This window comes from Perognathus longimembris, chromosome 1, assembly GCF_023159225.1.
Source record: "Perognathus longimembris pacificus isolate PPM17 chromosome 1, ASM2315922v1, whole genome shotgun sequence".
Classification (NCBI taxonomy): domain Eukaryota; kingdom Metazoa; phylum Chordata; class Mammalia; order Rodentia; family Heteromyidae; genus Perognathus; species Perognathus longimembris.
In genome coordinates, this window is record NC_063161.1 from 55,097,066 (window position 1) to 55,206,121 (window position 109,056).

General features: G+C 47.4%; 7 protein-coding genes across 11 annotated transcripts in view; 5 read left to right on the top strand and 2 right to left on the bottom strand.

Annotated features, from left to right (window-relative positions):
* Positions 1 to 1,108, top strand: part of Arf3 (ADP ribosylation factor 3) — a 21,556-nt gene extending 20,448 nt beyond the window's left edge. For both annotated transcript variants that reach the window (XM_048365265.1, XM_048365274.1), the window contains exon 5: positions 1 to 1,108. This exon is cut by the window's left edge and continues 1,763 nt beyond it. The gene's annotated coding sequence lies outside the window, so the exon portion shown is untranslated.
* Positions 1,109 to 8,728: 7,620 nt separating this feature from the next.
* On the top strand, positions 8,729 to 12,637 carry Fkbp11 (FKBP prolyl isomerase 11). The gene is made up of 6 exons (XM_048365253.1): positions 8,729 to 8,904; positions 9,088 to 9,153; positions 9,563 to 9,650; positions 9,951 to 9,984; positions 10,309 to 10,379; positions 12,406 to 12,637. Exons 1-6 carry the CDS (start codon positions 8,779 to 8,781, stop codon positions 12,621 to 12,623), a joined length of 603 nt encoding a protein of 200 aa, XP_048221210.1. The 5' UTR covers positions 8,729 to 8,778; the 3' UTR covers positions 12,624 to 12,637.
* Positions 12,638 to 13,196: 559 nt separating this feature from the next.
* Ccdc65 (coiled-coil domain containing 65) lies at positions 13,197 to 25,289 on the bottom strand. The gene is made up of 8 exons (XM_048365241.1): positions 25,060 to 25,289; positions 24,038 to 24,205; positions 18,555 to 18,724; positions 17,538 to 17,676; positions 15,094 to 15,291; positions 14,666 to 14,884; positions 13,687 to 13,845; positions 13,197 to 13,594 (listed from the first exon to the last, which is right to left on the bottom strand). The coding sequence occupies exons 1-8, from the start codon at positions 25,189 to 25,191 to the stop codon at positions 13,277 to 13,279; spliced, it is 1,503 nt and encodes a 500-aa protein (XP_048221198.1). The 5' UTR covers positions 25,192 to 25,289; the 3' UTR covers positions 13,197 to 13,276.
* Positions 25,290 to 40,681: 15,392 nt separating this feature from the next.
* On the top strand, positions 40,682 to 41,931 carry LOC125365291 (DNA-directed RNA polymerase II subunit GRINL1A-like). The gene is given in 3 exon segments (XM_048365287.1): positions 40,682 to 41,057; positions 41,059 to 41,540; positions 41,542 to 41,931. Coding segments are annotated over 3 exon segments (1,107 nt in total). The 5' UTR covers positions 40,682 to 40,709; the 3' UTR covers positions 41,819 to 41,931.
* An 18,225-nt stretch (positions 41,932 to 60,156) lies between these two features.
* Rnd1 (Rho family GTPase 1) lies at positions 60,157 to 69,818 on the top strand. The gene is made up of 5 exons (XM_048365319.1): positions 60,157 to 60,352; positions 61,126 to 61,213; positions 64,145 to 64,254; positions 65,347 to 65,481; positions 68,790 to 69,818. Exons 1-5 carry the CDS (start codon positions 60,233 to 60,235, stop codon positions 69,033 to 69,035), a joined length of 699 nt encoding a protein of 232 aa, XP_048221276.1. The 5' UTR covers positions 60,157 to 60,232; the 3' UTR covers positions 69,036 to 69,818.
* Positions 69,819 to 75,223: 5,405 nt separating this feature from the next.
* Ddx23 (DEAD-box helicase 23) lies at positions 75,224 to 92,723 on the top strand. Of its 2 annotated transcripts, XM_048365298.1 has the most exons (18): positions 75,224 to 75,305; positions 79,882 to 79,960; positions 80,861 to 81,069; positions 82,072 to 82,182; positions 84,719 to 84,812; positions 84,915 to 84,980; positions 85,535 to 85,673; positions 85,936 to 86,069; positions 86,243 to 86,355; positions 86,589 to 86,732; positions 86,825 to 87,050; positions 87,361 to 87,506; positions 88,200 to 88,377; positions 89,081 to 89,323; positions 89,950 to 90,101; positions 90,439 to 90,547; positions 91,233 to 91,407; positions 91,802 to 92,723. In XM_048365298.1, the coding sequence occupies exons 3-18, from the start codon at positions 80,861 to 80,863 to the stop codon at positions 92,023 to 92,025; spliced, it is 2,463 nt and encodes an 820-aa protein (XP_048221255.1). In that variant the 5' UTR covers positions 75,224 to 75,305; positions 79,882 to 79,960; the 3' UTR covers positions 92,026 to 92,723. The 2 variants fall into 2 exon arrangements, with proteins under 2 accessions (XP_048221255.1, XP_048221264.1); XM_048365307.1 differs by lacking the exon at positions 79,882 to 79,960 and having other exon boundaries at positions 75,232 to 75,305.
* Positions 92,724 to 94,065: 1,342 nt separating this feature from the next.
* Cacnb3 (calcium voltage-gated channel auxiliary subunit beta 3) lies at positions 94,066 to 108,709 on the bottom strand. Of its 3 annotated transcripts, none has more exons than XM_048365346.1 (13): positions 108,689 to 108,709; positions 100,169 to 100,291; positions 99,836 to 99,958; positions 99,304 to 99,419; positions 98,918 to 98,982; positions 98,691 to 98,710; positions 98,402 to 98,482; positions 98,181 to 98,239; positions 97,952 to 98,061; positions 97,268 to 97,419; positions 96,925 to 97,020; positions 96,661 to 96,813; positions 94,066 to 95,388 (listed from the first exon to the last, which is right to left on the bottom strand). In XM_048365346.1, the coding sequence occupies exons 1-13, from the start codon at positions 108,692 to 108,694 to the stop codon at positions 95,074 to 95,076; spliced, it is 1,419 nt and encodes a 472-aa protein (XP_048221303.1). In that variant the 5' UTR covers positions 108,695 to 108,709; the 3' UTR covers positions 94,066 to 95,073. The 3 variants fall into 3 exon arrangements, with proteins under 3 accessions (XP_048221303.1, XP_048221296.1, XP_048221288.1); XM_048365339.1 differs by lacking the exon at positions 108,689 to 108,709 and adding an exon at positions 107,534 to 107,711; XM_048365331.1 differs by lacking the exon at positions 108,689 to 108,709 and adding an exon at positions 104,600 to 104,845.
* Between the last annotated feature and the right edge of the window lie 347 nt (positions 108,710 to 109,056).

Below are 109,056 nucleotides of genomic sequence, written 5' to 3' on the forward strand. Positions count from 1 at the left end.
CTCACAACATGGCTGAGGGATCCCTTCCCAAAAGGACTGTCTCAGGCCCTCCTCCATGGGGTCAGGCTTCCTGTCACCCTAATCTATAGCAGGCAGATTAGTACCCCCTAACCCCACTCCAGATGGACTGTGAAAGGTTTCAGGGGTGTCTCCTTCAGTGCCAGTTACTTTGTGATGTGTTATTAAGATGTAGATATGTGCAGGCGTCCTGCTCTCTAGGCCTTTGTGTATGTGAATGTATGTGTGTGTGCGCACGTATGTATGTATATGTACGTGCATGTGTATGTGTGTAACGTGTGGGGGTACTGGAGGTTCTATTTTATTTTAAAATGAGTTCATTCCTCTGGCTCCACAGATGCTTCCCTCCATGGGTTTAAAAAAAATTTTTTTTTGCTCTTGATTTTTCATGTCTTGCCCTATTGCCTCTTCCCCTCTGAACCTTTTCCTTTGCTGCCTTTATTCATTCACTGCTGTTGCCTATTTTTTTTTCTTCTCTGATTCCCCACCCCACTCTTCGTTATTGGTGAAGATTTTGCCTCTTTTCCTCCCCTGTTCTCTCTGAGACCCTCATTAAGTTAGATGCCAGTTCAAAATAGGCTTTCCTTGCTTCAGGCCCCACTCATTCCCTTTATTTTGGGAGGCTGCCAGGGCCAGTCTGGGGCTGCAGGTGCAAGGAAGCTTCCTCTAGGGTTGTGTTCTGCTGCTCCAGATCTGTCCAGCAGGGGGTAGTAAGTGCTCTTGGTAGCATCCCTGACTTTGAGGCCTTTGGGCAGGGTGATTCCTTTCTGCATTCCCATTCACCTAACGGCTCCTTTGGGATTGGGTGTTTCATTCCTATTCCGTCCACTCCCTTCCTGGCTTTCTTCAGGTGGGTTTAAGTTTATGCTTTCTCCCTTTTTCTAGCAATCTTCCTGGGACTCCCCTTCCCCCTCCCCCAGGTTTGTTTGTGGTGTTATAGTGCTAAATGCAGTTCTGAACTGGTTTTTCTCTTTCCTCTTCCTCTGGAATATAGACTGTATATGTTTAATAACTCACCTCTATCCTTGCTCAAAATGTGGGATAACGCGATGACTGTGACCCTGGTTGGAAATTAAACATGTTTTATGCAGCTTTGGAGCAGACCTTCATCCTTGATATGCAGCAGCTGTGTGGCAGTGGGTTCATGGTGAAGTCTTGCTTCTGGTCCCTCTTTCTAGACTGCTTCTGGCACAGGGGAAAGGCACACCAGAGGGGTGGATGGGAAGTGACAGAGGACTTTGGGCCTGCTGGGAAGACTGCTTATATCTTCCCATCCTACTCTACAGTGGCCTCCAAATTAATTAGGCACCAGAGTATGGGAGCTCTGTGACCTTGCTCTTCTAGTTCTGAAGGGTGTAACCCTGAATTCAGCCATATTTATCACTGTTGGTAGACACTTCCTCTATTCCAGGCCTTCCTATCCCCACACCATCAAGTGATTCTGGTTTGAAATAGAGTTCCCCTCATGCATCACTTGGAGCCCGCTCCCACCTAGGTGTGGACTTTGGCAGTGAATAATCATGAAGGATAAGCATCTGGGTAGTGTAATGAACTTGATTCTTTTACAGTCCATGGCCCTGCACAACTCTACTTCTGGGAGGTAGTTTCCCTTTGTCAGGAAGCCATTCTTCATCTAGAGATTGCCCATATATCTTAGGGAATGGTCTTCTTTTTTTTTTTTTCATAAAACCTGCATTATCCCATCCTTTCCCACCTCTGCCCTGTTCCTGTCCCTCCATTTCTAATGGTCCTACCCTTAAGCTGGGTGAGCCAGGCAGTCCTCCCATTCTCACAACCTTCTTAAGCACAGAGGTCTCAGCTCACTGTGTTGGGAAGAGGACAGAAACTAGGTATGAAATAAATTTGAGTCCCAAGTACCAGTGTGAAGTTCATAATATGTATTCATTTAGCCCCTCTGTTGCCTTCCTAGCCAAGTGTCCTTTTCAGCCCCTGTCCTATGATTAATGTTATTCACTTCAAGGACTTCAAGTGCTTCTTCCCCATATGTAGCCTTCAAACTACTCTAATCAGACACCCCTTTATCAGTCTGTAGCCTCAAGCATTACCCACTTCCCATCAACATCAGGTGATACTTTCCTCCTTTGAGGCTCTTCAAGGTCCTACTTGATGACTGGTTGCTATTAAGAACACCTTTCCCAAGTGCTTTATTTGTGTGTTAATAAATATATAAATTCCAGCACTGTATTTTTTTCATAAGACAGTGGATCACTTTAGCTGAATGATAAGCCAGTGTGTGTTCGAGGGACAGAGCTGTGACTCTGAACAACTTGGGAAGATAATGACCTGTTCCTTTCTGCCCCTCAGTGCTCAGTTTAGGAATGAGGTAGAGGGGAGCCCTCTTGTGGCAGTTGCTTAAGTCTGCCAGCTTTGGGGGACATGGAACTTGAGAAGGAGGCTGAACCTGAGAAAGTGTGTAGCACAAACAGCTCTACCTTCAGAACATGAAGAACTCATCAGCCATCACTTGACAGAGGGCATAGATTCAGGGTACAGTACATTTCGGGATGATATGGGCAAAGGAGCTTCCAAAATGAGCCTGGAAAAGGTGGGACGGCTTGGATTGGCCTAGGTGGAATGATGCCAGTGAGCATGTGTGAGTTTCTCACACTTGAGGGACAAGGTCTAAAGGCTCTTAGGAGCCTTGTCACTGCACTCATCACTGCAGGTCCAAGTGCTTAGAGCAGAAAAGGGGCACATATTTCTATCTATGTTTTTAGATACTAAAAGGAAGCAAACCTACTGAATGGAGGGACTCAAGATTCATTTAAAAATAATTTTATTAGCCAGGTGCCAGTGACTCACTCATGTAACCCTAGCTACTCAGGAGGCTGAGATCTGAGGATCACCGTTCCAAGCCAGGTCAGGTGAGAAAGTCCACAAGACTCTTACCTCCAATTAGCCACCGGAAAACTGGAAGTAGAGCTGAGACTTAAGTGGTAGAGCACTACCCTTGAAACAAAAGAGCTCAAGGACAGTGGCCAGGCCCTGAATTCAAGCCCAAATGACTGACAAAAACAGAAATAATTTTATTAGCATAACTTAATTGTGTACATGCATACTAACAGTTGCTTCTCTGCTGGAGATCCATTTCTGGGGTGCTCTGAAATCCTTTGGGATATCTAATGCATGCTGGGTAGTGGAAGTGAGAGAATAAGAGGATACCCCTTCCTTCACTGCTGCTTATTGTAGGGAATAGGCAGGCTATCCTAATACTAGATAACTTCTTTCCAGTTCCAAAGGGAGGTCGAAGGACCACAGTCCAGCTCTCTCATAATGAGTAGCTAACGGTCAGTCACTGGGGAGTGATAGAAGCCAGATGTCTTCCTTCCTCTGCAGGTTTTTCTTTGTAATTGGATTTCCTGGCCCTGATTGCCAGGGTAGGTAAGCATGACCCTGAGTTCCTGAGAAAGGTGAAGAAGGTTAGAGAGAAAATGGGAAGACCTGAGTATGGTAAGGGCAACAAAGCCACTAATGGCCAGTAAGGGTCTGGAAGTGAGGAAGTTACGTTGAGATCATTTACTGTCAAACCACAAAGGTATCTACTTGTTTGTGTCGCTTAGATGTGAACTGAAGAAGAGTATTTGGGTTGTAGTTCAGGCAATCATAATGACTCCTGAGCTGGTGGGTGGAAAAGAACTCTTAAGGCAAAACTCTGGTTCTCTTTCCAAAGTTGATCAATCTACCTAAACAGATTTTCTACCACCTGTTCTCACAAGCTAGGAGTGTTGAAAGCCAACTGGCAGTCAGGTGAGGCCATTCAAGAGGTTTGGAAATTAGCCTGTTTGCCTATTCTCTACCTCCAACCCTCTATCCCATACATTGTTCAGAACTCAGTAGTAGAACACATGGAAGCCTCACATAAGATTTTAATCCCCAGCACCATGCAAATGAACAAAGCAACATGTTGAGAGCTATCCTAGGAGTGTTGAGACAAGGACTTTTAAGGGTGGAAGGGCTTAGCTTCAGCCTCTGAACTACAGAGATTCTTTTGAGTTGTGAGTATAAACAGCACTGCTGGGCTGGGAATATGGCCTAGTGGCAAGCGTGCTTGCCTCGCATACATGAAGCCCTGGGTTCGATTCCCCAGCACCATATATATAAAAAATTGCCAGAAGTGGCGCTGTGGCTCAAGTGGTAGAGTGCTAGCCTTGAGCAAAAAGAAGCCAGGGACAGTGCTCAGGCCCTGAGTCCAAGCCCCAGGACTGGCAAAAAAAAAAAAGAGGATCTGGGCTGTAGCTCAGCAGTAGAGCTTGTGCTTAGCATGCTGAGGCCCTGGATTCCATTCATTGTACCACAAAACTAGGAAGGTAGACCTAGTTTGATCCCTAGCAGCAAGGGACACAGCTATCTGGCACCTAATAAGATATAAACTTAATGAGTAAACTGAGTGAATCAATATAGTGCTAACTGAAGTGAAACACCTCTGAGGATAGGGGATGTTCTAGGAGTGGGCCTCCCATTACATTGTGCCACTAGCCTGCATCAAGCTGGCTCTGCTGCTGTTCCCAGAACCACATTTTTCTCTTTCAGGGTCCTCTTGCTACAAAGAAATGGCTCCTGCCTTGGTCCCTCCTGGGTCCAGGTATGCATAGGCCTCCCTATGCAGGTGGATATTGTCTGAAATACTCTTGCCTTTGTTTGTTGTTTGTTTTTGTGCCAGTCCCGGGATTCACAGGATTTACTACTCAGGCTGGCCTCAGATCTTAGCCTCCTGAATTGCTAGGATTCCAGGCAAGAGCCATTGGCATCTGGCTCTTGTCCATTTGTTTTCCACTTCTGCTCTCTTGTAGGCCATCCGTTCCCTCTTCCTATTCAGGGTACTAAACAGAGCTCCAGATGATCTGGACAAGGCAGCAGTCTTCCACCTTCATGGCCCCTATTCCAGTTCTGCTACATCTGTGCAGTGTGTACAGGTTCCCCCTACTCAGACAAGTTACCCATGTCCATGGGTTTTACAAATCAGTTCTACATTTCCTCTCCATTTACCGCTCTCTCCTCTAGCCAAGCTAGTCCATTTTCCCCAAATATCTGAGTGGGTAGGTAATCCTACCTACTCAGGAGGCTAAGATCTGAGGATAGCAGTTTGAAGCCAACTAGGGCAGGAAAGGATGAGACTCTCATCTCCAATTAACCAAACAGCCAGACGTGGAGCTGTAGCCCAAGTGGTAGAGTACTAGTATTGAGCAAAAAAGCCCAGGGACAGCAGCCATCTTGAATTTAAGTCCTAGGACATTCACGCATGCACACACGTGTGCATGCACACTTCAAAGCTGGGCACCTGTGTTTCACACCTGTTATCCTACCTATTCAGGAGGCTGAGACCTGAGGATCCTGTTTGAGGCTAGCCTAGGCAGAAAAATTCATGAGAAGCCCATCTCCAGCAAAAAGTTGGGCTGGAGGCATGGCTTAGATGGCAGAGTGCCAACCCTAACCCAGAAAGCTAAATGAGATCCAGAGGGCCTGAGTTCAAGCCCAGGTTCTAGCAAAAGCAAAACAAAAATCGTCAAGATGTAGTATGTTTGACTTTCTCTTCAAAACTGCCCTGACCTCTTAACCACAAAGTCATTTCTTTCTTCCCATCATGGCTCTTTTACTTCTGCTAGTACAACTCATTTAACACCTCCCACACATTCCCTTGATACATGTTCCTTTAACATTTTAATTAAAAATTATTTCTATAACCTAAGTACTTTTCATTGGGAAAGATCCAAACAATGCAGAACACACGGTCATACAAAACATTCTCTTTAACTCTCCACTCTCATCCTCAAACCTAACCACCCACAGTTCTTTTTCTAAAAATATGTGTACATATGTGGGGGGAGAGATTAATATATAACAGACTCACCTCACATATATTCTCCTGCTTAATGTTTTACTTAAGGGTATGTGCATTTGTCCTAGATATTTTCCCTGTTAGTATTTCTGTATTTCACAGTTTAATAACATTCAAAATGAAACGTGTCTAGAATCTGTTATTCAGAAGATACTGTGCAGCTAGGATTTAGAGAGCTCCAGTAAGTGTCACAAGCCTGTCCTTGCCATCAGTAAGCTAGCTTTTTGCAAAGACAGGAAGGGAGTGGGGGCATACACAAATAATTTCAGCACAGGAAAAACAATAATGTCTCCAAGTATATGCTTGAAGTTCAGAAATGGGAAGTCGCCATTAGCTCAGACAATTGGGGCTTCGCAAAGGAGATACCTGAACTAAGCTGGGAGGTGAATGAAGTACATAAGCTAGGGCAGAGATGGAAACACATGATGTAGGTTCATTTGAGGCCAGACCACAGTCCAGGATCAGGAAGAAGATTTGGTTCAATTCATAAGTGTGTCAGACATGAACAACAGGATATAGAAATGAGAAACATGAGGTCACTACAACCCTTTTTCTGTTTAATGAGAAAAATGACCAGTGTGGAAAAGTAGATTAGGGCTGGATGACAAAAGTTTTGATGAACAAAGTGTCATGTGGAGCAATGGTAAATGACATGACAAAGTTTAGATGACAGCCTTGGTAGCTCAGGACTTTCCTGTCTTATCAGTCAAATGTAGATGCCCATATCCAGTTCTGAGAGAGATCTGGAAATGTGATTTTGTGGATACTTATTGAAGGGTGTGTGTGTGTGTGTGTGTGTGTGTGTACTGATGCTGGGACTTGAACTCAAGGCCTGGGCCCTGTCCTTTAGCTTTTTTGTTCAAGGCTAGTGCTCTGCCATTTGAGCCACAGCTCCACTTCTGGCTTTTTGTTTTTGTTTTTGCCAGTCCTGGGGCTTGAACTCAGAGCCTGAGTACTGTCCCTGGCTTCTTTTTTGCTCAGAGCTAGTACTCTACCACTTGAGCCACAGTGCCACTTCTGGCCTTTTCTATATATGTGGTGCTGAGGAATCGAACCCAGGGCTTCATGTATGCTAGGCAAGCACTCCACCACTAGGGCACATTCCCCTCCCCTTTTGTTTGTTTTTGTTTATAGTGGAGGTAAGAGTCTCACAGACTTTCCTGCCCTGGCTTGTTTTGGACTGTGATCCTCAAATGTCAGCCTCCTGAGTAGCTAGGATTATAGGTTGAGCCACCAGCACCCAGTGACTTTCCAATATTTTTTAAATTTGAGATATAATTTGCACAGTAAGATGCACAAACCCTAAGAATACACTTTAATACGTTTTGACAGATACATGCATTCATCTAATTCATGTCCCTTTCAAGATACATTCTATTACTTCCAGATGCCCCTAAAGTTGGCAGGGAGGTTCCCCCACTCCCCACCCCCAGCACTGGGAGTTGAACTTAGAGCTTTGTATATGCTAGAACTTGTTTTTGCCCTCACGGAGCATGGCATGTACAAGCCCTTGTGTTCAATCCCCAGCACTGTGACAGTGACAAAGAATGAGGGCTTCATGAGGGTAGTACCTATGGGAGGCAAAGGAAGAGCTGGAGATGTTGTAGAAGGAGAATCCAGAGGAGAGTGGTTGGAGATGGGTGATGAGAGATGACTCAGAGGATGCTGATACAAAATGCCATCACAAAGGAGATTGGGAGGGAAGGAACAGAGTGTGTGTTGGGTGTGTTGAGTTTGAAGTGCTGGCCAAATGCCTGGGGATGCCTAGTAGGCAGCTGTGTTTAGAACTTGTGTCAGAGCTCTCAATGTCTTCAAATGCTAGAGAGCTTCTAGCCAAAAAACAGTCCAAGAATTTGGTTGAGCTGGGTGATAGCTTTTGAGCCAAGCAAAACCCTACTGCCTAAGTCCAAATGACATCAGTGAGGGTTCAAATCATGAAAAAAAGGAGACCAGTAAGATCACCTGAAATACATTGAAACACCTTTTAAAAAGCTGAAGCCCAGCACGCGCAGGTGGCTCACACCTGTAATCCTAGACTACTCAGGAGGCTGAGATTGAGGATCCCGGTGCAAAGCCAGCCCTAGGCAGGAAAGTCCATGGGATTCTTATCTCCAAATAAGCACCAGAAAAGTTGGAAGTGGCTCTATAGCTCAAGTGGTAGAGCACTAGCCTTGAGCTGAAGAGCTCAGGAGCAGTAACAGTGCCCAGGCCCAGAGTTCAAGTCCCATTACCAAAAAAAAAAAAAAAAAAAATGCTGAAGTCCTTCACAAACATGAGCTTCCAATTTCAAAAGGTTGTTGATGAAAACAGAAAAGAAATGGCAGTGTTGGAGGAAAAAAGAAACAAAAACGAGGGATTCTCATACTTTGAAGAACATAGCTTTCCAGTTTGCTTTGGGAGGGAAGGAGGCTGAGAGCCGCCTGCTTGCTTTCGTAAGGTGGGAGGAGCAGGTCACTCTGGACACTTGCTGGGTAGGGCTAGCCAGTCGGAGAAGCGAGTAGAGAGAAAACACGCTGGATTTGGGCAGGCTTGAGTTTGAATCCTGTCCCTGACCACTTAGCTTGACATAGAGCAAGTTCACTTGAGCATCCTGTTTCCTAGATGTACAATGGGAACCCTTGTGTCTACCTTCCAGGGGACTTGCTCACACAGTAGGCACACAGCAGTGTTAGCATGTGGCCCACCTCCTGGCCAGGATCCGCGATCTCCAGACTGAGAGGAGAGGGAGGGCTCCCCGCTGCCTCCTCCCACCAGGGGGGTGGGAACTCGGTGGGGTGGGGGTAGGCCAGGGGAGGAGGAGCTCGCTCCTCGCGGCCTTCCCCATCCAGTGTGGCCTGGGCGCTTAGTGAACAGGGTCCTAGTCGCCGTCACCTGAGCTGCTGGTCCTGGGCCCTGGTCTGGCCATGGCTCTGCGACCCTCTCTCCTGACTCTCCGTGGGCTGCTGCTCCTGCAGCTGCTGCTTCTTGGTGGAGCGAAGGCCGAGCTCGGAACCGAGAGTCCGGTCCGGACCCTCCAAGTGGAGACCCTGGTGAGGACACCATCCCTACCGGCCCGACTCCCGCCTGCGGGAGGGGGACTGGCGGAGTACCTGGGAGTGGGAGGAGAGCAGTGAGGGCTCGGAGCCGGGGAGGGGGTGTTTGGTGGGGGGTGGGGCGGGGGTGAGAGCGGGATCGTTGGAGGAGCACCCGTGATCCCCACAGTCCGATCGCAGGTGGAGCCCCCCGAACCGTGCGTGGAACCCGCAGCTTTTGGAGACACGCTCCACATACACTACACGGTGAGGGGCCGGAGGCGGGGCCTGGGAAGGGGCGGGACCCCGCTGAAACACGTCAGCCTTGGCGTGGACACGTGGCAGTCGGCTCCCAGGAGCTTGGGTCCGCGGGGTCGGCCAGCACGTGGCGGGGGGAGGGGCGCCCCTCTTCCTCGCCTGTCCCCCCCCCCCCCCCCCCCCGCTTTTCTGCCAGGTCCTCCCCGGCACTGGGAAATAAAAGGTTGAGAGATCTCCTATAAGTGCCAGCCCTTTGGGGCTTCCTGTTCCCTTCTGCCCTAGTAGAGAACTCTAGGCTTGAAGCTGGGGGCGGGGGCGGGGGGTGCCGCCACCCCCAGGTCCCGGGTCCTGGTACGGGTTGTCCCTTGCCAAGAGGGGCGCGTGATCCCGGTTAGCTCTTGACGCTGTCTCCTCTCAGGGCAGCTTGGTAGATGGACGCATTATTGACACCTCTCTGTCCAGGGACCCTCTGATTATAGAACTTGGCCAGAAGCAGGTGATTCCAGGTATGTGATGTCTGTGCCCCATTCCACCTTATCCACCTAAGCCCTTTCTTAGACTCGACAACCCCTAAACTTTCCCAGAAATTGCCCCCCTCACCCCAGCAAAACACTAGGATCTTCCAATGATCTCCTAATGTTCAAACCCCACTTTGGCTACCTCTCTTGCCCAATGCTCTACTGGAAAGCCAGGAATTTGAGATGGGGAAAGCTCAATTGAGGGTCCTGGAGAAGCCCTTAATCTTCTTTTTGGGTGATTTGGGAAATGTGTGTGGCTTCACGTTCAGTTATATCTTCTTCCTTAAGGTCTGGAGCAGAGCCTTCTAGACATGTGTGTGGGGTGAGTATCTGGGCAGGCTGAGCCTGGGTAACCCCTTGCTTGGATAATCTCTGCTGTCTCAGCTCCTTGGGGAGGTAGACCAATGTGGTTTAGATAATGGGCCCTGGATTCAAGTTGGAATGTTCAGTCCAGTGGGAGCCCAGAGGGCATCCAAAGCTTCTATGATGGGTTCTTTGGCTGCTGGTTTTGTTGGAGCAGTTGAGGCATATGGATAGATGGATATGTTGTGCAGGTGGGAAAATTTGTGTTATAGGTGTTATATTCGGGGGGGGGGGTTGCTGGTGGAACTTCAGGAGGGACTATCACCCATGTTCCTTCCCTCAGAGAGAAGCGAAGAGCAGTCATCCCTGCTAGCTTGGCTTATGGAAAACGAGGATATCCACCATCTGTCCCAGGTAATCTGACTAGGCTTTTCTTCTGGCCATCAAAATACCCAGACCTTAAGAACAAGGAGCCACGTTCTGACTTGAGAAAGTTCACTTTGACTTTTAAGGGACAGAAATAGCCACTATAGGACTTTTTTCCTGCTCAGATCATAGAGATTACAAGCCTCCTTTTGGGAAACTGAGAGCACAAGTATCATGGTTCCAGGCCAGCCCAGGTAGAAAAATGTTCTCAAGACCCTATATCAAAAATAACCAGCAATATGCTGGGCACTGGTGGCTAAAGCCTGTAATCTGAGCTACTTAGGAGGTTGAGATCTGAGGATCACAGTTCAGAGCCAGCCTGGGCAGGATATGAGACATCTCTAATTAACTATCAGAAAATCAGAAGTCGTGCTGTGGTTCAAAGTGGTCAAGCGCTAGCCTTGAGCTGAAGTGCTCATAGACAGTACCCAGGCCCCAAGTTTAAGCCCCACAACTGACAAAAACAAAACAAAGAAGCAAGAAACCGTAGCAAGCCAGACACCAATTGCTCACCCTTGTAATCCTAGCTGCTCTGCTCCGGAGGCTAAGTAAGATCTGAGGATCTTGGTTCAAAGTCAGCCTGGCAAGAAAGCCCATGGCACTCCAATAAATCACCCAAACGCTCAAAGTGAAGTAGTGGCTCAAGTGGCAGGATGCTAGCCTTGAGCAAAAATGCTGTAGAACAGCACTACACCCTGAGTTCAAGCCCCAGGAGCTGCACAAACAAAACAGCAAAAACAAAAAAACCAGAGATGCATTATAGCTCAAGTGGTAGAGTGCTAGCCCTGAGTTAAAACCCCAGGACTACCAAAAGCAAAAGAACAAACTGAGCCAGGGATTGGAGGTGTGTTTCATTTGGTAGAACACTAGCCAATGAGTGTAAGTGTCAGGTACCAAGTTCGAGTCCTGGTCTCAGACCTACAAAAACCTCAAAAAAACAAGTAGTCATTACAGACATAACCTGTTAGGGTCACCTGATTTGATATCAAGCAGCTAGTGACTTTAGGGAAGCAATGCCTTTGAGCCACACAAGTCTGCTCTCCTATGCTAACTCTTTCAGAACACTCAAACAAAAAGCAACATTTAGAATCCTTAATATATCATTACTGATATCTATTCTTGAAGGGCTGAGATAGACTTCCCAAGATTTGTATGTGTTGCTTTTTTTAGCTATAACACATTTGTTTTTGTTTTGTTTGTGATGCTGGGGCATAAACCCAGGGCCTTGCATATGTAAGGCAAGTAATCTATCATGAACTATACTCCCCACCCCACACGTTCTGGTAGCCAAAATTTTTTTTACCCCACAAATCATTGAGAGCATACATAATTCTTATCCTAGTTCCAGCTTAGAGGGAGGCCTGGAAAAAGGATTGCAGACTAAGAACCTTATAGCAAGGCTCTGTTATCTCCCTATTCTTGGTACTGCTTGTTTGCTTCCACGTGCAGTTCTCCCTTCACTTCTGTTTCACCTGTCCCTTTTATGAGCCATATCCTTCTTCCTCTCCAGCTCTTAAATTGAAGCTCCTGTTTTCTTATAATCACACTGAGTATGCTTGTTGGTTGGTAGAATTGAAAAGATGTCTATTTTAAATCCAATTAGTTTCAGCTCTGCAAAGATTCTGTTCATGTGGCTGTTTGGAAATGGAGTTTGTTGACCATGTGTCAAGCAGGAGAGGTCCTCTTTCATTTTTCTATTTCTCCATATTGTTTTGCTAAATAAATCCTAGCTAAACTTCAAAGACAAAAATAACGAGAAGAGCCTGTAGATTTCATACAGCTTTCCTGTGCTGTTAGATCTGTCACTAAGCCCATGCTACATGGCAACTAGGATCTATAACGATCACTGAACTCTGCATCTAACCCTTCTCAGCTTTTGTCTAGGGAACTCAAGCCTACATTTCAGTCTGCCTGCTTCACATTTGGCTTTGCTGTGGCCTATCTTTCCTGTTTGCATTGAGATTCAGGATCAAATGCACAGATTCTAACCCTGCCATCCCCTCTGCCTCTCCAGCGGATGCAGTGGTGCAGTATGATGTGGAGCTGGTTGCACTGATCCGAGCCAACTACTGGCAAAAGCTGGTGAAGGGTGTTTTGCCTATGGTAGGCATGGCTATGGTGCCAGCCCTCCTGGGCCTCATTGGTTATCACTTGTACCAAAAGGCCAGTAAACCCAAAGTCTCCAAAAAGAAGCTCAAAGAAGAGAAACGAAACAAGAGTAAAAAGAAATAAATAGTAATTTTGAAAACCGTTTTGTATTATTTACCTGATACTTTCTGAGGCTGCTTTTGTAAGGAGGAATGTGGTAAAAGGCTGGGGGGAAAGGGCTGTCAGAGTTGGATTGTGCCTAGTGTGGGGGAGTTTGGAAGCCTTGCATTACTTCTGGCCCTGGCTTCCTCTTGCTGCCTTAACTTACCCTAAGGACCTGTTTTTTTGGCTAGTCCTGGGCCTTGGACTCAGGGCCTGAGCACTGTCCCTGGCTTCCTTTTGCTCAAGGCTAGCACTCTGCCACTTGAGCCACAGTGCCACTTCTGGCCATTTTCTGTATATGTGGTGCTGGGGAATTGAACCCAGGGCCTCATGTATACGAGGCCAGCTCTCTTGCCACTAGGCCATATCCCCAGCCAAGGACCTGTTTTTTAATGCATCCATGGCACCTCTAGATCCATGGGCTCCCATGGTGCCAGATGCTGACAGATTTCACTGAGTAGGAAATCTACTATTTACTAGCCATTCTCTTCAGTGTTCTAATGTCCTCAAAGCAGACTACGCTGTCCAAGATGGCAAAGAGAATAGGTGCTCATAAACTCTGTGGAAGTTTTTAATAACAAAGCGTTCAGGTCTCAAAAAAGAAATCTCTAGAGCTTGGAAAGAGATTTCTTGGATCACAGGGTGTGGGAGATCATGTGGGCTGCTTCGATAACGTTGTGAGAAGGTGGAGGTACTTTGTTACTCGTATGGATGACAGATGTGGACTTGGGCTGGGGTAAGTTGCTTCGATTGTTGACTATGAAGAGGGGGTTGATCTGGCTCAGTACTTCGTCGCTCACTGTGATGCCATCCAGGTACTGCTTCAGCATATCCCGCAACTTCTCGCTGATGTCTAGCAGCTGGTCTCGTCGGTGTTGGAGGCTCAGTAGCTCCAGCTTCACTTTGTTATACCTTTTCCAGAAGTTCTCCATCCCTGCATAGTCCTCTATCACCTGGAGGATGAGTGGGGTGGAGTTAGAGGGAGGAGCTGTGTGGCAGGACCCATTAGCAAGCACAACCCCACATCCCATCCCCCAGCCTTTACCTTAGCCAGCTCCTCCTCTTGAGGAAGCTCTTCCAGGAACTGGAATTCCATGTCCTCCATATCCCTAGGAGTCAGCGATGAGGCATAGAAAGGCAGTATTTTCTCTTCCTCACTTTCAAATTTCCTACATATTTCACCAAGTTTAAGGATCTTTTCACCCTGTTGGAAGCAGGGAGATTTGTTAGGGAAGAAGGTGGGGAGAAGAGACACTGGGGCAGTTTCCCCAAGGAAACTTCTTATCCAAATGGGAGACAACCATAATAATACATTTGACAGTGCTTACCATGTGCCAAGCACCGTTCCAAGTACTTCACTACATTTAGTTGCTTATCTATTTACTTAATTTGTGTCTACTGGGGTTTGAACTTAGGGCTTCATGCTCACAAGTCACCCTACCACTCAGCCCCTATTTCATTTATTTTTAACACAGGCTGGCCTCAAACTTCCACTCGTTCTGCCACAGCTTCCTGAAATCTGGGGTTACAGGTGGTTATTACCACACCCAGCACTTTTAATTTTTTTTCCTTTTTTTTTTTTAATGCTGTGGATTGAACCTAGGGTCTTTCACATAAGAGGCAGGTGTGTGAATACTAAGACACATTCCTAGCCTTCCTCCCAGCTTTTCTATGGTACTGTTGTTTGAACTCAGAGCCTTGAGCTTGCACTCTGCCACTTGAGCTATTCCTCCAGCCTTTCAGCTTTTTTGTTTTTTGAGACAGAATCTTACTGTATAGCCCAGGCTGGCCTTGAACTCACAATCTGTCTCCACCTCTTGAGTGTTGGGATTACAGGCATGAATCACCACACTCAGCTCTGACACTGTTTTTATTATAAAATTATTTCATTGTTGTTTCATTAAAATTTTAAGAGGGGAGGATCCCAAGTGTGCACTCACAGGAAGAAGGAAGAAACCCTCCCAGACCTCTCCTGAGTTCCTTTCGCTTTAAGCCAAGTTCCACAACTCTTTTCCCTTTGTTACCTTGTCTACAACACTTTTCAGGGCCTTGAGCGTGGCATTACTTTCCAAGGCAAGTTTCACTAAGTTCTCCTGGGATAGTTCCCGGGCCTGAGTCCTTTGTGCCTTAAGTTTTCTCAGTTGCATAAGGATCAGCTCCTTGTCATTACGGACAACCTGGTTTTTCTCCTCACTCTCACGGGTGTGGACTGCAATCTTGCCTCTTGAGATACTTATGGCCTCCTGCAAGGATAAAGTGGATCAAGGAAGCACTTACCAGCAGAAGGTCTAAAGCAAGACAAGTAAAAGGACAGCCTATGGAATGAAGCCAGAGTTTACCATCTCTCCCCACCCAGTGGTTAGTGAGGAAGCACAGCAGAAATCAGAGGAAGAGAACCAGGAAGTAATGGAGCAATTCAATTAAAGCTGTCTTCCCAGTTGCCTATAATAACCTGGAGCTTCTGTATTTTTTTCATCTGTTCTTCAATCTCTTTGGAGCTTTTCTCATCCTTCACTTTCAGGGCCTCAAAGGCAATCTTCCGATCCTCCGTGGCATCCGTGTAGTTCTTGAGTGCCTCCTGGAACCGTCTCCACAGATCTTCCACTATGTTCTCCAGTTGTAATCGTAGAAAGTGTTTCTCTTCTAAGTTCTAGAAAATGCCCCCATACCAAAGGCTTAGAAATGCCCTATGCACTGTTTCAAAGTCACCAATGAAAATGCCTGCAGCGTCTAGGCAGGTGACCACGGTTATGTTTTGTGTGCAGGGTGGGACCTATGATCAACTAGAGAGGAAATGCTCCTCTCTGGAATGTTTCCATTTGGAAACATGGACCAGTGTTCCCAGATGTTTAAGATTTTCAAGGAAAGCCGAAACTTTGGCTTTTTACATAAAATATTTCTAACTCTGTATATGTGCATTGTGTATATATATGTGTGTGCACACGCATGTGCACATGCACATGCCAGTCCTGGGCTTGAACTCAGGGCTTGGGCATTGTCCCTCAGTTATTTTTGCTCGAGGCTAGTGTTCTCTCACTTGAACCACAGCTCCACTTCTGGCTTTTTGGTGGTTTATTGGAGATAAGACTCTCATGGACTTTCCTGCCCAGGCTGGTTTTGAGCCATGATTCTCAGATCTCAGTATCCTGAGTAGCTAGGATTACAGGCATGAGCCACCAACAGACAGCAATATTTCCCATTTTTAATATATAGTTATTACTAAGGTGTTGTACAGAGGAGTTATCATTTCATAAGGCGGGTAATGAGTACATTTCTTTTTTTGGATAATGTCCCCTCTTTCTTTGTTTCTACCAGTTTCTCCCTCTCATCCCTGTATTCCTAACTTCTTTTTTTTTGTCAGTCCCCAGGCTTAAACTGAGGGCCTAGGCACTGTCTCTGAGCCTCTCTTTGTTCAAGGCTAGTGCTCTATCACTTGAGCATAGTGCCACTTCCTGCTTTTTCTGTTTACATGTTGAGGAATCCAACCCAGGGCTTCATGTATGCTAGGCTTGCACTCTACCATTAAGCCACATTCCCAGCCCTATTTCTAACTTTTTTCTTTTTTTGCCAGTCCTGAGGCTTGAACTCAGGGCCTGAGCACTCTCCCTGGCTTCTTTTTGCTCAAGGCTAGCACTCCATTATTTGAACCACAGCGCCACTTCCGGCTTTTTCTATATATGTGGTGCTGGGGAATCGAACCAAGGGTTTCATGTATGGGAGGCAAGCACTCTACCACTAGGCCATATTCCCAGCCCCCTATTTCGAACTTTTTAAGTGTTGGAACTTACACATATATTTTATAAAACTTTGGAGTAAAATAAAAAAAGAACCTACACCTAAATTTACACCCTATTCTCAAACCTAGTTCTGTGGGATAAATTTGTTTTTTTTTTGTTGTTGTTGTTTTGTTTTTGCCAGTCCTGGGGCATGGACTCAGGGCCCGAGCACTGTCCCTGGCTTCTTTTTGCTCAAGGCTAGCACTCTGCCACTTGAGCCACGGTGCCACTTCTGGCCATTTTCTATATATGTGGTGCTGGGGAATTGAACCCAGGGCCTCATGTATAAGAGGCAAGCAGTCTTGCCACTAGGCCATATCCCCAGCCCCTCTTCTTTTTTTTTTTTTTTTGGCCAGTCCTGGGCCTTGGACTCAGGGCCTGAGCACTGTCCCTGGCTTCTTCCCGCTCAAGGCTAGCACTCTGCCACCTGAGCCACAGCGCCCCTTCTGGCCGTTTTCCATATATGTGGTGCTGGGAAATCGAACCATGAGCTTCATGTATAGGAGGCAAGCACTCTTGCCACTAGGCCATATTCCCAGCCTGTGGGATAAATTTGTAACCTCTAAGATGGTGGGAAGCACTTTGGTCCAAGGAGCAGGAAGTCTAAATTCTTCTGGCTTATCAGCATTAAGCTAGGTGCCAGTGGCTCTCCCTGGAATCCTAGCTACTCATGAAGCTGAGATCAGAATTTTTCCCGGGAAGGAAATCCATGAAACTCTTACCTCCAGTTAAGTACTGAAAAGCACCATCCTTTAGGGAAAAAGGTAAGGGACAGTGCCTAAGCCCTGGGTTCAAGCCCTAGTGTACACATGCACACACACACACACACACAATTCTAGCAGGTCATTTCACTTCTTTGGGTCTGTTTCTTCATTTGTAAATTACAGGGTTACACAATCTCTGGTGCTTCAATTGGTCCAAAATTAATTCCCTTGACATTTTAGAATATTCCTTCTTTTCAATCAATTCTCACAAAGTTCCAGAAAGCACTAGGAATACCTACAGTGGCAACAGACTGGTACTGACTACTGGTTGCAGGACTATTTTCTATCTCTAGTTACTTAAGCAGTTTTTCTCCTACTTCTCTCCCAGTTCCCACTGTACTTCTCTCCCTCTTTACCTTGTTTTTGAGATCATCCCGCATACTCTGGAACTCCAGCTTGCTTTCATACTCAGCATCTATATAGTTCTGTTCCATGGCCATGAAGACATCTTGTAAGTAGTGAATCTCTTTGTCGTGTTGGTCAATAATTGTCTTCCTATAGGAGACAAGACATTGTCTCTACTGATGGATACCACATAAGGACCAGTAATAACAACTTAAAGCAGTATAAAATAAAACTGCATGAACAGTATAACCTCTTAGGTAGGTACTGGCAGAGAACAGAAGGAAAGAGGACTGTAGTTGTCGGTTGTTTTTTTGTTTGTTTGTTTGTTTTCTTGCCAGTCCTGGGGCTTGAACTCAGGGCCTGAGCACTGTCCCTGGCTTCTTTTTGTTCAAGGCTAGCCCTCTGCCACTTGAGCCACAGCACCACTTCTGGCCATTTTCTATATATGTGGTGCTGAAGAATCAAACGTAGGGCTTTATGTATACGAGGCAAGCACTCTTGCCACTAGGCCATATTCCCAGCCCCTGTCCCTGAGCTTTTTTTGCTCAAGGTTAGTGCTCTACCATTTGAGCCACAGCACCACTTCTGGGTTTTTCTGAGTAGTTTATTGAAGATAAGAGGCTCACAAACTTTCCTGCCTGGGCTGGCTTTGAACCACAATATTCAGATCTCAGCTTCCTGAGTAGCTAGGATTATAGGTGTGAGTCATTACCACCTGGCTGTTATTTCAGTTTTTGAACAGATAATAAATACGTTGATATTTTAAAATGTACAAAAGTTTACAGTGAAGTTTCCCATCCCTGCCTTCTGCCAGGGAGGGGAGGATTTTAATAAATGGTAAGTTTGTGTAGAGAGGCCTGGCAGAGGTAACAATCAGCTAAGGCTGCCAGCTTCACCCTGAGAAGGAACTCAGGATCTTCTCTGCTAGGGTCATGCCATGTCAAGGTGGGATGCTTTAAGGTATAGACACAGACTCTGGACCCTCCCCTAGATTCAGTTGCCCATCTTTTCTTACCCCCTTTTCTTACCTTTCTGTCTCAAACTCCTTGGTTAGGGCCTCCAGTTCCATGTTGTAATTCTCCTCCAGGAGGTTGAGCCGCTGCCTCTGCAGGGCTAAGAGCTGGTCAATGTTGTGCAAATGGCTGCGTAGGGCATGGGCATACTGCTCCTCAGCTTCTGACAGGTCCTTAGCTAAAGACTGGGCAGAAAGAAAGTTAGCATCTGGCTCAGTGACATCTATATGGGAAAATAAAAATGTGTTCAGCTGCCTTGCCAGATGACATGATAACATTCCTCCCCTAGTTCCTAATGCCAGTTCTTTGGCTTTAGGAATGCTACCTTTTTCACTCAAGTCTTTTTTATTGTTGTTGTTTATTGTGGGGCTTGAACTCTGGCCTGGGCATTGTCCCTGTACTCTTTAGCTCAACACTAGCACTCTACCACTTGAGCCACATCACCACTTCTCATTTTCTGGTGATTAAGAATCTCATGGACTTTCCTGCCTGGCCTGGCTATCCCATGATCCTCAGATCTCAGCCTCCTGAGTAGCTAGGATTACAGGTGTGAACCACCCGTGCCTAGCTCACTCAAAGTGTTTTTTAAAAAATTCTTTTATTGTTATAAAAGTGATGTACAGGGCTGGGGATATAGCCTAGTGGCAAGAGTGCCTGCCTCAGATACATGAGACCCTAGGTTCGATTCCCCAGCACCACATATACAGAAAACGGCCAGAAGCGGCGCTGTGGCTCAAGTGGCAGAGTGCTAGCCTTGAGCGGGAAGAAGCCAGGGACAGTGCTCAGGCCCTGAGTCCAAGGCCCACGACTGGCCAAAAAAATAAATAAATAAAATAAAAGTGATGTACAAAGGGGTTACAATCACATAAGTCAGGTTCAGAGTGCATTTCTTTTGGACAATGTCATCCCTTCCCTTGCTCTCTCCCAGTTTTTCCCTCCAATTGTCACTCTTCACTTGGTCTTGAATGTTATGCAAGGGTTATGTCTAGGAGCCTCATGAAGGCAGCCAGTGTCCTGTGGACAACAAACATTTACAGTGAGGGAGCTACAGTCAAAAGAACTAGAGTCCCCTGCAGAAATGGCTGCTTTGAATTTGGAAGCAGAAAATGAGTTGAACATAGGCTATCACTGTACAGAATAGCAGTGCCATTATGGTGCATACCTATTATCCCAGCTGCTCTGGAGGCCAGGGCAGAAGGAAATTTTAAAAAGCTCAAGGACTTCCCAGGCAACTTAACAAGTCCCTGTCTCAGAATAAATTTTGGTGGTGTTGTTCTGAAGCTGGGGCTTGAAACTCTGCCTGGGTGCTGTCCCTGACCTTTGTGTTCAAGGCTAATGTTCTACCACTGGAGCCACAGTGCCACTTCCATCAAAATAAACAAACTTGTTCCCAGGTAGTGACTCACACCTGTAATCCTAGCTACTCAGGAGGCTGAGATCTTAGGATTGCCAATTCAAAGCCAGCCCAGGCAGGAATATCTTATCTCCAATTAGCCACCAGAAAACCAGAAGTGGTGCTGTGGCTCAAAGTAGTAGAGTCTAGCCTTGAGCAAAAAAGATCATGACTGACAAATAAATAAAATTATTAAAAAGGGATAGGGAGGGGCTGGGAATATGGCCTAGTGACAAGAGAGCTTGCCTCGTATACATGAACCCTGGGTTCGATTCCCCAGCACCACATATATAGAAAATGGCCAGAAGTGGCACTGTGGCTCAAGTGGCAGAGTGCTAGCCTTGAGCAAAAGGAAGCCAGGGACAGTGCTCAGGCCCTGAGCCCAAGGCCCAGGACTGGCAAAAAAAATAAATAAATAAAATAAAAGTGATGTACAAAGGGGTTACAATCACATAAGTCAGGTTCAGAGTGCATTTCTTTTGGACAATGTCATCCCTTCCCTTGCTCTCTCCCAGTTTTTCCCTCCAATTGTCACTCTTCACTTGGTCTTGAATGTTATGCAAGGGTTATGTCTAGGAGCCTCATGAAGGCAGCCAGTGTCCTGTGGACAACAAACATTTACAGTGAGGGAGCTACAGTCAAAAGAACTAGAGTCCCCTGCAGAAATGGCTGCTTTGAATTTGGAAGCAGAAAATGAGTTGAACATAGGCTATCACTGTACAGAATAGCAGTGCCATTATGGTGCATACCTATTATCCCAGCTGCTCTGGAGGCCAGGGCAGAAGGAAATTTTAAAAAGCTCAAGGACTTCCCAGGCAACTTAACAAGTCCCTGTCTCAGAATAAATTTTGGTGGTGTTGTTCTGAAGCTGGGGCTTGAAACTCTGCCTGGGTGCTGTCCCTGACCTTTGTGTTCAAGGCTAATGTTCTACCACTGGAGCCACAGTGCCACTTCCATCAAAATAAACAAACTTGTTCCCAGGTAGTGACTCACACCTGTAATCCTAGCTACTCAGGAGGCTGAGATCTTAGGATTGCCAATTCAAAGCCAGCCCAGGCAGGAATATCTTATCTCCAATTAGCCACCAGAAAACCAGAAGTGGTGCTGTGGCTCAAAGTAGTAGAGTCTAGCCTTGAGCAAAAAAGATCATGACTGACAAATAAATAAAATTATTAAAAAGGGATAGGGAGGGGCTGGGAATATGGCCTAGTGACAAGAGAGCTTGCCTCGTATACATGAACCCTGGGTTCGATTCCCCAGCACCACATATATAGAAAATGGCCAGAAGTGGCACTGTGGCTCAAGTGGCAGAGTGCTAGCCTTGAGCAAAAGGAAGCCAGGGACAGTGCTCAGGCCCTGAGCCCAAGGCCCAGGACTGGCAAAAAAAAAAAAAAAAAAGGGATAGGGAAACAGCCCATTAGTAGAACTTAGCCTGCATGAGTCCCAGGGCCCAATCCCCAGTATAGCAAATAGATTGATTAATTAATACATAAACCATCAAAAGCCAATAAAGAAAGGGCCTGGGAATGTGGCTTAGTGGTAGAGTGCTAGTCTTGAGCAAAAAAGAAGCTCAGGGACAGTGTGCAGGCCCTGAGTCCCAAGCCCCAGAACTGGCAAAAAACGCCAATAAAGTCCAGGCTCCAGAACCACCAGGAAGTGGCTTATTTTGTAAATTATACCATTTCTACAACGTGACCTCATTACTCTTGCATGAAAAGGTACTGTCTCTTCTCTGCCCTTGAATATGGACGAACCCTGTGACTTAATCTGTAGAATAGGTAGAGGTGACATGTGCTGATTCTAAGTGTAGCCCTTAACTGCTCCGGCAGCTTCTGCTTCCTGCTCCTTGGAATGCTTATTCTCTGGATGCTGGCTCCAGGAACCAAGCTGTCATGTTGTGAGACACCATGGCACAGGGAGGGACTGTATGAAAACATTCTAGCCAACAGCCCAGCAGAGAATTTCCTCAACAAAGGGCAGCTTGAGCAACTACAAGGATAAGCACTATATATAATGGGTGCAAAATGCAGAAGAGGTCTGACTATTGTTCTCTTCTCAGTAATTGTTCAATAATTCCCAAGTCTTAAAAACACTAAAACACCCTAAGATATAGTGTTTTATTTTATTTTCTTAAGGCCTTTAAAAAAATGTTTGTTTCTGGGCCTGGGTGCTGTCCCTGAGCTTTGTATGCTCAAGGGTAGCACTCTTTTTTTTTTTTTTGGCCAGTCCTGGGCCTTGGACTCAGGGCCTGAGCACTGTCCCTGGCTTCTTTTGCTCAAGGCTAGCACTCTGCCACTTGAGCCACAGCACCACTTCTGGCCGTTTTCTGTATATGTGGTGCTGGGGAATTGAACCCAGGGCCTCATGTATACGAGGCAAGCTCTCTTGCCACTAGGCCATATCCCCAGCCCCAAGGGTATCACTTGAGCCACAGCTCTACTTACAGCTTTTTGGTGGTTAATTGGGCTATTAAGGTTGAATCAGAGACCAAACAATTTGGTCAAATGAAGCACTGGAGTGGAGGTAAAAGTAGAGCCCTTGTTTTAGCAAGCACAAGGCCCTGAGTTCACACCCTAATATCACCTCCCCAAAATCAACACTCTCCTCAGAAAAAGAACCCATAGCCTAGTCTTCCTCTCCCACTGACTAGCTAGCTATGTGACCTGTGGCAACTTATTTTCTCTCTCTGAAGCTGAGCCTTCCAGCACTAAAGTTAACATGTGGAACTACGTTCAAGTCACTGGCATAATGTCTACTATGACGTACAGTCTTACTATTGTTTGTTTTTTAATTTTGGCAATATTGAGGATGGCCTTAGGCAAGTACTCAACTACTTCAGCCTGCTTCCTGTCCACAACTCTAACACTGTATAGTACTGGTTTGGGGCAGTAGATGATCAAGAATATTCGCCTTTCTTTTCTTTTTCTCTTTCTTTCTTTTTTTTGTGTGTGTGTGTCAGTTATAGGGCTTGAACTAAGGACCTGGGCACTGTCCCTGAGCTCTTTTGCTCAAGGCTACACTTTGAGCCACAGCACCACTTCCAGTTATCTGGTGTTTAATTAGAGATAACAGTCCTATGGGCTGGCTTTGAACTACAATCCTCAGATCTCAGCCTCCTGAGTAGCGAGGATTACAGGCATGAGCCACCAGTGCCTGGCTGAATATCAGCTTTTCTAAGGAAAGGAGAATGATGTATGAGAGCACAATACTCTATGTTTCATTTGATTGTTGTCAACAACCTGTGCTGGGTGCTGGTGGCTCACAACTGTAATCTTAGCTTCCCAAGAAGCTGTGATCTGAGGATCATGGTTCAAAACCAGCCCAGGCAGGAAAGTCTGTGAGATTCATATCCAACTAACAATAATTTTTTAAAAAGCTAGAGAGGCGGGCTGGGGATATAGCCTAGTGGCAAGAGTGCCTGCCTCGGATACACGAGGCCCTAGGTTCGATTCCCCAGCACCACATATACAGAAAACGGCCAGAAGCGGCGCTATGGCTCAAGTGGCAGAGTGCTAGCCTTGAGCGGGAAGAAGCCAGGGACAGTGCTCAGGCCCTGAGTCCAAGGCCCAGGACTGGCCAAAAATAAATAAATAAATAAATGAATAAAGTTAAATTTGATGTCTTAAAAAAAAAAAGCTAGAGAGGCTGGGTATATGGCCTAGTGGCAAGAGTGCTTGCCTCGTATACATGAAGCCCTGGGTTCCATTCCTCAGTACCACATAAATAGAAAATGGCCAGAAGTGGCACTGTGGCTCAAGTGGTAGAGTGCTAGCCTTGAGCAAAAAGAAGCCAGGGACAGTGCTCAGGCCTGGCGTTCAAGGCCCAGGACTGGCAAAAGAAAAAAAAAAGCCAGAATGGAACTGTAATTCAAGTGGTAGAGCACTAGCTTTGAGCACAATAGCTCAGAGTCAGTGCCCAGTCCCGGAGTTCAAGCCCCAGGACCAACACACACACACACACACAACAACAACAACAACAACAACAACCTGGATTTGTCACAACTGGTATCTTGTTAGGACTTTAAGATCAATGAATTCACTAAGCTCAGTGTATTAAGAGAAGAGGACAAGGTAGTCAGCCTCATGTTTTAATGGGGAGTGCTTACCTTGATGACACTGTCTTTGCAGTCCACCACTCGTTCAAATGTTTGGCTGAGGATCTCAATGTCCTTATGAAGCTCTTTGGTCTTGACTTCCCGAAGGACAGTCCTCCAATGTGTGTTTATCTTATTAAGATTCAGAGCACTGTTGTGCTCCTCCTTGGCCAGCTTGTCCTGTGTGAAGGAATAACTGCTTCTAGATCAAGACTCAAAGAACTGTCATTAGTATAATAATCAAGAGCACTTGAGTTCTGCAAGTCAAAACCACCTAGCCGGCACTGGTGACTCACGCCTGTAATCCTAGCTACTTAGGAGGCTGAGATCTGAGGATCGTGATTCTAAGTCAGCCCGAGCAGGGAAAACGAAACAAACACACCTCACTACAACTTGTATTTTCTGCAGGTCCAAGATTCTACTGCCACTCAGGGAGCTTCTGTTTTTGTTCTGGGAGAAACCTGAAGTAAAACAGGAACTTCCTGTTGACATTTTGGAGAGGGAGGTATCATAGCAGGCTGCCATTTCTAATGACCCATCTCCAGGGAGAGTATCAGAATCCAAGACAGTTTAATTCTGACAGCACCTACTATCCTAGTTCTGGGGCTCAGATGAAATTGGAAACCTTGGGCTGGGAATATGGCCTAGTGGCAAGAGTGCTTGCCTCGTATACATGAAGCCCTGGGTTCAATTCCTCAGCACCACATATAGAAAAAGGCCAGAAGTCACGCTGTGGCTCAAGTGGCAGAGTGCTAGCCTTGAGCAAAAAGAAGCCAGGGACAGTGCTCAGGCCCCAGGACTGGGGGGGGGGGAGGCGGGGAAGGGAAGAGAAGAAAAGAAAAGAAAAAAGAAATTGGAAACCTCTAGTCCACGGGCAGCCCTCCAAGTTTCACAGAGAACTCCCCCACTTTACATGGCCTGAAACCTAAGTATGTTGGGTCTCAGGACTTCTAGAGGAAGGAAGTGGAGAGTGGACATGAGCCCAGGTTGCCGGGCCAGTGCAGGGGGCGGGGTAAGGTCGGGCAGGACATCACCTTCAAGAACTGGCTGAGAAGCCTCTCCTTCTTTTTGGCCAACTCCTCCTCGGCCAGCAACTTCTGCTGAAACAGAATCAGTTGCTCCTCGTCGGACAGGGGCACCTTGGCCTTTTTCCCTTTCTTAGGCATGCCTGGGCGGCGGATTACGTTCTCGTCCCGTGCTAGAGGGCAGAGGGATAACGCTTCCTAAAAGGCCCCGTGGGTAACCTTAAATATTATTAGCCCTGGAGCAACCGAGGACTCAAGACAACCCGAGACAGCTCTACCGCGGAAAGATGCGTCTCGTCGCCTAGCAACAAGGACTTGGCTGAGACCGCTTTGGGAGTGGTTTGGGGACGGGCCTGGTCTTGGAGCGCCCCCTGCCTGCTGGCGGACCGCAGTCTGTTCTTGTGAGCGGGTATTTTGAGCACGCAAAAACCCTTGTGCAACTCGGTGCTTTTAAAAATCCCCGCCCCCCCCCCCCCAATATTCTCTTTTTTGTCTGTCTCTTCTGTCTTCTCTCATTTTCTAAGAATAGCCATGGAAGAAGATAATAGCAAAGTGTTGGACAGAATTAGTTGAAACAAGAACCTTCATGTATTGGTTGTAAGAAAGTAAAATGGGCTGGGCACCAGTGCTTCACGCCTGTCATCCTATGCAGTTGGTTGGGATCTGAGCATCGCGGATTGAAGCCAGCCCAGGAAGGAAAGTCCATGTTACTCTCATCTCCAATCAACCACCAAAAAGTTGAAAGTGGAAGTGGGCTTAAGTGGTAGAGTGCCAGCTTTGAGCAAGACAGGGACAGCACGTAGATCCTGAGTTCATTTCCTAGAACTAGCAAAGAAAAAAAAAAAGAACGAACGAAAGAAAGAAAAACAAAAAAGGTAAAATGGCGGGGAATATGGCCTAGTGGCAAGAGTGCTTGCCTGGAATACATGAAGCCCTGGGTTCCGTACCCCAGCACCACATATATGGAAAATGGCCAGAAGTGGCGCTGTGGCTCAAGAGGTAGAGTGCTAGCCTTGAGCAAAAAAAGCCAGGGACAGTGCTCAAGCCCTGAGTAAAAGGCCCAGGACTGGCAAAAAAAAAAGGTAAAATGACATACAGCCACTTTGGGAACCAGTTAGGCAGTTTCTTGACATCTAAAATGTAAATTTGACTTATGAAACTATAACCCCTCTCTACATCACCTTTATAATAACAATAAAAAGAGATGAAAGTGGCAAAACCCACATAAATTTATCATGTGACCCCAAAATTTCACTCAGGGATATTGGTAAGAAAAAGGAAATATGCACTCATGCAAAAGCTTGCACAGCAATGTTCGTGGTTTTGTTTTGTTTTTTTGCCAGTCCTGGGCTCTATCCCTGAGCCTCTTTGTGCTCAAGACTAGTGCTCTACCACTTGAACCACAGTGCTACTTCCAGCTCTTTTGAGTAGTTTATTGGAGATAAGAGTATCACAGGGACATTCCTGCTTAGGATGGCTTCGAACCACAGTCCTCAAATCTTAGCCCCTTGAGTAGCTAAGATTACAAGCATGAGCCACCAGCTCCAAGCCAAGAATGTTCTTAAGTCTATCACTCATAATAGCCCAATTGAAAAAAATTGGGAATGTCTCTTAATGTTAAAGTCTAAATGTCTGTTAATATGTGAATGGGTTGATAAAATATGCCATTGACCATACCATGGAACATTTTTCAGCAATAAAAAGAAGAACAAAGGGTAACTACTCATAATGTGAATTATGCTCATTGAGAGAAGCCAGACATAGGTGATTATATGTTGTATCATTCCATTAATATGAAGTATTCAGTAAAGGCCAAGGTAATCCTAACTACTCAGGAGCCTGAGATCTGAGGATCTCAGTTCAAAGCCAGCCCAGGCAAGAAAGTCCATGAGACTCTTGATCTCCAATTAACATCTAGAAAACCAGAAGTGGTGCTGTGGCTTAAGGTGGTTGAGCCATAGTCTTGAGCAAAAGAGCTCAGGGACAGTGCCCAGGCGCAAAACAAAAGAGGAGGGCTGGGACTATGGCCTAGTGGTAGAGTGCTTGCCTCATATACATGGAGCCCTGGGTTCTATTCCTCAGCATCACATATATAGAAAAAGCCAGAAGTGGCACTGTGGTTCAAGTGACAGAGTGCTAGCCTTGAGCAAAAAAGAAGCCAGGGACAGTGCTCAGGCCCTGAGTCCAAGGCCCAGGACTGGCAAAACAAAACAAAACAAAACAAAAACACCAGGACTAGGACATTGCTCAGTGGCAAAGCACTTGCCTACCAAGTGCAACATCCTGGGTTCGATTCCCAGTACCCACAAAAAAAGAAAAGACAAAACAAACCTGATAGAAAACTGGGCAAGAAACTTGAATAGATGTCCCACAAAAGAGAATATTCAAATGGCAAATAAACACAGGAAAGAGCACATCTGGATCTGCCTTCCCTACACACGGTACTTCTGCCAAAGTTTCCATCCGTGACTCATAGGCTGTCTCATCCACTAGCTTGGTATTGCAGTCAGCATTGCTTCTCACAAGGGGTTTGCTTTATAGCAAACAAAATATAGCAGTATGTCAAAGCTTAGGAAATTACCTGGCCATACCATGTTTTAAACCAATCTAAAATTGCTGTTTGGATAAAGAGAAAAGAAAAATTCTGCAGGGCTGAGGCAAAATTCCCCAGAAGAGTGTACATACTGTGCATGAATCAGTCTTCAAGATAAGGTGTCATTACTTCTATAACCAGGATTCATCATGGGCCTAGGAATTAAGGACTAGAATGGTTATGACACCACTCACCATTCCCCTAGTGACCGCCTAGAAATGTATCTACTTTTTATTAGATGTCTATATATGGGCTTGAATTCAGGGTCGGGACGCGTCCAATTCTAGCTTTTCGATTATTAATTGAAGATAAGAGTCTCATGGACTTTCTTGTCTGGGATGGCTTTGAACCATGAACCTCAGATTTCAGCCTCCTGAGTAGCTAGGATTACAGGTGTGAGCCACCAGCACATGGCTTGGTTATTATTATTATTATTGGCTTGTAGTAGTTCATTTTATATTTTGGATTTAAGTCCTTCGTTAGCATATGTGTTCCAAATTTTTTCTCCAGGCCTATGCCTTACCTTTTCATTTTTTTCTTTTTGTTTCTTTTGTGTTATTGTTCTTGAGATAGAGTCTTGTAGTCCAGGCTGACTTCTAACTTTCAGTCATCCGGTTTGAGCCTCCCAAGCAGAAGGTTACAGGTGTGATTGATCCATCATACAAACTACTATTGTTTTGTCTTGATGTCAGTACTGGGGCTTGAATTTAGGGCCTAGAGCATGGTTCAGCCTTTTTTGTTTCAGCTGGTACTCTACCACTTGAGCCAAAATGCCATTTCTTTTTTTTTTCTGAATAATTATTTATTGTCAAAGTGATGTACAGAGGGGTTACAGTTTCATACGTAAGGCAGTGGGTACATTTCTTGTACAACTTGTTACCTCCTCCCCAAACTCCACTTCTATTTACTATTTATACTGCCTAATTGGAGATAAGAGAGTCTCAGATTTATCTCTCCAGGCTGGCTTCATACTTCAGGCTTTTTCTGTTTATGTGGTGCTGAGGAATCGAACCCAGGGCTTCATGCATAGTAGGCAAGGACTCTACCGCTAAGCCACATTCCCAGCCCCAGCCTTTATTTGTTTCATTTGCGGGACTTTGTATCCAATTCACATTCTTCCTTCCTTGAACATTTGATAGAATTTACTGATGACACTTCTGAGCCTGGGATTTAATTTGTGGGAGTGTGTGTGTGTGTGTGTGTGTGTGTGTGTGTGTGTGTGTGTGTGTGTGTTAGTTTTAAACTCTGGACTTTATGCTTACTAAGCTAGAACAGCTTACTGGGTTGGAGACTGATTCAAGTAGTAGAGTCTCTGCCTAGTAAGAGAGAGGTACTGAGTTCAAACTCCAGTACTACAATCATTCAATCAACCAATATATTTCCCACTGTAAATGTTTCAAGTGTGATGATGGAGACATGCAGCCATCAGTATGATTAATTTTAGAACATATTACTACCCCATAAAGAAACCCCAAACCAGGGCTGGGAATATGGCTTAGTGGTAGAGTGCTTGCCTTGTATGCATGAAACCCTGGGTTCAATTCCTCAGCACCACATAAACAGAAAAAGCTGGAAGTGGCACTGTGGCTTAAGAGGTAGAGTGCTAGCCCTGAGCAAAAAGAAACAAGGGACAATGCTCAGGCCCTGAGTCCAAGCCCCAGAACTGGCAAAAAAAAAAAAAAATAGTAAAGTAAAAAGAAACCCCAAACCATTACCAGTTATTTCCCTTCTATAAAAATTTATTCATTTGTTTTTATTTTATTATTTTTTGGTCACTGGGCTAGAACTCAGAGCCCAGGCACTGTCCTTGAGCTCTTTTGCTCAAGGCTAGTGCTCTACCACTTTGAGCCACAGTGACACTTCCAGTTTTCTTGTGGTTAATTGGAGTCTCATGGACTTTCCTGCCTGGGCTGACTGTGAACCACAATCCTCAGGTCTCAGCCTCCCAACTACGTAAGATTACAGGCATGAGCCCAGCATACAACTGGAAAAAAAAAAGTTGGGGGGGAGGGGTGCAAGTTCTGGGCTTAGAACTCAGTCCTTGAGCTTTTCTTGCTCAAGGCTGGTGCTCTATCACTTGAGGTATATCTATACTTCCAGTTTTCTGCTGGTTAATGGGAAATAAGAAATCTCTTAGATTTGTCTGCCTGGGTTGGCTTTGAACTGAGGTCAGCAGATCTCAGTTTCCTGAGTGGTAAGGATTATAGGCGTGAACCACTGGTGTGTGTATCTGGCTTCACAGAAATTCTTGCTCTAGGGAATCAGTGTTCCAGATTGAGGTGTTGAGTGTTTTTTGCATGGAAGATAGGCACACAGGAGATGAGTGGACTGACCTCTAGTTCTGCAGAACCTGTGTTTGAATACCTAATCAGAACTGAACCTCTTAGCAAGCTTAAACTTTGAATATGTTTTCATTAATAAAATGAGGGAGATTAATCACTTCCAAAATTTTCAGATTTAGATTGAACAGATGGGAGAATGTGTGTCACAACACTCTGAAAATTGTAGAGAATTATTAAGGCATTGTTACTGTGGTGCTGGCAAGTTAGCAGAAGAAATAGTACAGAGATAATGAAAATGAATATATAAGCATGTATAATAACAACTGCATTTCTGAGCACTCTATGTGCTAAGTACTGAATTCAGGATTGTATGTACTTGACCGCATACAATTCTTACAATAATCCTATGAAATGCTGCTATTATTTTTATTTCCTATATGAGAAAAGTGAAGCTTAGAGGGGTTAACTCAAGATTCTATGATTCCAGAAGGACAGGGGTTCGAATGAAAAGATGGCTGATGAGAGGACAGTATTTATGTCCTGTCAAGAAAGGTGACCCTCTTCACAAAGTACATGCTATTTGATAGCCTGCAACACCACCCTCCACTCTAATCTCTCTCTCTCTCTCTCTCTCTCTCTCTCTCTCTCTCTCTCTCTCTCTCTCTCTCTCTCTCTCTCTCTCTCTCTCTCTCTCTCTCTCTCTCTCTCATTTCTGTATCCCTTTGCACGCCCTCCCTGAGATCCAGACTCTTCTCATAGCTTCACAAATCAGCTCTGGGATGGATGCGGAGGGCTTCTGTTTCCATGGTGATGCGGGGAGGCTGGTACTCCACCGCAAGCCAAGTGTAGGCGATGCGGAGAATTGGCTCAGGATCCAAAGGTGTCGGCAGTGCAGGGCGCAGGGAAAGGAGATCGATGGCAAGCCAAGTCTGGAAGGCTGGACCTCCCCAGAGCTCCAGAAGAGCCTCCACCTCCACCACGCCCCTGCCGCCCTAAATTAATCTGGGAGAAGGAATGAGTCCTTGGAAGAAATCCTGGGAAAGAACTCTGGGATGGAAGCCCAGGGACCTCCAAAGCAGAAGCTACCATCTCTGTCTTGTTTTGAAGACAAAGCCCAATGGCTGGTGGGAATACTGCGCATTGGGGTAGGGGAGACCTCCCAAGGCCCCTCTCTTTTTCTGACCTAGGTCTTTGACCAGTGCAGAGGGGGAGCGGAGCAGCCAGCAGGGGGCAGAGTCTCCCTCATTAAAGCTTCTGCAAGACTTTCTCCTCCCTGCTCCCCTCTTCCCACCACCCCCCCCCCCCCACCTTCTGCTTTCACCAGGATTATTTTCAGCTGACAGGCTGCAAAGGCGCAGTAGGTGGATTTCAGGACGGGAGATGGGTTCTGGCAGGGGCTGAGAGCCACTGAAGCGTTGGCTTAAGCTGTGGGCCCTGTGGAGGACAGTGCTATTTAGGGCTGCAGAGTCAGGGGCTGAAGCAAGCAGCTCTTTAAGTTTTTCCCACAAAGTATTCTGAGGCTTTTCTTGATCCATTGCAAACATTTCAGTCACCTTAACCCTGAGGAAGAGGTTTATTCATTCACTCAATTGCTGTTCATTGAATATCAACTATTACATCCACAGATAGATGCATCCAATTAAAACAAGACTTTATGAAACACCTACACAAGAGTTCTTAACCTTTTCTGAGATGAGATAGGGTGTCACATATCTTTTGAAATTATGATTTAAAAATACAAATTGTCCCTTTAAAAGATAGAGTGATAAAAGAACATTTGTCTGTATATGTCTGTGTATGTGTGTGTTTGTGTGTGTGCACACACAAGTGCGCATCTGTGCCAGTCCTGGGCTTGAACTTGGGGCTTGGGTGCTATCCCTAAGCTTTCTTTGTTCAAGGATAGTGCTCTGCCACTTGAGCTAGAGCACCAAGTATTTTTGGTGGTAATTGTAGATAAGTGTGTCATACACTTTCCTGCCCAAGCTAACTTTGAACCATAATCCTCAGATCTCAGTTACTTGAGTGGCTAGGATTACAGGCCTGAGCCACAGCACCTGGCTATAGAACTTTTTTTTTTTTTATTTTAGGAATCTCATGCTGCTCTGGAACTTCACGGGCCCCAGAGCATAGAGACATGGCCTCTATTTGTGGGGAGGGGGATTTGGGGAATGGAACCCAGTGTCATCCTGCATGCTGGGCAAGTGATCTACCACTGAGCCATATCCCCTCCCTAGACGTTTATGTGCTAAGAATTGTGAGTGCTGGGAATATGATCACAAATTAGATAAATATGATCCAGCCCTGCCTAAGCTTAGCAGACAAGTAGGAGGCACAGAGAAGTAAAATGATGCTGAAAAGATAGTGGGTAGCCAGGCCTGGGCTCTCACCCATAATCCTGGCTACTCAGGAGCCTGACATCTAAGGATCATGGTTAGAAGACAGTCCAGGCAGGAAAGTCAGTGAGATTTTTTTTTCTTGCCAGTCCTGGGGCTTGAACTCAGGGCCTGAGCATTCTCCCTGAGCTTCTTTTTGCTCAAGGCTAAGCAAGCTACTGCTTGAGCCACAGTGCCACTTTCAGCTGTTTCTGTTTATGTGGTGCTGAGGAATCGAACCCAGGGCTTCATGTATGCTAGGTAAGCACTCTACCACTAGGCCACATTCCCAGCCCCTCAGTGAGACTCTTATCTCCAATTAATAACAAAAAGTTGGAAGTGGTGCTGTGGCTCAAGTGGTAGAGTGTTAGCCTTGAGCAAAAATTGCTCAGGAACAGTGCCTAGGCCCAGAGGTCAAACCCCAGGACCAGCAAAAAACAAACAAAAAGCACACAAAACAAAAACACAATGGGCAAATGCAAGAGCTGAGTGAGCTTCAAGGAGAGCCATCTACTTAGATCAGGAGCTGAGTGCTGATCTCAGGAGGCTGAGGCCTGAGGACTAGGGTTCAAAGCCAGTCAGGACAGGAAAGCTCTTAAGACTCTTATCTCCAGATAACCACCAACAAGCCAAAGAGGAGTTGTGGCTCAAGTGGTAGAGTACCAGCCTTGAGTGAAAAACATAATGGACAGAGTCTAGGCCCTGAGTTCAAGTATACACACACACACACACACACACACACACACACACACACTACCTAGACCAGGTGCCACAGGGAAGCCTTCCAGGTAAGCTGAGACCTGAAGGAATAGGAGGTGGCCAAGCAAGGAACTCCACAAACACACATGGGACCTGGAGGGAGCCCCTGAAGGTGCCGAGGGAAGAGAGCAGCAACCTTAGGAACCACAGCCAGCCTACATGTTGCCAACTGAGATCCCGGGTGTGTGGAGGGAGGAGGGGGAGACTGGTGAGAACAGAGACTATGGGGCTCTGAGTGCCACATGCTGGTTCTGGGAGGCAGCAGGGGAGAGGGAGACAGCTGCTGCCCTCAAGGTCAAAGATGCACGTGGTGTAAAGCTGCACGTTGAGAATGGGCACAATGGGCTGTGTGGTGTGGGAGGAGCATTAAACTCAGTCCTGGGGGAAGCAGCTTCATAGCTCAGGAAGTGGAGCTATAGGCAGGGGTCAGTGAATGATGTATTTAGTGTTTGCAGAATACTGTCAGTCTCAGAAAACAGCTGGAAGGGAGAGTGGGAGGGGCTTCACAAGGGCACCTGGATTGACTCTCAGAACATCTTTCAAACTGCGGTGAGGGCAGCTCCAGTTTGGCCTACTCTTCAAGTATTGAAACTGTGACCAGAGATGAATGCTGGACAGGAAAGTGGATAAGAAGAGAACGCGCACAGTGCTCGGGCCCTGAGTCCAAGGCCCAGGACTGGCCAAAAAAAAAAAAAAAAAAAAGAAGAGAACTCGCTAGAACTTATAGGCACAGGAAGGAACTTCCTGAATATAGTCCCAAGGGCACAACAAATAGGGGAGAGACTCAACAAATAGGGGAGAGACTCGACAAATGGGACTACTACAAATTAAAAAGTTTCTGCACAGCTAAGGACATAGCCACCAAAATAGAAAGACAGCCAACCATATGGGAAAGGATCTTTACCAGCACAGCAACAGGCAAAGGCCTAATATCCGTCATCTACAGAGAACTTAAAAAAACTAAGCCCCTCCAAGCCCAATAAACCAATTAGGAAATGGGCAAAGGAGCTAAAGAGACACTTCACAAGAGAAGAAATAAAAATGGCAAAGAAACATATGAGGAAATGTTCAACATCCCTTGTAGTAAAGGAAATGCAAATAAAAACAACCCTGAGATACCACCTCACTCCAGTTAGAATGGCCTATATTCTGAACTCAGGAAACAACAAATGCTGGAGGGGGTGCGGGGAAAGAGGAACCCTTCTCCATTGTTGGTGGGAGTGCAAATTAGTACAACCACTTTGGAGATCAGTATGGAGGTTTCTCAAAAAGCTCAATATAGACCTACCCTATGACCCAGCCATACCACTCCTAGGCATCTACCCTGAACAGCAGGTCCCAAGATATCAGAAAGACATTTGTACTTCCATGTTTATTGCTGCACAATTCACAATAGCCAAAATATGGAAACAACCCAGATGCCCCTCCACAGATGAATGGATCCAAAAAATATGGTACCTATACACAATGGAATACTACATAGCGATTAGGAATGGTGAAATATTGTTATCTGCAGGGAAATGGTCAGAACTTGAACAAATAATGTTGAGCGAGACAAGCCTAGAACACAGAAAACAAAAGGGCATGATCTCCCTGATATATGACTGTTAAGATGGGGTGATGGAGAGACAGTAGAGACCAGGTCTGTGAAACCAAAAACTGCTTGTCAAATGGTATTTCCCACAGGATTGGGTCAGCGACCCAACATTATGTAACTAAAACCAAACAACTACTCAACATATAAAGGTCAAAAATTGACCTCTCAGTGGAATACAATAGCTCAAAAGCTATGTATGTATGTTCATCTAAGACTACTGTCGACATATTGTCTAAGGTTGACATTACATTTAAAGCCCTAGGCGAATTTTCTTTGGCATATACCACGTGGCTACTGTATATTTCTTGGTACATTGTGTATTGTATATATGTCTGCCTGACCTAGGGAAGGGAAAGAAAAACAGGGTGTAAGATATCACAAGAAATGTACACACTGCCCTACTATGTAACTGTACCCTTTTTGCACAACACCTTGTCAAAAATTTTTTGTTTAATTAATAAATGAATTTTTTAAAAAAGAAGAGAATGCAGCCGGCCTGGCCCTTTGCTCCTTGCTGTAGGCCTAAGGTTAAGAGGAAAAGCAATGACTGTTTCTTGCCAATGATTTGAGTTTGTGTGCGTGTGCATGTGCGTGTGTGTGTGTGCATGTGTGTGTGCAGGCATATGTGGGCTTGAACTCAGGACCTGGGCACTATGGTGTAGCTTTTTCACTCAAGGCCAACACTCTATCGCTTGAGCCACAACTTTACTTCCAGATTTGGGTGGTTAATTGGAGGTAAGAGTTTCATGTACTTTTCTGTCCAGGCTGGCTTCAAACCATGATTTTTCAGCTCTTAGCCTCCCAGAATTAATTTCTTTTTTTCTTTCTTTCTTTCTTCTTCTTCTTCTTTTTTTTTTTTGGGGGGGGGGGCCTTGAACTCAGGGCCTGAGCACTGACTCTGGCTTCTTTTTATTCAAGGCTAGCACTCTGCCACTTGAACCACAGCGCCACTTCGGGATTTTTCTGTTTATGTGGTGCTGAGGAATAGGGCTTCATGTATACGAGGCAAGCACTCTACCACTAGGCCATACTCCCAGACCAACCATTCTCCCAGCTTTGGAAAGCTTAGTTGCTTAACCCTTCTCTCCTCTGGTCCCCCTTCTCAAGAATACTCCCTTGACTGCATGCTAGTGGCTCATGCTTGTAATCCTAGCTACTCAGGAGGCTGAGATAGGGAGGGTCTTGGTTTGAAGTCAGCATAGGCAGACAAGTTTGAGAGACTTGCAATTAATTAGCAAAAGGCCTTGAGCAGAAAAAGCTAAGCCTGAGCATGAGGTCCTATACCTCATTGAGCCCAGTGCTGGCATGCACATACACATAGACATACAGAGAGAGTCCCTTGGTTAAGCACATAATTTCACTTCCAACCACTTTTCCTCTAGCATTCCACAGCGTGGACAACAGATCCACAGAAGGAGTGAACAGAGGAATGAGGTGAAAAAAGGAAGAGGTTGATTTGTTACCATGTAACCACTGTATTATATAGTGGTTATATATTATATCTATATCTATATAATGACACTATCATTAAGGATGGTTGGAGAGGGGCACTGGTGGTTCACACCTGTAATCCTATCTGTTCAAGAGGCTGAGATCTGAGAATTACAGTTGGAAGTCACAGGCTGGATAAGAAAATCTGTAAGACACTTACCTTCAATGAACCTCCAAAAAGCTGGGAGTGGAGGTATGGCTTAAGTGGTAGAATGCCAGCTTTGAGTGAAAGAGCTGTAAAGGACAGCACCCAGGTCTTGGGTGTAAGCTCTAGCACCAGCAAAAGAGAGGAGGGAAAAAAAGAGAAAGTTGTGGCGCCAAGCTAGTCCTAAACTAGATGTGTCACTGACAGCTGCATTCTGGGTCAGGTGGACTTTCTGAGTCCATTTAACATCTTTTTCTCTGGGGAAAAATGTGTTTTGCCTCTGAACAATAAAGTTATTCATAAACCCTTTAAATAACCAGCTTAGAATTGAGAACTGCTTCTGTAGAAGTATTTAGGTAACACTGAGTGGGAACATGAAGAAAGAAGAACACAGTGGGCTTGCTCAAAAGTTTCCAACAAGCTTTTGAAGCAAAGACAGGAAAAAAATGGAAAGAGTCAAGCAAACCTGGGTTTAAATCCTGCCCATACTTCCTGGCTTGAGTCCTGGCTTCAGGTATCTCTTGGTTTTTATTGTAAGATTAAAAACAACAACAACAAGAGGCAGCCTGGCACTAATGGCTCATGTATGAAATCCTAGCACTCAGAAGGCTGAGATCTGAGGATCGTGGTTCAACGCCAGCACAGATAGAAATGTCATTGACATTCTTATCTCCAATTAACCACTCAAGAGCTGGAAGTGGATCTGTGGCTCAAGTGGTAGAGCACTAGTCTTGAGCAACAGAAAAGCTCAGGGACAGTGCCCACACCCTGAGTTCAAGGCCCAGAACGGGTACAAAGTAGAGAGAGAGAGAGAGAGAGAGAGAGAGAGAGAGAGAGAGAGAGAGAGAGAGAGAGAGAGAGAGAGAGAGAGACTAGGCACAGTCTATAGTCCTAGCTACTTGAGGTAGCAACCTGGGAATTACAGTTCAATAATGAGCCCAGGAGGGGCTGGGGATATGGCCTAGTGGCAAGAGTGCTTGCCTTGTATACATGAGGCCCTGGGTTCGATTCCCCAGCACCACATATACAGAAAACGGCCAGAAGTGGCGCTGTGGCTCAAGTGGCAGAGTGCTAGCCTTGAGCAAGAAGAAGCCAGGGACAGTGCTCAGGCCCTGAGTACAAGGCCCAGGACTGGCAAAAAAAAAAAAAAAAAAATTAAAAAAATAATGAGCCCAGGAAAAAAAGAAACACAGGTCCTGAAACTCCATCTCCACCAATGGCTGGGCATCGTGTTCCATCTACCATCCAGCAATAGAGGGAAACTCAAATAGAACATCACAGTCTAGGCAGGCTAGCCTCAGGGATAAAGGAAGACACGATTCCAAAATTAACACCAAAAGGATCTATGGAATGGATCAAGTTATAGAACAAGCTACTTAGCAAGCACTAGGGCCAGAGTTCAAACTCCACTATAACCAACCAACCAAACAAGCAAAGAAGGAAAACACAGTAATAACTTACCTCACAGAGCTTTAGAAGGGATTGAATGAGAGACTGTTTGTCTTTATCATTTGGCACATGGTCCAGCATATAATTGCTACTGGAATACAGGCCTTACAATGTTTCCAAAATGTCCTCTTTCCTGTCCACATAAAAGTCTAGCACCCAGGATCTTCTCAAGTCTCTGGAGGGTCTAATGCTCAGGGCCCAAATGCCTGGGATTTCATAGGTCCGGTCTGGCCACTCATCTGTATCTGCCAAATAAAGGCACATGGTGAAGGGCAGAGAAAGGAGATTTACAGCACTTCTATTCATTTTCAGCTATCTTCAGGGCACAGATATAAATGATAGGTTTTCCTCAAACTTTTTTTTTTCCAGTCCTGGAGCTTGGACTCAGGGCCTGAGCACTGTCCCTGGCTTCTTTTAGCTCAAGGCTAGCACTCTGCTACTTGAGCCAGAGCGCCACTTCCAGCCTTTTCTGTATATGTGGTGCTGGGGAATCGAATCCAGGGCTTCATATATACGAGGCAAGCACTCTACCACTAGGCCATATTCCCAGCCTAAATGATAGGTTTAAATAGACAAATAATTAGGGGCAGGAGGGGGGAAATATGCATATTTCAACAGTCCTGGCAGGTGCTCAGGATTGGCTAGGTGGGGCAGGATTCTGAAGACATTGTTATCACTGTCATCCCTGGAAGGGAGAAATCTGATTCCCAGGAGATTATCCTGCTCCGAGATTCTTCATCATTATAGGTAATTGTCTCCCTTGGGACTGGGGTCTGTCCTGCAAGGCTCTGCTGATTTTTTACAGGTAGCCTTATCCCATGTCTTAATAAAGATGTTACTAAGCAGTCTTGTCCTTTCTGGAAGCTAAGGTGACTGTGAAGTAAATGATATATAAAATGGAGGCAGGGACTACCAAGCTTTCCTCTGCTCTTGCTTAATTTGTGGGCCCAACTTTCTTTCTTGGTGGCTGGTGGTGCTTTTCCACAGAAGTAGTATTTTAAACATCTGTTCAAGCTTATTAAAGAGAGACCTCCCCTGGCCTTCCCTAAACAGACACTGGAAAGGACAGAGAGGAAAAGGAGCTAGGGTCTGCGTGTCCCCAAGGATCAGAGTTTCTGTAGAGGTGTGTGTCTGTCACATGTATGTCCTGTGTGTGTCAGATGACAATGTAGCAAACAGCTGCCAATTCTACCTGTCACTGGGACTCTGGAGATTTCCCCTCCCTCTCAGGTTCCATTACTCAGCTCTTTGCCATCCCGGCCTTATCGCTTAGCTGTCTGCCCTCTGGCCTCTTCTCTTTGTTTACCAACTTGGCTGGCTTTCTCCTCTGGGAACAAAGGAGGTGTCCAGTTCGGGGCAGTGCCTGGCTCCAGCTACCCTACCCACCCTTCCTTCCCCCTTCCAGGAGGGGGTACCCCATCTCAGACAGGCCCCTTTGGTCATCTGAGACCTCTTCCCACACTTCCAGGGAGAGGGGAGACTGATTCTTTTTCAGTTGGCACACCTTTTTTTTTTTTTTTTCCCTCTCTCTCCCACTGTCTGACCCCCATCCCAGTCCCCAATGAGGCCCCTGAAGCTTTACTTGACTAGGCTGGAGACAGCTCCTCTCTCCATTGTCTGGCCAGGATTTGGAAGCTCTGGTTTCCATAGCAACCCCTGGGCATTTAATTAAGGGAGGAGGCCTTCATCTCTTCCTGGCCCGGCAGTTCCAAATCTCAGCCTGAAAAAGGATACCCTGAGGGGGCGAGGGAAAAAGTGTTGTCCTCCAATATAGCACAATGGAGGCTTTTCCCAGCCCTCCCCCCACCCCCACCACTTCTATCCCTATCTCACCCCAAAGCAGGCTGGGAGACTTCTCAGAGCTATTAGAGCAAGCACCCTCCTCTCCAGGAAATAAAAGGTTGCAAAAGATGCCTGATTTGCTGAAAGCTGACCCTCTCCAGCCAACACACCTGGCTGTTCTGCTTGCTGGGTTATTGGAGTAGAGATTTAGGGTGGCCCTATATATCCAGTTTCTTCACTATAGGATAGGTTTAGAACCCAAGTACTGGTGGCTCATGCCTATAATCCTAGCTGCACAGGAGGCTAAGATCTGAGGATTGTGGTTTGAAGTCAGCCTGGGCAGAAGTCGGTGAGATTCCATCTACAATTAACCAGCAAGGTGCAAGACTGGAGGTGTGGTTCAAGTGGTAGAGCTCCACCTTAAGTGAAAAAGCCAAGTGAGAGCCTGAGGCCTTGAGTTTAAGCTTCAGTATTGGCACGCACGCACGCACGTGCACACACACAGAGGTTTGGAGGCTCTATGAACACCTGAAAGTTGAAAATAAAATGTGAATATCACTTCATTATTTACATTATTTATTTATTTTTCTCCTGGATACTGGGGACATAGCTTTCATTAGATCTTTTTTTTTTTTTGGCCTGGGGCTTGGTTTTTTCTGTTTACATGGTGCTGAGGAATCGAACCCAAGGCTTCATGCATGCTAGGCAAGCACTCTACAGCTAACCCACATTCCCAGCCCCCCTTCATTAGATCTCCAAAATCAATCACAACCTCAGCAAGGCTTCTAGTGCTACCATTTGCAAGAAGCTAAGCTAGCCTTTTTTTTGGTGTGTGCCAGTTTTGGAGCTTGAGCTCAGGGCATGGTTGCTGTCCCGAGCTTTTGTGCTCAAAGCTAGCACTCTACCACTTCATCCACAGCTCCACTTCCAGCTTTTTCTGGTGTTTAATTAGAGATAAGAGTCACAGGGGGCTGGGAATATGGCCTAGTGGCAAGAGTGCTTGCCTCATATACATGAAGCCCTCGGTTCGATTCCCCAGCACCACATATATAGAAAATGGCCAGAAGTGGCACTGTGGCTCAAGTGGCAGAGTGCTAGCCTTGAGCAAAAAGAAGCCAGGCACCTGCCGTGGGGCCTGCAGAGGAAGCCGACTGCCCGGCGCCGCCTCGTCAGCCTCAGGTCCCGCAGAATGTCCTCGCTGTCCCGCGGCTTCGAGTCCCCAGCTCCCGAGGACTTGGGGCCGCGGAGTTTGACGGAGCTGCGGGAGATGTTGAGGCGCCAGGAGAGACTTTTGCGCAACGAAAAATTCATTTGCAGATTGCCCGACAAAGGTAAAAAGGTCCTTGGCACTGTTGCCAAACTGAAAGCTGCCATTGCGGAACGTGAAGAGGTTAGAGGAAAAAGTGAACTGTTTCATCCTATTAGTTTAGACTATAAGCTAAGGCAAAAAGCGATCGCAGGAGTTGATGTGGATGTAGATAAGCCCCAGAATTCGGACCAAATACTTGATACTTCATCACCAGTTCCTGGCTGTTCTCCCCGTGGATAGCATCAAGTCATCTGAAACCAGCTCAGAAAAGCAGGGACTTGTGCATCCTGCTCACAAAGGTAGTGAAGACACTCCAGAGGCTGAGCACACAGTGAGCAAGGGCCCTGTTTCCAGCGGCAGAGCCAAGGGACCTTCCTCATCTGGGTCTATCCAGCATCTCTCCCAGCACTCTGCTGCAGATCGCGACATTTCCTTCAGCCTCGACAACCTGCTTATTGACAGTTTACAAAGAATTACACTTGCAGAGCAAGGTGAACTCCATTCAGAAGAAAACCTGAGTGCCGAGAACTCAACAGACCTTTGCAGTGGGACTCCTAAGAAGCCTCATTACATGGAAGTGCTAGAAATGCAAGCCCAAAACCCAGTGCCCCTGACACATAAATTTAAAACCAACATGTTGCCATCACAGAAGAATGACCCAATTGGTCATTGTCAGAGGGGAGAACCCCCCCACCCCATTTCTTCAGAGGAGCCGCAGGGATAAGCAGCATCTTGATGACATCACTGCAGCGAGACTCCTACCACTTCACCATTTGCCTACACAGCTGCTGTCTATAGAGGAGTCTTTGGCTCTTCAGAAACAGCAGAAACAGAGTTATGAGGAGATGCAAGCGAAGCTCGCAGCACAAAAATTAGCTGAAAGACTGAATATTAAAATGCAGAACTATAATCCAGAAGGAGAGTCTTTGGGGAAATACCAAGAAGTAAAGGATGTAGATGCTGAGCAGTCCTCTGATGATGGATTCTGAAGATGGGCACTGGAATAATCTAAGCCTCCAACTGTCGAGATGCTATTATCTTACATCAAACTTCCCAACAAGTATCAAGATCAGTGTTAGACATTGAGGGGAAAATCTCATGAAGTTACACAAAGGTAGCTACAATAGAAAGCCCATTGATCTTTCAGAAGATGATTTTTTTTTTTTTTTTTTTTTTTGGCCAGTCCTGGGGCTTGGACTCAGGGCTTGAGCACTGTCCCTGGCTTCTTCTTGCTCAAGGCTAGCACTCTGCCACTTGAGCCACAGCGCCCCTTCTGGCCATTTTCTGTATATGTGGGGTGCTGGGGAATCGAACCTAGGGCCTCATGTATAAGAGGCAAGCACTCTTGCCACTAGGCCATATCCCCAGCCCCAGAAGATGATTTTTACGTGTTTGAAAAGTTTAATATCTGAGTATTGTGTTTAACCACATAGTATTAAAGTTTTGCAGTATGTTGTGCACTTGTCTGATACTTTAGTATGTAGTAAAGCACATTGGTGGTTTTATTTCCTTTAAGTCATATGAAAGCAGATTGTTTTGCTTTTTCCTTATTCTTACCTCATTGGCATTATTACATGACTTTCGGTGTAATATTTGGTTGTTCCAGGCACCGAAAATGAGTTAGGAAGAAGTGGTTCCTTCCTTTTTTGTAATGAAAAGAGCAGTGGAGGGAATTGTAGGCATGTTTTCTTGGAATTAGTGAGATGTGGGTGTGAAATGCCCCAGAAAGTACTCATAGAAAACACTCCACAAATGTTTGTCTCCTCCTGTCATCTTAGGAAGACTGTTCTTTCTCTTGCTTATGAGTAAGAAGCGATTTGAAGAGATTCTGGAGGAGAGTGGAGAGTCTTTCTAGAGGACTAGATTTGCCTGCAGTAACTGAAGGGGCTGCATTGGGAGTGTCTAGGGTTCACCTGACCCAAGTCCTTTGCCTACACAGATGATAGTTCCATGCATAGAGTTTCGTGTTTGGTAAGGAAAGCATTTATTTTAAAGTTAATTGTCAGTACATCGCTTGTATTCCCCCAAAGAGGCTTTTATAGGCTGCAGAAACTTCTTTTTTTTTTTTAATTTTAATAGCGTTTTTGGTAGAGAATCTATACATCTGCTTTGGGTTTCACTTTTAGCATTATAATACATTCTATAGTGTACATTCTTCTATCATGCAGTGTGGTTAAGAGCAAGGCTTTTAGCCATTTTTTTTCCTTTGGCCAGTCCTGGGCCTTGAACTCAGGGCCTGAGCACTGTCCCTGGCTTCTTTTTGCTCAAGGCTAGCACTCTGCCACTTGAGCCACAGCGCCACTTCTGGCCGTTTTCTGTATATGTGGTGCTGGGGAATCGAACCCAGGGCCTCATGTATACAAAGCAAGCACTCCTGCCACTAGGCCATATCCCCAGCCCCATGCTGCAGAAACTTCTATCTCATATATGTACATGTCATTTTAAATGATTATATATGGTTGTCTCCAGAGAAATTAACACATTATCAGAAAATTCTATTATGTGGAATCTTTAAAAGTATTGAAAAGGAAAATAAAATAGTAATTAGAGCAAAAAAAAAAAAAAAAAGGAGAAGCCAGAAACAGTGCTCAGGCCCTGAGTCCAAGCCCCAAGACTGGCCAAAAAAAAAAAAAAAGAGTCACAGATTTTCCTGCTTGTCTATGCTGGCTTTGAACCATGATCCTCACATTTCAGCCTGTGTGTGTGTGTGTGTGTGTGTGTGTGTGTGTGTGTGGTGTGCATGCACACAGGTGGTACTGGGACTTGAAATCAGGGCCTAAGTGCTGTCCTTGACCTTTTTCACTCAAGGCTGGTACTCTACCATTTGAACCACACATCCATTTTTGGCTTTTTGGTAATTACTTGGAAATAAGAGTCTCATAGACTTTTCTACCCAGCCTGGCTTCAAATCCTGATCCTCAGATCTCAGCCTCCTGAGTAGCTAGAATTTTACAGACATGAGCCATTGGCACCCAGCTCAGGCAAACTTCTTCTTCTTCTTCTTCTTTTTTTTTTTTTTTTTTTTGCCAGTCCTGGGCCTTGGACTCAGGGCCTGAGCACTGTCCCTGGCTTCCTTTTGCTCAAGGCTAGTACTCTGCCACTTGAGCCACAGCGCCACTTCTGGCTGTTTTCTATATATGTGGTGCTGGGGAATTGAACCTAGGACTTCATATATACGAGGCAAGCACTCTTGCCACTAGGCCATTATCCCCAGACCATCAGGCAAACTTCTTAACCTCTCTGTGCCATTGTACTCTCAAATGGCAAAGTGGGGTTCACAAGACAGGTGTTACAGTGGTTACACCATTCTGTTCTGAGAGGGGACTAGGTGGAAGACCTCACACCACACAATGGCCCCAGAGGTGACAGGTCTGCCCAGGCATTTGCCTCTGCCTAATCTGCCTTCCCGCTGCGCCCCACCCAGGCTGCTGGAAAGTGCTCTTGCTCTGATGGGAAGCGGGCAACTTCAAGAGCCTATGTCACAGGGTGGAATTTCCAAGTTCAGGTCATTGAGTTAGCCCAGTTCCTGAAATTCCTGTCTCAAATTTCTCAGCTGCTGCTGTGACCAGATTTCCCAATTTCTGGTCAGATTCGTGTGTGTGTGTGTGTGTGTGTGTGTGTGTGTGTGTGTGTGTGTGTTTCCTTTTCTCTATATTTATAGACTTTGGGAAAAATAAACACAGTTCACACCCGACACCTTCCTGATCTTTGCTCCTGGCCTGGGTGCAGGGCAGTTCTTTTTCTTCTGATGGTTCTTCAACCTTGTTCCTCCGAAACCCACATCCTTACCTTCTTGTGGAAAAGCTCCAGCCTTTTCCCAGCCCATTCTCATCCCTCTGCCCCCCCAACCCCCGCACTGAGGTATGAGATTGTAGCACTGGTCTCCAGGAGCTCCTCTGGGTCTTCTGACCCAGAGGACCCTGCTATCTTGTTTCCTTCTTAGAAGCCTCCCTCAGCCTCCCTCCCTGTGGGACCTTTCCCTCCCTTCGCTTGGCACATCCTGGCAAGGGGACACTGCAGATCCAGATGAACAGAGAACTCTGCACTCACCAATTTGACTCAGGTGTCATTATCAATAAAGAAGTATTGATCAGCCAGGCGCTAGTGGCTCTTGTAATCCTAGCTAGACTGAAATCTAAAGATCATGATTCAAAGCCAGCCGGGGTAGAAAAGTTGGTGAGACTCATTTCCATTAACTACCCAGAAGCCAGAAGTGGCACTGTGGCTCAAGTGGTACCAGCATTGAGTGAAAACAAAAGGACAATGCCCAGGCCCTGAGATGAAGACCCCTGAAATCACACACACACACACACAGAGAGAGAGAGAGAGAGAGAGAGAGAGAGAGAGAGAGAGAGAGAGAGAGAGAAGAAAAAAGAAGCATTGAACAGATGATAATTATAGACTTTTTAAGTGAAATCAACCACAAATAACACAGCATAGTGAATAGAGCTGTTATTCCTTACATCTAGGATCTTTCAGGACACATGAAGATTTTTTCAGCTATGTGTGTATGTGTGTGTGTGTGTGTGTGTGTGTGTGTCTGTCTGTCTGTCTGTCTGCCTGTCCATCTATTTTTTGTGCCAGTACTGGGGCTTGAACTCAGGACCTGGGCACTGTCCTTTAGCTTTTTCTCTCAAAGCTGGTGCTCTACCACTTGAGCCACAGTGCCATTTCTGGCTTTTTGGTGGTTAATCAGAGATAAGCGTACACAGATTTTTCTGCCCAGGCTGGCTTTGAACCTTAATCCTCATATTTCAGGCTTCTGAGTAGTTAGTGTTATAAGTATGAGTCATAGGTGCCAGGCTAGATAGACTCTTAAAACAATGGTGTTGGGGCTGGGAATATGGCCTACTGGCAAGAGTGCTTGCCTCATATACATGAAGCCCTGGGTTTGATTCCTCAGCACCACATATAGAAAAGGCCAGAAGTGGCGCTGTAGCTTAAGTGGCAGAGTGCCAGCCTTGAGCAAAAAGAAGCCAGGGACAGTGCTCAGGTCCTGAGTTCAAGCCCCAGGACTGGCAAAAACAAACAACAATGGAGTTGGGCTATGATGTAGCTTCTGGTACAGTGCCTGTGAAGTATGAACAAGGCCTGGATTTGAACCCTGGCACTCAAAACAAAACAAAATAGGGCTCCCTATGGTAGTTCTAACCACATTCCTTTATGGAAGAGGAAATGTTGGGATGGGAAAGACTGAGGCTAGCCAACAGATTGTTCCCAGTTGAGTGCTAGTGGCTCAGGCCTGTAATCCTAGCTACTTAGGAGGCTGAGATCTGAGGATCACAGTCTGAAGCCAGCTGGAGCAGGAAAGTCTGTGAGACTCTTGGAATTGTGGCTCAAGATAGAGTGCTAGCCTTGAGAGGAAAAAATAAAAAAGCTGAGTAATAGCACCCTGGCCCTAAGATAAAGCCTCATGACCTGAAAAAAGAAAGTTCCCACTGGGAATGAAACCCCAACTCCTGAAATCAAAAGCCACAGTGAAAAAACTCAGTCTTTCAGAGATCATAGACTGTCTTAGGTCACACTTCAGAAATGAGACTGTAGCTCAGACCTCAGCCAGCTGCGTTCAGAGCTTTCCAGCTTTGCTGTACTCAGAGGCCAGAACCCCGCGGTCAGGTGGGACTGGAGCCAACTGGAGACTCCTGATTTGCTTCAGAGTCCCAGTCTCCAGGAAGGCTTTCTGGGGGTGTACAGGAAAGACATGAGGTAATGCACCCATGCTATCCTCACATAAGAAATGAGAATTCTTAGGGAGACGGTGAGTGATTTAGCCACAACTGCTAGCTGGAAGGACCAAGATTCAAACTTGAGCGACGTAGTTCAAGTCTGCACCACAGCAGCCTGGGCTGTTCTGCCAGGGTCAGAGGCAGGTTGTGAATCTGATCTGGCTGACTCCTGAGTGTAATGCGTCATGAAGTCTTGTTCCACTTCACCTATGCTCAGAGGACTGAGTGGGACAATGCAGGCAGAGAACACTTACCAAACACAGCTTCACGTTGTCTTGACTCTAACTGGCTCCAGTTCTGCCTGGCTATTGTTTTTATTTCCTGCCTGGGTCTTGCAAGGCCCTTCCTCAGTATCTCAGCTAGTGCACAAGGATTGTGGGTAAGCAGCCGGACTTTCTCTCTATCTCACACATCAGGCCCATCCTGGCAGCTCGGAGGAATGAGTTCATGTGTCTGGGAAATTGGACTGGCAGGTAGAATTGGAGGGGCCCAGGCATGGTCTATCTTCATCTATATCATAGAAGGGGAAAAACCAAGACCTATTTTGTTTTTCTTTTGTGCTGGTACTTGGGCTTGAACTCAGGATCTAGGCAATGTTTTTAGCTCTTTTCACTCAAAACTGGTACTCTACCACTTGAGCTATGCCTCCACTCCCAGCTTTTTTAGTGGTTAATTGGAGATAAGGCCAGGCACTGGTGACTCATGAGATTTAAGGATCACGGTTCAAAGCCAGCTCAGGCAGAACAGTCTGTGAGACTCTTATCTCCAATTAACTACCAGAAACCAGAAATGGTACTGTGGCTCAAGAGTAAAGTGCTAGCCTTGAGCAGGGACAGCACCCAGGCCCAGAGGTCAAGCCCCACTAACAAAAAAACTAACGAGAGATAAGGCCCTCACAAGACTTTGCTCCCCTGGCTGACTTGAAACTGTGAGCCACAGACCTCAGCCTCCCAAGTGGCTAGGATTACAGGTGTGAGCACTCAGTTGGCCAAGCCTAAGAGAGGGAGAATCTGACCAAGGCTCATTCCTTCACTCTACCAATGTCACTGAGCACCTGCTCTGCTTCAGGCCTGCTCTAGGAGCCATACTAATGAATTCCCTGTCCTAGGGGAGTTCACCGAGGCATCATAGGGAGAAATACAGCCAGAGAATATAGGTAAACCAAAAAGTACGTCAACCTAAGGGAAGGGTGAGGTTGGGAGAAATGAGGGAAAGTGATAGAAGGAATGACTTTCAGTGAAATCATAAATGGACAAATTAAATTGAAACCGCTTTACTCAACTACTTAAATATAATAATAAAAAGGGAAAAAGAATAGTCTTTAAAAAAAACATAGTGATAAAAGCCATGTTGGACATACGAAAGAGAAGGATCAGAGCAAATCATGGTAGTGTCAGCTACAAAAGACACTCCTTTAGCAATCACCCTAGCTCAGGGCTCCTCACTACTCTCTCATTTGTCTTCTTGGTGTTGGCCAAGCTCTGGGGCAGTGGCCAAAAGTAAAGCAGGAAGGCCCAGACACTGTGGTCACCCCAACTTCCCGCTCTCCAGGGAGTACTGCTCCTGCACTACTACTGAATGGCCTTCAGTTATTATTATTATTTGTTGGTTTGATGCCAGTATTGGAGTTTGAACCCAGAGCCAGGGCAATGCCCCTTAGTCTTTTCACTCAAGGCTGATGCTGTACCACAGCTCTGTTTCTGGCTTGTTGGTGGCTCCTTGGAGATAAGAGTTTCATAGACTTCTCTGCCCAGGCTGGCTTTGACCCATGATCCTCAGAGCTCAACCTCCTGGGAGCTAGGATTATAGATGTGAGCCACAGTGCCTTCTGTTCCTCTTGAGCCTCCACACTCACCCACCAACCCTGCCAAAGCAGACAGAGCACAGTCATTATGACTTCTCCATCACTCCCTCCCACCCCATCCTCTGCCACTTTCTCTACTTTCCTTCTAATCCTTAGTGGCTTCATTTATGCCTTCCTCCTACTACACTTACCTTCACACATGCACATACGCACACACCCACACCCACAACGCCCCCCCCCCCCCCACTATACAGTAGTTTTCTTTCCCAGTCCTCTATATTTTGCTTCCAAGCCATCACATTCCTCTAGAACTTTCCATATTCTGGTCCAGCTGTTGGCATCCTGTTTCTGTTTCACTTTATCCAAGACATGTTCTTGGAAGGTTCTCCTCTTTTTTATTTTTTTAAATTTTTTTCTTGTGCCAGTACCAAAGCTTGAACTCAGTGTTTGGATGCTAGTCCTCGGCTTTTTTTGCGCAAAGCTTTCACTCTGCTTCTTGAGCCATACCTCCACTTCTTGCCTTTTGCTGGTTGATTAGAGACGAGTCTCACAGAGTCCTGCTCAGGATGGCCTTAGAACTCAGCCTCCTGAGTAGCTAGAATTACAGGCGTGTGCCACCGGTGTCCAGTTTAAGATTCTCATGCCTTTCATTTCCCCTTCTGATAGCTCAGCAGAAATGGGTAACCTGTCTAGCTCCTAGGGAAGAGGGGCAGAAAGAAGCAGAGAAGGAGAAAGGAAGTCCTGGCAGCCAGGTACTGGCCTTGCTCTCTCAGCAACGCTCTGCTTTCCTGCCCAACAGAAATGATTCACAGAACACCATCATCATACAAGGTCAGTTTTTGTCTATGACAGATCAAGATGTAAACAAGGTTGTGAGTAAGACTGAACAAAGACAAAAACCAAAAGAACAAAACAACAACAAAACAACAGGAGCATGGTTCAAACCATAAAGTGACAGACATTGACCCACCTGGTACAAGTGATTGTGTGAGATTTCTCACCGATCATAGCTTTAGCCCTGAGTCACCCTTCACGCCTTCTAGGTGAGACTTAGTAGGTATTCATCTGTTTACTTGTTTGAGTTTTTATGGCAGGGCTGGGTTTTTCTTAACAGCTTTTGTTGCTTTTGTCGTTTGCACTCAGGGCCTTGTTCAGCTTGCTTGCTCAATTGGTGTTCTACCACTTGAGCCATGTCTTTTTGCTGGTTATTTTGGAGAGTCTCTTGGACATTTATGCTTGGGCTAGCTTCAAACCTCACCCCTCCAGATCTCAGCCTCCTGAATAGCTAAGTGCTATGTTTTTAAACTCGGGGTTTCATGTCTGCTTGGCACATACTCTACTATTTGAAGCAAACTCCAGAATTTATTTTTTTTTTTGCTTTAGTTATTTTTCAGATAGGGTCATGCTTTTTGCCTAGGTTTTGCAGGTTTCTGTCACAGTCTTCCTCCCTATGTCTACATCATAACTGGGGTTACAGGTGTCAACCACTGTACTTAGCTTATTTGTTTAGATTGTGTCTTGAGAACTGTTTGCCTGGGTTGTCCTCAAACTGCAATCTTTCCAATCTCTACTCTGCAAGTAGATGGAATTACAGGTATGCACCATCCTGCTTGCCTTTTCTTTCTTTTATTTTCATTTTGGTGCTGCTATAGGGGTTCAGATTCAAGACCTTGAGCTTTTGCTTAGCATTTTTTTGCTCATGGCTGGTATTCTACCACTTGAGCCCTATCTTCAGCCCAGTATTTCTTTTTTGCCAGTCCTGGAGTTTGAACTCAGGGCCTGAGCACTTTTCCTGGCTTCTTTTTGCTCAAGGCTAGCACTCTACACTTGAGCCACAACACAACTTCTGGCCTTTTCTGTTTATGTGGTGCTGAGGAATGGAACCCAGGGCTTCATGCATGCTAGGCAAGCACTCTACCACTAAGCCACATTCCCAGCCAAAGCTCAGCTGTTTCCTGGTTAATTAGTCCTAGTAACTCAGGAGGCTGAGATCTGAGGATTGCAGTTCGAAGCCAGCCTGAGTGGAAAAGTATCCGTGAGATTCTTATCTCCAATTAACCACTCAAAAAACTGGAAGTGGCGCTGTGGCTCAAGTGGTAGAGTGCCAACCTTGAGCACAAAGAGGCTCAAGACAGCACCTAGGCCCTGAGTTCAAGCCCCACATTGACAAATTTTTTTTAGTAGAGTATTTTTTATTCTGGATTTATTTAATTAATTAATTTATTTATTTATTTATTTATTTTTTGCCAGTCCTGGGCCTTGGACTCAGGGCCTGAGCACTGTCCCTAGCTTCTTTTTGCTCAAGGCTAGCACTCTGCCACTTGAGCCACAGCACCCCTTCTGGCCGTTTTCTATATATGTGGTGCTGGGGAATCGAACTCAGGGCTTCATTTATACAAGGCAAGCACTCTTGCCACTAGGCCATATCCCCAGCCCCCTTTAAAAAGGACAAGAAGAAAAAGAAAAGAAATAGAATCTCTTGGACTTTTCTTCCTGGACTGGTTTCAAACCATGATCGTTCAGATCTCAGCCTCCAAAGTAATTAGAATCACAGGTATGAGCCATGATCGCCTGGCTTCCCACACCCCCCCCCCCAATCCCCTGGCTTTCACACTCTCCCCACCCTCCCTCACTTTATTTCTTTTCTTTTTTAAAATTTATTGTAAAGGTGATGGACAGGGGGGTTGCAGTTACAAAAGTAAGGTAATGAACACATTTCTTTTTAAACACTGTTACCACTGCTTTTTGTTTGTGTATGTGTGTGTGTGTGTGTGTGTGTTTAATATATTTTTTAAATATATTTTTCCCCTTCCCAGGTTGTCCTTGAATTTGAAATCCTCTTGCTGCAGCTTCCTTGATGCTGGAATTACAGGTGTGATCACTACATCCCATTTTGATCTTGCACTTTCTGGTGGCATCCAATCCAGAGCAAAACCTCACTTTCTTGACCTCTTTCCCAGATCACCAAACCTAAATTAAAACCCCAAATCCTCTTCAATACCCCCTTTCTGGATTGCCTCATTTCTGCCATGGTATATAGTATTGTTCAAATTAGTCAGTTTTGTTCAAGAACAGTTGGTGGCTTTTGTAATGCATTCACAACCAGGAACAATGTGTGTGTGTGTGTGTGTGTGTGTGTGTGTGTGTGTGTGTGTGTGTGTGTGTGTGTGTGTGTACTAGGGCTTGAACTCAGGGCCTTGTTCTCTTGCTTGTCTTTTTTGCTAAAGGCTGGTGCTCTACTACTTGAGCCACACCTCCACTTCCAATCTTTTGCTGGTTAATTGGAGATAAGACTCTCATAGACTTTTCCGATCAAGTTGGCATCAAACATCAGTGCTTAGATTTCGGCCTCCTGAGTTGCTAGGATTATAGGCATAAGCCACCAGTGCCCAACTTAGTATGCATTTCTTTAGATTAAAAAATTCCATATCTTTTGATCTGAAGTATATTTTATGGTATTTTCACAGCAGATTTCCCTTCCTAATTAGGCTCTCAGGCAAACTGCTCCATCCCACACCCTGAATCATCTGTTCCAAGAGATGGTCTGATTCTTCAGTCCCTGGCCATGTTCCTCACTTTCTTATATCCATAGCCTTCCTTCCTTCCTTCCTTCCTTTCTTCCTTCCTTCCTTCCTTCCTTCCTTCCTTCCTTCCTTCCTTCCTTCCTTCCTTCCTTCCTTCCTTCCTTCCTTCCCCACACCACCCCTCCCTCCATCTCTCTCTCTCTTCCTCTCTTTCTTTCGCTTTCTTTCCCAGACTGGCTTGGAACCTTTATCCTCAGATCTCAGCCTGGCTTTTTTTTTGGTGCCAGTCCTAGGGCTTAAACTCAGGACCTGGGTACTATCCCTGAGCTTTTCTGCCCAAGGCTAGTGCTTTACCACTTGAGCCATAGGACTACTTCTGACTTTTTGGTGGTTACTTGGAGATAAGAGTCTCATGGATTTTCCTGCCTGGGCTGGCTTCGCACCATGATTCTCAGATTCAGTCTCCTGAGTCACTAGGATTGCACATGGGAGCCACTAGTGCCTGGCTTTCATAGTCCCTTCTTGCCAACATTTCATCAGACCGAATGTTCACCATCTCACTATTTAACCAGACCCCCCCCCACACACACTCCTACCACTCCTGGTCTTGATTTCCCTCCAGGCTTCTGGTATATCTGCCAGTTTAGCTGTAAATTCTTAAGAGGTTATGTCTCAGCAACTTGGTCAGCACCTCGGTGCTTGTTCTAGCTAAAAAGTCCACAGTCAAAATGTCAGGCAAAAGGGCTGGGAATACGGCCTAGTGGCAAGAGTGTTTGCCTTGTATACATGAAGCCCTGGGTTCGATTCCTCAGCACCACATATATAGAAAACGGCCAGAAGTGGTACGGTGTCTCAAGTGGCAGAGTGCTAGCCTTGAGCAAAAAAGAAGCCAGGGACAGTGCTCAGGCCCTGAGTCCAAGCCCCAGGACTAGCAAAAAACAACAACAAAAACAAGAATGTCAGGCAAGCCAGGTGTTGGTGGCTCATCCCTGTAACTCTAGCTATTTGGGAAGCTGAGGTTGAGAGTATTGTGGTTTGTGGCTAGCCCAAGCAGATAAGTTTGTTTTGTTCTTGTTGTTTTGTTTTGTTTTTGTTGCCAGTCCTGGGGCATGGACTCAGGGCCTGAGCACTGTCCCTGGCTTCTTTTTGCTCAAGGCTAGCACTCTACCACTTGAGCCACAGCGCCACTTCCAGCTTTTTTCTATATATGTGGTACTGAGGAATCAAACCCAGGGCTTCATGTATATGAGGCAAGCACTTTTACCACTAGGCCATATTCCCAGCCATAAGCAGATAAGTTTGCCATACTCTTTTTCAACCCACAGTTTGGCACAGTGGCATGCACCTGTCATCCCAAGACATGGAAGAGGCTAAGAACAAGAGAATCATGGTTCCATATCTGCCCAGACAGAAAACACCACAAGAGGGCTGGGACTGTGGCTTAGTAGTAGAGTGCTTGCCTGGCATGCATGAAGCCCTGGGTTCGATTCCTCAGTACCACATAAGCAGAAAAAGCCAGAAGTGGTGCTATGACTCAAATGGTAGAGTGCTAGCCTTGAGCACAGGAGGCTCAGAGATAGTGCCCAGGCTCTGAGTCCAAGCCTCCAAGACTGGCAAAAAGCAAAAAACATCCACAAGCTCCATCTCTGCAGAGGGAAGCTGGATGCAATGTCGGGAGCCTGACATTCCAGCAATGATGGAAGGAAGTAGATAGATTTGGGTTCAAGTTTGTGTTCAGGTGAGCAGTAAGATTCTAGCTGAAAATAAGCACAAGCCAGGCACTGGTGGCTCATATCTATAATTCTAGCTACTTACTTAAGAGGCTGAGATCTGAGGATCACAGTTCAAAGCCAGCCCTGGCAAGAGAGTCTGTGACACTCTCATCTCCAATTAATCACCAAAAAGCTGGAAGTAAAGCTGTAGCTCAAGTGGTAGAATGCTAGCCTTGAACAAGAAAAGCTCAGGGACAGCACCCAGACCCTGAGAATCAGTCAGTACCAAAAAACAGAGCAATCAAACACACAAACAAAAACAGCACAGCCAGGTACTGGTGGCTTATGTCTGTATTAGCAACCCAGGAGAATTGTGGTTCAAACCCAGTTCAGGCAGAAAACTCTGTGAGACTCCATCTTCAATTAACTAGCAAAATGAGAGGTGGAGGGGTAGGAATATGGCCTAGTAGTAAAGTGCTCGTCTTGTATACATGAAGCCCTGGGTTCGATTCCTCAGCACCACATATATAGAAAAAGCCAGAAGTGGCGCTGTAGCTCAAGTGGCAGAGTGCTAGCCTTGAGCAAAAAGAAGCCAGGGACAGTGCTCAGGCTCAGGCCCTGAATTCAAGCCCCAGGACTGGCAAAAAACAAAATAAACAAAAAAAAAAAAAACCCAAAAATGAGAGGTAGAGTTCAAGTGGAGAGCATCAGCCATGAACAAAAAAGCTGAGTAAGATTTCAAGGCCCTGAGTTCAAAACTACAGTACTATCAACAAGAAAAGTATCCTTCGGTGTCAAGGGCAGAGACCTAGGGGTTATGAGAAGTTGTGGCTTCACAATACAGCATGTAGCTCCTGCCTGAGTCATATTAAGGGATTAAAGGATGAAATTTTGGCTCTTTGGTAGCAGTTGCGAAAGTGCTCATTTTGAAAAATCCCTAGGACAGGGAAAGTACTGGGGATAGATGTACTCCCTGCTTAGTCAGGTTGAATTTTAATTTGCCACCACTCAGAACATCCTTCTGTATTATGCCACTGTCCCAGATAGAACTTATCAGAGTAATCAGAATCGGAAAAAAAGATAAGACAGTTCTGAGCTTTGAGCATGTGGTACACACACACACACTCACACACACACACACACACACACACACACACACACACTCACATTCCTCAGTAAACTATGTTACCAGATTTAACTTTAAAATTATATTTCCAGGGGTCCACTCCTTGGAGATACTGATAGAGGGGACTAAAAGCTAGGTAAGTCTCTCCTTTGTGTCGTCTTTTTCTGATTCAACTTGAGAAGTTTTGGGGTTTTGTCTCTTTGTATTTTGGGATTCTGTATAAGATTCGTGTTATAAAAAAGTTTACTATGTGTTAATGGCACCACTGGGGTTATCACCAGCAAAATCTAGAATTCTGTACACTGCAGAATAAACACCCTAGTTTCTTCAAAAGAATTTTTAAGGCTGGAGGTGCAGCTCAAGTGGTAGGGCACCTTTCTAGCAAGTGCAAGGACTTGGGTTCAAATGTTAATGCTGAAAATAAACTACAAGAAAGAAAAAAGAAAACAAAACAAAAAACAGAGCTGGGTGCCAGTGGCGAACGCCTATAATCCTAGCTACTCAGGAGGCTGAGATCTGAGGATTAAGGTTTGAAGTTAGCTCAGGCAGAAAAGTCCCTGTGAGACTCTTATCTCCAATTAACCACTTAAAAACTGGAAGTTGAGCTGTGGCTGAAAGTGGTAGAGTGCTAGCCTTAAGCTAAAGAGCTCAGGGATAGTGTCCAGGCCCTGAGTTCAAGCCCCACAACTGACAAAAATTTTAAAAGCCTAAACTAAAATGTGTCAATATCTGGAACTTACTTAGATTTTGATTCAAATAAATTAAAGTATGACACAATTGGGAAATTTTTTAACACTAACAGTGTTTGGTGATACTAAGAATTTATTATTTATTTAGTTAGGTATCTAGTTATTTCTTTTGCCAGCCTTGGGGCTTGAACTCAGAGCCTGAGCACTGTTCCTGAGCTTCTTTTTCTCAAGGCTAGCACTCTACCACTTGAGCCACAACACCACTTCTGGCTTTTTCTGGTTATGTGGTAATGAGGAATCGAACCCAGGGCTTCATGCATGCTAGGCAAGCACTCTACTATAAAGCCACATTCCCAGCCCAGAATTTATTTTCAGTTGTGGTACTGATACTGTGGTTAACAAAGTCCTTCTCTTTTAGAGATAAGTACTCAAATGTATATGGATAAAGTAATATCTCTAAAATTTGTTTTAAAGTCTTCCAGTACAATGGTGTAGGGGATATAAGAGAGTGGGGCATATAAACCAAGGTTGTGCTGGTAATTGTTACAGCTGTTACAGCTCAGATTTATTAGTCTCCTATGCTATTCTAGAATGGGATGGAATCCAGGTTGCCACATCTGCTAGGCAAGCTCTACCACTGAGTTACACCTCCCATCCCTGTACCTTTTTAAAAGTTTGAACATTTGCATACGACAAAAGCTTTGAAAAATAGTCTAAGCTAGATGCAAGTGGCTCACACTTGTAATTCCAGCTACTCAAGATATTGAGATCTGAGGATCCCAGTTAGAAACCAGCCTGGGCAGAAAGATCTGTGAGACATTTATCTCCAGTTAACCATCAAAAAGCCAGAAATGGGACTGGGAATATGGCCTACTGGTAGAGTGCTTGCCTCATACACATGAAGCCCTGGGTTCAATTCCTCAGCACCACAAACATAGAAAAAGTCCGAAGTGGCACTGTGGGTCAAGTGGTAGAGTGCTAGCCTTGAGCAAAATGTAGCCAGAGACAATGCTCAGGCCCTGAGTTCAAGGCCCAGGACTGGTTAAAAAAAAAAAAAAAAAAAGCAGAAGTGGAGCTCAAGCTCCAGTACCAGTACAAAAGCAATGCAAAACAAAACACCACTTGAAAGAGGCTTAAACAGGGCTGGGGATATAGCCTAGTGGCAAGAGTGCCGGCCTCGGATACATGAGGCCCTAGGTTCGATTCCCCAGCACCACATATACAGAAAACGGCCAGAAGCGGCGCTGTGGCTCAAGTGGCAGAGTGCTAGCCTTGAGCGGGAAGAAGCCAGGGACAGTGCTCAGGCCCTGAGTCCAAGGCCCAGGACTGGCCAAAAAAAAGAGGCTTAAACAAAGTTGGAAGTTGGACAAGGGATCTAACTGCTAAAAAAAAAAAAAAGTTAAACAGTCCCTACTCTAGGGGCTGGGGATATGGCCTAGTGGCAAGAGTACCTGCCTCATATATATGAGGCCCTGGGTTCGATTCCCCAGCACCACATATACAGAAAATGGCCAGAAGTGGCGCTGTGGCTCAAGCGGCAGAGTGCTAGCCTTGAGCGGGAAGAAGCCAGGGACAGTGCTCAGGCCCTGAGTCCAAGGCCCAGGACTGGCCAAAAAAAAAAAAAAAAAGTCCCTACTCTAGTTAAACTCTTCACATCATATTTAATGAACCAAGGGCCCAAAGAGGGTGAAAACACACACCTTAAGGGACCAGCTAGGTCCAACATACCTCCATCCTGTTTTCATGCTGCCTTGCTTCCTCCAGGCCTAGCTCTCTCTCTCTCTCTCTCTCTCTCTCTCTCTCTCTCTCTCTCTCTCTCTCTCTCTCTCTCTCTCTCTCTCTCTCTCTCCCCCACCATAGGCTTACCCACAATACCTTCTGCCATAATAATGTGACCCACAGAGACAGAAATGATGGTGTACACTTTTAATTTCAATTCTCAGGAGGCTGAGGCAGGACTGTGAGTTTGAGGCCAGACAGCTACACAGTGAGCTCCTGTCTTAAAACAATAAGAGCGGAATGAAACAAAAAGCCGAAACAACCCCTCCTCCCTCAAAAATGATCTCTTTGGAGCCACTCCTTGAGACTCCGCCATGGGGGTTTGCTCGGTACCACAGCTCAGCCCTTCTGCTGCCTGGCCTTGATCCCAGGGAAGAATCAAGGTTGGAACAAGGCTTCAGAATTTCTACCTCAAGGGATCTGAGGGGTGGCAATCTTGTTAGAAGCTGAGGATACTATCAACACAGCAAGACTGTTTTCCTCATGTCATATGTTTGTTTGGCATGGCCAGTAGAGGACTGCATGTGAAGGGGACCTGGGACAAAACCTGAGAAGGAGGCTCTTTGGGAGGGGATCCCAGTGAAAGGTTAAGCAGGCACACAGGGACTCCACTGGTGCTTCCAGTCCTATGTTCAGATGAGATGGGGATGGAGAACAGTCAGGCTCAGAAGAAGAAGGTCAAACTGAGGGAAAGGACTCCAGGTTGAAGCATCTACAGTCTTACAGCTGTTCTGGAACTCTCCCAAACCACACGTAATGGGTAGCTCAGGGAATCTGTCAGGATGCTGAAAAAGGGCAAGAAGAGGACAAATTCCATAGACAGAACATTATCTGAAGGCTAAGGATGAAGTGTGGGGGAAGGTCAACTCTCCAGAGAGCCTGGGAGATGAGGGTTACACAGCTGAAGGTGGCCCCTGAAGCCCTCCCCCCCCCATGTTTTCTCAGAGGATTTCATCCACTGAAGTGGTGGAGTAGGAGATGGGCAGAGGGCAATGAAGGCCCTGACTCCAGAGTCCACCTCCAGACAGCTTGGGCTGAGAAACTACAAGTTAGACTGGAATGATGCTGCTAGACTACATTCCCAAAATCACTTCCATTCTTTTTTTTTTTTTTTTTTTTTTTTTTGGCCAGTCCTGGGCCTTGGACTCAGGGCCTGAGCACTGTCCCTGGCTTCTTCCCGCTCAAGGCTAGCACTCTGCCACTTGAGCCACAGCGCCGCTTCTGGCCGTTTTCTGTATATGTGGTGCTGGGGAATCGAACCTAGGGCCTCGTGTATCCGAGGCAGGCACTCTTGCCACTAGGCTATATCCCCAGCCCAAATCACTTCCATTCTGCCTATAGTGGGCATAGGAAAACATCACTCATAGAGCTCTGTTCCTTTTGGGCTGGAAGCTTATATGTGTGTCTGTGTGTGTGTGCGCGCACGTGCATGTGCGCACAGCTTGAACTCAAGACCTGGGCACTTTTCCTTAGGTTTTTTGCTGGTGTTCTACCATTTGAGCCATAGCTCCATTTCTAGCTTTTTGGTGGTTAATCGGAGATCAGTCTCATGAACTTTCCTGCCTAGGCTGGCTTCAAACTGCGATCCTCAGATCTCAGCCTCCTGACAAGCTAGGATTACAGGAGTGAGCTACAAGTGAGAGCTGGGCCTTTAGTTTCTAATCCCAAAGGCCCAACCCCAGTCTTCCAGGCTGGACTTTGACTGGGTGACATACCTTAGTACATCAGTATCAATTGATGTCAGCCTGGAACTAGTCCAGCACCTGATTCATCTGGAAAACTGAACTCAGACCATAGAACAAACATGAGTAAACAGTTCCTGCCAGCCCTGGAGTGAGGGGGGGGGGGAGTGGTTTTGTTCTTTCTCTTATTCTTACTTGCCTAGACTCCCTCATTCATTTCTTTCTCTGGATGAGGACATGATTTTGGTTTTGTTGATTCTTTTTTTGTTTTGTTTTGTTTTGTTTTTGTTTTCGTTGCCAGTCCTGGGCCTTGAACTCAGGGCCTGAGCACTGTTCCTGGCTTCTTTTTGCTCAAGGCTAGCACTCTGCCACTTGAGCCACAGAGCCACTTCTGGCTGGTTTCTGTATATGTGGTGCTGAGGAATCGAACCCAGGGCTTCATGTATATGAAGCAAGCACTCTTGCCACTAGGCCATATTCCCAGCCCTTGTTGATTTTTTTTTGTGGAGGTGATTCCTGAGGAGGGGACTTGGACTTCCCAAAGGGGAACAGTAGCAACTTACGTTAGAAGTGAGAACTGGCCAGTGGCTCATGCCTATAATCTTCGCTACTCAGGAGGCTGACATCTGAGGATCCCAGTTGGAAGCCAGCCCAAGCAGAAAAGTCTGACTCTTACCTTCCATTAGCCATCAAAAATCAAGAAGTAGAGCTGTGGCTCAAGTGGTAGAGAGCCAGCCTTGAGTGAAAAAGGGACAGTGCTCAGACCCTGGCTTAAAGCACTAGTAGAGATGCATGGGCACATGTGCAGAGTGAAAACCGATTTGAATAGGAATTAAATGGATCAAAGGAGTCTGAAGTCTCTGGGACCCCTGTCCACTTTGTTGGGTGCCACCTGTCCATAGTTTTGGCTCCTGGTTCTCTTCCTGGGACAGTCCCTATGACTACAGCTTGGTCTTACTTTCTATTCCATAGCTAACATGTTTTTTTTCACATTAACTGAAGGGCACTCTAGATCATTTAACTTTGCCTCAACTCCCCTCCTACTTCCTAATAAAAATACAAAACAGCGTGGGAATCCCCTTTCAGGAGGAAGGGGGAAAAAACGATGCAGCTTTAAGAGAAAGGGAAGGGAAGAAGAGGGCGCTGACTCAGAGTCTCTTCCTATTGGCTATTGGAGGAGATCCCACCTCGGCGATTGACTGCCACAGAGTCCACCTCCTCTTTGATTGGTTCATCCAAGGATATATAAGATGGTTGTGCCCGGCCTCCTCTTCAGTTGGAGTTCAGTCCCTCGCCGAGGTTCACCTGTCGCCACCCCTTATTCTCTGAATCGGAGCCCGAGCCCTGTGGAGGCTGCAACCATGAAGGAGAGGCGGGCACCCCAGCCGGTGGTGGTCAGATGTAAGCTCGTGCTGGTGGGCGATGTGCAGTGCGGGAAGACAGCGATGTTACAGGTGCTAGCGAAGGACTGCTATCCCGAGGTGAGCCGCCTGCCCTGCTCTCCCGCCCTCCCGGGGCTGATTCCCACCTGCCCAGGAGAGTCATCTCCTCCACCACCACCCCCATACCCCCAGTCCGCCCCCCTCAGCTGCTTTCTGGCTGGAGTATTGCCCAGCCTTGGTTTCCCCTGAGACCTGTCCTACTTTGCAGCCGCCCAACCGGCTCCTCCTCACCTCTTCACCCATCAGGTCCCCTCCTACTTTCCTGCATCCCTGGGTCTGCTCTCAGGAGAGGAAACTAGAGGCGCTAGAGTCTGGGGTTTCTTCTTGACATATACCTGCCCCCCCCCCCCTTCACTCCCTCCTCAAAGGTTCTATGAATGAATGTAAGCACTGGGATGGCTACTGCCATGTCCCCTTCTGGTGTTCTACCTTGGCCAAGGGGCTTGGGGAGGGGGAGGATGGAAGACAGAGGTTAGAAGTGTCTTGTGATTCTGAAATCAAGAGACAAATTTAGGGATGAGAGGAAAATGTGTGTGACATGTGTTAGATCATTAGTAACTTGGGGGGGGGGGAGGCTTGTTTCTGGTTGGAATGGGGGGAGTGGGTCATTCCTAATGTTTATCACCATAGCACAAAGTGTCTGTGCTTCTACAGTCCTTTCCTTCCAACCCTACATGGTCCCTCTTGCCCCCTGAACTCCTTCCTCTGGCCTTGACACTTTAGTGTCTCAGAAGATGCATGGGTGGCTTCTTGGGTAGGGTTTTGTGTAGGACAGAGGTGCTCAGGTGTGAATGCTTCCGCTCTTCACACAGACCTATGTGCCCACGGTGTTCGAGAATTACACAGCCTGTTTGGAGACGGAGGAACAGAGAGTGGAGCTTAGTCTCTGGGACACCTCAGGTAAGACTGCGGTTACAAATATCCTCTTTACCATCTCAACTAGTCAGCTGCCGTTGCTGGCTTTTAGACACTGTTTCTCTCTTTGGTGAGGAGAAAGGTGCTCGCCAGGAAACAGAAAGAGGGGATCTGAGGCTCTTGGAGGAGGTTGGGGTGGGGGTGCTGTTGGTCAACTCAGATTTGGCAAGGTTTCTCCAGTTCCACTCCTGGCTAAGCACACACACACACACACACACACTCACACTCACACCTCCACTCGTGCTTTACTTCCCTAGAGCAAAGTTCAATGAGAGGCTGGGGTTAGCGTAGCGAGGATGTCGTTGGTGAGGGAGACCACCTTTGCTTTTGGACACATCTGGTTCTCCTGCATTCTCTCTCTGGCCACTGCTGTCTGCCTGCCGCAACTCAGCTCTCACCACTCCTCGTCACACCGTCACACCGCTGCGGCTCAGGGAAGAAGCGATGCATCATCGATGTTTTTGGAGGGTGGGGGAGATAGCTAATGTAGGGCATGGTCGTGTTGTGGATGGTGACTTCTGGGGGTGCTGGGGGTGGGTTGATCGTGACCCTTTCCAGGGTGAGATTCTGGCAGAAGGTGCTCTGCCTTGAAGAAGCGACGTTTTCCGAGGCACTCAGCCTCAAGCCTTTAGTGGTCAGCTCTCCTTTGCTGATTCTAAATCTTTCCCACTGTCTCTTCACCCTGAGGCCTTTTTTATTTCTTTTCTTTTAATAGACTGGCTCAGAGCAATAATTAGGGAGTAAAGGCCAGTTATAAGAGAAAGAAAATAAAATTCATGCCTTGCCAAAAAATTTTAAAAAATCATATCCAGAACGAGTGTAAAGGGGAACTATAAATCACTGAGGTTTCCTGTTAGATGTAATAAATTTGCTGCTCTACTCCAAAGAGCTGTTGTTCCCATGCTCTAATTTTGAAGTCTGAAAAGACTGAGGTAGGGGATGGGTAGACAGAAAAATGAGACTTCCTTTCTTTCCCACCCCCTCCACCTAACAAAAATTCCTCAAGGTGGGGTGTTTTTTTGGGCTTAGTGTTGGGGAAGCAGGGTTCCAGGCATCCTGGACTACTGTGCTATGCTGGCTAGGCTGGAATGCAGCGTGGTCGCATGATAAATGGGTTTTTCTTCTGCTGTACCCTCCCACCTTCCAGTCTTCCCAGAATCTTACTGCAGCTCATCTCTTCTCACTACCACCACCCTAACCCCCGCGGTTCCCTCCCCACCTCCTCCCACAGTCAGAATGCAGCCCTTGAGCCCCAATCCACATCATGGAAAATCAGCAAGTGTGCTCTTTAGACCTTGTGTCACACCCACCCCCTAATTTCTAAAGGATGAAACCTGTCAGTCTCAGACTCTCTCTTTCAGATTAGGTTCTTGTAAGGTCAGAGGAAGTGGCAGAAATGTGTGGGATGGGGCTCCCCTGTCTTAGACCCAGGGCTGGACCTGTTTCATTATTCACTTGCGGGTCTTAGGGGAGGGGGATCACTTGGAGCTAAAATGGAGACTTTCTCCCCTCCCCCTCCCCTTATACTGCAGCGCTCCCTTGCCTCAGTGCCACTGTGAAGCCAGACCCCCACCTCGCCTCAGGAAGGGATTGTGGGGGGATGGGTAGAATAGTGAAGGAGCAGGCAGCTATCCCAGCTCTCCCTTACTTTTTTTTTATGATCGACACCCCCACCCCAGCTTGGATACCCCCCAGTTTCCATGGCAATTGCAGTGCAGGGAGAGGGGCTGCTTGCTATTCTGAGCACGAATTGTCTGGGTTCCAAATCCTCTACTGCTCCTTCCCCAGGGTGGAGGGGGGGCAGGCTCAGCTCCTTGTGTGCCCCTCTCAGACCCCACCTACATCCACATTGCCTAGTCCCTTTCCTACGAAGGACCCTTGCTCTAGCACCAAACTTCCCAGCTATGGGTGCTGTGGACTATGAGATTGCCTGCCTGAGATCTTAGGGGTGAGGGGCTACAGCCTCCCCTTTGCCCTTTTCAGCAGAAGGTTGATTTAGGTGGGTGGCAGAGTGGGGCCCTGAATCCTAGATGCTCTCTCTCCCCTGCCAACTTCCTAGAGTTCAGACCCCATGGTAAATAAGCAGGACAGCCAGTTATGTAACAGACAGGTTTGTCTCTAAACCAGAGAGACCCTAGAGCAGAAGCGCAGAGGTCAGGAAGTAGGAAGATGCTCAAGAACAGGGGACCTTGAACAGCGCTGGTCTCTGCCTGGGATTCAGCAAACTAGTAGAACTTAAATTGAGACCACTGTCGGAGACCCAGATAAGATTGAATTATGCTCTACCCTCCTTCTCTCTCTTTTTCTCTCTCTCAGCTTTTGTACTCAAGGCTACCACTTGAGCTACAGCTCCACTTCTGGCTTTTTTTTTTTGTGGTTAATTGGAGATAAGAGTCTCACAGATTTTCCTGCTCAGGCTGGCTTTGAGCCACAGTCTTCAGATCTCACCTTCCTGAGTAGCTAAGCTTGCAGGCATGAGCCACTGGTGCCTGGTTTTCTAGCCCCCTTTATTTTCCTTTTCTTCCAGGGTTAAGGGAGATGATCTGAGCAGGTGATCAGGTCCCAGGCATCCAGGCTATAGCATAATCCCCTAGGAGGTGGCTGGATTTTAGGGGCTCAAAAATGGTAATCCTGGCTGGGAGCATGGCTTAGTGGTAGAGTACTTGCCTAGCATGCATCAATCACTGGATTTGATTCCTCAGTACCACATAAACAGAAAATGCTGGAAATGGCACTGTGGCTCAAGTGGTAGAGTGCTAGCCTTGAGCACAAAGAGGCTCAGGGACAGTGCTCAGGCTCTGAGTTCAAGTCCTAGGACTTACAAAAAAAAAAAGCAGTTCTAGTGATCCTTGGGTTCTGGTGTATAGAGAAGAGAAAATGCCATGGCTCACCCTCATGTCTTTCTTACTACTTCAGGGTCCCCCTACTATGACAATGTCCGCCCGCTCTGCTATAGTGACTCAGACGCAGTGTTATTATGCTTTGACATCAGCCGTCCGGAGACCGTGGACAGCGCACTTAAGAAGGTAAGACTAGAGAACCTCTCCAGCCTCTAACCCAGTAGGAGGACAGAAAAGAATCTTGGGACCCTTGGCTTCTCATCTTTTTTTTTTTTTTTTTTTTTGGCCAGTCCTGGGCCTTGGACTCAGGGCCTGAGCACTGTCCCTGGCTTCTTCCCGCTCAAGGCTAGCACTCTGCCACTTGAGCCACAGCGCCGCTTCTGGCCGTTTTCTGTATATGTGGTGCTGGGGAATTGAACCTAGAGCCTCGTGTATCTGAGGCAGGCACTCTTGCCACTAGGCTATATCCCCAGCCCCAGCTTCTCATCTTTTTTGTGTACGTGAAAGAAACTGCTGCCAGGGAAGGAAGACTTTTTGCCCAAGGCCACATCATGAGCTACAGCTCTTGGAATAGGATCCAGCTCTCCTCCCCTCTGACCATTCAGTTATTCTATACTGCTTTCTCCCAGGCCCAACAAAGGGAGGGGGAGGCTCATGAAACAAAAAGATTCCCAGTCAGAACCTTCTGATGTGGTTGAGGGTCAGCAACGGGATCATTTTGAGACAGGCTTGATAGCCCTGGATCCCAGGCTCACTGAGCCAGGTGGGTCAGAATGGAACTGTTGGTAAGAAACACGTGGGTTTGGGTGGCAAGATGTGTCTCTACTGACAAGCTGCAGAGAGCCTTAAGGAACTAGCCTAGTTTCCCAGAAGTCTTGGATTACATCTTCCACCTGGAACAAGATTGCCTGTCTCCCTCCCTGGCCCTCTGGACTTATGAGGCCTTTAATGGGGCAGCAGGGCAGACAGTTCTGGGTCTGCTCTGCTTGGCAGGAAGTGGGAAGAATCTTCCTCCTGTACTTTGCTTGGTGACTGGGCTGTTGACTGGAGGCACAAGCTCTTGGGTCAACTCTCCAGTGCTACCAAATGCCTCATGGGCAGGAAGATGATGTCATTAGTGCAGCAGCGATGCTGTGACTCAGAGGAGGACAGGGCTGGTGATCATCTGGGTGGTGAATGTGTGTGCGACACTGCCAGCTGGGCTTTTCCTAGCATCTGTAGGCCACTGACTTTCCTTCCTTTCCCAATTCTTCTTTTCTCCATGCTTGGCCCCTTCAGTGGAGGACAGAAATCCTGGATTATTGTCCCAGCACTCGGGTTTTGCTCATTGGCTGCAAGACAGACCTGAGAACAGACCTGAGCACCCTGATGGAGCTGTCACACCAGAAGCAGGCACCCATCTCCTATGAGCAGGTGTGTGTGTGTGTGTGTGTGTGTGTGTGTGTGTGTGTGTGTGTGTGTGTGTGTGTGTTTGATTGAAGATGGGGTGGAGAGGGCTGTGGACAGAGGACTTCAGATATGATTTTGGGGGTTTGGAATCAGGACCTGGGCTCTGTCCCTGACCATTTTGTGATCAAGGTTAGCACTTTACCAGTTGAGCCACAGCACCACTTCCAATTTTTGACTGGTTAATTGGAGAAAAGAGTCTCATGGGGACTTTTCTGCCCAGGCAGGCTTCAAACTGAAATCCTCAGATCTTAGCCTCCTGAGTAGCTAGGATTACAGGTGTGAGCCACTGGCTCCCAGCCAGATATGATTCTTGCTCTAATTCATCCACTATAGCAAGAGTGAATTAGTGTTAGAGAGCTCTATAACTAGGGTAATGGGTACCTGTTTACCTAGCTGTATGTCATAGGTCAGCAGGTGAGCCATCCTGGTATGTGCTAACACCTACAAGCATTCTTTTTGGGGACCACCTATATTAGAATCATTAGAAATGCTTGTTGTGGCAATCAGCACATGTAATCTCAGCACTTGGGAGGTAGAGGTAGGGGAATCTTGAGTTTGAAGCCAGCTCAGGCTACATAGTGAGACCTTTCTCAAGAAACAAAAGAACATGTTGGATTCTGGTGCTGTTGTTGTTTACCAGTCTTGGGCTCGAACTCAGGGCCTGAGCACTGTCTGAGCTTCTTTCACTCAAGGCTAGCACTCTACCACTTGAGCCACAGAGCTACTTCTAGCCTTTTCTGTTTATGTGATACTGAGGAATTGAACCCAGGGCTTCATGCATACTAGGCAAGCACTCTACCTCTAAGCCACATTTTCAGCCTGGTGGATAGTCTTTGTTTTTTTCCTCTACCACTCGAGTCATGCCTCCTGTCACAGCTTTTTGCTGGTTAATTGGAGATATGAGTCTCATGGATTTGTCTGCTTAAGCGGGCTTTGAGCCATGATCCTCAGATCTCAGCCTTCTGAGTAGCTAGGATTACAGATGTGAACCACCAGCTTGTATAACATTTTTAAGGAGACCCCTGGATAATTTCTTATGCATCTAAGAGCATAAGGATTAGTTTTTCTTCTTTCTTTCTGTCTTCCTTCCTTCTTTCTTAAAGATTCTTTTTTCCTTCCTTTCCTTCCTTCGTTCCTCCCTCCCTCCTTCCCTCTTTCTTTTCTCTCTCTCTCTCTTTTTTTTTTTTTTTTGCCAGTCCTGGGCTTTGGACACATGGCCTGAGCACTGTCCCTGGCTTCTTTTTGCTCAAGGTTAACACTCTTACCATTTGAGCCATAACACCACTTCTGGCCGTTTTCTATATATGTGGTGCGGAGGAATCAAACCCAGGGCTTCATGTATATGAGACAAGCACTCTTGCCACTAGGTCATATTCCCAGCCCTCCTTTCTCTTTCTTCCTTCCCTCCCTCCCTTACCTCCTTTCCTTCCTACCTTCCTTCCTTCCATTTCCCAGTACAGGGGCTTGAACTTAGGGGTCTAGCATTTGCTTAGCTTTTTTACTCAAGGCTAGTGTTCTACCCCTGAGCCATGCCTCTACCTTAGCTTTTAAAAATTTTTATTATTTTTTTGTGGCAGTCCTGGGGCTTGAACATAAGGCCTGGGCACTGTCCCTGAGCATCTTTTGCTCAAGCTTAGCACTCTACCACTTGAGCCACAGCGCCACTTCTGACTTTTTCTGAATAGTTTATTGGAGATAAGAGTCTCATAAGGCCAGGAATGTGGCTTAGTGGTAGAATGCTTGCCTAGCATGCATGAAGCACTGTTTATTTATGTCTTTATGTATTTATTTATTTGCCAGTCCTGGGCCTTGAACTCAGGGCCTGAGCACTGTCCCTGGCTTCTTTTTGCTCAAGGCTAGCATTCTACCACTCGAGCCACAGCATCACTTTTGGCCTTTTCTGTATATGTGTTGCTGAGGAATCGAACCCAGGGCTTCATGCATGCTAGGCAAGCACTCTACCACTAATCCATATTCCCAGCCCCCTAAGCCCTGGGTTTGATTCCTCAATACCACATAAGCAGAAAAAGCTGGAAGTGGCACTCTGGATCAAGTGGTAGAGTGCTAGCCTTGAGCAAAAGAAGCTCAGAGACATTGCCCAGGCCCTATGTTCAAGCCCCAGGACTAGTAAAAAATAAAATAAAATAAAGAGTCTCATGGACTTCCTATCCAGGGCTGGCTTTGAATACTGATCCTCAGATTAGTTGGATTATAGGTGTGAGCCACCAGTGCTTGGCAGCATTTTTTTTTCTGGTTAAATAAACATAGAATCTCATGGACTTTCCTGTCCTGGCCAGCTTTTTACTATGGTCCTCCAGATTTCAGCCTCCCAAGTACCTAAAATTGCAGGTATGAGCCACAGCCACCCAGCTGGGATCATTTTTTTAAGCCAGTATTTCTCATTTTAGTCATCTGGCAGGGCTCTTAAAAATATTAATGCTGGACTGGGAATGTGGCTTAGTGGTAGAGTGCTTGCCTAGCATGCATGAAGCCCTGGGTTCCATTCCTCAATACCACATAAAAAGAACAAGCCAGAAGTAGTGCTGTGGCTCAAGTAGTAGAGTGCTAGCCTTGAGCAAAAGAAGCTCAGGGACAGTGCCCCAGGCCTTGAATTCAAGCCCCAGGACTGGCAAAAAAGAAAAGAGAGAGAGAGAGAGAAGGAGGGAGGGAGGGAGGGAGGAAGGGAAAGAGGGAGAGAGGGAGGGAGGAAGGGAGGGAGGGAGGGAAGGAGGGAGGGAGGGAGGGAGGGAGGGAGGGAGGGAGGGAGGGAGGGAGGGAGGGAGGGAGGGAGGGAGGGAGGGAGGGAGGGAGGGAGGGAGGGAGGAAGAAATGAATGTTGGCTGGGTGCCAGTAGTTAAGGCTTGTAATTCTAGTTACTCAGGAGGCTGAGATCTGAGTGAGGACCATGGTTTGAAGCCAGCCTGGGCAGGAGAGTCTGTGAGACTCTTTATCTCCACTAAACTACCAAAAAAGCTAGAAGTGGAGCTGTGGCTCAAGTGGTCGAGTACTAGCTTTGAGCAAAAGAATCTCTAGGATAGTGCCCAGGCCCTGAGTTCAAGCCCCAGGACTGGCACAGAAATTTTTTTTTAAGTCACTTAGGTGATCCTGATGTCAGGCATCCTTTCCCCTCTCAAAAGCAATTGTCAGAGTCTAATGGTGAGGCATTGGCAGCAGGGTGGCATCTAGAATAGCCTTGGGGCATGGCATGTAGAAGTCCTCTTGCTTCCCAGCCGTTTTGGACCACTGCATTGATGACCCCTCCCCTCCCGCAGGGCTGTGCAATAGCCAAGCAGCTGGGTGCAGAAATCTACCTGGAAGGCTCGGCTTTCACCTCAGAGAAGAGTATCCACAGCATCTTTCGGATGGCATCCATGGTGTGTCTGAACAAGCCCAGCCCCGTGCCCCCAAAGAGCCCTGTTCGGAGCCTCTCCAAGCGACTCCTCCATCTCCCCAGCCGCTCTGAACTCATCTCTTCCACCTTCAAGAAGGAAAAGGCCAAAAGCTGTTCCATTATGTGAAGTAGGAGTTGGAGCGGGGAGACAGCCCCCTACTTCCTCCCTTGGGGTGCAGAGGCACGGGGAGGGGGAGGATGTGACAATTTAGGACACCAGATATGAGTTTTTCTGATGGTCACCGTGAGGGCTTAGAAGGAGATGGGAAAGGGACACGAAGGCACCAGGTCTGACACTGAGGACGGAACTAGAACCATCACACCCCAAGCCAGGCACGAGGTTGTGGAGAGGCAGCCACTCCAGAGGAAAGCAAAGTGTGGGGTCATGGTGGGGAAGGGATGCTGGCCTCACGGGCTTGGGGGTTCACAGGAGCCTTCACCTCAGCACCATGCCTCTCCACACAGTGGTTCCCAGGCATGCCCGGGGATGGGAGGGGTCCTCAGCCCTTTTCTTCCCCTCTAAGGAGTGGCCGAGGAACAGAGTGGGGGAAGCCCAGAGGCAGCTCCCTTGGGAGCTATGCCCAGGTGCTCTATCACAAAATCAGGAGTGCAGGGGCTGGTCAGAGCCAGCGAGGGAAGTTTCATCTGGTCCATGAATCACGGAGTGGTGACATCATACATTCCCATGCTTCTCGCCTAAGTCCCCAGGGCTCCAGGGAGAAGCTCCAGACCCCCTTCTCGTGTGGAGTGTGGGGGGTGGTGATGGTGCTCCAGGGGCAGGGCTGGGTGAAGGTCACCAGACTTTTCCTGCCCTTAGGGCAGCACAGCTGGCATTTGTTTTATAGACTTGTCTTTGGAATTGGGGGGAGGGGGGAGTGTTTCAATCTGTTACATGTTCTGTGTTTAAAGAAGAAAACCTATTTATTAATGAAAATATAACAATATAAAGAAATTGCCTCTGTTGTCGTTCTTTTCTTTTTCTTGTCCGTTGTGGGGCTTCAACTCAGGGCCTTGGCACTGTCCTTGAGCTCCTTTTTGCTCAAGAATAGCGCTCTACCATTTGAGCCACAGCGCCACTTCCAGTTTTTGAGTGGTTAGTTGGAGGTAAGAGTCTCACAGGGACTTTTCTGCCTGGGAGGCTTCGAACCTCGATACTCAGATCTCAGCCTCCAGAGTAGCTGGGATTACAGATGTAAGCCACCAGTGCCTGGCAAAGTTTTTTGGGCAGTCCTGGGGCTTGAATTCAGGGCCTAGGTACTATTCCTGAGCTTCTTTTGCTCAAGACTAGCGCTCTACCACTTGAGCCACAGTGCCACTTCCAACTTTTTCTGTTTATGTGGTACTGAGGAATCAAACCCAGGGCTTCAAGCATGCTAGACAAGCACTCTATAACTAAACCACATTCCCAGCACTTCTGTTATTATCCATCCTTCCTTCCTTCCTTCCCCCCTCCCTCTCTCTTTCTGCCAGTATTGGGGCTTGAACTCAGAGCCTGGGTGCTATCCTTTAGCTTTTTTTCCCTCAAGACTGGCATCCTACCACTTGGACTACAGCTCCACTTTGGGCTTTTTATTGATGACTAATTGGAGACAAGAGTCTCATGGACATGCATGCTCAGGCTGGTTTCAAACCAAGATCCTCAGCTCTCAATTTCCTGAGTAGCTAGGATTACTAGTGTGAGCTACTGGCTTCTGGCTTTGTTTCCCAGTTTCCTTGACCAATGATGGTAAAGGAAAAGCTGCTCTGGAATCCTTCCTTTGAGGTCCAGAGTGACTGCCTCCATGGCACCTTAGCACCTCCAACAAGGAACTTTTCTCTCTTCCCTGCTCCTTGACCCAATTCCACCCAAGTCTCATCAAGCCTAGAAGAGCTCTCTAGAGCATGCCTTCTCAACCTTGGAATGATTGACATTTATACCCAGAATGCTCTCTATTTTTTTCTTTTGGTGGTACTGGTGTTGTGTCAAGTCGCGAGACAACCACCAAGAAGGCCACCGAGACTCAGACATTCTGAAATGCAAAAGCAAGGCAAGGCTTTATTCAGGCAAGCTGCAACTCGGGCCTCGTCCTACCCACCGACACAGCGGAGGTTAGGAGGGAGCCCCGAGCTACGATTCCACAGGGCTTATAAAGGCAAAAAACAAAGTTACAACAATCAGGTGTTCAAGCAAGCAAGATTAGGACACAGGTACAAATCTGATTGGCTCAGGGTTCGAGGCATTCTAGGGGTGGTCAGAGTTAAGCATTCCCAGTGGTTAGAGTTTTAGACCTACTGGGCCCTAATGGGCTTGTCCTGGGTCTGCTCACAGGGCCTGCTTATCTCGGGTTCACGTGGTAAAGTGGGGTTCACATGGTAAAGTGGGGGCTGACTTCAAAGTCTGGCACTTCACTGGGTTTTGAGCTTGCTAAGTAAATACCACTGAGCCACAATCCAGCCCATTTTGCTTTATGGTTTTTTGTTTGTTTTTGCTTTTAGTGGTACTGGGAGTTGGATTCAGGAATTTGAGCTTCATTTGGCTTTTGTTTGTTCAAGGCTAGCATTGTACCATTGAGCCACACCTCCATTTCTGGTTTTCTGCTGCTTAATTGGAGATAAAAGTCTCATGCCTATAATCCTAGCTACTCAGGAGGCTGAGATCTGAGGATCATGGTTCAAAGATGGCCCAAGTAGGAAAGTCCATGAAACTCTTATCTCCAATTAACCACCTGAAAACCAGAAGTAGAGCTGTGGCTCAAAGTGGCAGAGCACTAGCCTTGAGCATAAAAGCTCAGGGGCAGTGCCTAGTTTGTGAGTCCAAGCCCCATAACCAACCAAAAAAAAAAAAAAGACGTCTCATAAACTTTTCTGCCAGGGCTGGCTTTGAACCATGATCCTCATATCTCAGGCTCCTGAGTGGCTGGGATTACAGGTGAGTCACCAGCACCCAACTACTTTAGTTAACTTTTCAAATAGTGCCTCACTTTTTCCCCAAGCCAGCCTGGATCAGAATCCTCTTACCTATGCTAACCTTGTAGCCAGGAAAATAGGCACGTGCCAGTGTGTGCCCAACTTTTTATTGGTTGAGATAGGATCGGTAGAACTTTCTGCCAGGGCTAGTCCTGGACTGCAATCGTCCCAACTTCAGCATAAGTAGCTAATAAGCCACTGCACCTAGCTTTGGAGAATACCATTGGGAGTTCAGTAGCATCTCTGGTATCTGGCAGGTGCTGGGTGACACTAGCATCCCCTCATTGTCGCTGACCAAAGATGCCTCAAAAGATGGCTCCAAATGTTTTTCCCCTGTGCAGAATCACTTCCTGTTGAGAATCATTGACTTAGAAAGTCTAGAAGAAAGGGAAAGGTGGAAGAGGCCATCTGTGGAGTTCAAGCTATTGAGTCCCACTCTGAAAGGAGGTGCACAGACTAAGCCAAGGCAGAGAAGACCTTGGCTCCCCAACTTCTTTGAGTTCATTGGAAGGTCACTGACCTAGAGTGAGTGTCTGTTGATGGTGGCTGAGGTATCTTACCTTCCCTTCTCTTCTTACCTTCCCTTCTCACAGCTCTTGTTTGTTTTCTTTCGAGTTTCATAATGCAGTGCCAGAAATTAAAAGTTACTATGGCCTGGAATGATGAGCATGCTTGTAATCCTAGCTATTCAGGAAGCTGAGATCTGAGGACTAAGGTTGGTGCTCTACCACTTGAGTCATATATCCACTTCTGGCTTTTTGGTGGTTATTTGGAGAAAGGAATTTCATGAACTTTCCTGTCTTGGGTAGCCTCTAACTGTGATCTTCAGATCGCTGCCTCCTGAGCAGCAAAGATTACAGGCATAAAACACTGGCACCTGGCAGAATATACACTCTCAACTGCCTTACTGTCCTATTCTGTGAAAGCAGGGTATTCTCACTGTTTTATAAATGAGAAAACAGAAAAGAAAAAGATGATCTAAGCTGGGTGCCAGTGGCTCATGCCTGTAATACTAGCTACACAGGAGGCTGAGATCTGAGGATCTCTGTTCAAAGCCAGCCTGGACAGGAAAGTCCATGAGACTCTTATCTCCAATTAACCACCAGAAAACCAGAACTGGTACTGTGGCTCAAGTGGTAGAGCACTAGCCTTCAGCTGAAGAGCTCAAGGACAGCGCTCAGGCCTAGAGCTCAAGTCCCATCACACACACACACACGATGTTCTATAACATGTACAAGACCCATACTGCTAGTAATTTGAGTCAGAACTCTAAGTGGGGGCTGGGAATGTGGTGTAGTAGTAGAGTGCTCACCTCGTATACATGAAGCCCTGGGTTCCATTCCTCAGCACCACATATATAGAAAAAGCCAGAAGTGGAGCTGTGGCTCAAGTGGTAGAACGCTAGCCTTGAGCACAAAGAAGCCAGGGACAGTGCTCAGGCCCTGAGTCCAAGGCCCAGGTCTGGCAAAAAAGAAAAAAAAAAAGAACTCTAAGTGTTACTGACACTATAATACCACAGACCCTTTACTATTAGCCAGGTAGTACTTAAATAGGAGACGCCACTGGTTTTCAATAAACCAGTCTTATCTTCTCTAAGAATGAATGTTTGATAGAGAACTAGCAGAGTAAAATAAATAAGTGACCTTTAATCTCAGCATCTTACATGTCTTGTGAGAGGTATGCTTGAGTAGTAGAGGAATATTGTCAAGTTGGACAAGGTTTGTTATCTTTCTGGGTCTCATTTTTTTCTGTGTAGCTCAATTGGTATGGAACTTTCAACCTTTATGCCCAGCCTTCTGATTGCTGAGATTACAGGTATATGCTACACAATTCTCAGCATTTGCTTATATTTAAAGAGAATGGAGAGAGTAGCTTGAAAACAGGGAAGCATTCTGCACCCTGATGTTAAGCAAACCTGAAGGGGAATTCTTTCTTTCAACTATGGGAACTTTGAAAACATTTAAAGTCCTTGTAGGTTATAATCTCATTATCGGTAAAATGGATATAATACCAATTTTTATATTGTTATGAGAACTAAATGAAATAAGGAGAGCAGGTTAAGTGTCCAGCACAGAACTGGGCACTTAGAAGATTCTCAAGAAATAACCACAGCTCTTGTTTATCTTTGCTCTGAGTCTTTCTTATATGGGGTTCCAGAATGTGGGTGGAGCGCCCTCTTATGTTCACTATCTGAACCACACCCGCACTTCCTTTTTAGTTTTCTCTGGTTAGAAGTGGAAAAGTCAAAGGCTGCTGAATTTCTCAGAGCAGAGATGTGGGTCATTGGGCGTGATTCCCAGAGTTTTCTGATTGGGATCTAGTCTGGGGCCCTGCTTGAGAATTGGAGAAAAAATCCAGACCTACAGCCACATGAGATTGAAACAACGAAGGAGAAGAGGAGCATATGGGAAGGAAGGAGCAGATAACTTTCAGTACTCTCAACTATCCTTAGCAATGCAATCATTTGTGGGTTTTTTTGTTGTTTTGTTTGGGTGTTTTGTAACCATGTGACTAGAAGAAGAATTTTTAACCTTTTTGACTAAAGAGAAACAAAGTGATAATATGTTTGGGGGTAAGAAAGCTCAGTTAAGTACTGAACAGGGGTGTCAAAGAAGGAAAAAAGAAAAAGTATTGAGAAAGCCTAAATGGCCAGGTTCAAAAGACATAAAAATGAGAAAGCCGGGGTCTGATGGGGAATGTTGAGAAAACTGGTGCCATAGGGCCAGGAGATACCATCCTTCAGGGAGGTCTTTGGAATCCATTGTGTTAGCTCAGTTTGAGTTGCTACAATAACTGGAGTTGTTACATCACCTGAAGCAGGGTGCTAGAATGTCTTCTACCACACAAAGTGGAACTGTCCAACACATTAATAAGAGGCTACTCTTACACTCTAATTTTTAGTTTCTCTAGCTGCTAGTAATGTACCTCACAGAATTTTTGTAAAAAAAATAATTTGTTGTTGTTATTGCAGTTGTGAGTGTAATTAATTATATAATTCTGTATAATATATCGTATCATTATCTAAGGAAGTCCTTAAACTCAGTTTCCGTCCCTTCCCCCGCCCCGCCCTCCACTTATAAGCTACCTGCTAAGGCAGGGATAGTCCATTATCTGCAACTTCGAGGAGACCAGCAGATTCCAGAGAGACAGCGCCTAGAAAGCCATCTGCCGGAAAGCCGGCCCCGAGAAAACTTTATCTCCCGCAGACTTCAACCTTCGTAAGAACCACACTACCCAGGAGACCCCACGGCCCGGCTTGGCCCACGCGCCCTGCATTCTGGGGTTGGTAGTTCTAGTTATATACTGTCGGCATGCGCTGCGCAGCCTCAGGAACTCGCTTTCCCGACTTGCAGCGCGGCCGAGGTGCACCTCGGCGACCAGGAAGCAAGAAAGATGGCGACTGCGGGACGACGTTGAGGCCGCGTTAGGCGGTTCAGGCTCTGTGGTGCTGGTGAGTCCCAGGCGGTGGGGACTATTTCCACGATCTTGCAGAAGGGCGAGAGTGGGATGCGTGGTTCTTCTAGCCTCTGGATCCGGAACGAGGCGGGGAAGAACGTCCCCGGGGTGGGGGTGGGGGGCACGAGCCCCAGGAGCTGTGGCGGGCTGGAGTGGAAGGGGAGCGGGCCCCGGGGAGAAATGTTGACGGCCCGGCACAGGCCACGTTGGATGATGTAAAGGGCCCAGATTTGTGACACCTCCAGTCTGACCTTATTCCTGTTTCGATTACCTTGCTCAAGCCACATTGAAACTAGATTCTTCCCGGAACCAGCTCATGCTTTCCCGCCTCTGCGCCTCCTGTTATTATTATTTTCCCGGAAATTACTTCTTTTGTGCCCTGGATTACATATCTTCCAATTCTCCCTTCCTATATGTTAAGTCCTGTGAGCCACTTTCCTCTATGGAACCCTCCGTAATGCCCTTTTACAAATGAAGAGACACTGCTTCTGAGCCCACATCTCATGTCTCCTGCTTTTTTTTCTTTTTCTTTTTTGGTTCTCAAAGCTTCTGGTGGACAGGATTTCCTTTTGCGTAACGCCAACAGCCTTGCATCTAGTAGATGCGGAATAGATATTTTATTAAATAGGATGAATTTGCCTCTGCCCTAGGAGAACAGAGGAATTGAAGGCTGTTGGGAACCGTGGCCAGAGTCAGCATGGTTATCCAGAATAAAAGCCATCTGTATTTACTTTTCTTTTTCTTTTATTTTTTTGCTGGGCTTAGGCACTGTCCCTGAGGCTCTTTATACTCAAGGCTAACTCTCTACCACTTGAGCCACAGGGCCACTTTCAGCTTTTTCTAAATACTTTATTGAAGATAAGAATGTCATGGACTTTTTTGCCTGGCTGACTTTGAACCATAATCCTCCTCAGATCAGCCTCCTGAGTACCTAGAATTACCTGCATGAGCCACTGGTGCCCAGTTTACTATCTTTTTATTCTACTTCTCATTCTCTTCAAACTTTTGGCTCCACTCTGGTGGCTGTTTTTTCCTACAGCTACTGAAACAGTTCTTGTTAAGGTCATCAATAATTTTTTTTCCCCAAATGCCCTGGCCACCTTTTAATCTTTTTCCACTTCAATGGCTCTTGGTATAGTTGACTTCCCCCTCCTTAATAGATTTTTGGTCTCTGTGATGTTACACTTTCAAAAACAAATATTTCCTCACTGATTGTTTCTTCTTTCTGGTGGTCTTCTTTGGATCCTCCTGAGTCTGGCTTCTAAATGTTAGTGTGTTTTAGAGCTCAATTCTCTATCTCCTCTTCTATTTTCTTCTTTAACTATGATGCTTATTTAGTTAATATTCTTTAATGCCTCATGACTTTAACAGCTATCTATGTATTTAGTGACTTGAGTTTTTAATCTTTAGACTCTCGACTCTAAATTCCAAACTTGTGTTTCCTTCTGCCTTCCTGGAGCCTCTGCTCTTCCTGGATTGTCTTACTGACATCTCACACTCAATCTAGCCAGGGTGAGGCTTTTGGTTTCCCATCTGTTCATTCTTTAGTCTTCTCTGGTTGCTTCATGAATGATCTACCAACCAACTGATTGCTCAAATCGATTGAGAACCTTTCTGTCTCGTCTTTCCCTTTCTCCTTTCATTAGTAAGTCCTGTCAGCTCCGCCTCTGAAATATGCCAGAACTGTATTTCTGTTTCTGTTGACCTCCCTAGAATAAGCCTTGCTTATTCTTATGGTTCTTTAGATTGCTTAGGTTATGGTCATTCCCTTGGCATTAGCGAATTTGTTTGAGAACCCTCTGTGAGTAACAAAATCTCCAGACATGTATATATTCAAATACAATCTATGTACACCCCCCTGTCTTCTCTAGATTAATTATAACCCTGTCTCATGTGTTGTTGTTTTTTTTAGGGGAAAAAGTCTGTACATGAGCTGGGTGTTGGTGGCTCACGCTTGTAATTCTAGCTACTCAGGAGGCTGAGATGTGAGGATCGTAGTTCAAAGCCAGCCCAAGCAGAAATGTCCATGACCCATGAGACTTTTATCCCCAATAAACTACTCAGAAAAAACTGGAAGTGGCACTGTGGCTCAAGTGGTAGAGGGATAGCCCTGAGCACAAAGAGGATCAGGGATAGTGACTAGGCCCTGAGTTTCAAGCCTCAGGACCAGCAAAAAAGAAAATACAAACAAAACAAACAACAAAAAAAGCCTGTACATCTTCAGTATAGAAAGTATTTTTTGGGGGGGGATAATTTTGATCTGTGGTAAGTTGTTCTGTAGCTGCAGATGGATATTGATAGTTGACTATATTGTAATAACATTCTCAGTGTTTAAAACTATGTAGTTCTTATTTCATAATGTTAAATTGTATCTCATTACATCCTATTTAAAGATATTTTAAGGTTCCCATTGCAGTTAAGTTGAAATTCAGATGCCTCTGCCCTGGCCTATAACATATTTCATGATCTGACTCTTTCCTTCCTCATTGAATGCATATTTTGTCAGCTACTCTATGGGTAGTCTCATAAAACCACACACAAGGTCATTTTCCCTTTTTTTGTGCCAGTCCTGGGCTTGAACTCAGGGCCTGGGCGCTGACCCTGAGCTCTTTTGCTCAAGAGTACCACTCTACCACTTCAGCCATAGTTCCACTTCTGGCATTTTGATGGTTAATTGAAAATAAAGGTCTCCCAGGCTGGTATTGAACAGAGATTCTTAGAACTCTGTATTACAGGTTTGAGCCATTGGCACTCATCTCACAAATTCTGTTTTTTGCTGGTCCTTGGGCTTGAACTCCAGCTTGGGCACTGTCCCTGATCTCCTTTTGCTCAGGGATAGCACTCTACCACTTAAACCACAGCTCTACTTCTGGCTTTTTCTGTGATTAATTGGAGATAGAGTTCCATGGACTTTCCTGCCTGGGCTAGCTTTGAACCTCAGATCTCAGATCCTTAGATCTCAGACTCCTTAGGAGCTAGGTTTACAGGCATGCACCACTGGTACCCAGCTAACAAATATCTTTTTTAAACTACCAAACATGCTAAGTTAGTTCCAATGTTTAGTACTTTCTGTCCTATTTAATATGTTATTTTCTCTGATCTTTGCAAGGCTCTTTCTCTCTCTTCATTTGAATCTCAGCTTAAATGTCAACTTAAGAATTCTTCCCTGAGCCAGCTGTCTCTTGTTTGTACCCCTCCCTATCATATCACTCTATTTTATTCTTCTTTTTTTCATCCTGGGGCTTGAACTCAGGGCCTGGGCACTGTGCCTGAGTTCTTTTGTTCAAGGCTAGCACTCTACCACTTTGAGTCACATCGCCACTTCTGGTTTTCTGGTGGTTAATTGAAGATAAGAGCCTCATAGGTGGGCTGGGAATAGTGGTAGAGTGGTAGCCTAGCATGCGTGAAGCCCTGGGTTCGTTTCCTCAGATGCAAGTGGTGTTGTGGCTCATGTGGTAGAGTTGCTAGCCTTGAGCAAAAGAAGCTTAGGGACAGGAACAGTGCCCAGGCCCTGAGTTCAAGCCTCAGAACTGGCCAAATTAAAAAAAAAAAAGGGACTGATGTTGGGCTGGGAAGGTAGCTTAGTGGTAGAGTGCTTGCCTAGCATGCATGAAGCCCTGATTTCCATTTCTCAGCATCACATACACAGAAAAGGCTGCAAATGGTGCTGTGGCCCAAGTAGCAGAGTACTAACCTTGAGCAAAAGGAAGCCAGTGACAGTGCTCAGGCCCCGAGTTCAAGCCCCAAGACTGGGAGTGAAAAAAAAAAAGTCTCATGGTGACTTTTTGGCCCTGGCTAGCTTTGAAGCATGATCTTCAGATCTCAGCTTCCTGAGTAGCTAGGATTATAGGCATGAGCCACCAATACCCAGATACTTTATTCTTTTTGTTAGTGCTCATTATCATTTGAAATTCTTGGCTACCCTAGAATTTAAGATTATGAATTTAGAGACTTTGTTATGTTTATTATTGTATATCCAGTACATAGCACAATTTCTGGCACCTAGCAGGTGCTCAGTGAATATAGAATTTGAACTCGGGGCTTTGAGCTTACTAAGCTGGTGCTCTGACATTTGAGCTATGCCTCCAGTCTGCCTTTTGTTGCTTAGTTTGGAGATGGCACTTAGCGAATTTTTCTACCTGGGCTGACTTTGAACGTTCATTCTCCAGATCTTAGCCTCTTATGTAGCTAGGATGACAGACACAATCTGTTGGTGCCCTGCCATTTTCTTGTGCAAGAAGCATTATAAGTTGAAGCCTTGATTTCAGTTGAACTATTCAGTGAAAAAAAATTCTGAGAAATGTATCCCAAGTCATAAGGATGATAAGGATGGAAAACGTGGATATAGGCAGAAATGCTGGCTGAATTAGGTTTCTTAGTCCCATTGACAGTATTGTAAGGTGTTCATTGTTGCCCAGGTGGGAAGGGGCTAGATCCAATTTTTGCTCAAACACTTTATGAGACAAGGTAACATAGACCATCTGTGAAAATATCAGTAGGGAATGTGAGTCAGGAATTTTTTTAATTTGGGGAAGTTTGTTGTTTAATGTTTTCTCTTGAAATAATTTTAGATTTCCAGAACAGTGGGGGAAAATGTGCATGGAGGTCCTGTGTCCCCTTAGTCAAGTTTCTCCCATCGCTTAACTAGAGGTACAGTTCTTTTAATCTGAGTAAAAGCATGTTTGTCCTTTTAAGTTCACATTTTTTGTGCTGATTCTAATATAGATTTCAAATTGAGCATTATCTCTTTTGAGCTTCCTTTATGAACCCAAGAGAATTGATTTCCCTTAGATGAGTTTATGTTGACTGGTCCTGATGGGCTAGCATGTCTGGTAGACTCCTAAGAAATAAATTCCCAAGGAAGGTAAGAAATACGTGGGATGTCTCTAGAAATAGCTGGTACACTACTCATTCACTAATGTATTTTTAATATTCTTTTGTAGTCTACTGACAAAAATGTTGCATATTCATTGCATGTATTTAGAAGTATATACATAAAAAGGGTATTATTGTATAGTAATTATAGTATTATTGTATAGTAATACAGGTGGGCTCTGAAGCCAGACTCTGCTATTTACAACCTGTGTGGTCTCAGGGAAGTTCATTTATGTACCTGAACTTTAGTTCTTATCTATAAAGAGGCACATATATTCTATACCTACACTCATTTTGAGGTTTAGTATTACATGTTATAAGTACTCTTTTTTAAAAAAATAATTATTATAAAGGTGATTTACGGAGGGGTTACAGTTATTTAAGTCGAGTAAAGAGTGCATTTCTAGGGCTGGGGATATAGCCTAGTGGCAAGAGTGCCTACCTCATATACATGAGGCCCTGGGTTCGATTCCCCAGCAGCACATATACAGAAAATGGCCAGAAGTGGCGCTGTGGCTCAAGTGGCAGAGTGCTAGCCTTGAGCAAAAAGAAGCCAGGGACAGTGCTCAGGCCCTGAGTCCAAGCCCCAGGACTGGCCAAAAAAAAAAAAAAAGAGTGCATTTCTTTTTGGACAATGTTGCCCCTTCCCTCAGTAATAAGTACTCTTAACAATAGATGGCAGGAGAGCTGGCTGACAAAAAGGACCGAGATGTATCACCCTCCAAGGAGGAAAGGAAGCGATCTCGTACTCCTGACAGAGAGCGGGATAGAGACAGGGACCGGAAGTCTTCCCCATCTAAAGATAGGAAGCGGCATCGTTCAAGGGATAGACGTCGAGGAGGCAGCCGTTCGCGTTCCCGTTCTCGTTCTAAGTCTACAGAAAGGTAAAATGACTGCATGTCCCTTGTATGAGAAGGGAGAGCACAGATCAAACTCTTGTGTAGTTCTTATGTGTGCTTTTAATACGTGAATCTACCCGTCCCAATGGAACCTGCAAGAAGTGTTTGCAGTTTCCCTCAGGGACCCAGACTTTCTTTCTTGAGAGATGCAGTCTTTCTACATCTCTCAGGCCATTGTCAAACTTCAGATCCTCTGTCTTACCCTCTCGATTGTGGGGATTACAGTCTTATACCACCGTATCTTGCTTAATGACCTAGTTCTTAGAGGGAGCTCGCATGTTGAAGGTTGAGATAATAGAAGATAGTTCAGCTGTTCACATAATCCATGGTCTGTTACCACAGTACTTAGCAGTACAGTTCTCATCTGTGTGATCTTGGAGTTCCCTTGTAACTTCCCTGGGAAATACATTCTCCAATCTGTAAAACATTACTTCAGGGCTGGGAATATGGCCTAGTGGCAAGAGTGCTTGCCTCATATACATGAAGCTCTAGGTTCAGTTTCTCAGCACCACATATATAGGAACGGCCAGAAGTGGCGCTGTGGCTCAAGCAGCAAAGTGCTAGCCTTGAGCAAAAGGAAGCCAGGGACAGTGCTCAAGCCCTGAGTTCAAGGCCCAGGACTGGCACACACACACACACAAAAAAACACCAAACATTACTTCAGGGAGAAAAGTCCATGGGAACTCAGGGATACAGAGAAAGTAAGATACTCAGGAAGATACTCTTTCTCTCTGTCTTTTTTTTTTTTTTTTTTTGCCAGTAGTGGGACTTAACTCGGCTTGCTTGCCCAGCTGGTACCCTACCACTTCAGCCATGCTTCTAGTTTGACTTTTCCTAGTTTTGGAGATGAGGATTTGTAGACTTTTCTGTTTGAGTTGGCTTCAAACATCAATCTTCTAGATCTCAGCCTCGTGAATAGCTAGGTTTAAAGGCATGAGCCCCTGGTGCCCAGCTCCTAAGTGATTGCTTAAATTTACTGTCTTCTAGAGATCGGAGGCACAAAGAACGTGAACGAGATAAAGAACGGGATCGGAATAAGAAGGACAGAGATCGAGACAAGGATGGACACAGACGGGACAAGGACCGGAAGCGATCCAGGTACTTGAGGAATAAGAGTTTTGGAGGATGCTCCCATCTGGCTCAGCTACCTCAGCTCCATAGGAGAGAGTCAGTTTGTCTTAGTATATCTGACAGATACTTACTGTCTTCCTTAGCACATCTTTGTTCTTTTTTTTTTTTTTCTCCTGTGCTGGTACCAGGGCTTACACTCGGGACTTTACATATATTACTGCTCACATTTTTTTTTGCCCCTCACAACTGGTGTTCTACCACTTGAGCCATACCTCCAATGATGCATTTTGCTGGTTAACTGGAGAGAGTTTTATGGGCTTTTCTGCCCAGGCTGACTTTGAACCTTTCTTGATCCTCAGCTCTCACCCTCCTACATAGCTAGGATCACAGGCATGCAAGCCACCAGAGCCTGGTGCTTATCTTCTTAAGAAAGCATAATGGGGCTAGGAATGTGGCTTAGTGGTAGAGTGCTTGCCTAGCATGCATGAAGCCCTGGGTTCGATTCCTCAGCACCACATAAACAGAAAAGGCTGGAAGTTGTGCTATGGCTCAAGAGGTAGAGTGCTAGCCTAAGCATAATGGTTAGTGAAGTAACAAAATAACTTCTAACGCAGTATATATTAGTTGTGCAGGGGTGTTTTACTGTAGCATTTCCCAACCAACCTCACCTCCTTTTACTTGGTTTGTTTTTGTTTGTGTTTGTGTGTGTGTGTGTGTGAGTGTGAGAGAGATACCAGGATTTGATTTGAACTGAGTGTTTCTTGATTCCTCAGCTGGTGCTCTACCACTTGAGTGGTGTCTTCAGCCTGACTCTTAGCTGGTTATTTTGGAGATGGAGTTTTAGACTTTTTTTGCCAAGATGATTTTCAGTTGTGATCCTCTGGATTTTGACTTCCTGAGTAGCGAGAATTACAGGTGTGAGCCACTGACAGCTGGCTCCCTTCCCCCTTCTTCAGGTCTTCTTCTATTTTCCTTTGTACATATAAAGTACTGCTGACCATGTGCACCCTCATTCACCCTCAAAGAGCCTGTTTTACTCTTATCACTATTTTTTTTTAGCATGTATGACTTGTACTTGTACTTGTATTTCACCATGGTACTTTGCACATGCATATATTATATTTTAATCATAACAATCCCCTCTATTGCTTTATTGTTCCCTGTATTTCCATCCCTGTGTTGTTCAACAGCTTTCACTTGATTTTTCTTTTTGCCACAAAATGTTTTTATTTGCTCTAAGAAGAATGTAATTTTTTGTGTGTAGCAAAGAGATATAGAGGCAATTAAAATAATCTGTACTAAAACTTAAGGCAGTGACATTTCTTATGCTATCTTCATACATAGATGTAATGTATTTCGATACTATGCACATTCCATCATTTGCAGCTTGTTCTTGGACCTTAAAAATTAATTTGACTTTTTATTTTGGCAGTGCCAGGGGCTTACACGTGCTAATCAAGTGCTCTACTACTGAGCTGCATCTCCAACCTAGAAATTAATTTGGAAAGATTACCAGTCTACAAGACTTTCTGATAGCTTTATTATATCATTCAGTTTCTGTCCAGGATATACCGCCTGTAGTTATTAAATGAGCTTAATGCCTGGCGTCTTAATCTCTTCCCTCTGAAAATTTATATAAAATTCTTATCAGATTCTGACTAGGAAGGTTAAAAGTCAAGGCAAAGTACAGAATGCTCTTAACAGAACCTCAGTAGGGTTCTTTGAGAGTGCTCATGGAGTAAGCAGACTCAGGCATGGGGAAAGGATTACTGGGACTGATAGAAAGGACCGATGATGAGGGGAATAAACAACAGTATCTCTTTGGCACCTGTTGGGGGATTCCAGTGATCTAGGCTCAATCCAGTGAATATTATAAAATTAAGGAATATTGTTTTTCAGTGCATAAACTGCTGTTGGAAAAAAATTTTTTTTGGTTGGTTATGGGACTTGAAACCAGAGAGTAGACACAACACTGATTTTTTGTGCTCAAGGCTAGCACTCCACCACTTGAGCCACAGGACCACTCTGGTTTTTGAGGGCTTAATTTAGAGATCAGAGTCTCAGGGGTCTATTCTGCCTGGGCTGGCTTTGAACCATGATCTTCAGATCTCAGCTTCCTGAGTAGCTAGGATTACAGGTGTGAAACACTGGCATCCGGCTACTTCTGGCATTTCAGTGCTTAATTGGGGATAAGAATCATATGGACTTTCCTTCCCTGGGTTAGCTTTGGACCATGATACCCAGATCTCAGCCTCCTAAGTAGTTAGGATTACAGGTGTTAGCACCCAGCTTGGAATTTTCTATGTTTGTAGTGAAGTCTCCTTTCCAGAAGAGGATAAACAGTCAGGAAAGGAGGTTCAAGTAAAATGGGGCCAAGACAGGCCATAATTAGTTTTACGAGTAGACAGAAGGCTTAGACTTCTGGACATGCATGATGAATGACCATGGCCCAGTCTTACTGAGTCATGGGAAAACTTCCATCCTCTTCAAGGGGCTCAGCCTGAACCTTCTCCAGGACTGGGATAAACAATTACGAGGACCTGTCTGTTTTTTTTCCTTAAAGCCTATCTCCTGGCCGAGGAAAAGATTTTAAATCTCGGAAGGATAGAGACTCTAAGAAGGATGAAGAGGATGAACATGGTGATAAAAAGCCTAAGGTAAAGAATGGGAATTTTTTTTTTCCTTCTTCAGCTTGAGTTCTGCTTTGTTGATCCACAGGGAGAGTCTTTATGAACTTAACTCCTATGTCTTGTCTTCAGGCCCAACCACTATCCTTGGAGGAACTACTGGCCAAGAAAAAGGCTGAGGAAGAAGCTGAGGCTAAGGTAAGAACTCAGTGGTCTGATTTAGTGTGTTCTGGCTTCCATAACAAAACAGAACAGCAACAGAAATTTATTTTCTCATAGCTCTGGAAGTTTAAAGTCAAAATCAATATACCACTACGGTTATTTCTTTTGAGGTACTTGCCCTGGCTTGTAGATACCTTTTTCCTCTTCCTCTGTCTTCACATCATCTTTTTGTGTCCTCTTGCCCCGAGTGTCTGTGTGTGTGTCCAGATTTCTTCTTATAAAGACTTCACTTGCATCAGCCTCAACTGAGACTAAATGATCAAGCCTAATAAATAGGCTTATTTTTATAAAGGCCCTGCCTCCAAGTACATCTTGAGGTAGTAGGGATTAGAGATTCAACGTGTAAATATGGGGAGTGGGGACATCATGTAACCCAGTTCTAGGCCTGCTATTTGTGTTTTTTCTCAACAGGTTTAATGCCTGAGAAAATGTTTTTCTATTTTTCTGTGGCTCCCTGTGGTCTCTCTAGCAGTGATGTGATTGTTCCCAGCTCCCATAGCCTTTGTTAATAATTCCCATCTGTTTTGTAGCCCAAGTTCCTCTCCAAAGCAGAGCGGGAGGCTGAAGCTCTAAAGCGGCGACAGCAGGAGGTAGAGGAGCGGCAGAGGATGCTGGAGGAAGAGAGGAAGAAAAGGAAACAGTTTCAAGACTTGGGCAGGAAGATGCTCGGTTCGTCTTTTCTTCCTTGTATCAGAGGAGTGGGATAGGATTATAGTGTCACCTTCAGAGAGATAAAAAGCTGCTTACCCAACCATTGGGAAAAGGAAGGGAGGGGGTGGGAGTGTATGAGAAAAATGTTAGCTCTCCTTTTTCCCGTTATCATAAATCTACCCCTGTTTTTCACGGGGTCCCATTGTCTGGATTTTCCTCCATTGCCTCTCCTTTCTCTTCTCTTGAGCTCTTCAGCAGCATTTCTTTGTTTGATCTGCAGAAGACCCTCAGGAACGGGAACGTCGAGAACGCAGGGAGAGAATGGAGCGGGAGACCAATGGGAATGAGGATGAGGAAGGGCGGCAGAAGATCCGCGAAGAGAAGGATAAGAGCAAGGAACTGCATGCCATTAAGGTGCAGGCCTTGGCTCCATCTTATCCCTATTTACACACACACACACACACACACACACACCCCACACCCCACACCCCCTCCCCACCCCCACGGCTTAGTTATTTGGCCATTGTAACGTCTGCATGTGAGATCTGGGCATAGAGGTTCATGGGCTTTGTGCTCTTCCCTGTCAGGAGCGTTACCTGGGTGGCATCAAAAAACGGCGGCGAACGAGGCATCTCAATGACCGCAAGTTTGTCTTTGAGTGGGATGCATCTGAGGATACCTCTATCGACTACAATCCCTTGTGAGTGGCTCTTGGCCTGCAGGCTGGGGCTTTGGCACTAGGCAGGCCTAGACAGAGACAACAGAAGTAAGAAAAGTAAGGTGAGCTGGGATGGGGAAATTGGTAGACTAACATTCAGCCAGCTTTATGGACACAGAAAGATGCTGGCCAGGGAGGAGAACTGACATGTTGGCTGTCTGCCCTTCCCTCCTGCTGCTGTAACTACAGCTTTTCCTCCTCTGACTCAATCTCAGGTACAAAGAACGGCACCAGGTGCAGTTGTTAGGGCGAGGCTTCATTGCTGGCATCGACCTAAAGCAACAGAAACGAGAGCAGTCACGTTTCTATGGAGACCTAATGGAGAAGAGGAGAACCCTGGAAGAAAAGGAGCAGGAAGAGTGAGTGATTGGGGCTAGGGCTGGCTGGGGAGGGCACAGACTCTACCAGAAGTAAGATCCTGATTCTGTTTAATTCTGGTACCTTGCTCCAGAGCAAGACTCCGCAAGCTTCGTAAGAAGGAAGCCAAGCAACGCTGGGATGATCGCCATTGGTCTCAGAAGAAGTTAGATGAGATGACAGACAGGGACTGGCGGATCTTCCGCGAGGACTATAGCATCACCACCAAAGGTGGCAAGATTCCCAATCCCATCCGATCCTGGAAAGACTCTTCTCTGCCCCCACACATTCTGGAGGTCATTGATAAGTGTGGCTACAAGGTAAGGAAGGGCAGATTATTGGCCCTTGAGATCTGCCCCTCCCTACATTCTAGTTTGGGAATCCACAGCTTTGTTGTTTAACTATTTGGTACCTTTTCTGTGCATGGGCATCAAACTGACAATGTGGATCACTTTCTGGTGGAAGTCTTGACTTATAGGAATGGTGTTTCTTATTGGGCCTCCTTTCCTGCAAACTATACTTGGTATCCTCTGAAATATATCACACTTGCATATGTGCCCACTGTATTAGCAGTAGCTCAAGTGGTGTAATCCTCTCTATTTCCATTACCCTTGTTCTTGATTACTGTAGGAACCAACACCTATCCAGCGTCAGGCGATCCCCATTGGGCTACAGAATCGTGATATCATTGGTGTGGCTGAGACTGGCAGTGGCAAGACAGCAGCCTTCCTTATTCCTTTGCTGGTCTGGATCACCACGCTCCCCAAAATTGACAGGTGGCGTCCGCTGGCATCAGTTGGGGTGGGTTTGTCTGGGTAGGAAAGATAGAAACGGCAAATAAATGTTTAGTGGACCTTTGGGTTTTTTGTTTAGTTTGCCAGTCATGGGCTTAAATTCGGGGCCTGGCACTGTCCCTGAGCTTCATTTACTCAAGGCTAGCACTGGAGCCACAGCGCCACTTCCAACTTTTTCTGTTATTGTTGTACTGAAGAATCAAACCAGGGACTTCATGCATGCTAGGCAAGCACTCTACCACTGAGCCACATTCCCAGCCTCTGATTTTTTAAATTCATTTTTAAATTTTTGGTGCCCGTCCAGGGGCTTGAATGCAGGGCATAGGTGCTGCCCCTTGAGCTTCTTTTTGCTGAAAGATAGCACTCTACCTCTTACCACAACTCCATTTCCGGCTTTTTTGGTTGATTAATTGGAGATAAGAATTTCATGGACTTTCCTGCCTTGGCTGGCTTTGAACCACAATCCTCAGATCTCAGCTTCCTAAGTAGCTAGGATTGCAGGTGTGAGCCCCTGGCACCCAGCCAGTCTCTGGTTTTTGAGTGGGATCATTATAGCCTTCTCCCATCAGCCTGCCTGTTCTCATAGCTACCCTAAGAGTGTCTTTGTCTTGCTCCTGTTTGTGGTTAAATAAGAACCAAAGCTCATGAAGCTGTGGAACACCCCTTTTACCACAGGATCGAAGAGTCAGACCAGGGCCCTTATGCCATCATCCTCGCTCCCACCCGCGAGCTGGCTCAGCAGATTGAGGAAGAGACCATCAAGTTTGGGAAGCCGCTAGGCATCCGCACTGTGGCTGTCATTGGTGGCATCTCCAGAGAAGACCAAGGCTTCAGACTCCGAATGGGTTGTGAGGTTTGTTCTAGCCGGCAGCCATCTGCTGTTGGGAAAGGCTGTGCCTTAGGGATTTGTTTCAAGTTTCTCGACGAGATATGTAGTAAAATGAAGAAAGGTCTAGGTCTGTGTATTAATCACTGAGAATATGTACTAAGGATTTTATATCTATCTCTACCTATTTCTCTATATATTACACACACACATGCTCATTCTCTTGTTCCCCTTATGAGAGTAGGAAGCCATATCTTCATTTTAAATGAAATTGAGGCTTGGGGTAATAACTTGTTTGAAATCCCTCACAGCTGGCCATGGGCCATATGTAAGAGGGAACGGTTCCTATACAGTGCCTGTGCTCTTACCACTTTCCCAGATCATGTCATTGACTTTGATCATGTCTGCTGTAGGAATAGAGCCTTGTGTAGACTTCAGTGTAATTCCTTTATGCAGCCTCTTCCATAGTATTCCTGTTCCATCTAAGAAAGTTCCTTCTGATCTTGCTTCCTGTTGAATCCCTAGATCTTCCATAGAAACCCCATTTATTCCTAAAAAAGAAAAACCCAAGGCAGCAACAAGTGATTTCATGTTAGTTTTCAGGAGCCTTCACTGTCAAACCTGAATGGAAGTTGGGGTCCAAGCTCCTTAGCATTGAGTTGTGTTGGCCAAGAAGATATGTGGTTCACAGTAGAGAAAGGGAGTGCTATATGATTACACTGTTTCCCAGATTGTGATCGCCACCCCAGGACGTCTCATTGATGTGCTGGAGAATCGCTACCTGGTGCTGAGCCGCTGTACCTATGTGGTTCTGGATGAGGCCGACAGGATGATTGACATGGGCTTTGAGCCGGATGTCCAGAAGATCCTGGAGCACATGCCTGTCAGCAACCAGAAGCCAGACACGGATGAGGCTGAGGACCCTGAAAAAATGTTGGCCAACTTTGAGTCAGGAAAACACAAGTACCGCCAAGTAAGTCTCCTTCCTTGGGTTTGGGGAAAGTTGGGCAAGTTTCTAAACCTGCTCTTAGCCCCTTCTTGCCTAGGATGGACCCAGGTACATGTTTCCGGAGTAATGAGGTGTGCCTAGGTCCAACTCTCTGATATTCTAGGGTGGGGCCATTTAACTTAGCCTGGACCACAGGTGCTAACAGATGCTCTTAGACTTTCCTGACATCATAAGATGCGCCTTGGGGAACAGGTAGTGGGGAAAGATGGAAAGGTAGACAACACCATTTTCTGTTTTGTTTTGTTTTTTGGGGGGGCCAGTCCTGGGCCTTGGACTCAGGGCCTGAGCACTGTCCCTGGCTTCTTCCCGCTCAAGGCTAGCACTCTGCCACTTGAGCCACAGCGCCGCTTCTGGCCGTTTTCTGTATATGTGGTGCTGGGGAATCGAACCTAGGGCCTCGTGTATCCGAGGCAGGCACTCTTGCCACTAGGCTATATCCCCAGCCCCGACAACACCATTTTCTAACGTGACAGTTACCAGACTTACTGCAAGACTCCTAGGTTCTTCAACCTGGGCTTAGCCGCCTGTGGTGACAGTGGGCTATATGGTTACATCTGTTGGGCCCAAGGCTGACCCTCCTGTTTCCATAGACAGTCATGTTCACAGCCACCATGCCCCCAGCAGTGGAGCGTCTAGCCAGGAGCTATCTTCGACGACCTGCCGTGGTATACATTGGCTCTGCAGGGAAGCCCCATGAACGTGTGGAACAGAAGGTCTTCCTCATGTCAGAGTCAGAAAAGAGGTACAGGCACAGCTGAGTTGGGGGAACTTTGGTGGAGAGCTACCAGGGCATTGAGAACTTCCTTTTGATTTGGTTTTTATGCCAGTACTTGGATTTGAACCCAAGGCCTGTGCTTTTTTCTTTTTTTGTTTTTCCTTGTGGCTGGCAATCTGCCCCTTGAGCCATACTTGCAGTCTATGAAAACTTCTTTCATGATGAGGGGTGGCTATGGTGTGATTGCTCTGCTGTGAAGAGTTGTGTGTTCTTCAGAATGGCACAGCATCAAGAGCCCTGGCACTGGTGTTCGTAGGTCAAGACTGGAGTACTCTACATCTCATGTTTCTCTTCCTCTTCCCAGGAAAAAGCTGCTGGCGATCTTGGAACAAGGCTTTGATCCACCCATCATCATTTTCGTCAACCAGAAGAAGGGTTGTGACGTGTTGGCCAAGTCCCTGGAGAAGATGGGGGTATGTTTGCTGGAGAGTCTGGTCTCAATTGTGTTGTCTTGTGAAGGTGCCTCCTGGGCACCTGCTTTCAATTCTCACCTAGTCCTTAACCTTGTGAGTACCAGCAAGTCAGGGCCAAAGGGAAAAGGGCAGTGTGAGGAGCTAGCTAAGGGGAACTGATCATTTGCTAACACTCCCTTCTGTCCAGCCAAAGCTGTGGGTAGGTGCTACTGGGGAAGCTTTCCAGACACATCGAGGCAGGATATGAGGGTGTGGGCTGGAGTAGGTGGGCCTGCTTGTGTTTGTGTGTGTTGGAAAGAGGAGTGACTGGGTCAGGAGGGAGGTGTTGATAATCAGTGCCCTAGTACTACTGCTTGAGGGGAAGAGGGTGTCTTCACCATTTGACTCTTCAGTTTTCTTGAAGTGTTTGATCTTTGCTTTCCACCCTAATCTCCCTCTTTTCTGTTTCTGTCTGGTTCCACATCTATCAGACTGATTTGCTTTTAACCTTACCTCTGTCTGTCCTTGGCCCACCCCACCTTCTCTCCCATCCCTTGTTTCAGCTCACCTGCACTCTCCCTCTCTTGCTCTTGCTTTCTTGCTTTTCTCTTACCTGTGTCCCTCCCCAATCCTTCCTCCATGTCCGCATCCCCCCCTCTTGTGCCGGCCTGTGAGCCCATTGCTCTCTTCACCATTCTTCCAACAGTACAATGCTTGTACACTGCATGGTGGAAAAGGCCAGGAGCAGCGAGAGTTTGCACTGTCCAACCTCAAGGCTGGGGCCAAGGATATTTTGGTGGCTACAGACGTGGCTGGTCGTGGTATTGATATCCAAGATGTATCTATGGTTGTCAACTATGACATGGCCAAAAATATTGAAGGTAAGTACAGGGGAAGTCAGCTTCCATCCAGGGTGAAAGAGTCCTTACCTCCTCCCACTCAGAGACATTGCTGTGCCGGGAGTTGCGTAGCTGTCACCTCAGGATGGTTGTCCCCACCTGAGGTGCTCCTCGCCAGCTCCACTGCATTTAGTCTCCCAGCACATGGGGTGACACTTCTATCTGCAGAGATGTGCAGAACCTGGATCCTGGAGACACTTCCAGTCAGTAGGGAAGTGGGGAGGGCAGGCAGCCAGCAGTGGAAAGTTTTATGCCAGATGCATTTCCTGCCTGTGGGGGTGTGGTAGGAGGAAGACACCTCTATGGGTGGACACATTGGCCAGTAGTCACCAGAGTATCTGGTCTGGTCCCGAATGATGTTCCTCCTGCTCCCTAGATTATATCCACCGCATCGGCCGCACTGGACGAGCAGGCAAGAGCGGGGTGGCCATCACCTTCCTCACCAAGGAGGACTCAGCTGTGTTCTACGAACTGAAGCAAGCCATCCTGGAGAGCCCCGTGTCTTCTTGCCCCCCAGAGCTAGCCAACCACCCCGACGCCCAGCATAAACCAGGCACCATCCTCACCAAGAAGCGCCGGGAAGAGACCATCTTTGCTTGACACAGAACTCTTCTGTTGGGTTTACGGGTGCACTCTGAAGCTGCCTGGGGCCTGCTCTTCGGGATCTTCACACCCCACTTTCCAGGTTCTCACTCCTGGGCTATGGGAGTGGAGGAAACAGACTCCCTGGTCTAGACTCACTCAGGGCAAGAGGCCTGAATGTGAGGCCGCAAAAGGATGGGAAGTTGCTGGAGGCAAGGAGAACCAATTCATCAGATTTGGGCTCAGTTTTGCCTTTTGCAGGGGCCTTGGAATGGATACTGGACCATCAGCTCCTGCCAGCCAGGTTATGGGGAAGCTGGTTGACACTACCCCCTACCCCCCCAGGCCAGGCCTCCTGGATGGGCCCTCCTTCAGCACAAGACTCGTGCGTAATAACCATGTGCAGTGCAGCAGCGTCATTGCCCTAGCTGGCCCAGGGGACCCCGCACCAGGAAGGTGGTGGGCCTTGGACTCTGTCTTTTTGACAGCTGATTTTCCATTTGGAGCTTTTAGAACTGTGCACGTGCCAAGGGGTGCTGTGCACTCTAGGCATCCCTCCCCCCGGGGATTTTCTTTCTTTTTTTTTTTTAAAGTAGATATGGGGGCAGAGTGAACTGGCTGTGACCATCTTGAAGTCACTGAGTGAAATTTTGGTTTTTTATTCTCTGAGAAGATAAGTTTGTATGTTCTGAGAATAAATAATACATGAACATTAAGGTTATGTCTAGTTCTTGCTGAATTCACCTCCCAGTTTCTCCCTGGTACCACGGAGAACAGGAGGGGTGGAGCTGGGCACAGTGGGTTGGCTGGGAAAATGAATCACATTGAGATGAAGGTTTAGAGCCGGGTTCCAGTGGCTCATGCCTATAATCCTAGCTAGTCAAGAGGCTGAGATCTGAGGATCATGGTTCAAAGCCAGTCTAGGAAGGGAAGTCTGTGAGACTTACCTCCAGTTAACCACCAGTAAACTGGAAATAGCACTGTGGCTCAAAGAGGTAGAGCTCTAGCCTTGAGCAAAAGAGCTCAGGGACAGTGCCCAGGCCCTGAGTTCAAGCCCCACTACTAACCAAGAAAAAAAAAGTTTAGGATCTCAATTGATAATCTTAAATCTGTAGGTGGCACCTGAGGAGAGATGGCAAAGCATAGCAGCAGGATTATAATTTCTCTCTCTTCTGTTCTCATGTAATTTATGGCTCTGGCTTGAGTACCTAGAAAGCTTTGTATAGAATGAAAAAGGGACCAGATGCCGGTGGCTCATGCCCATAATCCTAGCAACTCAAGAAACTGGGATCTGAGGATCTCAGTTTCCAGCCTGCCTGGGCAGATAAACTATAAGATATTTCAATTAATCAGAAAAAAAAAAAAGCCAGAACTAGAAGTGTGGTTCATATGATGGAGCACCAGCTTGCTCTTGCCGAGCCAGAGCAAGAGGACTTGAGTTCAAGCTTGAACTCAAGCTCTGTTACTGATACACACACACAGGATAATAATGGGAAGCAGATGTGAATTTGGGTAGTTGAGGCACTTTGAGAACAGAACTGTTGTCACCCATGTGCCTGACACCAGGTCTCAGTACTTTTGCTTGCTTCCCAGTTGCTATTAATGATGGGAAGGGATGGTGAAGGATAGGCATCAAATGATGGCGAGCTGAGCCCAGCTGAGTTAGATTGTGATGAGAGGATCATAGACCCTGGTTCTACTCCCACCCCTCGCACCCCTTACTCTCATGTTTTTCCTTACCCATCAGAGCTAGGCAAGTATGTCATTCAAGGTGTAGGTGCTTGTAATCACCTTTGAGCCTGAGACAGGGACAATGGAAAACTGAGACTAAGGTTCTTCCTCACCAATCAGAACAAGTCACTTCTGTGCTGCCAAATTTGTCTTGACACCAGGGCAAGAAGGGCCTGGTGTGTCCAGAAGTATAGACTCATGGCTCTGTTCCTTTCCCTTCCCACTCAATGTGTCATTGGAGGCCAAAATACTTTACCTCTCTGCCAGGTTTGGACCACATAGGGAGGCACATGGCTACCTGATCCAACATACAACAGACACATGAAGGGCTGTGCATGGTGTTTTATTGGTGATGACAGTGAGATTGGGGCAGGGTCTTGTGGAACATGCTCTGTAGGTCACACACTAGAGCCATATGGCAGGGTAACCAGGTAGGGCCTCTGGGCTGCCCACTGTATCCTATGTCCCCATCTAACCCTAACTTAACAAGCAGCAATATGAGTCAGGGAATAGTCTTGAAAACTTATCATCCAGGAGGCATGAAGGGAAAGAACAGAAATGGCAGGATGCAAGGGCAAAAGAATGAGAAAGGCAAGGAGGCCCCCAAGCTGTTCCTTCTTCCTCCAAACCCCCGTCTAGGTCAGCTTCTATCTTTTGGCTTGACCATGCTCCAGGTCCCTCATGCTGTCAGAGGCTAAGCTTCCTGGTGTGGTAAGAAGTGCCCTTTCCTCTGAGAGCTGTGGCTGTGAGGTCTTTTTGTCTGGCCCAGCCTCGCCTGCCCGCTGCTCCGGTCTTGGATGTGGATTTCTGTCCAGAAATGCCACCAGGTTGGCCTCTGATTGTCTCATTTCTGGTGTGTGGCAGTGAGGTGAATAGAGGCCTATGTAACCCCTGAGTCCCTTTAACTGTTAGGACTTGTGCCTGCTCAGGAACCTTACTTCTTCGGGCCATGTTGCCCACACCCCCATCTTCTGTTATTCTGAGGGGACATCCCTTCCCTGAGTCTGGCAAGAAGGCCCCCTACTAGAGGGATTTGGCCTGAAGGACTTGCCCAATGGGGCAACTTCTTGTGCAGGAGGCAAGGAAGGTGCCAGGGGTGCAGAATGGCTAGTACCTGGAATGGGAGTCTACGGGGTCACTGTGCCCAGGAGGTGAGGGGCCCCCTGTTGCTCCCAGAACCTATAGACCACAGGCAGCCATGGAGCTGGGGCTGGGCAGGGGGTGGTGGGAGCTGAGCCTAGTGGCAGCCTAATGCCAGTCTAACTCCAACCTGCCTGGAGTGGGTGCCCCAGCCAGCTGTGCCTATGCCTGCTAGGGTAGGGCAGCAGGAGGCTGTCAGTAGCTATCCTTGGGCCAAGGTCGATTGCGTTGCCAGTTCCGGTCATTGTGATTGTGCTCCGAGTCCTGGGCTAGGAGCCGGTCCTGGGGGTCATGCCCATTAGCACTGGGCAGCCCCGAGGTGTGTTGGCGGTGAGGCTGGTACAGGTCCCGATAGGCATCTGCATAGTCCTCTTCCAGGTGGCGGGAGCTGCGCTGTGAAGATCCTGTCCAGGCCTGGCGGGAGCTCTCGCTGGCCTCGTCTGAGGGCATCAAGCTGTCCCGTTCCAGGGGTGAGTGCTCCTCGCCTCGCTCCCCCAGCAGCTGCTGGTTCTGCAAAGCACAGAACAGTGCTCACTGGAGTAGCACAGACCTACTCTTCGTACCCCTCCCACTTTCAATAGGGTGGGAACTCTTCCTCCACTCAAGTCTCTTTTTTTTTTTTTTTAACCAATCCAGGGGCTTGGACTCAAGGCCTGAGCACTGTCCCTGGCTTCTTTTTGCTCAAGGCTAGCGCTCTACCACTTGAGCCACAGCACCACTTCTGGTTGTTTTCTGTATATGTGGTGCTGGGGAATTGAACCCAGGGCTTCATGTATATGAGGCAAGCACTCTTGCCACTAGGCCATATTCCCAGCCCTCTCCACTTAATTCTCACATACAGGAATTAGTGCATGCTAAGCGTTCTTCCGGGTCAGATACAGAAAACACGAAGTCTTTTGTTGTTGTTGTCATTTGTGGTGTCAATACTGAGGCTTGAATTCAGAATCTGGGTACAGTTCCTTAACTTTTTTTGCTCAAGAATGGCACTCTACCACTTGTGCCACAGCTCCACTTCTGGCTTTTTGCTAGTTAAGTAGAAATAAGACTCTCATGAACTTTCCTGCACAGACTGGCTTTCAACCATGACCTTCAGATCTCAGTCTCCTGAGGAGCTAGGATTATAAGTGTGAGTGACTGGCACCAAGCTAGAAAGTAGGTTTTGTTTGTTTGTTTTTATTTATTTTTTTGGCCAGTCCTGGGCCTTGAACTCAGGGCCTGAGCACTGTCCCTGGCTTCTTCCCGCTCAAGGCTAGCACTCTGCCACTTGAGCCACAGTGCCACTTCTGGCCGTTTTCTGTATATGTGGTGCTGGGGAATTGAACCCAGGGCTTCATGTATACAAGGCAAGCACTCTTGCCACTAGGCCATATCCCCAGCCCGAAAGTAGGTTTTTGACTCTTGCAAAGTCAGGTTCTACCTGAAAATTTGCAAACAGTGTTCCTCTTGACCCTTAGAAAACCTAATCTCTTGATTACCAATCTCACTGATTTACTGTCTCTCCCACTAGCCATTTTAAAAAAATTGTTTTTTCCGGTTCTGGGGCTTGGACTCAGAGCCTGAGCACTGTCTTTGGCTTCTTTTTTGCTGAAAGCTAGCACTCTACCACTTGAGCCACAGTGCCACTTCTGGCTTTTTCTACATATGTGGTGCTGAGGAATTGAACCCAGGGCTTCATGTATACGACTCAAGCACTCTACCACTAGGCCATATTCCCAGCCCTCCACCAGACATTTTTATGTGCACCAGATCGGTACCACAGAGCTGGAGTAGCTGAAGTAGTACCTGAAGTCCTGGAATGGCACTTGGAGGACCCAGGAGTCCAGGGCCAGGAGGGGCTGGGTGGTGGGTGGCCCTCCAGTAAACCTCTAGGTACTCAGCCAGGTGTTCACAGGCATCTTCCAGTTGGTTCTCATCCAGAATCACATCAAATGACTCCTGAGGAGGGAGGGAGGAAATGAGGTTTCCTGTCAGTAGTAGCTCATACCCATCTCTACCTCTCCTGTGCTCTGGATTTGGGTAGAGGGAGCATCTGGCTCAGGCACTCACCGGTGGACACTGAACCAGCTTATCATATGCCATCATTTGGACAGTCAGGTGCTTCATCTGTGACTTCCCCCGAGAACGGATGAGCCGCTGGAGTACCTGAGGTAGGAGGGCAGAGCAAGGCCTGGATTCTTGGGGCTCCAGGCAGAGTGTGCCCTGGAAAGAACTGGGTATGTCTTTTATTGGTGATGAAGAATCAGTAGCCAGTGAGGATGATCCAGATTAGTGTTAAGGGACAGCAGGAAAAGGGTACTTAGGCACCCCAGGCAGGCCCCAAGCAGATGTGTGGTGCATTCCTGAAGGCAGCTCCGTGGGCCTTTCCCTTCCTTCATCCCTGCGGCCTTACCTTGGGCGAGGACACTTTGACAAACACAATGATTGGGGCCAATGAGGTCTTGGCCAGCTGTGCTGGGTGGTTGATCGTGTCAGCATCCAACACCACTAGCTGTAAGGATTTGGCCAGCTCGAATATGCGCTCAATCTCACTCTGTACTTCAGCTAAGAAGGGAAAGAAACACTGCTCACCAAGGGCTTCATTCCTTGTTTTACCCTCTTTTTTCTTTTTTTTTTTTTGGTGGGGGGGGGATGCTGGGGCTTGAACTCAGGGCTTGAGCATTGTTCCAGAGGTTTTTTATTCTTCTCAATGCTGATGCTCTACCATTTGAGCCACAACTCCACTTCTGGCTTTTCTTGGTGCTTAATTTGAGATAAGAATCTCATGGGCTTTTCCTGCCTGGGCTGGCTTCAAACCAAGATCCTCAGCTCTCGGCCTCTTGAATAGCTAGGACTAGAGGTGTGAGTCACTGGCACCCAGCACTCTTAGGGTTTTGAGGGCTCCCATATGGTGGTCGGAAAGGACATGGAGGCCTATGCAGGCAGAGAACTGGGGAAATGAAGCAGTGGGAAGAAGGCTCTCTGGGCCAGTACAGGAGATAGACAAGCAGACAAGGAGCTAGAGAGGGAAAGAGGAAAAGGACACTTCTCACTACCATCATGTGAGCAAAGAGGCCAGAATTAAGGGACTCCTCACCAATGCTGGAGCGGGCAGAGGAGCGCTCAATGATGGTCCTCTTGCCAGGATTGTTGAGCACAGATCGCTTTGCCAATGAGAGGTCAGCTGTGACACGGGTGATGGAGATCCTGAGGATGGGGTTGGAGAACCATAGCTGGCTTTTAAACTAAAGCCTTGGCCTTCCTTACCCAGCAATCTAAGTTTCCCTTTAGACTTGCCGTGGGTAGGCCAGGCCAGCCCAGCTTACCTGCCATCAAACCTATGTTTGAGGAAGTCAAAGAGAGCCTTCTGCATCATATCTGTGACCTGGGAAGGAAGCATAGCACTGACAGAGAGTACTCCTGGGAGGGGCATCATACCATGGCTGAGTCTACCCTCTCCACACATACCCTGGAGGATACCCACTGTCCCCAAAGCCTTTCTATAGTAGGCTCAGAAGGGGTGACTCTTGGGTTAGAGATCTCTCACCTCGTAACCCTTCAGAGAGGGCCCCACCAACACCACAGGCCGCATGGAGGGGACCACATCGTATGGGGGCACATGTTCTGCCTGCAGAATAGACAGGAAGTTGGACAAAATCACAGCCCTGGTGCCCACCTTATGCCTGACTGCCATGAGGACAGCACGAGGCGTTCTAGGCTCCCTCCCCTCTGTTCTGCCCCTCCGACAATGAATTTCTACCCAGAAAATTATCCCCAGATCCATGAACTCTCCCCCTCCCCACCACACTCCAGCCAAGGTCCCTCCCTTGACTTACCTGCTTTTGCTTCTGCTTGGCTTTTTGGAAAAGGAAATAAAAGATTAAAGTGGGTGAAGGGAAAAGGCCCTGCGTGCACGGTTGTCCCTCCCCCAGGGAAGATGCTAGGCTCTCTAGGCTCTTTTCGTCCTTCCACCAGCCCCTTCCCACACAGCTCCCTAGGGAGGACCCACTGCCCCTGTGTCTGGTACCCATCTACTCAAGCCGGCAGGTTTGGGGGAAGCTACCTAGGGATGGAGGAGGGGACCTTCGGTTGCCAATGTCACTCAGACTGGAAGGGTTCCCTGATCTCCTGAGAGAAGAAAGAGACAGAGGGAGGAGGGAGGGGAGAAGGGGAAGGGGAGGAGGAAAAGAAAGGAAAGAATATGAATGTGCTTGTGTAGGTTCTAGACATGATTTAATAATAATGTGTAAATTTTGGCCTACTTTTGTGAGAGTATGTGTGCTATCCATGCATTTGTGTATGTGAACTTGCAGATGCTGTGTGATGGAGAAATGTAGCTGTGTATTTGTGTGGCGATAGGGGGGGTATGCATGCAGGGCGACCTCTGTGTTTTGTGGATCAGCTACATGTGTTCAGCACATGTGTATTGAATCTCAGCCCTGCTCTCACCTGGCCTTCTGCTCCTGTTTGAGGCGGATACTCTCCAGACGCTGGGGGCTGGGGATGAAGGCAATATCTCCACCTTCTTTCACTAGCCGCCCAATCCACCAGTCATTGCTGTACTTCTGGGGGGGGGGGGGGAGGAGCATTGAGAGGAGCCAGCCTAGGCCTCTGCCTGGCTCTTCAATGTGAAAGAGCTGAGGAGGCCTTCGGGAACTGTGTCTGAAGAACACAGTACAAGGGGTGGTTGGCAGAGGATGTCAGAGGGCAGGGCAGCCAAGTCTGAGCCATGAGCCATTTGGTTTCAGAGGGTGGTCTTCCAGTGACACAGGGAACCTCAGAGACTGCCACTTTAATTGGACCAAATCAGGTCTTAGGACCTCAGAAGGACAGATTAGGTGTTGGACATGAGGGATGGGCAGGCATAACTATGGGGAAGAGTGGACAAGTTGGGGACTTAATTCTAGACACAGAACTTAAGATTGGGAACAGGAATAGAAAAAAATGGTAGAGGCTGCAGAGGGCAGGGGAGCAAAATCACCTCTTTAATGTGCAGAAAGTCTTTGGCTTCAAAGTTGACTCCAGAGCCCTGGACTGGGCATTCCTCATCCAATACACCACAGTAACTGACATTGGTCCGCACAGCAAATGCCACAGGTTTGTGCTAGAGAATTTGGTCATCAGTGCAGTGAAAGGCACCTCAGAGCACCCTTTTCCAGCTTCAGCACCTCATCAAGGAAGATGAAGGCCCCAGCAGAGAAGGGTGTCAGCCAGAGCCTCTGTCAAACACACTCTCCAACACTCAACACATTGTGCCATTGACCCCCGGGGACCCAGGACCCAGTACAGGTGTCCACTTTCCCAGAATGTATACCTTGGCCCTCTCGAGCTGCTGCTGAGCCTGGCTCTCCACCTCCCGCCGGGCACTCTCCCGGTCCTCCTCCAGGGAGACGTCTGAGTCTAGAGATGGACGACTGGTGTAGGAGTCGGCTGAACCCTGGGATGAGAGAGAGTCATTTGTGACCTTTGGGCTCAGGTATAAAGTCATCACTGAGATGACTCTACTCCAGTACCTCATTACACCCAGCTTTGCCCTCACTTAGGAAGGAGGTGGTTGGACTCTGATGCTTACTCCTGTCTCCAGAGAAAAGCCCTCTCTTGAGGCTATGAGAGGCAGGCACGATCCACAAGCGGGAACATCAGGGGCCCTCCCCTAAGCCTATTAATACTGAAGCCTTGAATAGAGACAGCCTCAACCTCCCTCCCCTTCCTCCCCTCCACAATATCCTCTGAGGGAGAGGGAAGGGGGATATATTGGAAATGATCTACTGCAGATGATTCTGAATCCAGACAGTCTGGACATTATCCCTTTAAGATGCCTGGCAGGAATACAGCCAGTCAGCAAATCACTAATCTTGGCACATCACTGATCTTTTGTGTGTGTGTGCTGGTTCTGGGGCTTAAACTTTGGGCCTGGGCACTGTCTCTGAGCTTTTGTGCTCTAGGCTAATGCTCTACCACTTGAACCACAGCGCCACTTTTGTATTTTTTGTGGTTAAGAATGTCAAGAACTTGGGCTGGGAATATGGCCTAGTGGCAAGAGTGCTTGCCTAGTATACATGAAGCTCTGGGTTCGATTCCCAAGCACCGCATATACAGAAAACAGCCAGAAGTGGCGCTGTGGCTCAAGTGGCGGAGTGCTAGTCTTGAGCAAAAAGAAGCCAGGGACAGTGCTTAGGACCTTGAGTCCAAGGCCCAGGACTGGCAAAAAAAAAAAAAAAAAAAAAAGAATGTCAAGGACTTTTCTTCCTGGGTTGGCTTTGAGCAAAAATTCTCAGATCTCAACCTCCTAAGATTGTTAGGGTTATAGGCATGAGCTGCTGGCCCATCACTGATTTTGAGTGCCGGGATATACCCATTTGCCCCCTTAAGCCCTTTTCCTACTCTGACAATTTTGTGTGTGTGTGTGCCAGTCCTGGGCCTTAAACTTTGGGCCTGAGGACTGTCCCTGATCATTTTTGCTCAAGCTTGTGTTCACCACTTGAGACACAGCAATACTTCCAACTCTTTTGGTGGTTAACTGGAGATACAAGTGTCATGGGCTCTCCTGCCCAAGCAGGCTTCCCATCACAATCATCAGATTTCAGCCTCCTGTGTAGCTAGGATTACAGGTGTGAGCCACCAGCACCCAGCTTTCTGACAAGATTCTGAAGGCTTCCAGATGAGGAGTCCTTGCCCTTGCAGGGTGACTGAGCCCAAGGCTGCCAACTCCTGGAAGATGCCTTCTCTTTAGTCCCTGCACTACTGAATTTCTTTCCTCCCACATCTGCTAGGGCAACTGGCCAGGTGTGAGCAGCAGGTAAGACAGACAGAGAGAACAACACAAAGCCACTTCCCTGGGCACAGGTGAGGCTGGGCCATACCTACCACTTAGCTTACATTTCTCCACCCCTTTTTTGGGTCCAGGGAATATGGGGCCTCAGAGGGCAGCTGTGCTGGTGCTAAGCAACCCAGCTGAGATGCAAGACCTTGGGGAGGTGTGGGAGGGGGGAAGGGAGAGTCTCTGAGTCTTGTCCAAATGAAGGATTGGGGGCAATAAGGGTATATTTGAAGTTTTACAGAGCTTGGCTTCAGGGCCATACAGTAGATGCCCAAGTGAGGAAAGGGCAGCAGGACTTCGAGACAAATGGTTAAAAATGAGTATGTCGGTCCTTCCTCTCATTCTAGGGAAAAAGGAATCTTCCATTTTCTATCTCAGTTTCTCCTCCCTATCTGCAGACACCTGAAGAGATACTTCTTGCAATTCTGAAATGCCAGGTAACAGAGAGAAGGTAGGAGTTCTGATAAAGGGTTCTGATAAAGTATGTGTAGAAGAGACTCTAGAGTGTTCTCAGGCTGAAAACTATTCACCCAACCCACTAGACTGGCCACCCACAAGGTAGCCCAGGTCAGATACTCAGTAGAGAAAGCAAAATCTACCTAGTCCTCTGCCCCAACTCTGCCTTGTTCAAAAGCCTTGGCCAGCTTAGTGTGGACACAGTCCTGGAGTGGAAACTAAAGACGATGTCTGTAGTAGTCCACAGGCATGACGAGAGCCCATGGGAAAGTGGCTCCATTTTACAGCAGGGAGCCTGGTGCTCTCTATCCTCCTGAGACCTGGCAGTAGGACAGCGAGGCTAAGCCCTAGAAAAGACCTTTTGTGTAGGGTAAATGATCTTGCTCCCTGAGGTGTTAGGACGTAAATGCTATCTCTACCTTGGCTGCCTAAGTAGACAGAAGCCAGCAGGTCAGGAGGCACGATAGAAATGGCCACTCAGAGAGCGTACAGCAGATACATTCTAGTTGCCCAGAGTGTGCGGGAGAGGCGTACAGCTTCTGTTGTCCAGGCTCTCAGTTTAACTTAGTCATCTTAATGTCCCTAACTTGGGGGAGGGAGTATCTAGGTTAGCTGACCTCTCACCCTAGGAAGGGAATGCCAGGCTATCTCCCTAGACAGTTAATGAGTTGTGCTTGGAATGGAATCCTGAGTCCTCAAGGTTCACCCATCTTGATGCTACTCCAATTATTACTCAGGGAGGCTGAGGACCACACGGCCAGGTATGTGCTGGGGTCTTACCTTCCCCACCCCTTGCTCTGCCCAAACAGCCAGAGGCTCAGTACTTGGGAGCTGCCAGAGCTGGCACAGTGCCCTGGTGGTGCCCCCCTTGCCTGGTGAGTGTGTGGGCAGGCTGCAGCTCCTCTTGCCTGGCACGGGGGAAGAAGAGGAGGGAGATGAGCCGGTGGATTTATTTAGAGCCTGATTTCCCTCCTACTGCTTCAGAGGGGGCCTCAGGGAGAGCAAGGAGCCAGGCAAGAGAAAGGGAAGGGGGGGAGGGTGACCCAGGCACTAGAGAGGGACCTGGAGGCAGCAAAGGGTCAGCAGACTGCCCTCAAACACCAGCCATGGGTCAGTCTTTGCCTTGCAACAGCTCTTGCCTTTGCATCAGGGGTGGCAAGAACCTTCTAGGGCCCTGTAGCCCCACAAAGAGGTTTGTTCTCAAGCTCACCTTGGCACCCTGGGCTACACCAGCTGTCCCCTCAACTGTCAGAAAGAGCTGTCCACCAGAGCCTTGAAAATCATCTGCTCTAAGCGGAAATGTAATTAGTCCTAGAGGTTCCATGGCAAATCAGCCCAAAGAAGCCCCATCCCAGAAAGGACTGAGGGACTGACAGCAACCCATTCTTCAAGCCACAACTCATCTATCCTGGGTCTGGCAGTGGTGCAAACCTGACCCAGTGTGCTGTCAGGTCCAGAGGGCTCCGACCTCCTCCACACCCATGCCATGTAGAAGGCCTTTCCTAAGAAGGCCTTCTTTGGGGACGTTTAAAAGAAGGTTGGCAGTTTTGAGGGGCTACAAAGCTACTCCTCACTCTTACCCCATCTTTCCAAGCATTTCTCCCTGCTTTCTGAGCTCCGGGAATCACTGCCTAATGAGCTGATTTGTCTCAGTGGGTCAGGAGATAAAAGCAGAGGAGAATTAAATATTTATCGGTTGCCTGGTTTTCTGAGCAAAGAGCTTCCTCTCCATCCCCGGGCCCTCGGCTCTTCTGGCCTCACCAACAAGGCCTTCCATGCTGAGCAGGAGCTCAGGAGGCAGGGTGCTCCGGAGCCAGGCTCTGCAGGGGGCTGGGGAAATGGACCAGGCTAGGTCAGCTGGCCCACCCATGTGCTGGGAGAGAGAAACTGGGCTAAAGGGAGGATGAGGAGAGAAGGCGATGCGCAGAAAGGATGGCAAGGGGGATTAACGCAGCTCCCCAAGTTTTATGAGTCTCTACCTGAAGAGGCTGGCGCCCCACTCTCGGATGTTCTCCCAGCTTCCTCATTTGTCATTTGCTAGAGGCACAGGTCTAGATTGTCCCCCTTCCCCCTCCCCTGGGGCGCCCCAGCTTCTCTAACTGCTGTGTTCAGACCTCATAAACGCAGAATTTGTAACTCCAGCCCTGGCTTGTTTCCTCTTTAAAATCTGGGTGCCAAGGGCCTCCAGACCTTCCTCTCTCAGTCCCTTCTTAGACTTGGGGGCCACCTGCTCGAGCCTTCCTGGGGTTGCTCCCTTGATGCACACACACCACACACACTGGATGTACAGATCTGGGGTGCTGGGGAGCCCTTGGCAGGAAAAGCCATCTCCCCACTTTCCTAGAGCGCACGCCAGCCATACGCACCTTATCCCAACACACAAAGTCCTGAATTGGGGGTAAGGTTGAAGGGAGAGGAGGTGTCACCCAGACTCCCCCACCCCTCTCGCCCCTCCCCGTGGGCACTCACCGCCTCCGAGTCCTCAAACCCGGGAACGTAGGAGTCGTCATACATGGGGGAGTCCGGGTGGGGGGGGGGGGGGTTAAGCGAGCGGCGCCGGTGGGGGCGGGAACGGCCCGAGGCAGGGGCGAGGACGGCGGGCCGCGCCCGAGATGCCGCCGGAGCCCCGCAGCCCTGCGGGCGGCGGCGGGGAGCGAGAGACCGCGAAGGAGCGAGCGAGCGAGCCGCGAAGACCAGCTGCTCGCAGCTCAGATCACCGCTCCCCCCCCTCCCCACCCCCCAAACCCAGCCGGTCCCACCCCGAGGCGGCTGAGGAATCTGGCGCCGGCTCCCACAACAATAGTGCCCGCCCACCTGACCCCCTCCCGGGAAGGCGGGGGTGGCGGAGGCGCGGGGGGTGGTGGCGGCGGGGCTGGGGAGGGGGCGGGCGCTAGGCCGGGGAAGCTGGGTCCCGCGCCCCCTGCACCTCCGGCAGGGGCGGCGGGGAGGTGGGAGGAGACGCTGCAGGCGGGGCGGATCTAGGCAGGGAGGAGGCGGGGCGAGGAGGGATGCGGAGCCCCAGACGCCGGCACGGCAACCCAGGAACCGCTCCGCCGGGAAACAAAGGGCTGGCGTGGGGGAGGGGAGGGGGCGCGGGCCGGGGCGGCCGGGGACAGGCGGGGGCGCGCGGGGGATTGGAGCGGGGGGGGAGTGGGGAGTGGGGGGGGGGAGTGGAGGGAGACGGGAGACACACGGTATCTCCGATCTCCCGACCGGAGAAAGACGAGGCCGGTGACGGGGAAAGCCGGCTGGAAAGAAAGGAGGGATCAAATCAGATCCAGTCTCCGCGGAGACGGGAAAATGGAGAGCCTATACCAGCGACCGAAGAGGCTGGGGGTGGGGGTGGCGGACGGGCGGCGAGCGGAAGGGGTCCCAGGTGAGAGGGCGTGTCTGCACCCCGAGTCCCGGAGCCTCCCAACGCGTTCCCCTCCCGCTGGGAGGACTGGGGTGAGTGAGCAGGGGCTTGAGGACCCCAGGCCAATGCCACGAAAGCAGCCCCCGGCCCCAAACAAAAGCCCAGCCCCCTCCATTGGGTGCCTGCTGCCGCAAAGGGCGGTATCGCCCGACCCCGAGAAAGGGGGAAGTTTCGGTAAACTAGGTAGGCCTCCTCACACCTGTTGCACGGGTAGATTTTTTTTTTTTCATCCTAGTTGAGCCGGGATGGAGGAAACCTCACTTCCCTGCCAAGGATTGTGCCAGACATTGTCGAGGCCTCTGTGGGAACTGGATGGGGGGCGGGGAGGAAGGGGCTGTTTTAGGTGAGTATAAAGGAAGAGAGGAGGGAAACCTTAGGATGGAGGTTGGGGGAAGTTGTGAGTAGGATCCTGGCACATTAAGGGTACGAAGGAGAAAGGTCAAGTCTGCTCTGTGAAAGGGCAAAGGTGGGGTGGACAGTACCATTCGGCTGCCACTCAAAGGACTACTGAGATTTGACAGGATAGAGCAGTAAATCTGGAAGAGTTTTTCTTAAAAGATCTTTCCACTTGAGCTCCCTCCTTTTTTCACCTGCTGAGCATATTTATCCCTTTGAATTCTGACCACCCACTTGGGCACCCCAAGAGGAGGATGTTGAAACAGACATGGATTGCACTCAAAGCACACTCTCTAGTCTGTGCTCTTGTCAGAGCCCAGTCACTTTTCCATTCCCAATTTCTCACACCTAAGAAGATGAGTTCAGGAGTCTGGACATTCCTTTATCCACCACGATTTGAAAGGATTTGATGACCTGTATGGTAGAAGGCACAGCTGGCTTCCCACCTGTGTCTCCTCTTTGAGTTCCCTTGGGTAGAAAAAAAGAGAGAGGAATCCTCATCTTAAGACTGTCCCTAGTCTGTGTACACATTTTGCCAGAGTCCTCAGCTTTCACAGTTTCCTGAATCCTACAGGTCAGGATCCTACAGTTTATCTTTCAAATCCATCTATATTGGAAGTTACTAGACAGTACCTTCTCTATTTTTCAGAATTCTTTATATCTTCCCTTTTCATTTCTGTCTCTGGAATTCTTTCCTTCCAGGGAGTGGAGAGGTAAGAGAATAATATCCTCTATCCTCAATGTGCTCTGGGAGATGGTTCTAAAGGTTCTCTCCTAATTTTGTGATGCAGGGACCCATCCGCAGGAGGGTCCTGGGACTGTAGGTATCAGGGAATGTGCCATCAGCAGCACTCTTTCCTCACATACCTCATTGTTTCCATCCCCAATTGGGACAATAGTGTAAGTCTGCTTCAGAGGCAATTAGGTGCCATGCCAACAATTTCCCCAAAGAGGGATTCAAGTTCCTCATACCTGGGCCCATCCCTTGGGTCCTGCAAGCCCACAGAACATTCCCTTTCTCCTCCTCATACCTCTGGGTTGCTACCCAATGCCCCTTTCATTTTTTTCATTTCTCATCTCATCTACACCTGTCTACTCAGGGTCTCATGTCAGCCTGGTTGTGGGAGCAAGACATAAAAGGAAAACCCCAAAAAGCCAGGTTTGGGAGTTGGGAGTCTTAGGAGCCTCCAGAGCACATGTTATTCTCCCTAAGTGCATCAGGAAGCTGGAAGATCCCAATCCCCAGGCATTGCATGAGGAAACTGAGGCAGGGATAGGATTTCCATAACAGGTGGAAGGAAGTCCTTAGCATTCCAGCTGCTAGGCTATCCCCTAGGGAACTCGCAGAGGGACAGCAGTAAAGGAGGGGAGGGGGCTTGGCAGCCTTTCTCACCCAGCCCCTTTTCTGGTGTCTCAATTCTACCCTCCTAGTCCCAGTTCTTGGGAGCTGCGGGCTCTTACTGACCCCTCCTCTCTCAGGTATCACCTCCCCATGATGCTGCAGGCTCCCCCAAATGCGGGCCCTCTTCTTAGCTTGGACCAGAGCTCTCCTCCCACCCACTGGAGATGGGGGGGGGGGTCCCCGCAGTTACCTCGTTCAGCAGGAAGGTTGCACTGGAGTCAGAAAAAGACATAGACCGGGCTAGCGGCCTCTCCCCCTCTCCCCGGGCCAGGGGCTCCGAGGCGGGAGCGGGACCCGGCCGGCTGCTCAGCACTCGGCTCCCGCCTGCACGCCCGGCCTCGCCCCACTCCCGCCCAGCTCCACGGCGGCTCCCTTCCCTCGATCCCGGTTCCTCCCCCTTCCCTCCTCCCTCCCTCGTTCCCGCCTCCTCCCTCCCTCTCCCGTCCTCCCTCGCCACCGCCTCCCACTGCCACTCACGCTCTCCGGTCGCCCTTCAGTCCAGCCTCTCCCCACTTCCGTTTCTCCTCTCTTCTAGCCCAGCTCTCCGTGCATCTGGGTGTCTCCCCGTCTTTCCATTCCCACTTCTCCCCCTCCCTCCTCCCAGGCTTCCTTCACCAGGGCTTCAGAAAGCCCCGGGGGGCACGGGATCTCCGCCTCGGCAGTTGGAAGGGCAGGACCCTGGGGTTTAGGCGGGAGGCTCCCACCCCTGCTTCGCGCACCTGACGCCCAGCCCGCCGCGCCCCAGCAACAAAGCCGTCTCCGCGATCCCGGCGGCGGCAGCAACCCCGATCTCAGCCCCGGACCGGACCCAAAAGGAAGCACGCTCCAGTTCGGCTCACTTGACCCAGCCTCTGAGCTTCGGGGAAGCCACGTCCACCCCTCTCTCCAGGCCTTAAGCCCTGTGGCTCGCGGAGGATGTATTTGGAGACAGCCTAGCCGGGATGCACCTCGAGCCCAAGAAGTCCCTAGTGTCACCCCTTGACCCCAGTTCTGGCTCCAGGGTGGGGTAGGCTCCGGCGAGGGGAAGGTCAAAACCCAGCGCCCGGGGCGCTACCCGCCCGCCCCGCAGCAGCGCCCCGGGCTCTCGGGCCGAGGCTGCGCGCGCCCTCCAGGTGGCGGCACCCGCCCGGGGCTGGTCTCTTGCCAGCAGGAGGCGCTGCCCCGAGGGCACAGCCCCAACTCAGACTCTGGGGAACCAGGAGGATCCCGCTTCGGCCTCCCCCTCTTTCCAGAAAGTACGACCCCGCCTCCAGTCCCCAGGCGGGACCCCCAGGGCTCACTCTCGGTCCCCACCTCCTCCCTCCCCGCCCCGCCGAGCTGTCCTGGACCCCAGACCGTCCCCTACCTCCATCCCGGCCTCTTGGGGAGCACCCGGTCCAGCCGGCAGCAGCCCAGCCTGGACTGGGCAGCCGGGCGCACAGTGGCAGGATGCTCCTCGGGTCAGTACCCCCTCCCGCCCCCTCCCGCGGGCACGTCAACCAGGACAAGCCCAAGTTCTGGCGGGGGACGGGGGGAGCGGGGTGCAGTCCCAGCCAGCTTTCCCATCGCCACACTTAAGAGCGGACCAGCCTCTCATTGGTCTTTCCGAATCTCCCAACACCCAGGCTGGACCCTTTTTTCATACTTAAGGTTGGGAATGTGGGGCGGAGGATACCCCCGGACCCTCCCAAACAGACCCCAAACCGAATGGCCCCGGGGTTGGGGGTGGGGGAG

Coding starts and splice junctions, on each gene's coding strand:
- Fkbp11 (XM_048365253.1), top strand. CDS start 8,779: ATGGCTCTGCGACCCTCTCTCCTGACTCTCCGTGGGCTGCTGCTCCTG. Junction 9,651..9,950: donor CCAGAAGCAGGTGATTCCAG/GTATGTGATGTC, acceptor TTCTTCCTTAAG/GTCTGGAGCAGAGCCTTCTA. Junction 10,380..12,405: donor ATATCCACCATCTGTCCCAG/GTAATCTGACTA, acceptor CTGCCTCTCCAG/CGGATGCAGTGGTGCAGTAT.
- Ccdc65 (XM_048365241.1), bottom strand. CDS start 25,191: ATGCCTAAGAAAGGGAAAAAGGCCAAGGTGCCCCTGTCCGACGAGGAG. Junction 18,725..24,037: donor GCAAAGACAGTGTCATCAAG/GTAAGCACTCCC, acceptor CTTTCTGCCCAG/TCTTTAGCTAAGGACCTGTC. Junction 17,677..18,554: donor AAGGAGTTTGAGACAGAAAG/GTAAGAAAAGGG, acceptor TGTCTCCTATAG/GAAGACAATTATTGACCAAC.
- Rnd1 (XM_048365319.1), top strand. CDS start 60,233: ATGAAGGAGAGGCGGGCACCCCAGCCGGTGGTGGTCAGATGTAAGCTC. Junction 61,214..64,144: donor TAGTCTCTGGGACACCTCAG/GTAAGACTGCGG, acceptor TTACTACTTCAG/GGTCCCCCTACTATGACAAT. Junction 65,482..68,789: donor CACCCATCTCCTATGAGCAG/GTGTGTGTGTGT, acceptor CCCCTCCCGCAG/GGCTGTGCAATAGCCAAGCA.
- Ddx23 (XM_048365298.1), top strand. CDS start 80,861: ATGGCAGGAGAGCTGGCTGACAAAAAGGACCGAGATGTATCACCCTCC. Junction 84,981..85,534: donor AGGAAGAAGCTGAGGCTAAG/GTAAGAACTCAG, acceptor TCTGTTTTGTAG/CCCAAGTTCCTCTCCAAAGC. Junction 86,356..86,588: donor TCTATCGACTACAATCCCTT/GTGAGTGGCTCT, acceptor ACTCAATCTCAG/GTACAAAGAACGGCACCAGG.
- Cacnb3 (XM_048365331.1), bottom strand. CDS start 104,644: ATGTATGACGACTCCTACGTTCCCGGGTTTGAGGACTCGGAGGCG. Junction 98,483..98,690: donor CCAAGCAGAAGCAAAAGCAG/GTAAGTCAAGGG, acceptor TCTATTCTGCAG/GCAGAACATGTGCCCCCATA. Junction 98,062..98,180: donor AAACATAGGTTTGATGGCAG/GTAAGCTGGGCT, acceptor CCCCATCCTCAG/GATCTCCATCACCCGTGTCA.